Source organism: Equus quagga, chromosome 6 (assembly GCF_021613505.1).
Source record: "Equus quagga isolate Etosha38 chromosome 6, UCLA_HA_Equagga_1.0, whole genome shotgun sequence".
Taxonomy (NCBI): Eukaryota; Metazoa; Chordata; class Mammalia; order Perissodactyla; family Equidae; genus Equus; species Equus quagga.
This window is the reverse complement of record NC_060272.1, coordinates 106900140-107022035: the sequence shown is the minus strand read 5'-3', so window position 1 is coordinate 107022035 and position 121896 is coordinate 106900140. Positions and strand designations below refer to the sequence as shown.

Below are 121896 nucleotides of genomic sequence, written 5' to 3'. Positions count from 1 at the left end.
TCAAAATACATGTTGTTTATTCAAGAATTACATGGGAAGAGAAAATGCAGGGATGCACCATGTTCAGTTATTCATGTCTGAACAGAGGCTAAGTCTTGAGCCACCACTCACAGAAAGGCAGCACTGTCACTCAGTGGCTCCCACCTGAAACTCCCACCAAGGTGGAGGGGTTCGAATAAATGAATGAACCTCTGTAGACCTGCCTTGTAACTTCAGACCTTTTGGGGCCAAAGAGGGAAGAAATTGTTACGATCCTAGGTTGCAGTAGGAATAATGGTTTTGAAAACACAATACCCAACTTAGGAAAGAGAGGATACAGAAGAAATTTACATGGTGGATTTTGGATAAGTTCAGTTTAGAAAGATACTGGACAGGCCAAAGGGAAGTGTCTAATAGAAGTTGGAAACGTGTATGTGAAGTTTGGTTGGGAAGTCAGGGCAGGAAAAATCAAGAGCAACTATAGATTTTGTGGATACATATTTTTGGTAATCATCTGCATAGTTGTGGAACTTGAAGCCATCATAATGGATGAATTTCTGGTGGAGAGAGTGTAGAGAGAGGGAGAAGAAGGAAATGGAGTTTGTTCACTCATTCCACAAATATTTGAGGGGCCCCTGTGTATTTGGCACAGGCTAAGTATTGGGCAGAGATGAGGCCCACAGGAAGGCAGTAGTAAGAGGAACAAGTTACAAAGGTCACTGAAGAATGGTGGAAGAGGATGGGGCCAGAACCCCTCAATGTCTTAGAAGCCAAGGGAAGAGAACTTAGTGGAAAACAAGCTAACAGTGACAAATATTGTGAAAGAGTAAAAGTTGACAACTGAGAACATGCCTGTTGGATTTTATAAGCAGGGTATTGGTTTATGTTGGTGTCTCAGGGAGCTGTGAGGGGTAGAAGCCAGAATGCAGGGGATTAAGGTGTTAGTGAATGGGGAGGAAAGGGAGGAAGAGCATGAAGACCAATAATCAGCCCCCCAAATTTAGCAAGAAAGGAAAAGAGAAATAGGGTTCCAATTTTTATTCTGACACCTTCCCATCCCTGGTTTTGGAATAGAAAGCCTTCTTGAAAGAATTAAGTTTTGAATTAAAGATTCAAAAGTGATATGAAGGAAGGATACAATGATATTCTATCAACTATAAAGGAGGTGAGGTTGGGCAACTAGATGTGTGGGAGACAATACAGACACATTTTAAATTAATCTTTGCTAGAATGGGAAAATGAAGACAGGCAGTTTGAAGGAGTAAATTTGATTGTAACAAATGAAATGACAGATGATTAGAAAAGATGAATAACCTTTAAACACATGAGGACCGGATACTATCATGCATTGCTTTTATGTTTTAGGCATTTTTTTCAGCTTTATTGAGGTATAATTGACAAAGTAGTGATATATTTAAAGTGTACAACATGATGATTTGGTGTATGTATACATTGTGAAGTGATTCCCACTGTTGACTGAGTTAACACATCCACCACCTCACATATTCACTTTTTTGTGTGTGTGTCGTAAGAACTCAAATTCTACTCTCTTAGCAACTTTCAATTATACAATACAGTGTTATCAACTATAGTCACCATGTTTCACATTAAATCCTCAGAACTTATTCATCTTATAGATGGAAGTTTTACCCTTTTACCAGCCTTTTCCTATTTCCCCTGCCCCTCAGTCCCTGGCAACCACTATTCTCCTCTCTGTTTCTATGAGTTAGACATTTTTTTAGATTCCACATATAAGTGATACCATGCCGTAGTCGTCTTTCTCTGTCTGGCTTATTCCAGTTAGCATAATGTCCTCCAGGTTCATCCATGTTGTTGCAAGTGGCAGGATTTCTTTCCCTTTTTTTAAGACTGAATCATATTCCATTGTATGTATACACCATATTTGTTTCATCCATTCATCCATTGATGGACATTTAGGCTGTTTCCACATCTTGGCTATTGTGAATAATGCTGCAATGAACATAGGGGTACAGATATCTATTCAAGATAGTGATTTTGTTTCCTTTGGATATATTTCCAGAAGAGGGATTGCTAGATCATATGGTAGTTCTATTTTTAATTTCTTGAGGAAACTCCATACTGTTTTCCATAGTTGTCTACAAGTTTACATTCCTACCAACAGTGTACAAGGGTTCCCTTTTCTCCACATCCTCACCAGCATTTCTTATCTCTTGTTTGTTTGATAATAGACATACTAACAGATGTGAGGTGATATCTCATTGTGGTTTTGATTTGAATTTCTCAGATGATTAGTGATGCTGAGCATCTTTTCATGTGCCTGTTGGTCATTTGAATATCTTCTTGGAAAAAATGTCTATTCAGGTCCTTTGGCCATTTTTAAATTGGGTTATTTGTTTTTTTGCTATTGAGTTATATAGTTACTCGTATATTTTGTTTATTAACCCCTTACAGATAGATGGTTTGCGAATATTTTCTCTATTCCATAGGTTACCTTTTCATTTTGTTGATGGTTTCCTTTGCTGAGCAGAAGCTTTTTAGTTTGATGTAGTCCCACTTGTTTATTTTTGGTTTTCTTGCCTTTGCTTTTGATGTCAAATCCAAAGAAAATCATTGCCAAGACCTATGTCAAGGAGCTTTTTTCCTATGTTTTCTTCTAGGAGTTTTATGGTTTGAAGTCCTATATTCAAGACTCTAATCCATTTTGAGTTGATTTTTGTGTATAGTGTAAGATAGGGATCCATTTTCATTCTTTTGCATGTGGATGTCTAGTTTTACCAACACCATTTATTGAAGAGACTATCTTTTTCTCATTGTATCTTCTAGGCTCCTTTCTTGAAAATTAATTGATCATAATATGCATGGATGTATTTTTGGGCTCCTTATTCTGTTCTATTGATTTATGTGTCTGTTTTTATGCCAAAACCATACTGTTTTGATTACTATGGTTTTGTAATACAGTTTGAAATCAGAAAGTGTGATGCCTCTAGCTTTGTGCTTCTTTTTCAAGATTGCTTTGACTATTTGGGGTCTTTTGTGTTTTCATACAAATTTTAGGATTGTTATTTCTATTTCTATTTTTTAAATGCCATTGGAATTTGATAGGGATTGCTTTGAATATGTAGATAGTTTTCAGTTGTATGGACATTTTAACAATATTAATTCTTCCAATCCATGAACTTGGGATATCTTTCCATTTATTTGTGTCTTCTTCAGTTTCTTTCATCAATGTTTTATAATTTTCAGTATACAGATCTTTCACCTGCTTGGTTAAACTTATTCCTAAGTATTTTATTCTTTTTGATGCTATTGTAAATGGGCTGGTTTTCTTAATTTCTTTTTTCAATAATTTGTTGTTAGTGTATAGAAACACAACTGATTTTTGTATGTTGATTTTGTATCCTGCAACTTTGTTGAATTCGTTTATTAGTTCTGACAGTTTTTTGGTGGAGTTGTTAGGGTTTTCTATAGACAATATCCTGTCTTCTGCAAACAAAGACAATTTTACTTCTTTTCTGATTTGAATGCTTTTTATTTCTTTTTCTTGCCTAATTGCTCTGACTAGGACTTCTTATGTACTACATTGAATAAAAGTGGTGAGAGTGAGCATCCTTTTGTTGTTCCTAATCTTAGAGGAAAAGCCTTCAGCTTTTCACCATTGAGTATGATATTAGCTGTGGGCTTATCATATATAATCTTTATTATGTTGAGGTATGTTCCTTCTATATGCAATTTGTTAGGAGTTTTTAATCATGAAAGGATGTTGAATTTTGTTAAATGCTTTTTCTGCCTCTGTTGAAATGATCATATGATATTTCTCTTCATTTTGTTAATAAGGTCTATTACATTTATTGATTTGTCTATGTTGAACCATCCTTGTATCCCAGAAGTAAATCCCACTTGATCACAGGGTATGATTCTTTTAACGTGCTGTTGAATTCAGTTTGCTAATATTCTGTTGAGGATTTTTGCATCTATGTTCATGAGGGATATTGGCTTGTAATTTTCTTTTCTCATAATGTCCTCATCTGGCTTTGATTTCAGGGTAATGCTGGCCTTGTAAAATGATTTTGACAGTGTTTCCTCCTCTTCTATTTTTTGGAAGAGTTTGAGAAGGATTGGTATTAATTCTTCTTTAAATGTTTGGTATAATCACCAGTGAAGCCATCTGGACCTGGACTTTTCTTTGTTGGGAGATTTCTGACTACTCCTGCTTTCTTCTTTTCTTCTTTTTTAAAGATTTTATTCTTCCTTTTTCTCCCCAAAGCCCCCCAGTACATAATTGTGTATTTTTAGGTGTGGGTCCTTCCAGCTGTGGCATGTGGGATGCTGCCCCAGCATGGCCCGATGAACGGTGCCATGTCCGCACCCAGGACCCAAACCGGTGAAACCCTGGGCCCCAGAAGCGGAGAGTGCGAGCCCAACCACTCGGCCACGGGGCTGGCCCCTACTCCTACTTTCTTTTGGTTCCCATTTACGTGGAATTTTTAGGCATTTTGAACACATACCTGAATGGTTAGGATCGCAGACTTTGGAATCAGGTTTGAGTCCCAACTCTGTGAACTTGGACAAGTTACTTAACCTCTCTAAGTCACAGTTTCCTCATCTTGGAAATGGAGGGTAATAATATCTGCTTGATAGGAGTGTTGAGAAGAATAAACGAGATTAAGTATGTATTTAGTACAGTGCCAGGCATGTAGTTAACACTTGGTAAGTGTTAATAATGATTGTTATTTGTCTTGAAAATGTGAGGTCACTCTAGACTTGAGTTAGAATGAATATTCTAGCACTCCTGGCCTTCTCTGGCTTTCAACACCTGGTAAAGAATGTTGACACTGGAGCCAAATTGCTGTGCCACCTATCTGTTGTGTGATCTTAGGCAAGTGGCTTAACCTTTTGTACCAGTTTCCTCATCTGTAGAAAAGGGATAATAATAGCACCTACTTCATGATGTTGTTGAGATTAATAATATTTGTTAAGTGCTAAGAGCGATGCTTGCCACATAGTATCTGATATGCAAACATCTGTCAAGTAAATAAAAATGAGTTTCCTCTCTGTCGTTGTTGCTTTTCTTCTGGAGTCATGACATCCCATCCTCTCCTGCAGTCATCCTGGCAGGGAGGAAACTCCTCAGTGCCTGCAGCAGTTAGATGTTAGGTCAACATCTTAAACTAATCTGAACCCTTATTTGACTCAAAGCATCATCTCTACTAAAGGTGATGATGCCCAAGATTAGGGTAGGTGGCTGCCTGCCTGGAATGATATAGGAGCAAACTTTTCCTTGGTCCTAGAAAAGCAGACTCAATGTGCTTGCAGCCCGAGTCTGCCTTATTGTTTGTACTTTTAATTTTCTCATCAACTGCAGGTGGCATGTTTTTCTAACTTAACTGGCCCCTCCTGAGCAAAGAGCCTTGAGTTTGTTTGTGCTTAATGTGAAGTTAACACATTCTTGTCTGTCTTAACCTTTCTTGCTAAATTAGGAAATGGAGGATTCGTTTGTAAGCCCTGGGAATTAAAGCCGGTTTGGCATGCTGGGAAGACGAGAGCAATTGCTGGGGAAGGATCAGCCAGGGTCCTGCTGTTGCTAACCCGTATTGCTTTTATTCATAACATGAGTTACACAGTAGCACTTCTTTGACACTTGTCAGACCTACCCACTTTCCTAAAGACCTGGACATTTCATTATCCTCGGATTCATTTTGGAGAACTTTTTTTTCTTTCCAAAGTCCTCAGCTCAGACAGACCTTTCTGTTGGCCTCTTATTATTCTTGCCAAACTAAAATGATGACCTTGGAAACACAACATGAGGACTCCTTAAATGAAAGTTACATTTGAGTGCTTGGAAGAAGATCAAAGTCATCTTTAAAATGTGTATGCCTTCACCACTTTGTGGAGGTGTGTCCATAAAAGAAAGCACCTGTGCACTGATGGGGTGGTGCCTTTTCTCCTGCGACTACCCTCCTGGGACCAGTCCATTCGTTTCAGTCTTATCTTCGCCCTGGGAAACAGGCCTTTCTACAGGGCCTGGACAAGATAAAGCAGACCCTGGCTAGTGCCAGATCTCCAAACTCCTCATTTCTTCCTGTGGCAGCCCGTCCTTTGACTCTGAAATACCCAGATGATGCAACCCTGCTTTGCATTCCCTCAAATGCCCTGAAGTGAGGAAAGAGAATGTGACATCATCATAACCTTGCTGAAAGCTTTCCTGAGTCATAGAGGAACCACAGCTACCAGAGCCTCTAGTCTGTCAGGAAATGGCATTTTCTCGGAGGGAAAATGGGGTTGGGTGGGTGGGAGTGGGAGTGGGGTTGGAATCGAAACACTGCTGCTCAGGAGTTTGGTTGATTCTGCATTTAGTTTCAGGTTTTCTTTGCCTCCATCTTTTGATAAATGGCACTTCTGTGAGGCAACCTTCTCTCTAGATAATATGCTTTCATGAAGCCAGAGCTTCCCAGCTCCAAGCTGGCGAGGCCTCATAGAAATCAGTAGAACTTCCCTTGACAAGGCCACTGCTTTCCTTTCTCCTTTCCTCCAACCAGAATAACAAGGATATTGATTTTATCTTGGCTTTGAGGGTTTACTAATAACTGTCCTGAACTTTGTGATGTCTTAAAATTGGCAGATGAGGTGAGATTTGTAGATGACACCTCAAGTGTCTCTGTAATCCCAGAGAGACATCTTCCAAATCACACTGATCTTCCAAATCACACATGGCACTGGTTTTCCCTAGTGAGAGAAGAAATGGGACATCAATTGTGTGGTTAGATGTTATTGCTTGCTTAGGGGTTTTGTGGCATTATTTAGCCTGGGCCATTGAGAACTGTGCCCAGTCATCTCCAACCACGGTCACTAATTTCACACACTTAGATTTTTTTGTTGTTGTCAGTGCCAACAAGTGGATTCCAACTCCCAGCGACTGTATGTACTGCAGAGCGACACCCTGCCTGGTCTTTTTGCACCATCCTCTCACCTTCTGGCACTGTATCAGACAAAGCTCCTCTGCTATTCGTACGGTTTTCATGACCAGTTTTTTCATTATGCATTAGCATTTACTAAACATATTATGTGGCAGGGTCTCTGCTAAATGCATCACATATATTTTCTCACTTAAAACTTAAGGCAGCTTCATGAGGCAAGATTTGTTATCCCCATTTCATGGAAGAGAAAACCAAGGCTTAGATTATTGGCAAGAGTCACAAAGCTGATAAAGATCAGAGATGTGTGCCCACTCACTAGGCTCTGTGGTCCCTCGCTGGGAATTAGAGAATACAGACTATCAATCCTGTCACATAGAACTTTCTAGCATTCTGCCAAGGCTCTGCATGACCATTTCTTCTTTCTGTTCCAGGAAGGAAGATTCTTAAACACCTGCAAAGCCAACACTGTTGCTGGCCCACTGCCTGATTATAAGCCAAACACAGTCTTCTCAGGCTAAGAATGGGATGTGTTTTTAATAAATGGCCTTGTACCCAGTCGGCTCACAAAGATTTGTTGAAAAATGAAGTTATTCACTAGAGCTGAAAACACGATTCCTCTGAACATGAGTATACTTGGGGCAAGATCAAAATTGTATGGAGGCCCTACTCAGGTGTACTAACTCTTCCAAACAAATCTTTCTTTTTATTTATTTGTGAGAAAGATTCGCCCTGAGCCAATCCTCCTCTTTTTTTGCTTGAGGAAGATTAGCCCTGAGCTAACATCATGCCAGTCTTCCTTTACTTTATATGTGGGATGCCTCCACAGCATGGCTGACAAATAGAGTAGGTCCGCACCCAGGATCCAAACCTGTGAACCCCAGGCTCCTAAAGCAGAGTGTGCGGAACTCTAACCACTCAGCCATGGAGCTGGCCCCCAAAAATCTCTTTCTAAGGAGGTGTGAGGTGGGGTATTCTATCATGTTGCCAAAAAAGGAAACTAGCCTGAACTGGTTTGGGCAAGTAGTGATAAGCATTTTTATGAGCTACTGTCCTCTCAGTGGGGAGCTGTCCATTCCTTTGTGGTCTATCACAGACTTTGAGTTCACCAGCAGAACCCTGCCGTGACTCTGGTTCCAGGCAGGACTGGGCCATCCCTTTAAAGAGCTTTCTGAATAGAGCCATTCAAGTTTGTAGTCACATTTCAGAGGGCAGGACTGGTCCTTCAGTGAAACCAAGTCACCATCATATTGAGATAAGACTGTCTCCCATTATAGTAATTTCTAGCCAAATTCTACCTTCTCTTTCATCTCAGTCATAAAATATGGGCAAACTGTTCATAATGGTACTGTATTTCAGCCTTATAATCCCCACTGATTAACATGAAGAATCAGATTAGTTTTCCTCAAGCTCTGCTTTTTCATTCTTGCATATAAACACAGTTTTGAAAATGATAATCTGTGTACAATCTGAGTCAACTAACCACGTTTCCACCTTCCCACACCCATCTGAGTGAGATAAAAGAACAGATAAAGGAGAAGGCGGGGAAGAAAGAATGATGGAGATGTTTATTGAGACTGAAATGGAACATTGTTCTCTTTTATGAGTTAACAGCACAGTGTGTTAACAGGTGGTTACAAACTCACTCCAAAGTAAGGGTGACCTGCAGTTCCTAAAGAGCTCTGCCAGCTCTAGTGCCTCAAATCAGAGCAACCTGCTGAGGGGGTAGAACCATTCAGCCCAAGATAAATTACTGATCAATTGCATTTATATTTAGATTTACTTCCTATAAACACCACCAATATTTGCATTTTAAAACTCACACTGAATCACTGGTCCATATTTATGATGTTTACATGACAATTCAGTATGATTCTCTTGTAGATTTCAGGTGCAGGTGGTCAATACTGAGCATTTATTTACCTTTCCATGATCTTTGGTACATTTCTGGGTTCTTAAATATAAAAGCACAGGCTTAAATGGGCTACTCAATACTGCAGAAACACAACTATTTTGGATCTCAGTGTAAATACAAGTTTATGTCAAGCATTATTTACAAGATGAGAGCGAAAGCATAGACTTTAATAGCTCTCTTCATAAATTAGCAGAATGACAGGCAATGGATTTTAATGAGTAGGGCCAAGATTACTAGACTACTAGTTAGTTAGAACAATCCTCCTAGAGGAGGAGACAAGTTTCATACAATGGAAGAATTTCCCTGGAGCACTTGATACCAATGTCTTGTGTCGTGGGATTTACTCTGCTAGAGTCCAGGGTAGGGACAGTGCTTTTCTGGCCAATGTGGCTTGTTCAACCCATCAAACCCATATTAAAATACAACTTAGCTAGTAGCTTGCCACTGTTGTTTGGGCCCTGATGGGTACAAAAGGGCAAAGTACTGTCATTTTTAAGTGAGTATAAATAAGCTTGGAAGAATGAACCCTTCCAGTTGGATAAAAACACATCCAGCCTTATGTGAGTGACACCTTTGTACATAATCTTATATAGAGCTGATACGTATTCCTTCCCAGCAGTAGAATCTGGAAGTTGCAAATGAATGGCTATGCCACCTCGGAGTATCACCAAAATCTGTCTCTGCTTTGGGGTTGATACATAGATGTGAAAAGATTGAACAACATGATTTCTCATTCGAGTGCTCCTAAGAGAGGAGTTCTGATAAGCCCCAAAGTAGATCTGGATCAAAATCAGTTATTATTCAAGTATGAGGAGAGTACTTTATTTCACACCGACAGTTCAATTCTGATCTGTCTGGAAAATTATATGAAAATAATAAATATATACATATATATCTATATGTAGCTCCATACTGAACACTGGGTTAATAGTTGCCAGTGTCCCTATACAGTACATTGAAAAAAGAACCCTTCTCCCTTCCTCCAGAACCTCACACTCATCTTAAAACTGTTATTGCAGAACTGTGCTGGTCTGTTTTCTTTCAAAGCAGTTTCTTTGAAATTGGATGGAGATGAGTTCAAACTAGACAATTTGGCACATTAACTGGTGGGGGGGGCGGTTGTTTAGATGCATTATAATCTATAAAAATGTGAGAGCTCAACGGAAATCCATGCCAATAGAAAGCCTGAGTAAAAATTTGTAATGACTGATAGAATATTTTTTTAAAAACCCAAAACACTGGTCTGTGCATGAGAAAGCAATATTTCTCTTCCACATCCATTACCTAATTCCAAGAGTTACTACTTTATATACTTCCAAACTTTGTCTCTCATAGAATTTAAAAATTCCAGATAAAACAGCTTTCCTTTGAATCAATTTTTTCATTTTATCCAATCCCCAAATACCAGAACCTGGAGAGCAAAAGCTGTGAATCCAAATATAGAAATAATCTGGAGGTCTGTATATCAAATCAGTGGCCATTAGTGTTTTTCTTTTCCTTATTTAATGTTTGAATTTGCTAAGAGATGACTCTCATGGAGATGTCCTTCCTCACTCCCAGACATCTGAAGCCAGGGGCTCTAGAACTGTGAGGTCTGGGTGAACGAGATGGTGTCAGACTTGTCCACGGCAAAGCCTCCATTGACATAGGACTTTTTGGTGTCTAAGTCTTCATTGTCAAGTATTGTAGATTCCAAGGCAAAGGGGTTCATGATGTTGACTTCAGATGAAACATCCATCTGCTCCAGCTCCTTCTTAGAGAGCTTCTCCACGATGCCTGTCCCGAATGCATCACCGAGGACATTTACCACCGTCCTGAACCGGTCCCTGGGGAAGAGAAAGGGTAAGCCAGACAGGAGGCCTAGATTTCATTCTTCTTCATCACTGGAGAGAGCAAAGGACCCGAAGCATTCAGTTACAAATTAAGCAAAGGCAGAAAGTGCTCTCCTCATGGCCAGCTGACCAGAGGCTCCTCTCCTCATAAGCCTGAGGCAGAAGGTTGTTTATACAGGTACAGAATGAGCAAGCAGGCTCCTCTGGGTCTATGCTGCTAGTAAGTCACAATGACTTCCCTAAAGCCAGCACCAATCTCTCTAAATCCTTTCCTCTCCTCCCAAAGAAATGTGAGTAGAGTCTTCACAGATATTTTGAGGAGCTAAGGGCGGGTCAGAATTCAGTAAGTCTTTCACCCACAACCTGTCTTGTGGGCATCTCTGGGCTCTCTTTTGGCTAAGGTAAGAGAACTTGGATGTTTTGTGGGTAGAGCATGTGCCAGTTGGCGGGGGAAGAGAGAGAGAGGGAGGGAGAGAGAAAGAGTGTGTGTGTAGGCGTGTGCATGCATGCCCAAGTGTTGCATGTGTGTGTCCCTGGTGTCCTTGTTTCTTTACCACACCTGGCCACTCAATGAGTAAGCTAGCAGGGACACCACAGAGCAGGGGGTCAGAAAACACAAGTTAGCCTGGGCGTGGCATTCTCCTTGAGGCGCCCTCAGCCAGTCTTAACTCCCAGACAGCCTGGAGAAGAGGCTGGCAGCAGGAAGATGTGTAGAGAAGGCATACTGGGGAGGAGAGTATCCTTTTTGATACTGGAGCATTATTGGTAGGAACTGTGTCTATGAATATTCTTGTGAAACACACACCTACAGGGCAGAAAAGGCCTATAGTGCTTATACACGTCCATTCTGGATGCCCTTCTGTTATTTAGGACAAGGCTAAGGACTGAACTAGACCCTGGTATGGACCAGCTAGTGTCTTTCTTTCCCATGGATCAGAATGGACCTTTGACTTCTCTGGTACCTTGGAAGTGAAGGTTATTGGTTCCAGGAAGAACCAGGGGACGGAGAGAAGTGCAAACCCACCATCTCCACTAGAAAGAAAAGTCAAAACTCTTGCCTCCATGGTGGGGTACCTTGACAAGAAAGGTGCCACCTCAGCTGGGCCTTGTAGGACCAGCCACCTACTGAGGAGGTCTCACATGGCACAGCTTCCCAGGTGCAGGAGCTTTTGTCTTGTGGGATGTGACTGTATCTTCCCCACCCACATGGAGTGTTTCTGCTACCCTTTCTACCATCTCAGCTGCTGCTTGCAAACTACACAGCAACTGTACTCCCCAGTAAGCCTGGCAGGTTCTGAGTGAAGCCTAAATATGGAGTTACACTTACCCCTGATGGACAGAGGACAGAGCCAGACCTAGATGCAGGAAGACCAACACATAAAATGGACATCAAGGATAAAGCTGGGAACCAGGCTTATTCTAACTTTAACCTTGAGGGTCACAAAAGGCATGTTCTTACCTAGATGTCACGTGTGTTCTTTAGCTGTGCATACTTGTGTGTGTGTGTGTGTGTGTGTGTGTGAGAGAGTGAGGGAGAGAGAGAGAAAGAGAGAGTTGTTGGTCGAGGCCTAAATGGTCCAACTCATTCTAATCATAACAATAAAACTTGTCATCTATTGAGCACATACTGCCTGCCAGACACTGTTCTAGATACTCCTCTCACATGAGCTCACTCAGTCCTTACACCAACCCAATGAAGTAGACAGAATCTTTCTCATCTCACAGATAATGCAACTGGGCCTCAGAGAGGTTAAGGAATTTGCTGAAGGTCAAGCAGCCAGTAAGACACTGAATGGGGATTCAAACCCAAGTTAGTCTTACCCCAAGGCCTTTGCTTGTGCCACTACCCCTCATGGTAATGAAGATCTTGGGAAGATGGGCTGATTTTGAACCAGGTGGTTCTGAACCTATGATGGTGACCCAGGGCTGGGACAGGCTAGGGTGGCCTCTGGGGTTTGGAATGTCTGGGACCTTGCCCAGCTTCTTCACCTTATTATTTTATGTTTATCTTGTCCCACACCCAGCTCCTAACCTTGAGCATTACCAGGTATAATGAGCTAATTGAGATCACTGGCTTTTAAAAATCACTGCTCAAAGTTATGAGGAGTTAATTTTTAAGCACGTTATCAGATGGCCTGGTCAGAGGGAAATTAAAGCAGCAACAGATGGCTCGTTACGCAATCCAAGGAGAGAATGATGACAGACAGCAGATTCTGCCTGGCTGGGAAGCCCGCCCTCCCATCCGGCCGTGGACGCGCATTTATTCCAACTCACAGGAACCAGTCGACGGCGATGACCAGGGTGACATCCTCAGCGGGCAGGCCCACGGCACTCAGCACCATCACCATGGTCACCAGGCCGGCCTGGGGCACACCAGCAGCTCCAATGCTGGCGGCTGTGGCCATGATACTGTAGCCAAAACACACCAGCATGAAAGGAGTTAGACATCCATTTCTCTCTTCAAGGCCCCTGGCCCAAAACGGTTAGTCCCAATGGCTGTTACTCCTGTGTCCCCAAGTTGGCCAATCAGAATCTGTTATCTGCTGAGCACCAGCTCTGCCTCATTAGAGAGCAGTGGGAGCCTGAGGGAGTATGATCTTCTTCTAGGGGGAGATATGGCCAATCACTCTAATGCAAGGAAGTGGAGAAGAACTGCATGAGAGGTAAACAAAAAAACAAGCAAGAGATATTCAAGAAGAAGGCAAGAGTCTATCAACTGGGGTATTTATGGAAGGCTTTATCTACCTATCTATGCATTCAGCCATCCTAAACAAGTGCTAGGTACCTCTCCCCCTGCTTCCTTCCTCCCTTCTTCCATCTACTCACCCAGCCAATCATTTATTGAGCATCTAATAAGTGCCAGGAATTTACATTGCCTTGAAGGACGGTAGAGGGATAGTGGGAGGGGCGGATGGGCAAGGGTATTTCAGGTGAAGGCATAGGAATGAGGCAATGGTCAAGCAGGTTTTATACACTTTCTTGACACGACAAGACTCAACCACTTGGGGATCTGCCCTTTAGGGCATTGAATTGAGAAATAGCTATGACTCCTGTCCAAGGTACAAGCATTCATTCCCGACTTCTTTTTTTTTTTTTGCCAGTGGATGCACTTTGTGTAAAAGGAAGAGAGATCTGGAATCCAGTAGAGGCAGCCAAATGAACTTCATTACTATGTATTTAAAAGATCCCTCTCGGGCAGAGAAAATGCGACACGAGGTATTTTTCTGTTTGGAATGTGCAGTTTTTCATCAGCAACATCTTCCTTATTTAAATCTGGCCATTTTGGAGGAAACAAAGGTTTAATATGCCCCCAAAAGTCCCTGTATTTGAATGAACTTGAGGGGACACTCACTACACTTTTTGGACATGTGTTTTTTTATCCTTGGGCCAAGGATGCCATTGGGTTGAAAGATGAAGATGTAGAAACTGTCAATTTAAACTAGAAGAATCCCTGATTCTATCCACAAATCCATATTCTTGTGAGTTCGAAAAGCCTCAGAATTCTTACTAAGCTGATGCTACTACTCATTTATCTGTCTAGTGATGTGTCACAGATGGTGTTTGAGGGGATGGTCAAACACAGGCCAGAGTTCTTTAACAAGTGTGTTTTCCTTCAGTGGTTGTGGCCACCAATTTATAGTAAATTAGAGATTTCTGGGCTGTCCCAATTCCTCTAAAAGCTTCAAGCTTCCATAATCCTTTAGATCTGTTTTGACAAGTACTCTTTGGAAAAGCTAAGCTTATTTCAATGCTGGTTGAAAAAATTTAAAATGAATGCATCAATGGGTTTTCTTTGTCAGAAATAATTTGTGCCCATACCCACTGATCCCGCTTGAAAACCCCACCAGGTCATGGTTAACATAGCCTGTGGCTGGGCTGGAAACTCAAAATCCATTTAGTCAAAGAAAACTCTGTCCTTGACCCTTGACCATGCTTACTAAACTTCAGCCATCTGACTGGCTTTGGTCTGAAACTATAAATCTTCAGATGGGGGAAAAAAATAAAAATCTATTCCTTCTGCTTTGACTTTAGAGGGTTTTTACAGAAGAAAACACAATAATCATTGGTAGAAAGTTCTTTCCTAGCATTGAGATCTGGTTTAACTCAGCTCACTAACACAGGTTGGGGACTGGGTTGTGAACCAGAGTGAGCACAGGTTTTCGAGTCAGACAGACCCGGCTCTGCTGGGTTACTAACAGTGTGTCCTTATGCAAGTTACTGCTGTGACTCTCAGTTTCTCACCCATGAGATGGGGATAGTATGCCTACTGTGCAGGGCTGCTGGGAAGATTAAATGAGGTAATATATGTGAGGCATCCAGTATACCACCTGGATATAGCAGATGCTTAAAATCTGATGCCATTTCTGCTATTTCAGCAGCTGCTACTACTACTACTTCTACTGCGACTGTTGCTAGTATTACTCTACAAAAACAACGTCTATTGCTATTACTGCTACTTTTTTCTTCTAAGCTCTTTCTAGTCCCCAAACCTTGTAATTATCTTTTGTTTTAAGAAAATTTATCCCATTTTCAATCATTTGTAACCTTTGATAAGTGAAAGTATAATAAAACCACAAAAGGGTCTGTTCTGGGTGGATGGTGCCTGTTTCCTTGATGTCTAGTTGAAAAAGACCACAGGAAGAGATATACTATGGGTTCAAATATCTCTTTAACCATGAACCACATGAACCACAACTGTACCTTGTACAGTTAAAAATTATAATTATTATTTTATTCTCTCCCAGTTAGAGCCAGAGAGGATTTTTTTAATTTTAAGTCATTGATTACTCTGGGCCTCACAGTTGCTGTTATTGGCTCTGGGCAAGCAGTTATCAGCAAGTCTGATTTAAGAATACACTAGAGCAGGGAGAGAGGTTTTTTGTTTGTTTTTTGAGGAAGATTAGCCCTGAGCTAACATCTGCCACCAATCCTCCTCTTGTTTGCTGAGGAAGATTGGCCCTGAGCTAATATCCATGCCCATCTTCCTCTACTTTATATGTGGGACGCCTGCCACATCATGGCTTGATAAGCGGTGCATAGGTCCGTGCCTGGGATCTGAACTGGTGAACCGTGGGCCGCTGAAGCGGAGCACGTGACCTTAACCACTACACTACTGGGCTGGCCCCAGAAGAGAGGTTTTTATGTGAACTGATTATTTAGCCTCTAGGCCCAAAGTTTATTCCTCTAGCAGTTAGGGTTTTCTTTTTTTTAAAGGTTAGAAGGATCTATGAAACTTAGTTAGGACTGAGGCAGAGGGAGGGAATTCCTTACAAAATGGTAAAGACTCCTTGGAAGTCAGTTCAGTGCAGACTGGGTTCACAGAGTTGGGTGAGGGAGGTGGGAAAAGGCACTTGGAAGTATAAAAGTAACAACTTCTGAACCAGGGGTGGTTGTGGAACTTTCTCAGGTAGGATTCAAGGTTTCAATTTTGACATACTTGCTGCTGTTCAAACTACAGGACTTTACTCAAGCTCTGTTTGCAAGGGCTTCCTCAGCCACTGACACTTCACAGATCATGCAGTATCGGTACAGTTTCCCAGCTGATGTGCCAAATGATCTGGTTTGTACTTGTCTTCAGTTAATTTCAAGCAAACTGCAATAAATACTTTACGATTTAGGGTTGAGGAAGATTTAAAAATGTACTGCATTAGAACACTTTCAGTTAATGAACTTACTTTATGCCTGGATTTATGCCTATGCCAAGTGCTGGGGATGCAAGAGTGAATCAATTCTGAAAGGTTCAGATTCAACCTTGTACAGGCCTAGGGACCCAGTTTAGTCTTAAGCTTCCACTCTAAACTGAACTAAAGTCTCCAGGTTAACTCACAATCCCAATCCATCATTTCACAATGCTGCCCAGTAGAAGTTTCTGCAATGACAGAACCTATTTCTACAATGATAGCACCTTCTGTCTGCTCTGTCCAATTTGGCAGATATCACACGTGGCTAATGGCTACCATACTCAACAGTGCTATTCCAGATAAACAACTGTGGCAAAATTCACTAATGATATTTTTACCATATACTTGAGCAGACAATTTCAGTATTCATTCGACTAGAATTCCCTGTAGTATTTGTCTCCAATGACCATTTCATCCTTGAAAATCTCTCTTCTTTGGGTTTCCATGACACCATGGTTTCACGGCTCTCTTCTCACCTTTCTGTTCCTTCTCATTTTTCTCTTGGGTTTCCCCCTCTCTGCCTGCCTCTAGTATTAGGACTTTTTAGGGCTCAGTCCTTAGTCATTTCCTCTTCTCTATAAACTCTCCCTACGTAATGTCATCCATTCCCAACATTCACTGATTGCTTAGTATGCAGGCATTCAGTATGTGTCAGTAGGTTCTAAGCATTTTATATACATCATCTGACTTAATTATCCACTACTTGCATAAAATGTAGGTAGCATATTATTGTCATTTTACAGATGAGGAAACAGAAGCTTAGAGAATTCAAGTAACCTGGCTGAGACCACAGCTAATCATGGTGAAGCTCAGATTCAAACACGGATAATTGACTCATGACCCACGTGCTTGTTGGCCACCATCAAGCTAATGATCCTGAGTACTTTATCTACATTTCTCACTGCCTATTTCCACATGGATATCTTAAATTCAGTGTGTCAAAAAGTGTAAACTCTTTATCTTCCCACCTATACTTGCTTCTGTTACACTAGTCTCTGTTCTGGTAAGCACCATTCACTAATCCAGAACCATCCACCAATCCTGGGGGTTACCCTAGCCTTCCCCTGTCAAGCACTCCTAATCCAACTGATGCCTGTTGAATTCATTACCTCTTCCCCATCTCTTGTGTCAGTGCCTTGATGTAGGCCTTTTCATACCTTACCTGGACTTCTGCAGGAGTCTCCTAACTGGTCTTCTAGCTTTTTAAATTTTTAGTTGACTAATATTGTTTACTTCTTACATTAGTCTTTAGCTGTCTACTGGAGATAGCTGTTTCACTGTATGATATTCAATTTCATACAGTCATTATAATCACATTGAAGAAAGTTTGGAAATCAACATAATCTCAGTACTCATTGCAGATATTTTACTCATTTTTAAAACACCCCTATATCTACACACATAAAGCTTTATCTATAGTCATGTATTTGGAAGATACGCAATTTTGTACCTTGATGATTTCAACCAACATATGTCATGTGATCTTTCCTAACATCAGGAAGCACATCACAATTTACTTTATACTTTATATGATAATTTTATAAATCAGTGGATTATGGGTTATATTTGCTTCCTTATTTGGCATTTTCTGTATTTTTCTAATAAAAACAGTAAGACAAAGCACAATAGGTGCTACGAGGATAAATAAAACCAGAACTAAACAAAATATATCCTCTATTTTGATTTAAGACCTTCATACATATCTTTTAAATGGTCTATAAAATATTGAAGTGATTGAATATCTTAGATTTTAATCAATAAGTTCTTGGTTGATAACATACAAATTGTTTAAATTTTTTCAACATTATATTTAGCACTATATTGAGGATGTTTTTACATAAAGCATTTTTCTTATTTAGGATAAATTTGAAGTGTAAATTCCCAGAGCAAGGATCACTGCATTGGAAAATTGTGAGTCACTTTTAATAAGTTTCCAAATTAATTTCCAAAAGGGTTGAAACAGTTTATATTGTCATTAGCAATATAAAGTTTTATTGGAACATTTGCAAAAGAAAAAAAAAGGATACAAATAAACACTTATAGGATATTGCTTTGCCTAGTACTCTTACTTGGTCTTCTAGCTTTTGGTTCCTGCTCCTGTCCAGTCCATCCACCATATTGCCAATTACCTTTCTAAAATGCAAATCTGTCCATCATATGAAAGACTGTCTCAGACCCTTTCAGGAACTCCTCACACAAAGCCTTTCATGATAATGACCCCTGCCTCCTCATTTCTTTATGTCCTCCACATTGTACTCTTTATGACAGCCATACCAAAAAATCTGTACTTTGTAACTAGGCCATGATTACATCACAAGTCCCTGTACATACTATTCCTTTAATCCAAAATGCTCTTAGCTTCCTTCTTCTCCTACTAAATTCTTATTCCGCTTCTAAGACTTAACTAAACTTTCTCCTCCTCCAGGAAGCCTTTCCTCACCTTCCAGGTAGAGCCAACCCTTCCTTCTTTGGTGCCCTCTGTGCCCCCCATTGAAATCTCTATTATAGCCCTTGTATCCCCTACCTACTGGGAACCCCTTGAAAGTAGGAATTGGCCCTTATTCATCCTTGAGTCCCTGGTATCTACTCTATGCCTAGCACCTGTTGGTGCACTGAACTGAGAAAAGAGTAATGCCTTTGGCTATCCAGGCCCTGAAGCAGAAATCTTGCATACCATGATCCCACTACTTGTAATAGCGGTAATCTTGGGAAGGGACTTTATAGACCAAGAAAATCAATCCATGATTGGACCATTCTTGATCTCCCTTCAATGAAGATTTTTACTTGAGGCAATTCTAGTAATAGAGACGAAGATGAATGTAACACGATGCCCCACCTGATAGTGATGATCTGCCCAATGTCCAAGTCCAAGTTATTCAACTGTGCAATAAACACAGCTGCCACTGCTTCGTAGACTGCGCCCCCATCCATGTTGATTGTAGCCCCAATGGGTAACATAAATCTAGTGATCCTCTTGTCTATGTGGTTCTTTTCTTCAGCACACTGGAGAGTGATAGGCAGTGTTGCCGAACTGTGTGATAAAGAGAAAGGAACTCATGGTCTAGGAATGCTGGTCCTCAATCTTTGCCTGGAGAGACACCTCGGTTCCAAAAACTAAGTCCAGAGCCCAAAGCATGCTGGCACTTTTGGCAGGTCCAGGAATCAGAGGTACTGTGCTTACCACTGCTCCAAGTTATACCCACAGCCCCTTCCTGGGCTGCAGACCATGCCAAGAAGGCAGGGAATATCCAATAGGATAAATAAAAGTGTTCAAGGACATGAGCAAAGAATATGGAGGTCATTTCTCCAATTAAAGGAAGCTACAAAAACCACAAGCTATCGGCAGTGCTTCCAAGTGAGGTGAGAGTTGATAAGGCCTGGCCCAGAGACTTCTTCCAGACACCCCTCTTGTATTTACCTGGAAGAGATCATGAGAGCTGTCAGGAGAGCCTGGGCCATTCCCATGATGAATCGGAAAGGGTTCTTTCGTACGATTATGAAATATATCAGTGGGAGAACTATAAGGGAGTGGATTGCAAGCCTGTAAACAAGAGAAATAGGTTCATAATTGATACCACTTCTTCATATTAATCTTTTTTTCAAACAGCTTTTTTTCCCATGATATATCATTCAGCCCAATGAGAAAATGAGAAGCAGAGCAGGAATATGTCTCATTCCACATATGAGGATTAGGAGACTCAGTGAATGAAGTATCTTGTCATAGTTAATGGCAAAGCCAGTAGCTGAATCCACATTTCAGAGCTCACAGAACAGTTGTGTCATGCTGCCAAGCCCTGTACATGCTATTCCTGCTATACGTGCTAAAATGCTTTTCCTTCCTTCTGCTGCTGAATTCATACTCCTCCTCTCAGACTCAGCAAAATTCCCCCTTCCTTTGGGAAGCCTTCCCTCACCTTCCTAGTTCGAGCTGACCCTTCCTTCCTTGGTGACTCTGTGGCCCCATGCAAACCTCTATCATAGCCCTTCTCACAATACTCAGCCCCTCTGTTCCTTGGACCATGCTGCTGTCTTGCTGGATGGTACCCACTGTCTAAGAGGTGAGTCAGGTTGCAGTAAGGAGGAAGAAGTCTCTGCTCTTCCATAGTCATACTTCAGGACTGACCCTCTTTTCTTTGTTACTCATGCTTTCCAAAACTATTCCTTATTTCACATGGAAATATACAGATTATACAAAACAGAGGGCTTAAGTAATGAGACCAATTCAGCAGATGCCATATAAGTGGCAACCTAGAGTTTATAGATCAGTTATGTGGAGCTGAAGTAATAAGAAATGGTCACTGAAAATACAGATCCTGAAGGTCTAGAAAGAGGGTCTTCTAGAGAGTAGGGAGGTTGTGGCTAAGAACTATGAGGAACAGACTTTGTTTCCTTTTAGAAACCTAGATAGGGCAAGAGAATAGAAACCAACAGAACCCCATTATGAAATGGCTCAGCACAATAAACCTTAGCTACATCACTGCCTGGACACAGCTCCTGGCCTCTAGTAAGGTAGATGGTCTCGCCTCCCTTACCAGTGGGGCCCTGGGATTTGACTCTGGCCTCACACTGCAGGAGCCAGACTTCCCCGTTGGCTGTCAGTGCTGTGCTTTTGGTAAACACAGATTAAGAACCAAATGCTGTGCAGTGGAAACTCCCCAGTGCAATCAACTTCCAATAGGTGATCTGACTATTCAAGTTGGGTGTTTGGGGCATTGACCTGTGGGAGTCAAACTGATGATATTTACTCATTCCCTTAGTCCATAGTTCTTAGAACATGTGATGTATCCTGCCCCCAGGTAGATATCTGGTGGCACCATCCATAACCTATGCCACCACATGTCCCCTCAAGGAACCAATAACTGAGCTGTAATAAATATGCAAATGATTTGTCCCCTACTGCCTTCCTGCTTTACACAATTCCTACCAGTCTGAAGATTTTCCCAGAACCCTCTGACATTCTGACAATGCAGGGTATGATAATGGTTACCAGCCCCACCAACAAGGTTGGAACCAACCAGCTCCTACTTGCTCAAGTCTGATTTCATTCAGGCCCTGCCTAATTTCTTTCAGTCTTGGGGTACATGGGGGCTAATCTCACTTGCTTGGTTAGTTAATATCCTCGAGGAAGTGAAGGCCAGGAGAGAGCCAAGAGAGGCTACCAGTAGGTTTTGCTCTCATTTTAAAAAATTATTTTAAAACAACTAATAAAGGCAGTGACAAAGCCTGGTCTAGGCTGTTCTGCCAAGATGTGGCAATTAGCACAGTGTGATCCACCTCCAGTGCAGCTGTTAAAGGGCAGCCCTCCTCCCCCCGCTCTCCTTTCTCTGAACCCCATCTTTCCCTGAATGTGGGAGAGAAGCAGAATTTAACCAACTGAAACTCAGCCTCTCAGCAGCAATCCATTGGCTCAAATGAGGTTTCTTTTCTTCTCTTGAGTCTGACATACCCACTCAGGACAGTGACCATGTAAAGGCCCAGCTTGCGGAATAATTCCCAGTCTTCAACTTCTATGATTTTCCCGGCAATCAGGAACAAAATACCGAGAGGCATGTAACTAGAAAGGAAGCACAGCAAAGAAGTGCTTCCGTCAGCAGGTGTTTTCTCAGGGTGGGATTCTTGGGGAAGACACAGCTGGGGCATGCACCTTGGCTTGGCACATGCACTCAGCTGGAAGGAAGAGAGCACACAATGAAGCTAAGGTCTCAGGTTCAGGCCCTGGTACACCACACTGACTCCAGATTTCAGCACCTGTGTGCACCTTAAATTCTACCTACCTGAGCTACCAAAATGGAACAAACTTGGCAAGAAAGTGTGGTTAAACTGGTGTAAATCCCACGCCTTGCTCCTAGTATCCTTACATCCTGCTGATTGTCACATCTACAGATCTCACTTTAGCTTGAACTTCCGAATAGAGCCACTTGGCTCATTCTAGCCATGGTCATCTTGTTTACCAGGTAGTGGTATTAGCAGTAGAGCAATAGAGTTAGCAGTGGAAGTGGCTGTAATAGCTCTGTTTACAGCTCTCATTACATGGCTTGCATTGGGTTAAGCATTCTACATGCATCATTTCACTTAACGTCCTTCTCCCAACCCTAGGGGGAGACTTTATTATCCTTGTTTTACAGATGATGAAGCTGAGGTTCAGTGGGATTAAGTGACTGAAATAACTGAACCCTTTATGTCACTGTCATGTCTACACTTCGGAGTAAATAATGTTGAACCAGCTCAATATGAGATAAACAGGGGCAGAGGTCTCCTAGGAAAGGTGGGACTTTTTGGCATCTCAGGGACAGGGCAGATACTCAAGTGGTGCCACTGGTATGTTCACCCAATGGCGGCTTTCATTTGGATAGGTTAGTGCCCATGCTGTACCAGTTGTAAATATTTTGAAATCATTTCTGCATGAGGCCTAATAAGGAAAGCCCTTCATCTTTTGATGTTCAAGGAACTCCTTCAAATCACTCCTTTAAGAGTTACTTCTTACAAGAATGCTTGGTGAGTTCAAGATGATCATGGGCTTTGGTAGAAAAGACAGTAGCTGATGTCTAGACTTTTGTTAGTGAACTAACTCCTACATAAGATGTGGAATTATTTAACACTCTAGTGTCTTGATTCAGTGTTCACCCTCTCTCGGATGAGGTCAGCTGAGAAACATAAGCCTATTCATTCTAATTTTGAGGGGACAGTCATCAGAGGAAGCAAGATGGTGTTAACTGGTGTCCACTCACCACATAATGATCTGAACGATTTTCATGGTTGCCTCACTCAGAGCATTGAAGAAATCCACCAGAATCTGTCCCTTTTCTCCCATTTTTCCAATGACAAGTCCAAAGACGAGGCAAAAGACAATCAGGCCCAGGATATTTGTGCTGTCTGAATACACGCCTACGACTTTGTATTCCTTTGTTTCGTTCTGTGGATCAAATCAAGAAAATACATTGATGCATGATTATAATCTTGTTAGAATTATAGGCCCTGAAATGAGAAGATACACTAGCCAAACATAATAAACTAGTGATCTACCAATCAGTCAACAATACTCTGGGAAATATAATTTAAAAAAAACCAAAAACACCTATGTATGTATCAACTTTTATTGCCCCTATCCCGTGCCATTAAAGTTTAAAGTGCTTTTTTTTTTTTCTCTTTCTCTCTCTCAATAAATCCATATTTGAATATTTCTTTTGATGATTTCCTATTCTGGGGTGTTTTACATTTTTAATAAGAACTTTAGAATCAAGGCACTTTGCAGGGTTATTTTAATTACCAGCCTGCATAAACAAGATGAGAATTAATAATGTAAGAAGCACAAAGTATTTACCAGTGTGAACATTTTTAAAGAGATTTTACTATCTGTTTTATCCTGATAATGAAGCACAGGAACATTCTTTATTGCCTCTAATTTTGGATGACCAACAGAATTTTAGAGATATAAAAGTTAACCAGATACCTACTACTATGAACCATTTCTTCGTTTTATCCTGGGTAAGAACAGCATGAGATTTACTGAGAGATTTCATAGGGAGATAATGTAATCTGAGTGGTGCAAACCAGATTTATAAAGAATTATGTTGATAAGCCACTGGGGTACCAGTCATTTCTTACTTATGATCTGATATGATCAAATACATATTCATCAAGCAGCTAGAATGTGCTAACAGCATCGGATACAACATAAGGTCTTAAAATGCAGCTAGAGAGATAAGACTAACCACGAAAAACACGAGCCAATGACAGCAAGACGGTGTGTAATTAACTACACAGTCAGGCTATGAGTTACAGGCATCCTATGGAGACTCCGGACAGGAATGAGGACTGTGAGGTTAAATCTAGGCCTGAGCAGTAGGCAGCCAGGAGATGAAAGTATTCTGCAGAAAAATGGTAAGCAAAGGCAAAAGCCATCATGCACTGGGCCTCTGTTCCCTGCTTGGATAATTCCTACTCATCCTTTGTGGCCCCCAAACTAATTCAAACGTCCTTGTTGAATGCCCCAGAGGATCCTATTCTTCCCTATGGTGATATTTATCACTCTTCACAGGAGGGTAGATGCCATGTTTTTTCACTATTGTAATCCCAATGCCCAGCAGGGCCTGGCATATAGAGGGTGCACAGAAAATCTTTGTGGAACCACACTGAAAGGCAACAATGAGGAGGAACTGAGGAGGCTGATCTGGATAGAATAGAGGGGCCGAGTGGCAAGTAAGCTAGGAAACTGGGGAGGAGCCAGGTCTTGGAGGGCTACTGAACTCATCAAAGGAGTTAAGGCTTTCTGTGTAGGAAGCAGGGAGCCACCCGTGGTCTATTTAATTTCAATTCTTAAGTCTACTAAGTATTTCTTTTTTTCCTTAAATCTTTCCTTCCATGTGAAGGCAGAGAACATTCAGGAGAAATCTACTACAGGATGACAAATATACTACTTCAGGCCCACACTTTCTAATCTCCAATGCTGAAATCCCCAGAGCTCTCAAAGCCCATTGGTTTTATTGATAAGTTTACGGCAAACTCTTGGTGGCAAAACCTATCCTGAACTGAGATGAGGCTACTTAAAGTCTATTTCTCTTCCTTGGCAGAATATTTATTAGTTTATTCATGAAATATTGATGAGCTTGATTCTACAGTGTTGTTGCCAATACCATTTAAGGACGTAGCATAACATACAGTATATATACCTTCTAAAGTCTGAAGAACTCTGGATTCTGAATCATATCCTGGCAGAGAATTTTGGATAAGTACTTGTGGGCCTGAATTCTGTGTTTACATAGTCTTGCAAATCTAAAGCAGTTCCCAGAGGTGCCCAACTCAACTCCAAGGAATGGCAGAGATGTAGAGGCAACAGGGCTCATTCGTTTCTCTACATGGTACAGTTGATTCTCGTTATTCTCGGTAGTTATGTTCTATAAAGTGGCCGCCAACACTGAATTAGTGAATATTTAATCACTGTTCTTGGGGGAAATACAGGATTAAGTTCCTGGGAACCAATGGTCACAACATTTTTGTCAAATAGTCGATATGTAACTTTGCTTTATGTGCGTTTCTGTTCAAAGACACCTTATTTAATATACATTCTTGAATCATTAATGTTGAACTCACAACTAACACAATATAACTCATGCCTGAACAAAGCTTATCCAACACACGTATATTCTCCTCAAGGCACATTATAGCCTTCTTGCATTTAAGAGCACTAGACAGCACTTTAGCACTATGCTCGGGAGACATTTTAAACAGTGAAATCACCACGAAAAAGAAGAAAAATGTGAAAAATGTGGCGTAGACACACTTCAAAAAGGACACTTGTTTACAACATGAGAGCTGAAACAAGAAGGCAAAGCACAGCTTTATTCATTTTCAGCTGGGAATGTGTGTATTATTAGGTGACTTAAATTTTTCACCACTCTTTGTGTGTCTGCAAATGACATGAACGTGTCATGAATGTTGATTTGGGGGTTACAAATACATTTTGGCGAGTAGGTGAATTCACAAATGCAGGATGAGTGAATAACAAGGATCAACTGTATTTCCATCTCCTGCTCATTCACGACTCAGCCTCTGCGTACTGGGGAAGGGGCGTAGGCAACAAGGAAGGAAACGATACCTTGGAAATAGCAGTTGTCGTGACGACTGTGACAGATGCTTCCGTCGTGTTCATCTCTGGCTCACTGGAAGGATTCACTTCTTCACGCTTAGTTTTATACTGCACGTTGGAAGATAGAAAGGACAAAGAAACAAACAAAGGAAAAAGTTTTTTAAGCATCTGAGGCTAAATCACAGGAGTACGTTACTTTGGCCAAACAAGTGCCACTGACGGGTTCTACCTATGACACCTCTGTTGGCTCCAGGGTTGGACAGCACCTCCCATGAGGCTTTGGAACCAAAAGTGGGATCAAGAAATCCAAACCCCTGACTCCCACAGCCACCATTCAATGATGTCAAAATGTTCTCCCACTTTCAATAAAAAGGGACAAATTAACAGAGCAGTTGTGAAAGTATAGGTTTTATTTGTAGGCAACTTAACGGACAGACTCTATAGGGATCCCTATCAATCATTTTTGTTTCTGTTTATTTATTCACTTATTATTTTTAATCTGGAAGAAACATCTCATTACTTTGATAAACGTAGTCACCATAACTTTAATAAACATCAAGAACTATATGGTTGTTCCAAAATCAACAGTCCTTTTAGGGCTATTTCCATGAGTGAGATTTCTGTTGAATGTCCTTCCTTCAGCCCTGTTTGGTTCTGCAGAGCTTCAGCAGAGAGGTTTAAGAAAGAGCTAGTACACCATTACGCCAGGCATAACTGTCACTCCAACAAGGCTCTGCCAACACCAGGAACCTTACAAATGATCACTGTGGCTGAGCCACAAAGGCACCCCTAAAATAGAGGTGGTTCTGTGCCTCTTGGAGATTGGCAGGGAGCAATTTAACTGCCATTTTTATTGGTATACACAGAGGTCTCTGTTCATGTAATTTATGCAAATGAATTCAGCAGTTTGTGATAGACTCAGCTGTCTTAAAGTACATAGATAAACAAGAGAAAAACGCTTGAAGGAAATGGAGTGAAGAGATTGTTAAACTTTCCTAGAGAAAAAATCATGGCTTTGTTACATTGCTTCTAGAGTGCTAGCAACGGGGACGTAATGATTAAGGAAAAGCCCAAATATAAGGAGCACTAACCACCCACGTGGGTTAGACACTGATTTCCCAGCACGAGAGGAAAAGGCAAGAGGAAACCGAGCGCTACTTTTTTCACTGCATTGCAGCTGCAGGCAGTCTCAGTTTCTTCACAAATATAATGTGGTTCTCCAAAAATAGATACTGGAGGCCACATTTTAAAACACTCATTGTTTGATAAGTTCCTGACTTGCTCTATTTGAGCCCTTTTGCAGCGAAAAAAGGCATAATGGCAAAAGCAGTGTAAGTTAAGACACACATTTCACAGTGGCCAGAAAGACAGGAAACAGAGGAGTCACCCGAAAGTCCTCCATTCACAGGCACCTTTCCTGCCATTTTTGATGGGCTAATTCCATTTCTTGGGTCACAGCAGGAAAAAAAATCTTAATTGGTAACGGGGAGAAGGGAGCAACTTGACGGCAAAAGTCATTATTATTACCTGCTGAAAACAGGCTTGGACAAGGTTCTCGGGGAACATATTCCTGTCGGAGACATGAAAAGCAGTATTATGCTAAAGCAAAAGTGTTGTTTTTTGGTTATACACAAAACATTAGTGGATGAGGATAATACAGAATTAGTACTCTGGTTTCTCTTCTGGCCTCTCCTTCCCATAGTACTTCTTTATATCAAGATTTATTTTTCCCTGCTGAGCTTCAACCAAGTATAGAAAGCTCTCCTAATCAATTGTCACTTAACTGAATCACTGAGTAACTGATATATGCGCTGTCCTTGGTGAAACCGCACAGGGATGTGGACACTCACAGATAAGAGGCTTTAATATTCTGCACATTTCTGTTTTCATTATAAGAATGTATACCTACCAAGAGTCCACTGCATTTGTTCCCAAATTTTTTAAGCCAATTGCAAATATCACTGTAACTACTGAATTACAATTATACAAATCAATGAAATATGAGTGTGAGAAGGAAGGTGTGGTTCCTATAAAAACTAAGCTGAATGCCTGGAAATTCAATCAAGGCAAGTGACTAAAATTTTTGTGGTTAAAATAGGTATGGGAAGATAACTGAAATAAAAACTGGAAGGATTCAGCACTCAGCTTTCTTTGTAATTTCTAAGGGTTTTGTTGCTCCACTTCATGGAAACTGAATCCAGAAATTGTAGATGATGCATTTATAAGGGCAGCATATGCAACAAATGATATGAAATTAAAATGAACTGACACACTCCAATAAAAGATCTTGGCCCTACATCAAAACACTGGCAAATAAATGCATTTAAGTTTTAAGTGTAAACAAAATATGGACTGCTTATCTGTATCATTTTTTATGATTCTCCGCTTGAATTGTTATTTTTTATTAACTGATCAACTTCTGGCCCTGACTGCTTCAGATAAGAGGGTTTCTCCTGTACAATTAAAAAATGTATTTCTTCAAGTGTGCTTCAGAACTGACTACCCAACCCAGCCCAGAATCTTAATGCAACGAGAATACTTTTTGCATCTCTGTCTATCCTAAATGCTGACAGGGGAGACTGGTCTTTCCATTCCCTCTTGGAACCATGACCTAGCAAGCAGGACTGGCTATGTAATTCGTGGGGTCCAGGGCAAAAGGAAAATGTACAATAATTTAAAAAATTATTGAAAATTTCAAGATGGTGACGAGAGAGCATTAAACTAAGCATGACACCCTGTGAGACCACCCTGGTCACATGCCTATGAACCCCCCTGCTGGCAAGACACTCACCTGATCAGGTCTAACATGGTATCTACTGTAGTGACTTCAGAGCTGCTGCCTGTCCTGTCAATTTCATCCATGTTCTGGGTGACACCAGGCTTGATGCTCACCACTAGCACAATACCTGTAGCCAACAATAGCACCCAGAGAGCATTAAGAACCTTCCAGGGCAATCAGCACCCCTAGTATATCCTTCTTAGAACTGGCAGGCATGGTGGTTCCAGGCATATTGGGAGGGGACCCAAAGGTCCAACCAAAATGCTGAGCCTCAGCTTGGATCTCAGCAGTGGCTTTAATTACTTTTCTATTTAAAAATGAAGCAGAAGGAACTCTTCCCGTGTTTTTTTTTTTTTAAAAATGAAGGGGCTGGATTCAAGAATTGCTTCTGGAAACACTTGCTGATAAGAATATTCTTTTTTCTTTTCTTTAGCTTATGAGATCAGCCTAGGCAGGGGTTGGGGTGAGGGTGATTCATTTTCTAACTCAGGGCACTTGTTCAATGTCTTTCTGTAATTTTTACCTACAGGTGCTAGTTACTTTCCTGAGGTCAAACAGAATAAGCCTTATCTTCCTTCCACACCGTAAGCCTTCAAATATCTGGAAAGCTGTTGTGTAACCCTAAAAAGGGTTAGGGTTGGGAAAAGTGTTGTTCCGTGTGACTCTGAGAGGATGGAATGAGGACAAATAGACAGGAGTTACGGGGAGATAGTTTCTCTTGCCGTAAGGAAGAGCTGTCTAAACGAAGAGTATCTGAAAGTGCCATTCTGGCCTCTGGAGGTAATGGGTTCCTGTCCCTTGAGGTGTCCAGGCAGAGGTGGGAAGTTGTAGAAGAGACCAAGGCATGGGAGGTTGTTTGACTGGAGGGGAGTGAAGAAGAAAAAATGCCTTTTATGGCTCCTCCAAAGGTGAAATGCCAATCCACAGGGGTGGGGGTTGGGGGAGCAGGACTTCAGGATGCTGAATGGGCCAGTTTTGCTAGTGGAAGGAGTCACCAGGCAACACAAGGGCCATGAGTGGGCGTGGTCCACTCTTCCCACTCAGGGTTGCAGAAGAGACACATGCCCAGCTTTTTTCTTTATGTCTGCCTCCCTCAGGAACCTCATGAGGAGATGAGGCTTTGGTTTAAGGCAGGGTTCAGGCCCTCCTAGATCCCCCGGCCTAATACCACTAAAACCTCACCATAGCCTCACCACTTCTTATCAGTTCATTAAAGCAGAGCTGCAAGGGTCAGGCTGGCTGCAACATCTGAGTACATTCTTCTTCTCTTTCTACTCTGGGAGTCCTTCTTAAAATGTCAGGCTAGGTCACGAATGATGGACCACACTTTCTTCACAAAAGAATGCCAGAGTTACGAGAGCAGCTATATTCCCTGATTAGAACTTTCTCCCTTTTTCAAATGGGATTTACACTTGGCAAGACTCTATTTGCTGTTAGCTCCTGGTACTATATGAAATTTGAAATGCACTGAAATGCTTTCTTTCTGGAAATACTTTATAATTATACTTGACTCCACTATTATGGACTAATTATTCAGTTTAAGGATCATATAAACTCTTGGCTTCATTTCCTTCTATCCAATGATCCTGATAAGGCTTAGAACTGTCACTCTCTTTCGGTTTCATACTGGAGACATTAATAAGTTGTACCATGCCTGAAACTCAGGCAGTACAATATTTTCTTCATATAAAAGGTGCTGTGTAGACTTCAAGCCAAAAAGCTTCATGGTAGTTTGACAATACTGCTTTCTGATTTTAAAAAAATGTGCATTTGAAAAAGCACAGCTACTTTTAAAAGAAAAGTCACAATTAAACATAGGAATAAGAATTCATAAATTTTACCTAGAATTGCAGCAAGGACAGTGGTACAGAAATAATATACGATGGCACGCAGACCAATTTTTCCAGATACGTTGGTGTCCAGTGCAGCAACACCTGAAAGGGAGAAGTCAAATTACATTATTTTTAAAAGATCAACTCCCAGGACTGGTGGTGATTCAGTTCTCAAGGTGTGAAATAAAGAGCCGAGAGCGGTTCTCTGCATCTGCTAGGCCCATCTCCCACATTTTGTATGGATAAGATGCAATGGACAAAAGAAGCAATTCAAAATTCCAAACACAGAATTAAGAGATGGAAGCCTAGTGAGGTGCGAGTTCCCCTCCCGGCTAACCTGGATGGCCTCAGCCCATAGTGAGGGCCGTACCTTTGGCTCTCCTTGGGAGTGGTCATGAGACACACTCAGGAGGAGTTCTTCTTCTGCCTTTGCTCTAAAAACTTTATCAAGATTTGTATGTTACATCCCTCAACAGCCTTTATGATAAACTCCTTTTGGAATTCAGCGTCAAGGAAAAGTTTATTTTGAAGAACTGAGAGAGTTCTTTCATCACATAATGAAAATTGTATAACTTACGATTGTTTCCCTTTCTGCCTTTTCTGGCAGGAAGCTCAGTCTCAACTAAAAAGATAACTTTTATGTGTGATTATAAAAGTTATATATGTTCATTATACTTGCCTGAAATAAAGAGAAAAAATATGAAGATGAAAACAAAAATCACTTCATATCATCAGCCATAGTTAATATTCTGGTGAATTTTCTTCCAATATTTTTTTCTTGATTTTTTTTTGTAAACATAGCTGAGACAATTTTATAGTTTCTAATTTCCTCTCTTCTTAATACTATATTATAAGCATTTTTTTCTTATTGTTAAAAATTCACCCTGAGGATAATTTTAATGGCTACATAATCTTCTGTCATGCGGCTGTACCACAATGTATTTAATCATCTACTTATTGCTGAATCTTTAGATAATCTCAGGGCCAAATTCAATAATAAATCACAGTAATTTCATTATCCATCCTGGCTAGCATATTTCCTTCTTCTTTTCATGATTTTTCAATTGCTTCTACATTAACAACCTTATTGTGTATGATTTTGATTGTGAGGCACCTTAAATTTTTCATTTTGGGTTGGATATAAATAAAATTTCCAATTTAGGAGACTTATGGTTGCATTGTTAGATCTAGTTTCAAATGGTCTTTGGCTGCTGAATGTTGCCTAGACATGAAAGGGTTGCCTAGAATGCCAAGGATAGGTATAGAGGTGGAAGTCATACGTCCCTCCTTGCTAGAAACCTTCGCCCTCCATCAAAGATGCTTGTATAAATGGAGTCAAATGATGCAGCTCCCTAACTGGAATGTTTCTATGTGGGACATAGGGCAAGCTGAGAAGCAACCAAAACATTTTCAACAAGCCATCATTAGGAGGTTTCAGACTACCCTGCCCAGTTTCCAAAATGAGAATCACATTTTGAGTCAAATAACCGTAATAGAAAACGACTTTTTGAGTCTTCAACGCGTGTCCCATTGGCAAAACCTAACATACAGGGTAGCAGGGAAAATAAAGAGGTCACCACGAGGCAACTCCAAGGAAAAGGTAGTAAACCTGTAGGCTATCAGGATCTGCAAGTAGTTTTATATTCACTCCTCACACAGTAAATGGCTTATCCCTTTTTGTAAGTGACTGGGGGATTATGCTTCTCAAATATAATCATACATATTTGATGTACAGGAAAAGTCCGTAAGGAAGCTGTCATCATTATGATGACAGAACCAATCATTTCTCACTCTAAGCACATCATCCCTCCAACTGTTGATTGCTCCTGTGCAGGTTAACATTTTGAGAGAAGGGGCTCTGGCCTCTTTAGCAGCCACCCCAGGATGTTGTTAAGGGCCCATTCACTAACCTCGCGGGCAAGATTGTGCAATTACCATATGGTGGACATATTGCAACAGTCACACCTTAGAATAACTTTGATGATAGAGTCTATTCTCTTTCTCTGAGAAAAATGTAGTTTGGTGTCCTGAGAAGATTTTCTTTTCCTGATGGTAAGACAATTAAAAATAACAATTCTGCAAGAAACAGCGATAACAAAATCAAAAGACACTGAGGGCCACAAATCAGAAACGAATGAACTATGTCATATTTAGTTCAGTCTCTTAAAAAAAAGAGCAAACAACAATGCAAATATGTAAGTTTGCTAAGTATATTATATGATTATAAAATGTGCCTATTCCATTTTAGAGCTCTGTACATTATTGTGATAAACAATTAAAATAACTATTTATAACAATAGTTGTAGGTTAAAAAAAAAGAACCAAGAAAATCACCAATTTAACAGAACTCCAAGTAACCCGTATAAGCACCTGTAACTCTGCCTTAATAGAGGATGCATTTGTGGATATATTGCTCTTTGGTCTATGTTCAGTTTAAGCAGCTCCCAGCCCCTAAGGTGCTGACAAGTGACAAGTTCACAGGGTAGCTGCAGAACTGTTCTTGGGTACGTGTTTTATGCCCTCTCAGGATTTTCTTCCAGCAGTGAAACAAATTAAATCTATGTGGGAAATTGTTTCCAGCATATGTTAATATGTCTTAATTTGTCTTAATGATTTGGCCATGGGCTGCTGCCTCTGCTTCTATTCCAGGACCCAGCTGGCAATAAAAGGCTTCATAATAATAAGATTCTTGGTGGCAATATCTTAAACAAATACATTCCCAGAGCAGTCAGCCAGCTCCTCTCTCCTGGAGTCCAGCAACTATATTCTAGTTACCGTTGCCCCCCTTATCCTGACGAAACACCTTCCAAGACCCCCAGTGGATGCCTGAGACCGTGGATAGTAACAAACCCTATATAAACTATGTTTTTTCCTCTACATACATACATATAATAAAGTTTAATTTATAAATTAGGCACAGTAAAAGATAGAACAATAATAATAAAATAGAACAATTATAATAATACGTTGTAAAAAAGTTACTGTAGATCTTAGCAACCTCAGCATACAATTTTTTTCCTTCCTTATTATCATGAACTTCCACATTTTCACTTTAAAGGAAGCACTTGACAGCTTCTCTTTGATATATCCGAATTTCAGCATCACTACTCTTGTGCTATGGGGGCCATTATTAAGTAAAATAAGGATGACTTGAACACAAGCACTGTGACACCATGACAGTCGATCTGATAACCAAGATGGCTACTAAGTGACTAATGGGAGGGGGTAAGGTACACAGTGTGGATATGTTGGACAAAGGGATGAGTCATGTTCTGGGTGGGATGGTGCAAGATCTCATCACACTACTCAGAATGGCATGTAGTTTAAAACTCATAAATTGTTTATTTCTGGAATTTTCTGTTTAACATTTCTGGACCTCAGGTAACTGAAACTGCAGAGAGGGAAACCACAGATAACGGGGGAATTACTGTATTTGTAGAAAGAGCTTTTTTTCCCCATTCCTCAAATCTACCTCAGTCCTACAATTCTGGATATATCCGAAATTATTCAACAATTGTTGATTTGAATCTCTACATCTCCAGAGTTACCCCTCTACCTCTCCAGTCATCACTGATGGGGGCAGGGCTGGTCCCCAAATCCAGGCTCTTGGGACGATTTATAATGTGTCATTGAGGATAGGGGAGGGGACCACTGTAGAGGGAGGGATCTTGTGCAGAGAAACAGCCTAATCTTTGAAAACCTCTGTAATAGGAACTTTACCCAACTTAACATGAATATAAAATGGCTGTCTGCATGGTCTAAACACCCACCTGCCAATAATGATGATGATGATACTTACAATAAAAATTATGATGACAATAGACACTGTGTATTTAGCAATGACTGCATGTTAAGTGCATCATCTCCCTGAATTCTCACTATAGCCCTATGAGGTAGGCATTATTATCCCCATTTTACAGAGGAGAAAGCTGTAGCTCAGAAAGGCAAAGTTATATGCCAAGGTCCTAAGCTGGTGAGTGGTGGAGCTGGCATACATAGCCACATGTGGCTTGTGGCTACCACAATGAACAGCACAGGGAAAATTTCCTACATCACAGCAAGTTCTATTGGGCAGTGCTGGTCTAGGATTTTGTAGCACACGGATAGAGGCAGTATGACACAGTGGTTAAGAATATGGCCCCCATCACTTACTGGGGGCAGGTCAGACAGCATGCCCTGCTTAGTCCCAAACCAGTGAAACATCATCTTGCTTTTACTGGGGTTTTATTCTCAAAAGCCACCTGGATTCCTTGCTTTCATGCCGTGCCTCGTGCCTGGCAAGGTCCAGAGGAGTGCCTTTCTTTACAGTCCACTCCAGAACTCATTTCTTCTGGGAGCTGATACCTGCTCTCTGGGAACTGACAAATGACAGGGGATTGTGCACTAATACAATATAAAGCAGGTGCAATGTGATCTGCATAGAAATCAAAGGTAACTGTTTAAAACTTTCATAGCAATTGGACAGTAATTTTATGTCTGTTAAACGTAATAACAAAAAATAGGGCTAGCATTTTGTATGCCTTTGTTTTTTATACCTTTTTCTAGTAATTCATTTTTATTTTAGTTTACAAAGATTACTGATCTGTGACAGATTGGAAATTTTAAAAACTGGATCTTTCCCATCCAGTTTAAAAACTGAATGCTTTGCAAAGCACTGGTGCAGAGGATAGGTACCATGTACTTTCAGAGGAGCCAGAGTTGTCACCAGGCTGAGGTGACCAGAAGCAACTGGCAGGAGGTAGCACCTGAATTGGCCAGAACAAGATGAGCAGGATTCTCACAAAGATTCTTCATTTGATCACACTTTAGTCAGGCTCCTGAACCTTCTCCTAGGCCCATCTGTGCCCTTCCTGCAAAATCCAGTTTTAGCAAGAACTCTGATAAGTGAGTTTAACCAGAACCCCCTACCCTCAATATCTGATCACCCTAGATATCTGACCAGATTCCTCATCCTCCATCATCCCCCAGGTGATATGTGACCCACCCTGGCTTCTCTTCAGCAAGAATCCTGTTAGTTCGGTTTAGCTAGCATCCCCCTTCCCCATAATGTTTCCTCTTAGTAATTTTCCATCCACTGACCCCCATCCTGCTCCTTGGCTATCAATTGCCACTTACCCATGCTGTATTCAGAGTGGAGCCTGATCTCTCTTCTCTACTGCAAAATCCCACTGCAGTGGTCCCTACACCTATCTCGACGATCCTGAATAAAGTCTGCTTTACCATCTTTTACCACTGCCATTGATTTTGTTTTTCTTTTGCAAGTCCAGTTACCAGTGAGCCCAGGATTGTCCTTTAAAACCAGGGACCATCTTGAGGCTGGGCTGTGGCCTAGAAACAAGGATACAATTCAAGGTTTTCCTTGGAAGTTAGGGGCACCTGATAGCTCTTTATTTTAAGAAACTATGCTTGCTTGTTCACCTTGGGAGGAGGCTCTGATGAGCTGGGGTACTGGCTCCTGGCTAAAACAGTAATAATCTATTAGAACTTTTTATAAAAACACTACAAAGGAAGCAGTTGCCATGGGCTAAACAATAGCATGTTTTAAAAATAAACACTGGAAGGCAAAAGACTCCTCCGAGAGCTCTCTGATTAAGCTACCACCCACTGGAGAACAAAGTTTTCGTGACAATCTCTCTCCACCTTGCCATTAAGGTGTCAGAATTAACTCCATTATTGGAAGTATTTTGGTCTGGCATCTGATGGTGCTTCACAACTGTGAATGGACACAACTTCCATGAAACTCACTGTTGCATAGGAGTTAAAACTCTCTTACCTGGATGACTCCTGTATCTCCACTGGCATGGGGAGAAACAAACATGGCCTTTGGGGGGACACACTGGGCTCAAATCCCAGCCTTCTCCTCCCAGACTCAGTTTCCCCATCTATCAAATGGCATTTTTTTTTCCTGAGGAAGATTCACCCTGAGCTAACATCTGTTGCCAAGATTCCTCTGCTTTTTTTCTTTTTTTTTTCAAGATTTTATTTTTTCCTTTTTCTCCCCAAAGCCCCCTGGTACATAGTTGTATGTTCTTCGTTGTGGGTCCTTCTAGTTGTGGCATGTGAGACGCTGCCTCAGCGTGGTTTGATGAGCAGTGCCATGTCCACACCCAGGACTCGAACCAACGAAACACTGGGCCGCCTGCAGCGGAGCGTGCGAACTTAACCACTCGGCCATGGGGCCAGCCCCTCTTTTTTTTTCTTTTTATGTGGGCCACCACCACAACATGGTCACTGACAGAGGAGTAGTGTGGGTCCATGCCCAGGAACCAAACACAGGCCACCAGAGCAGAGCATGCCAAACTTAACCACTAGGCCACCAGGGTTGACCCCAAATGGAGGTTTTAAATGTCTCTACCTTATAAAGGGTAATTGTCAGGAGCAAAGTGAACACCACCATTTTGCACGGTTGTTGTAAGGATCAGAAATAATATCAATAACATGCCTAGTATGGTGGCTAGAACTTAATGTGTACTATAGCCTTCATTATTATTGAATGAAATGATCAATAGGAAATGTGTCACTGAGCAAATGGAAGAGACTGAACAAGAGTTAACTCATTCATTCCCTCACTCCTTCTTCCATTATCTGTATTCCTTTGTCACATGGTCACTAAAGAGATCTTTTAAAAACTTAAATCAGGCCATTTCACACGAGGGTATAAAACACTGAGGATAAAACTGTCTTCTCCGGCTAAGGAGACCCTGTGAGAAGGACGCCTGCCTGCCTTCCAGCCCCAGCAGTGCCACCTCGCCATCGTGTTGCCCTCTTCCAGCCTCTTCTAGAGCAGACTGAACTTCCACTTCAAGGGCTTTGCACAGGCTCTTGCTTCTGCTGGACTGCTTTTTCCAACCCTTCATTTGGCTACTTTTAAGTCCTTTCGTCAGAGTCCTTCCTTGAGTCTCCAGGCTGAAGCAGGCTCCCCTGGTTTCCTCGCTTGGCATCCTATTCATATCAGGCTTCACAATTTTTATCAATGGGTTCAGCATTTAATGCCTCTTTCTCTCTAGACTGTAAGCTCCTCAAGGGCAGGAGACCTACATATCTGCCTGTTCACCAAAATATACCCAGTGCCAAGCGCCTAGGAGGAGCTTGATAAACACATGTTGACTGAATGAACAACCTACTTATTTATGTATGGCTGCCTGCCCGAGACCCCTCTTCCCAGGCTCCAGTCCCTAGGCAGTAGAATGTTCCAGAATGGAACTCCAGACTCTGCGTCAGTCCAGGTGCTGCCCTTATGATCTATGCGATCTCGGAAACGCCGCTAATCTCTCTTCAACCTCCTGTTTTCTCATCTCTAAAGATGAAGATAAGGTCCCACCCACTTTACAACTTCATTGGGTTGCTATGAAGATTAAATAAACAAGTTCATTCCCCAGGAAAACAAGGCTGGACAGGATCTCACTTTGTTAATCCAGGGCACAGGGAAATCTCTGCAGCCTGGATAAATACCCCCGGCATATTCAAAGGGAACGGAAAAGGCAGAGGGAGTATGCAAAATATATTTCTGTGCACACTTCACTTATGACATCTCTTTTTCTTAGAGATCTTAATACAAAGAATTCCCTTAAAATAGATTATATCATCCCCCAGACTATTCTGTGAAGTTAACAAAATAAACCAGTCCTCAGACAGAACCAACAGAAGGCTCTCACTTTGTAGCCTCTGTCAGCCAGTCTGCATTTGATGTCCAAAACATGTGTCAAGAAGCAGCGGGCTGGTCTCCTGGTTCTTCAGCAGTCCGGGAGCTGCTTCAACTTTGTTTTTTACACCACAGAGCATGGTGGTATTCGTAGTTTGGGCCAATTTTTCAGAAGATGCCACGGGCTTTTATAGGAGGCTTATTGTTCAATAAGAGCATTAAACACACCTCAGAGAACCTGAGAAACTCCTTTACTCTCTTCAAAGTCCATGCTTTGACATCAGGATAGCTAACAGCTCAGTGAAACTTCTCTGGTTTTCTACCAAGACCTAATTATTATTGAGCTCTGTCTTTGCTTCTCCTTATCCTGTAAAATTAGAAGCTTACGCTTCTGGGTAGGGCTACTTGTATGCTGGTGAACCTTATAAACTAGTGGCAGAGCAAGTCTTTTTATATTGTTTTAATTTCCAGAATGAATGCATGGTATGCACATGCATATGTATGGCTCAATTCTAATATTGGCCCTGTAGTTTCTGATGCCAATGCAGGGATATTCTAGAAACTTCTAACAGTATCAGACAAAAAAAGAGTAAATAAAAAAATTATATAGCACTTTAAATGCACCATGACAGAGTACTAATACTTCCCTATTTTACAGTGGAGGACAACTTAAGTAACTTGTTGAAGGTTTCACAGCTAGTAAATGGCAGAGCCAGGATTCAAACCCAGGCACTCTGGCTCCTTAGTCTGCACACTTAACCACTAGACTCTCCTGCCCCACTATAATCGACACTGACAAAGATTGTTTGCTTGACCACACTTTAGTCAGGCTCCTGAACCTTCTTCTAGGCCAGCTGTGCACTTCCTTGTAAAGTCTAGTTTTAGCAAGAACTCTGCTAAGTCAGTTTAACTGGAACCCCCAAGCTTTGATATCCCACTATTCTTGATATCTAATCAGGTTCCTCATCCTCCACCGTCCCCCAGGTGATATGTGACCACCCTGGTCTCTCTTCAGCAAGAATCTTGTTAGGTCGGTTTAGCTAGAATCCCCCTTCTCCCTGAAGTTTTCTCTTCATCATCTTCCATCTGCTGATCCCCCCTACCTTTCTCCTTGGCTATCAGTTCCCACTTGCTTGTGCTGTATTTGTTCAGAGTTGAGCCCAATCTCTCTCCCCACTGCAAAATCCCATTGTAGTGGTCCCTACACCTATGTGACAGTCCTGAAGAAAGTCTGCCTTACTGTCTTTATCACTATCATTGAATTTTTTTTCTTTAACAATACTTCCCCACTTGAAGCTTGTGCAGGGTGTCCTTGTGTAGAGAATGGCACAGGTGGGAGTCACTGCTGTAACTTGCTTTCCCATGCCTACAGGCTCAAGTCCAGACCCCTTAGGAAGGCACACAAACCCATGAAGTCACATGCTCATCTTTCCATTCCCACCCCTTCTCCCCATGTTTCCAGCACTCCAAAGTCCCACTGTCCTCACAAAATGCCATGCCATCTGATATTTTCTTCTGCCTTGAATGCCTGCCCCCCTTCATCTGATTCTTATCTTTTCTTCAAAACTCCATCCCAATGTCATCTCCACTATCCTTATTCCCACAAAGCACTTATCACACAGCATTGTACTGTACTCTCTCTTTCTTGCTGGAATAGAACTCATCTTTATATCTTCTGTGCCTAGCACAGAGCCTGGGACATCAAAGATGGAATGAATGAATGAATGGTCTCCCAGGTCCATGCATTCAACACATAGAAGGTTCCTTAGAATCCCTGCATGGTTTCTCACTCCTTTTTTTAGAAACAAAATCAGGTTAACTTACAGTTGAACAGAGCTGTGACAAAGTCTAGTACTGGTGTGGGCAGAAGGAAAGCTCATTCGTGGTTGATCCTCTGGGCTTCAGAAAGATGGAAGCAGGCATATTTATCTCTTGCCACTTTTCATCTTATTACTGTGGCAAGTGGCACATTCACTGTGGAAACTTCATTCCTTATACACTATGTGTCCCTTTCTTCTTAGGAGAAAACCATTGCAGACATCAAATTAATATAATAAGTCCTCTGGCTGCAATAGCTGTGTTCTAACTCAACACAAAATTTCCTGATGATCTTTGGGAAATGTTTAATTCATGTGTGCAAACCTGCTTAGGATATCTTATTTTCTCAGTTCCCCAATAAGGCTGGGGGATGGAACGGAGGCACTTAAAATGCAGGCAGAGCCCGGTGGTTCCAGATGTTGCAAATGAGGCAAGCAGTTTATTCTCAGTGTGTATAGTCTTAGGCTACAAATGTGCCTTTCCCAGCGTGGAGTTTTAAGTTTATAAGCCAACTTGAAATGGCAATTTTCATAGAGATGGAACTATGTAAAAACCATCAATGTTTCAAGAAAAGCATGCATACTTTACCCCATAGCTGAAGTTGACATTAAACGCTCTTAGTGACCTAATAGCAAGCTGTACAACCAAGTGATATGTTCATCTTCGACTCTTCTACCTTCTTGCAAACACGAGGACTCATGGATCCGGCTAGCAGAAGACCCGGGGTCCATGACCGCGTGGGTGGCAGGAACCTCACCCTCTCATAGGTGGTTTTCTGTTAGTCTGTTTTCATACCGGTGGGGTTAACAAATATCTCTTGAATGAAACTGAACCCTGTCTTAGGGAGGCCCACAGCACAGTTCTTTCTACTGGAGGATGTGGGATGGTATCCAGGTACACAGCTGCTTATGAGTAAATGAATACATAGCCTCAAAAAAATGCCTTCCCTAGCCCAAACGATCCAAGTGTGTCATCCCTCCAAAGCCTGAATTTAACAATAGGGGTCTCCAAAAACCTTGACTGACTTCACTTATCCTGCTCCATCCTCCATTCTTCAGGGCATTTATATTCATTGCTTGCTGTGAGTAGTAGTTGCTTGGTGTGTTGGTTTATTTGGTCATAGAGATTCCATCTCAATTAGATTGTATCTTGAAAGTTAGAATCTAGTCTTGTATTTCATTTTGGCAGAGGTCAGCTGCTGGTAGGCCTCCTGATTTTTGTAAATAAATGTTTTATTGACACACAGCCACGCTTAATCATTTACATATTGTCTATGGCTACACTTCTGTGACAACCAGTTGGGTAGATGGACGGAGACTGTGTGGCTCAAAAAGCCTAACATATTCACTATTTGGCCCTTTACAAGAATAGCTTGCAGAGCCCTGCTTGAAAAGAAACTGACTCACATATGTATCATACATTTGGCTATTGTTTAACAAATACTGTTTGTAGCTAAACCTTTATAAGGCTTTAAATTTTTTTCTTGGTTAAAAAGTAGTGGACCTCTGCCATTAGAGTTGAGACCAAGGCCTAAAATTTTGAAATCTTGATGTAGAAGCTAGAGTGACAACCGTTTAAAAGTCCAGAGCAATTTTTTTGTAATCTTCCAAGGATGAAGTCTTAAATTTATCTTTGGAGAAGCTTCCCACAAATGTAAATCCAATACCCAATCTGTGCTTTGTGGAAACTGGAAACACATTGATAAACAGAATATACGTGTTTTCTAGTGAAATCGTATGTTTAGTAACATGACTTATCGAGGAGGTGGAATCAGTACTAGGACCCAGGGACTCAGTGGCTTGGGGTGGAGGGAAAGGTGGGAGTTTTCTTGGCTTGTTATAAACTTGGAATGTGCTGAGCTGTAAACTGGTAGTGCTTCTTGAGGAGCCAGTATTTATAAGAAATCCAGAATAAGATGCTGCAGGAATGGGTAGGTCTTGCTCTGGAGAAAGAACTGTGCGCAGGAACTGGCATGGATGTGGCACAGACCAACCTAGACAGACTAAGTCCCACAAGTTTGGCAGGTATGCCACAATCCAGCAGGTACTAGCGTAATGGTATCCCTTCTACCGTGGGTCTCCTGATGGGGCCCACAAGGCAAAACCATCCCCTTGTGGCTGTGAGGGATGTTTCCTCTGAAGCGGATCTTCCACAATGGTGATCATCCCAAAACGAGGTTGCTTCTGGGCCAGGCCAGGAAGACCTGTGTGATGGTGAAACTTTTCCTATTTAGAACCTAGTGTTGGGTGGTGGCATCTAGGATGTGACAATGCTTGGAACATCTTCCATGGAGGCATTAGCTGACCGTAGCCTCCTGGAGGCAGGCTGCCAGCTAAGCAGAGGTGCAGCCTTCTTAAGGGACCCTGAGGCTCTTGGAAGAACTCCTATGGGGAGCAGCTGGATGTCACTGTTGGTTTCACCTGCTCTCATCCCCCGACCTTTCATAAAGCTTTGTTCTACCTAGCAGCCTGGTCTCAGCTGTGCTATGGAGAACTAAGTTCTTGCTCCTATTTTAGGATGGAGCAGCAAAGTGGGGAGCTCCTCAGGATTAGAGGGGTGTTGGCAGCCACAGGAGGCACCAGGGGAGGCAGGTATGCCCGGTGGAGCACTTCTGGCCCAGGCAGTCGTGGCAGAGAGGCTGGAGTGGAAGAGATGGGGACCTCTTCCTGAGCACAACTAAGACAGCACCCTCAAAAGATGCTTAGGGAACCTCTAGGAGTAGCAGTCAAGGTGATGTTCCATTCCTGTGCTGGTCATAGGAGGCTCAAGCCATCTTAATTTGGGTATTAAAGAAAATGTGACCCAAATTTAAACTCACTGGTTGGTGAGACCTGGACCAGGATTTTCCAGAGCCACAATTCTCAGGCATGTTCGTAAGTCATTTCCCCTGCTAGTTCCCTGGTGGTCTGATATAAATACAGCTTAACAAACCTAAATGTTAACAGGGCCGGAGCACAGATATTCTGTGGCACAGCGCGAGTGTGTCCCTCAGGATATAAATTATGGGTAGGATTCTGTCTGTTAGCGCCTACACCGCCTGTCTCTGGAAATGCCTTGAGATTATATCTACCGTGCCTTCTCTTTTTTTTTTCTGTTTTAAAGCAAATTCCAGACATTATGTCATTTCACTCCTATATAATTCCATACGCACTTTTTAAAAATAAGGATATTTTCTTATATATGTCATTATCACTTCTAAAAAATTATCAACAATTTCTGGATACCATCTAATGGCCAGTCTATATTCAAATTTCCCTGACAAACATGTCTTAACTTCATCATCACATGAAGGGGGAGTCTTCCTATTTTTTAAAAAAACAACTAAAAAGTAAGTATTTCTATGCCAGCAGAGGCTTTGAAGGCAGAGGTTTCTTTTTTTCCTACCTGTTAATTTGGCAAGAGAGTTTCCTTCATGCAGAAGCACAGATTATTAGCCTTACGTCTCAATTTTCGCTGTGTCTCTACCTCTAATTTATGTTTCCTTAGGGGACTCATTCAACTTTTCCCAGCTTCTAATACGCGTTATCCTTTGGCCTAATACATGTATAAAATAAACTACTGATATGCTGGATTATTAAGGCTTTTGAAATGTTAAAACTGTTCTTCCTGTGTATTTTCCGTGGTCTTCTTCCTCTTTCCCCTCCCGGCCTGTGCTGGGTTGGAAGGCTGAGGACCACTGCAGGGCTTGGGGGAAGGAACGCACAGCAGGCTGAAGGCTGCAGAGACAGGGAGGAGAGGTGGGGAGGAGGGGAGCAGGCAAACTACCAGAGGCGAGGTCGGAGGAGCACAGGGCAGAATCCATCCTTTAAAATTAAAATCCATTCTTGGGGCCGGCCCCATGGCCAAGTAGTTAAGTTTGCGCGCTCCGTTTCGGCGGCCCAAGGTTTCGCTGGTTGGGATCCTGGGCGCAGACATGGCACTGCTCATTAGGCCATGCTGAGGCGGTGTCCCATATACCACAACTAGAAGGATCCACAACTAAAATATACAACTATGTACTTGGGGGATTTGGGGAGAAAAAGCAGAAAAAAAAAAGGAAGAAGATTGGCAACAGTTGTTAGCTCAGGTGCCAATCTTTAAGGAAAAAAAATTAAAATCCATTCTTAAAAAAGAGAAGAAAAAACAAAACAAACAAAAATAACGTGTTTACCTTGTAAAGGTAAAGAAAGTGCAATGAATCACATCTTCTTACTATCCAGATCTAACCACAGTTAACCATTTGATTTTGATCCCAACTTTTAAAAATGTATATAAATTTTAATAAAATGTGGGTTGTATGCAATATCCTGTTGTGTAATTTCTTTTATCCTCCTACTTTACACTGTATTAGGAACATTCCACTTGTCATTATATATGTTTCCAAACCAAGGTTTTTAATAGTTGCATAGAACTCTAACTTATGGTTATGACATACATTTAGATTGTCTATAATTTATCACCATTATAAAAAAATACTATCATCATGGGGCTGGCCCCGTGGCTGAGTGGTTAAATTCGCGCGCTCGGCTGCAGGCGGCCCAGTGTTTCGTCGGTTCGAATCCTGGGACATGGCACTGCTCATCAAGCCACGCTGAGGTGGCGTCCCACATGCAACAACTAGAAGGACCCACAACTAAGAATGTACAACTATATACCGGGGGGCTTTGGGGAGAAAAAGGAAAAAATAAAAAAAATCATTAAAAAAAAAAATACTATCATGAATGTCCTTGTACCTAAATCTTTGAACACATTTCTGACTATTTCTTTATGATAAATTTGGAGAAGTAGAACTACGAAGTGGAAACATCAGGATATGTTCCAAACTGCCCCCCCATAAAGTTTGTTCCAATTAATACAGTAACCAAAATGTATGAATGAGCCCATTTTCCTATAACTTTGCCAACACCAGTATTATTACTTTTTTCCTCTTTTTTTTTTGAGGAAGATTAGCCCTGAGCTAACATCTGTGCCCATCTTCCTCTATTTTATATCTGGGATGCCTGCCACAGCATGGCTTGATAAGCAGTGCCTAGGTTCACACCCAGGATCCAAATCTGGGAACCCCACACTGCTGAAGCAGAGCGTGCAAACTTAAGCAGAGCGTGCAAACTTAACAGCTACGTCACTGGGCCAGCCCCTACTTTTTTCCTTTTAATCTGCCAATTTAAAACACGAATACAGCATCATTGTTCCCATCCTGCTTTGTTCATATCCCTTGAATCTTTGACCATTTTATCACTCCATGTCAAAAGAATGGATAGCAGTTCTGCTCTAACTCCTGTTTAACTGCTGGCGGTTTGGTAAAGGAAAAATGTAGAAATTTCCAGACCTGTGCTACAGCTTCAAAAAGCAGCTGGGCTATGTGAGTGGAATGGTGAGGGCTGCAAATTATTTTTCTAGATGATTTGCAAGGCTGAGCTAGCGCCTAAAACAGCCAGACTGCAAAAACCTCACTAGTAATTGGCTGCCGAGAGCAGTACATATTTTCAAACATCCAATATTATGCAACTAGTATATTCATACATGTACTTTTACCTTCTAAAACCTGGTTTACTGCACGAGTTCTGGATTTGCCACCTAATTTGCATCAACTATCCATACCTTCCTCCACAGACAAAGATTTAAATAGTATTGCTCATCAAATGGTTTACAAACTTTGTGCAACTGCATGCAAGATACAGTATACAGGTACAACTGTGAATATTTTTCTTGGGAGAGGGCCCAAAACTTTCACCACATTCTCAAAGGAGTGTAAGAAAAGATTAAGAATCTTTGATTTTGAGAAAATCCTAAGAGGTTGTAATGGCAATGCCTACAGAGGCCAGCAGGTAATGTAAATGAGTCCAGCAGATGAGGTATTAGGCAACAGGGAATGGTGAGGACCGTGGCATCCTCAAATGCATTTGCTCCAACTAAACGGATTAGCTGTCTCTCAGCTCCAGACCACTGTTGGTGTGTGGGCACACGGGTCCAGTGTTTCCTGATCTTAATTTTTTCCAGAGGAAGCTAGAAATCTGGATGCTTACATATAATCTTCCATATTTTAAATGCTTACAGTAATTTAAAGTTAAACAAATAAATAGGGGCCAGCCCCATGGCCAAGTGGTTAAGTTTGCATGTTTTGCTTTAGCCAGGGTTTTGCCGGTTTGGATCCTGGATGCAGACATGGCACCGTTCATCAGGCCATGCTGAGGCGGCGTCCCACACAGCACAACCAGAAGGATCTATACCTAGAATATATAACTATGTACTGGGGGGCTTTAGGGAGAAGAAGAAGAAGAAAAAAAAAAGATTGGCAACAGACGTTAGCTCAGGTGCCAATCTTTGGAACAAACCAAAAACAAAAACAAACAAACAAACATTATACTGTAATAAACAACTGGTCTGCTGATTTGGCCCTCAGGCTGCAGAGCCTAAAAGAAGCTGGGCATTTCAAAACATAATTAAATACATAAATAAAAGTAATTAAATGCTCTCTTTAGGTTTCTAGTAAGTCAAGAACACCAAGACCTTTGAAGAACAAGGCTCCCAAGGAATTCTAGTTTAGTTGGAGTTCGGCACTTGAAAAGTTCAACAGCCGAATCTATGGCTCTTCAAGCAATGCAGTCGCTGAATTCAGCAGATCCTGACACCCACCCTCCTGTCACCCAGCCAATGTTCAGTAGTCTACAGAGATCAGTCCCAGGTCTCCTCAGTGGCAGTGGAGAAAAATGCTCTAGAAGAGGACAAGTCAAGACTCCTAATTACACAGTTACATAAAACCCTGATTTTCAAGCTGACAACACTAGTGACTGATGTGCCACATTTTACCTATTGCCAGAATTAAGATAACTACAGGAAACTACGGAGTGCAGAGAGCAGCTTACCATACCCAGAAAAATGACAGTTTTGTAAACCAAATTAATCTCTATCTACAGAAGGGAGCTTGCTCTTTAAAGGGACCCAGCAATATAATGATCAATAAGGGAAAAATCATTTCCAAATATAACTGTCACAAGTTCAGATTTAAAGATACTAGGCATTTAAAATATGGAGCAAATCTATAATTAAACCTTTCCCACAGTATGTGACTCTTGGTCCCCTGGGCAAATTTCCAGGGCTGGTGTGTAGCACGTTCTGAGTTCCGTGGAGGAGTGGAAAGGGGTGAGGCAACGGGGCAGAGGGACCCTGAAGGAGCTGCTGAGAGGGTAGTGGGCAGGACGGCTGCAGTTAGGAAACAAATGAATGAACTACTGAAAACATGATCCAAACTGACAACCACACTTTGCCTGAGAACACTGGCTGACATTTCAGCGACCAACTACACCTTGTTTTCCCCCGTTCTGTGTCCTGGATAGAGTTTTATTTATAATACATTTGAAAATGGTGCCTTCCTCACGAGACATCATATGGCTGGTCAAATGAAGATTTGAGCTGTGGTGGACAGTGCCAGAAGCAGGGCAATGCCACAAAACAATGCCATTTTGTGAATAATGAAATATTTCTACTCAAGCAAATATATACCTTCCAAGTGAGGAGAGAGTGCATATGTGTGTGATGCATCAAACGCATTTTAATTTTTTCCATAATTAGAAGAAAATGACTTAAGTGATGGCTCCTTAAATAATCACAGAGAACATCAGTTTTCTCAAGGTACCTGTAATCATGCTGGATATAATTAATGGCAACACGATGAGTTTCAGCATCCTCATTAGAATTTCTCCAGGAAAAGCAAAGTAGAATTTCTCCAGATTAGAGAACTTGCTGTATTCTCGAATCAAGACTCCCATGGCAATCCCTAAGAAAAACAGGAATTGGAATAAAGAAAAGAGGAACATTATTGAGTTGCCTGTAATCATTTCTGTGGAAAAATATTCCCCAAATGCACATTTTAATGGAAAGAAGAACAGTTTAGATGATCTGCCATGAATCTGTAAACTTTAGACTTAAAAAACAAATCAGATTTTAATAAGCAGAAAATAAAAACTATTTGGTAAATCTGTAAAAAAATATTCTTCATGTGAAAGCTTTGTTTTCATTTCTTTTCTTCTCCTCAATTATATTTATAATGACAAAACACCAAAAAATTCTGTGAGAAAGAAAATAAGTTCATCATCTCAGTCAACCCAATATAGCTATAATGTTTTTATACACTACCTATATTCTTTGTCTACCTTAGATATTTTATATATTTTATAGTTTACATACCAGTTTTCATTTTTCTTATATTTTTATCATAAATATTCTGTTTATGATAATTTTTTATGATAAATACTCTTCTCTGTTTATGAACCTTTTATAATTTATTAGCAACAGAAGATTCTATTGGTTTGATATATTTGACCTATTGTTGAACAACTGTGTTCTTTAATGCTTTGCACTCTTTTCATTTATTTCTAGATGATGATGTGTTCAAGTTTGTCTGATTAAGAGGTTTTTTATGAAGTTCCTGATCCTGAGTACCTTGGACATTGAGGCTTATAATTTTGTGAGTGTATGGAATCTTCAATAACAAGAAATGTTAGACATTCTTTAAAAGCTTGCCTTAACGAGATGTCTACATGAATTCCTTCATTGTGTTCATTTTGATAATTAGAAATCACAAACTTTAAATATTTCTTCTTTATTCTCTTCCAAATGGTTCTAGTAACATCTAACTGCCCTTCTCCATGCCCCACACACACCCCCCTTCCCAGCCCCCTTTTTTTTAAACCAAGAAATAAAATGAGCTGGGATGATTCACACGTTTTTTTTCCTTCATCAATCTCTGATGGATGACATGCTAATTGGAAGCAAAATGACTAAAGGGCAGGAAGATCTAAGGAAGATATCACTGGATATGCTAATTCATAAACTCAGATAATTAGTTTGTGAAAAGTTAGTGTTGTTTGGGCACAGTTAAGAACTCTAGGGCAATAAAAAGAGATGAGAATTATAATCAATACTAGAGTTTTCATTTAACTTCATGTATACTTCCCATGCCCACTAGTAGACCAAGCAGATGAACCTCACAAGATACATTTGTGTAGTAACCTTATCGTTAGCTTAATTTTATTTTCTTACATATTCTATCTTTGCCTTGATTCTTTATTTTACACATACATTATTGAATGTGTGTCTGATCAGCCATTTTAAATTATTTTTGGAACAAATATATATACATAAATATTTCTCAAATTGCAGCTAAGACAAAAGAAAACTCTATTATCAACCTATTTAGTTCATATGTCGAAAGCTAGTTTTGGAGACTCTTGGATGGTTAAGAACACCAAGGATTCAAAATATTGTACATGAATTTAACAAGCAAGTTGTGCTCACTTCCTGCTTAATAATTTGCCTATGTTCAGCTGTTCTATACGGAACATACCTACATTATGCTGTAAGGATACTCTGTAATGCTCAGTGTTTAAAAAACAGACATTCTCTCTCATACTGTTTAGGTTGGTTCAAGTAAATTTTTGGCTTGTATGTCAAAGAAAGCTCTGTATGTAAAAATAAAGATGTGTCTGTGCTCAAAAACCAGTTACAAAAGCACTCTGTTGAGGAGCAAGAGAACCCCATGTGTTCTGATCTTAGGGTTTATATTGCTAGCGACTAATTGTGCCTCTAAACATCTCCACCCCAAATGAATGCAGGGTGGTTAGAAAGAAATGTACTTGCTATTTTTCAGCCTTTAGCCAGATATGCTTTTTTATGGGAGAGATAAAAGAGTCACCAAAAGAGGTCTTAAAAGCAATCAAAGGTGACAAGCACCATGAATAGGTTACTGTATTTAGTAATGAAAACTTTCTATCAAGCTTGTTCTCAGAGTATCACAAATTGTACTCCAATATTTCTTTTTGGTCTGAAAAGAAGAAGAATATAAATACCAACCAAGATCTGGAAAAGCAGTTGGGAGATTTACCCTGGGCCAGAGACGTCATTCCAGGACCCTCAAGTACAAGAAGTGGCTGGTGAAAGACATCAGCCAGGAGACCCACCTTGTAAATGGGTGTGCTTTATCTTGGTCTCAAGTGAGTTTGGAAAAATTAGATGCGGGATAAGAAAAATCACTGCAAGATTCTCCAGGTTCCAAGATGAAGTCAGGATTTCACAGGGCACAATCCTCCTGTACCTTTTTCCAGAGTCAGAACCTTGGACTGGATTAAGGAGAGTGGAGAGGTCTCTAAAGCCAAAGGCTGCTGGTAATAAGTGCCCACCCGGGGGTACACAGGTCAGACCCATCTGGTAGGGCCACTCCCAGAATCAGGGAAGATGAAGATCAAAAACCTCCCTGAATGGAATAGCTCTAAGGAGGCTTTGGGAGGGCCAAAAAGGAAGCCCAAAGGTAAAATTGTTACCTAGACTTCTGTAGCCCCAGAAATTACCAGGAACTCATTGTTGGGCTGCCTTCCTTCACACAGGCTAGAAGATCTCAAGAAAGTTCTGAGGCAACTTGGGAAGAACATGGTGTTAGAAGAGCAGGCTTGAGTTCTGGCTCTGCCATTTGCAAGGTGTGTAACTTGGGTCATAACTTAACTCTCTCCCATTGTCAAGTGGTGGGATCAGAGGTGTGGGGTAAGAGGGTTGGGTCAGATGCCTTCAAAGGTCCCTTCTAATGCCCAAGACGCTATGAACATCTCTGAGCCTTAGTGTCCTCAACTTTAAAAATTCCATCATATGATCAGCTCATCAATTTCTAGACAGCTGGCTGTGCTTTCTCCAGTTTTTGTGCTAAATCTAAGTACACTGGTAAAACAGGGAAAGGAGAAACTAGGGAGGAAACCAATTAAGACCTCAGCTAGAGATTTCTTCTTCTAGTTCATGTTAAAAAATTTAAGCTTAAAAGAGGAGATGCACAGAATGTCATCTCTTCATGCCTGTGTTGTCTCATACAACAGCTGCCAGTTCAGCAGCCCTATCTTGGAGGAAATGGGGTGATTTTTCCCCCACTAAGTTTATAAAAAATTATTGTTCATGAAATAATTCTGGAAATCCAAATAAAAGGACAAAGTCAACAGACAATGATTTACACCAATATATCCACTCTTTTGTCCCCCATTTTCCAGGTCCCATCCAGTCTTTGCTCTTATGCACATATTTTTTATAGTTATAAAAATTAATCCGGAGATAGTTGAATTGGATTTGATTCAGATTTATGAAAACAGCATTGTTTCTGTTTTAGGGTATTTGTAGAGAAGAGATTAAAATCTTCTGTGGTTTTTAATCAAAGCCCCAGAATAGTTCTCTGGTACACACATTGATTTTGGCTTGATTAAATAAGAATTATTGGCAAAGAAAAATATCTTTAATTATCACTGAAATAGTTATCTAGCCATGCCGTCGTGCTGGGCACTAGATTAAGCAAATTAACAATACGCCTTTTTGCTCTTCAGGAGCTAATTTAAGATGAATGTCGATAACCAGAAAACAAAAAGCATAGAATGAACAGAGTTATTAACAAATGACTGTGTGCATACACTGAATAGATGGGAGGATGGTTTCTCTATCCTATCCTTCCACTGAAATATATCTGTCCTCTTTTGTCATCTTTTTCTTTACAGCTGAGTACCTACAGCAATGCAAGCTCTTTACATGAACTTTGGCTCAAAAACAGATGCCTCTGAATCTGTAAAGCTTTTATTTTTAAACCCTTAAAAAATGTATTTACTGCACAAGCAATATTATCACAGCTCTACTGGAAATAGTAAGTGCGAAAATTCATCCACAATCTCACCAATTCAAATATATGCAAAGTGAAATTGTCTTCATTTTTCCATATTCTATTGAAGTTAATACAATGGTTAACAGTTACTGAGTACATACTATATGTCAGGCTCCATGCGAAACACTTCAAATGAATTATCTCTTGTATATTACCTCTTGTAATTTTTAATGGCTGTATCACTATAGAGTTTTTTGCAAATTTGTATTGAGATAAAATTCACATAACAACAAGTTAACTTTTTTTTTCCTTTGCTGAAGAAGATTCACCCTGAGCTAACATCTGTTGGCAATCTTCCTCTTTCTTTTTTGCTTGAGGAAGATTTACCCTGAGCTAACATCTGTGCCAATTGTCCTCTATTTCGTATATGGGTTGCCACCATGCCATGGCTGAGAAGTGATGTAGGTCCATGCCCAGGATCCAAACCTGCGAACCTGGGTCACTGAAGCAGAGCATGCCAAACTTAACCACTAGGCCACCAGGCTGGACCCATCCTTTTATTCTATAAATGAAAAAAATTCAGGATTAAAATGTGATACATAAAGGACCCACAAAATGCACTGAATGTAATGTTAGTTTGTTCATCTCTATACCACTTGATATCACTGAAATAAAAGTCTCAGGATCTTGGGTGGCACCAGAAGAAAAGGCATTTTAAAATTTTTTTGGTGTCTTCTGAAATAATTTTCACATGATTCAATAACCTAAGTAAATTCTGCAAATATTTACTGTCCAAGGGATATTAGGTCCAGCAGTGGGAATAGAGATATAAAAATGGATAGTATAAGACCCCTTCCCTCAGGAAGCATCTAGTCTAATGAGGGCTAATCACAGAGGCGACCCAGCATAGTCGGGGGTCTGAGTGGGGTAAGGACTAACAATGAAAGGTGAAAGTGGGAGCTGTGGGAAGATAGTGAGGTGGAGATGGAAGGGGAGAAGGCTGAGGAAGACTCAAGGGTAAACACAAATTTATAACTATTTCAGGATTTCATGAAATTGTTTACAAGCCTGATAGCTCTTCAAGGAAATCCCAGTTGTTTCTCTTCATCCAGCAATGAAAGGAAGCTGCAGCCAGAAGTAGGAAGGCATCAATATCACATCAGGCCAAACCCAGAGAAACCGTGAAAAGAAAGACGAAGATTGTTCAGACAGATAAAGACTGAATAACCGTGTGAGTATATGATTTGATGTGCATACAGATCACCTGGCAATTTTGTTAAAAGGCAGATTCAGTGAGTGGGACCACACTTTGAGTAGCAAAGAGGTAAATGAACTTAGCAAGGGCATCCATAAGACTGCACCAGTAATGGTGGTGTCCACCTCGAAGAGCAGAAAGACCCCGCTGCCAGACCCAAGCCCCAGCACAGTGAGGAATGCCTCAGTCAACATGCAAGCAAGTGGAGCTGCTCCCTTTGTAAAGGCCCTGAACACATAACTGTCCTTGGCAAATCTTAGTCTCCCCCTTAGCCACCTTCTTCAACTGAGGTTCCCCCATCCCTATTCTGCCTTGGTTTTGGGGTTCCAGGACTTCTACAAGGTGTGCAGTGATAAAGTCACAGTTGAGCCTGAATGAGGAAAAACGAGACTTCAGGCAGCCATTATAAAGCTTCTAACCAAGCCACCTCAAACAGGCAAACTCATCTTGACGAGAAGAAATAGGCTGTAATGAAGGATGATGGGGGGTACGCGGTGGGGCTCATCTGCTCCAGAATTTTCCTTTATGAGCAAAAGACAAACAACCTAATTCCCAAGCAAAAACAATGTTTCCATCCCACTATGGATAAAAATGCCATAAACTCTCAAGCTTCTGCCACCACATGTATCCTCAGCCTCCAAAGCACCTTCTACTACAGTAGACGGTGACCGTGGCTTTCCTCAAGGTGCGGGAGGATTAATGCATAACCTCAAAGCAAAACCCTTGGCAAACAAAGTGCTTCCTTCTTGCCCCAATCCTCATTTTTGAGTGTAAATTCTGGTGACCTTCCAAATACTAATAGGTAAATATGACATAAGGCCTGGTAGAGACCACCAATCTTCACAATATGGCAGCAAAATATAAATTTTCTTGAAAAACTTTGCTTTGCAATCGACTCAAGAAAGGCATATATGTAAATCATACATCTGATAAGGGTCTTGTACCCAGAATGTAAAAAGAACTCTTACAACTCAACAATAAAAGGACAAACAACTAAATTTTTAAAATTGGGCAAAGGACTTGAATAGACATTTCTCTAAAGATATACAAATGGATGATAAACACATGAAAAAATGTTCAACATCATTAATCATTAAGGAAATGTAAATCAAAACCACAAAGAGATACCACTTCACACTATTAGGATTACTATTCAAAAAAAAAAAAGTCAGAAAATAATACATGTTGGCGAGGATGTGGAGAAATTGGAAACCTTCTACATTGTTGGTGGGAATGCAAAATGGTGCAGTCCCCATGGAAAACTGTTTGTCAGCTCTCAAGGTTAAACACAGAATTATCATATGATCCAACAATTCCATTCCTAGGTATATACTCAAGGGAAGTGAAAACGTATCTTCAGATAAAAACTTGTACATGAAATGTTCATAGCAACATTATTCATAATAGCCAAAAAGTGAAAAACATAAATGTCTATCAACTTATTGGATAAACAAAATGTGACATATCCATATAAGAGAACATTATTCAGCTACAAGAAAGAAGTACTGATACATGCTACAGCACGGGTGAACCTTGAAAACTTTATGCTCAGTTAAAGAAGCCAGACACAAAAAGGCCACATGTTAAATGATTCTATTTATATGGATATCCACAATAGGCAAATTCATAGAGACAGAAAGTGGTTGCCATAGAGCGGGAGTGAGAGATTGGGACTGACTGCTAATAGCTATAGGGTTTCTTTTTGGAGTGTGATTGGAAATCTTCTGAAATTAGATAGTAGTGATGGTTGAACAACACAGTGAATATACTCAAACCCACTAAATTATGCACCTTAAAATGGCAAATTTTATGTTATGTGAATTATATCTCAACTAAAAAAGCATACATATACTCTCAAATAGACTAAATTGATTTACAAACAGAAAAAAAGAAAGGCAGATAAGAATAATATTAAGTGTGATTCATTTCCATTTTGGTTGGTTAACAATTTGAAGCCTTTTTCATGGGGTAGGAGTGAAGACAAAAACACAGGGAAACTTCTTTATTTCAATTAATTATCATACTAACAGTATAAAGATTGCCAAAGATGTGGCATTTTGTTCAAGCTTTCACTTAGTAGGATACGTATGAACTTATCAGATCTGAAGGACTCACCATCTGGAAATAACAACTTGAAAACCCAAGTGAAGCCAGAAATGTTATTAACAGCTAAAAAAGAAGATGATCAATTTAAAGAAAAGTTGTGATTACAGATCGTAGTTCATAGTCCTCAAAGGAAATGTTTGAGAGCTTAATTATCAATTATAGGGTATAAAAATCAATCAAAACAACTAACAAAAAAGCAGGATTATTCTGAGAACAATATGACCTGGAAATCCTTGCAGGAAAAGAAAAAAACCAAACTAATGGCCTAGAAAAAATCAGCTATCATTAAATTAATGACTTGTGTCCCTGCTGCATACAATCATTTTGATAAGCTCCGTAGAAGATACACTCGTCATCCTGGTCCTCATGTGGTTTACAGTCTAGGTAAAGATACAAGCCATCAGAAATTTCCATGTGTCACCCAGATCTGGAATTGAGTCTGTTCTAACAGTTACTGCCTGTGTGACCCTAAGTAAACCACTTAACCCTGTTAAGGTACAGTATCCTCCTCAAAGAGGATAACAACAGTAGCTGCATCACACAGCTGCTGTGTGTCTTGAGTGAAATAGTGAATGCAGAGGATTTAGCCCCGTCCCTGACCTGTAGGAAGGCTCAGTAAGTGTTGGCTATGACTAAATAACAGATGATGGCAGCAGCAAAAGTGGAGAGAACAGAGCTTTCAAAATTGACTTGTACCTTGGCATAAGTAAAAACCAAGCAGGATCATACAATGGAAGGAGGAGTCAGGAATCTGGATTCTGATTCCACTTCTACCACATACTTAGCAGTCATTTAATGCCTTTGTTCTTTGCTTTCTTCATCTAAAAACTTCAGCGAAGGTACCTCAGGAATGTTGTGAGAACCAAATGAAAAAATGTAAATAGGAAGCACTTTGATCCAAACTAATGTCATGTATTATTATTTTATAATGTCTTTATCTTACTATTCTTATTTGTTCCTATTTCCTTAAAGACCATTCAAATTATGGATATTTATAGAAGAAAATTTGGAGAGCTAAAGACACACTCCCAGTGGAGGGCTGAATAGAAACTTCTATTTAGAGCAGGCAGAAGCTCAAGTTTTGTTTATTTCGGCTCAGCTCTTAATTGTCTTCAAACTAATACACACTTACACAAACACTAGACTTAGAAACATGGTGGGAAGGAAGTGAACATCCCAAGGTGGACAGAACAGGGAGAATATGACATAAGTTAGTTACAACTGGGCCCAAACTCTGCTCACCATTTATTTCCTAGGTTTATTTACAGAGGGTAAATAATAGCCTCTTGGTGCCTTTGTTTTGTCACCAGTCAAGAAGGAAGGGTACCTGTCTCAGAGACTTTGGGTAAGGATTAAATGGGAGTAAGTGTAAAGTGAGAAAATTCTCTTGTTCCTCCTTTTCTCTTCGGGGGGGGGGGGGGGGGGCCTTCCCTGTGGCTTCTGCCTTTCTCCCTGGGGGAGCAGAGGGACCAGTGTTGAAAGGCGACTGTGGAAGCAGAGTGATCTGACATTTTCACTCTTCCCTGATGGAAAGAATGGTTCCCGCATCTCAAAAAAGCCACAGACAGGCAGCTGGAGTTGGAACAAGACTTGGGGGCCTCTATCACCATAGATTCTAAACAAATGAAATGTGTCTGCAGATGGAGAGCACATACACATTTAAAAAAACATATATAATAGAAGAATAACCTTTTCACCACTCTGGGAAATAACAGCAACTTGGTCACTTGTCCTAAAATCAAAATGAGGAACCACTCTGTTCCCAAACATAGAGCTTAAATACATTTTGATGATTTTTCACAGTTTACATCAAAGAACTGTAAATGTCCAAGTCTGGGGGTTAGGACAGTAGTGACAGAATCAGGCCTGTTTGGTCTGTGGTGGTCCTGACAGCTCCAGCCAAGTGCTACCACATGGAAATGAGGGCCAGGGTGGCCTTCTTGTGCATTCTTTAAAGAGAAACTAAGAATTAGGTCTTTATGTGAAACCACTCAATTTTTACATATTAAACTTAAAAACAATTGTTAAACTCTGTGAGATCACACCAAATACCTTTGCAAGCCAATGTCTTCTTAAGCTGTCATCTTTCATTTTGATTTTCCCACTGAAGATGATACAGGAACATGATAAATCAGAAGAGGGAACGCTGCCACGTTCAGAGGAAAGCAAATATCACAGCAATCAGTAAATGATCACGATGACCTCATGAAGCTTCCTGTGGTCTCCAGTGAATCCTACAAGTGTCATCTGAGTGACTTCTTCGCACAGCACCACAGGCAGTGCTACAGGGTGAGGCCAAAGAGACGACGTTGCTCCTGACATTAAGAACTTACATTCTAGTAGGCAGGATGTGACATATACAATGATAATAGGCAAGAGAACTTGCTAGTCTACAGGAGAGGCCACCCCAAAGTTGCAGGAGTTCACGGCTCCCTTGAAATTTCCCTTAGGCTGGATTAAGCAAGGCAGAAGTTCAGATGTGCCTTTGATGTGAGAATAGGAATTCAACAGGCAGGGACTACTGAGGAGGAAGGAGAGTGGGGGAAACACCCTAAAACAAATGGGTCGGGAGAAGAAGAAACTAACATTCATTTTGTGCCTCTGTCCTAAGCACTTTCATAATCTATTAATTTATTTAATTGTCTAATCTAACAAACCTTTAATTTACAGATAAATAAAGTAATACAAGAAAGGCTAGGAAACTTGCCCAAGGTCACATGGCCAGCCTTAAGACCCAGGTCGATCTGACTCCAAAGTGCTGCTCCTCATGAAGAGGAAACAAGAATGTGTTCAGTCAAGATTCTGGCTGGTGCTTGAGGGGTGGTTTTGAGAATGCAGACCAGAAACAAAAATCAGGACATTCTATGAAAGGCCTAGAATGCCAGGGAGAGGAATTTATACTTCTCTGACCCTTAGGTCCCTTCAGTAAAACTGGGTAATTGTGAGGATTAAACTAGATAAACCATGTACACTGTAAAGCGATACATACAAAGATTGGCTATTTGTAGAGATAATGAATAGCCACTGAACATATTTGCATAAAGGAGATAAACCCAGCTGAGGTGTACAGGATGGATTAGAACTGGAGACAAAGCAGTCAGGAGGCTGTTCACCAGCAGGGAAGTGAAGCCACACAGGACTGGAAGATGGAAAAGGAGTTTCATCAAAGAGTGGGTGAGAATGAAGGCAGGAAAAGAATGAGAATCCCAGATCCATGATTTGGGTTGGGGAAAGGTTTGGCAAGATGATAAAGGTGGCTCATTTCAGAGGTTGGGTTGAGAGGAATATGAACCAGTTTGTTGATTCATCCATTTCTCAGAGAAAAGAGGCGGTCAAGTGAAGCCATTCTGACTCTGCCATGTCCCCACGGTGAGGCCAGTCTTATTGCTTCACCTGCTCACACAAACTAAATCCACCAGACTTGAGCTCAATCTGTCAGGGACCAGCTGGTGTGCATTGTATTCAATTGTTCAAATGGTCAGGCCATTCAGGGTAGGTTTCTACTGGTGTCTTCTGGAGGGATGCTTGGGGTGAAGGGCTCAGCTCTGAAGTCAGACACACTTGATTTGGAACCTGGCTCTTTCATAGAATTGCAGGTCATTTTTTCTTTCCTTGTGGCAACTCACAAAAGAGGAACCAGGTTAGCCGTTACAGTGATGTGGTTCCCTAAAAGGATCTGGAACTGAAGGCCAAGTACAGGGACAAGGCTTGAATTGAGAAGGATATTTAGAGGTGGTTGGAGAGAAGGAACTTTCCTAACACCTTGTTCAAGTACTCTTTTACTTCAGGGAAAACACTTGATTGGGAGGAGGGTGGAGGATCTAATATCTTGTCCCATACTGGAAACATACAGGACAGAAGCAGTCAGAACCCTGTACTCCCTTCATGGAATGCCTGGCCTTGTGGGGAGGGCAGGGGATTGTGAGAATCAGTAGCATGGCGGGAGAGGATGCTTGATATGGGCAACCAAGGGTCCAGACTGGCTGGAAAAATAACTCTTTTGTCCAGAAGATGCCGGAACCCAGAGAAAAGAATTCTCAGACTGCAACATCCTAGGGGTAAAACCAGATGGACGTCTTGGGGAACCCAGCCAGGCTGAATGTAAGCTCTCCATCTCCCCACCTCGGGACATTTCCCCCTATATTGGTGTTGGTGTTTCCCAAGGAGTTTGTCTTCCACCCTCTTCTTGGGCTGCACACTTGCCCAGGGTAATCCTATCTGGTCTCATAGCTTCAATTTCTAGCTCTATCTCCTGCCTCATTCTGTCTCCCAAGTGCCACACTTAATACACAATTGCCTTCAGGGAATCTCTACCTGGATATATACCTCAACATGGTATCCAACATGAGAAAAATAAACTTATCCTTCTTTCTACCAGAAGACCTCTGACTTTTCCTCCTGGGTTACCCTGGTGGTTTTAAAATTGGTCCACAAATTATTTGACACTCCTCCCATCAGGAGATGGAGCCTCTGTCTCCTTCCCTTGAACCTGGGTAGGCCTTTGTGATCCTTGATAAAAGAGAATGCAGCGAAAGTGAGGCTGTGTGGAGTCAGACTCTAGGTTAGAAAGGGCCAGCTTCTGATGGTTTCTCTTCTTGGGACACTCACATTGAAGCCCTGAGGTACCATTTAAGAAGTCCAACTACCCTGAAGCTTCATGTTGGAGAGACCACGTTGGAGAGAGAGAGGGAGAGAGAGAGAGGCCCAGCTGTTTGGTTCTTCCAGGCAGCAGACAAGTGAGTGACGGGCCTTTAGTTGATTTCAGCCCCAGCCACTATCTCCATGCCATCACAAAAGAGATCTCAAGTGAGAATTGCTTAGCTGAGCCCAGTCAACTCTCAGAACCATGAGGGGCCATAATACAATTGTTATTTTAAAGCCACTAAGTTTGAGAGTGATCAGTTACATAGAAATAGATACCTGGAAGAGTTCTCTATTCCCTAAATTGTGTTGTCAATGCAAACATCTTTTTTTCTTTGAAGATTAGCCCTGGGCTAAAATCCACTGCCGATCCTCCTCTTTTTGCTGGCCCTGAGCTAACATCTGTGCCCATCTTCCTCTAGTTTATATGTAGGACACCTGCCACAGCATGGCTTGATAAGCAGTGTGTATGTCTGCACCCAGGATCCGAACCGGTGAACCTCAGGCTGCCGGAGCAGAGGACGGTACATCAGAGGCCGGCCCCAGCAATGTAAACATTTTTTGAGGGCTGTGTAGGCTATAATCAGGTACTGGTTTAAGCCTAATTAACTCTAACTGATCTTCACAACAACTCTGTGAGGTAACTTCATTTTCAAGGGAGAAACAGAGGTATAAGGAAGTTAAGTAACTTGCCTAAGTCCCCACAGGAAATAAGTGATACAGCCGAGATACCAAAGCAGTCTGGGTCCAAACTGGTACACTTTGGAGACATTCTAGAAGACTTCATGCCCTGTCCCAGGCCCAAAACATTGAACAGTCACCAAGTTCTCCTGATTTTATTGGCTAAACAACTCTGGAATCTGTCTCTCTCTTTTCCATCCTCACTGACACTGCTCTGGTTCAGGTCCACCTTGTTTCTCACCAAGACTATTTCATCAACTTCCTAACACTGTCCCTGCTTCCGATCTTGTCTCCTCCAATCCATCCTTCAAACCAAAGCCAGAGCAATCTTTCCAAGATGCAAACCTGGCTGAGTTATTCTCCTGCTTAAAGCCCTTCAATGGTTTCCCATCACAGAGTGGCATCCAGGCTCCTTGGTCCAGGCCCGCCCCAACCCAATCTACTGTTTCAATTCTGCCCAGTGCCCAAGTCTCTGAGCCTTTGCACATTGCTGCCTCTGCTTTCTCATTTTATGTGTTTACCATCTCAGCAACTTCAAAACACAGCCTTAGGGTGTTTGGAAAGCTCTCTCAACCTCCTCCATGATCCATGTGACATGTGTGTCCCTGGGCCAAAACACTAGACAGGCCCTGGCTGGCCCTGGAGATGTGGAGTTAAGAAATTCTCTTACTTTCCACACCCAACAGTACCCAAAATAATTAGCTCAGATATCCTCAGTGGGAATTAGGGCAGCATCAGGCCCCTGGAGGTTCTGCTCTTCACAGGAATGAGAACACACTAGGAGGCAGGAATTCCTCACTACTAAACATAAACCTCCTCCTGCAAACACGGGACTTGTCTGCACCAATATGACTCTTAAAGTAGGTGTGTGTGTAAGTGTATTTATCATAAAGTAAAACTGACTTTTTTAGTTTATAGTCCTATGATTTTTAACACGTGTTAAAATGCTTACAATCACTATCAAAGTTAGGATACGGATATAGAGCAGTTCCATCACGCCAAACAACTCCCTCCTGCTATACCTTTATAGTCACATACACACCCACATGCATACACCCACACTCACCCACCCCTGCCCCTAACCTCTGGCAACCACTAATTTGTTCTCCATCATTAGGTTTTGTCTTTCTGAGAACGTCAAGTAAATAGAATCATACTTATGTAGCCTTTTGAAACTGGCTTCTTTCATTAAGCATAATGCCTTTGATATTCTTCCAAGTTTCGTGCATGTCAATAGTATGTTCCTATGTTCCTTTTTCTTGCTGAATGGACCACATTTTATGGATAGATTGTAGTTTGTTTATTCACTCACTCATTGAAGGATATTTGAGTTGCTTTCTGTTTGGGGTGATTATGATTAGAGTTGCTATAAACATTGTGTACAAGTTTTGTGTAAGTTTTTCTTTTTCTAGGGTATATACTCAGGAATGGGATTGCTGGGTTCTACCATAAGGGTATAGCTAACTTTATAAGAAACCACCAAACTGTTTTTCAGAGTGCTGTACCATTTTACATTCCCACCAGCAATGTAGAAGAGTACCAGCTGCTCAATATCCTCATCAGTACTTGGTATTGTATTTTTTATTTTAGCCATTTTAATAGGTACATAGTGGCATCTCATCGTGGGTTTTTTTGAGGAAGATTAGCCCTGAGCTAACTGCTGCCAATCCTCCTCTTTTTTGCTGAGGAAGACTGGCCCTGAGCTAACATCCTGGCCCATCTTCCCCTACTTTATATGTGGGACACCTACCACAGTATGGTGTGCCAAGCGGTCCCATGTCTGCACCTGGGATCCGAACCGGCAATCCCTGGGCCGCCAAGAAGCGGAAGTTGCGTGCGAACTTAACCACTGTGCCACCAGGCTGGCCCCTCATCATAGTTTTAATTTGCATTTCTCTAATGGCTGATAATGCTGAACTTCTTTTTGTGTGTTTATCCGCCATTGGTATACCCTCTTTGGTGAAGTGTCTGTTCAAGTCTTTTGCCCATTTTTAAAGTTGGATTGTTTTCTTACTATTTTAACTTTTGAAAGTTCTTTAGGTATTCCAGATATAAGTCCAGATATGTTGGATGTGTGATCTGCAATTATTTTCTCCTAGTCTGTAGATTGTTCATTATTTTTTATTTTCCAGCTTTATTGAGGTATAATCAACAACTAAAAATTGCATATATTTGAGATGTACAATTAATGATTTGACCTGTATTCATTCTCTTAACAATGTGTTTCATAGAGCAAGAGTTTTTGTTTTTCACAAAGTCCAACTTATCAATTTTTTTCTTTTATGAATTATGCTTTGGTGTAAGGTCTAAGAATTCTTTGCCTAATTCTAAGTCATGAAGATTTTTCTCTTATGTTTTCTTCTAAAAGTCTTATATTTTACTTTTTTCTTTTAGATCTAATATCCATTTTGGGTTAATTTTTGTATAAAATGTGACGTCTAGGTGTAGGTTCATTTTTTTTTTGCATATGGATGTCCAGTTGTTCCAATATCATTTGCTAAAAAGACTATCCTTTCTTCTTTGAATAGCTTTTGCACCTTTGCCAAAAATCAATTGAGAATATTTGTGTGGGTCTATTTCTGGAATCTCTACTCTGTTTCATTGATCTATGTGTCTATCCCTTCACCAATACTAGAATGTCTTGATTACTGTCTTAAAATAAGATAGTGTGATTCCTTCAACTTTCTTCTTCTTTTTCAAAATTGATTTAGTTATTCTAGTGCATTTGCCTTTGCATAAAAATTTTAGAACCACCTTGTCTGATGTATCTACAAAGAATACTGCTGGGATTTTGATCAGAATTGCATTAAATCTATATATCAATTTGGGGAGAAGTGACATCATAACTATGATGAATCTTCCAATCCATGAACAGGTATGTCTCTCCATTTATTTAGGTCTATAATTTCTTTCATCAGTTTTTATAATTTTCAGCCTACAGATTCTAGATATATTTTGCTAGATATATACCTAATCTTTTACTTTTTGGAGCTATATAAATAATATTTTAAAATTTACATTTCTAATTGCACATTGTTAGCATACAGAACTAACAAACGATTTTAGTATGTTAACCTTGCATCTTGCAACCTTGCCAAGTCACTTATTAGTTTTAGGAGTTATTTTGTAGATTCCTCAGGATTTCTTAGGTAGAAAATCATGTCATCAGTAAACAGGAACAGTTTTAATTCTTTTTTTCCAATCTATGCTTTCTTTCTTTTTCTTGCCTTATTTCACTGGCTCAGTGTCCAGTGAGATATTGAAAAGAATTGGTGAGAGTGGACACCCTTGCCTTATTCCTGATTTTAGGGGGAAGCATTTAGACTTTCACCATTAAATATGATGTTAGCTGTAGGTTTTTTTCTTTTTTTGATTCTTAAGAGTTTAAAGCAAAAACTTAATTGTGGTCCTAGCTTAATTTTTCTTTCCCTCTCTAAGGTTTTAAAGTGTTTTCTGTCTAAATTTATTCAATTTCAAAGTATATAGTGAATATCTAAACAACTTCAAATGTTTCTGTAACACTATGAATTCAATAAAACTTAACCTATGAGTATTTACTGGTTGCATTCTGGAAATAGCTAGGAACACAGGAGACAAAAGGCAGGCCATTTGCTGTAGCTGCCACCCAATATCCCTTGACCCTGCTGTTAACAGCACATCTCTCAACTCCCAATCTGTCTCAGGTGAAGCTGAACCTGTAACTAGTTCAGAAGTTGGGGAACAGGGTGGGATGAGGGAGTGACTTTAGTCTGGCCCATCAGATAATCACATTCCCTTAGTTCTAAGAGTGATGGAGGAAGGGGCATATGACCCAATTAGGGCTGAGTGAGGCTCAGGCTAGGGACCAGGAGTCTTGTTTGAACCTGTCTCTTTTCTCCTGGGTGTGGAACAGGAAAATGGAAACCTTGAGCTCTGCTGGCAGCTATCTTGCCACCAAGAGGAGTTTCATCTGAGAGTGAAAACAACACAGGATTGCAGAGACTATATGTCAAGATGATATTGTTTGAACCCCTGAATCCAGCCATACCTGAAGCCAGTTATGATTTCTGAGCCTTTAAGCTATCTGAGCCATAAATTCTATGCCTCACCTCCCACCTTTCTGGCTTATGCCTTTTTGACCTGGATTTTCTGTCACTTCCAATTAGAAGAGTCCTAAATTATAAGTAGGGAGAGAGAATCATTGGTATTCTAGGTGCCTCCTCCATCAACCACATTTGCCCTCTTTGCACGGAAAAAAGGCTGGCTGATGTGGGGGCAAGACACTCTAGAAATAGAAGCCAAGGGGATGGGCTTGTGGGACAGGGCAAGGCAGGAGAATGGTCATGCCGGTATGTAGTTACAGAGGTTGCGGGAGCTACTATACTGCTTATTTCCCATAATGCCCATAAACAGCAGCCACCAGTATCACCAGACATCATCACACAAACTTCTCTGCCATCATTCAAAGGCCTTGTATCTTTTCAACACTTCTTTTGGATAATCGTTTTCCAAGAAAACCGTTTAGCCTGGCACTCAGTGCTATATGGCTCTGTGATGGTTTTCTCCACTTGCTCCTTCAGATTTACCTCTGTCCTTCTTTGCCCTGCTTTGCGTCCCAGGAGGCTGATCTCTACAAAGTGTGTAACCTGGGGTTCCTTGCCCTCGGGGCTTGGACTGGGTTTAGCCAAGGAGAGGCACCTGTAGATCTTAAAGATGGAAATAGAGAGGTTGGGGTATTTGTTGCCCTCACTCCTCCACTGCCTCGCCATGGTTCTGGAAGTGGCTGTGTTCCTGTGCCCAGACAGGTCCTGTCATGTGGCCCCTCTGCCACAGCCCCAGCCCTCCCTGGACTGTAGTTAACACTGTACCCCTCCCTTTGCCCATTCAGGCATAGGAGAGCTAACAGCTTCCCACAGTTATTAGCCCTGGGTGCCTCACCATCCCTTGTTGGTTCCCTTAACCCTGCCTAACTCTGAAAATAGTCCTGTGATTAAATTCTGTTCAGTAAACACTTTTGAGCAAGTGGATTATCTGTTTCCTGCCAGGTCCCTAACTGACAGAGGCCTGCATATCCTCACCACCCTCAGTCTCATCATATCCAGTCACAACGAAATCCTTGCTATTTCTTAAAGACGCTCCTTGTTTATGTGCCCCTGTTCACACAGATCCCCCTCTGAGGAAAACCCCGTCACTATCTGTGCCTAGTGAACTCCTCCTACTCACCCCTGGAACCGCGTCAAAACGTCACCTCCTCCAGAAAGCCTTTCCCAGGCTCTTTCCCCAGATGGAACAAGCCTCTCCTCTGGGCCTTGCTGAGCTTCACCGGCATCTATTGTCCCCTCTAATAGACCTCTGTCTCCACCCCTCCCCAACATCTCAAGCTCCTGAGGCACAAACATGGTATGCTCACTTCTGTACCTTCCATTGACCCAGGCTCCAAGCCTGACATTCCAGTGTTTGATCAATACCTGCTGCATTGAACTGAACCAGGAATGCGTTATAATTGCTATTAAATGCATGTGCCCAGGAAGCCCCTGCATTTTCTACTCTTTACTCATCAAACCTAATTACAAAAGGGAGGAGAAAATAGCTGAGAGACGATGCCAGTAGCAGAGTGTGAAAACTGGGCTACAGGAATGTGTGTATGAATTCTGCCAAATTGTCTCAGGGCCATCAAACCCAGAGGGGCATCATAAATACGGCCTCTCCAGTAACTCCTGACTCAAGGCATTGTCTAGCTTTGACAAAGGCCATGGTAATGCACCCATGAAAAATTGGGTGCTTGGTTCCTATACCTTAGGATTTTTCCCAGGCTTCTGGGGCCCCTGGAGTCAAAACAGCTCCTTAGGTTCAAATGAGGATAAGGTTGGTGTGGTGGATTGGAATTGGCTACCCCAAGATCTGCCTCTTTGGCATGAGGGTTATTTTGGGCTGGTTACTTTTAAAAACTGCAGACATGAGAGAAACTCTGAAAAGCAGAAGCTACCCTTTGTTAAGAGACATTTACATTTGTAAGGTAAATCTCCATCTGTAAAGGTGTCTCCCTCTCTGTACCAGGAAGAAGGGAGGATGACCTTATTTCTAGAAACTCTAATCAATGCAGAAGGCAAGGACTTAAATCTGCATAATAACCTTACCCTTGTTTACTGTGCTTTTCTGGTGATTCCCATAACTGGCTCCCTCTCATCCCCAACACCCTCCTTTGTCTTTAGCTGACGATGGTATTTAAGGTAAGAGCTTCCTCCATTTTGGTGAGTTGTTCAATTTTCATGAGTCTCTCCCAGGTATACATGTTATAAAGCTTTGTTTAATTTTCTCCTGTTATTCTGTCTCGTGTGAATTTAATTTGTAGTCCAGCCTGAAGGACCTAGAGTGGGTAGAGGAAATGTCTTCCTCCCCTGCATTGGTTATGTGAGGAGCCCACAGGAATCCAGAGCAAACCTCCAATTGGCTTAAAGGCCCAGCTTGTGAGTGAGCCTTTCAACCTAGGAACAACCAGATTCTCCCCCTCCCCGAAAGGTGTGTCAGTCCCACACATGTGTGGTTGGGTTATTTCCTGAGATACATATCTATGACTTGGCTCATAGGTTCTAAAATCTCCCATTTTTCTGTGGTCAATTCTCTTTTTTCCCTCTTAAAATGGTTCATATCTGATAATCTCACAGATAATTCTACCTATCAGCTTGTTTTATGCAATCCTGTGAAAGATCTTTATCTATCTTGTGGTCACACTCTACTCTCTCCCCTCCTTGACACCTGGGCAAATATTTGTCCTCCAAGTCACTGAATGAATTAAAGTCCTCTCACTAAGACTTGTACAGTTTGGAGATGCCTTGGAATCCTTTGCTTGAAGGACACACCTTTTCCTCAGGTTTAACACCAGAAGTCTGGAAACAACACCTCTTTATAATAACCAGTTTTACAACTCCCTTAAACACCTTCTTGGTTCATTACACAATCTTAGGAAGGCTTCTTCCCAGGTGTAAACAAAATCAGACCGTCTCTCTCACAGTGGGTTTTAGTCAGGAGCAATCTGAGAGCAAAGAGATCCGACCTCTGGTAGAAAGAAGACAGCCAGTCATCCTGGATTTTCTAGACCTGTCACAAGCCTGGAATTCCCAGTTTGATGAACTCTGCACCCAGAATCTAAGCCTAAGTAACTGAGACTCCCTTATTTTCCTCTACCCTTCCTCACCTCTGCTTCAAAAATTTGTCTCACCTTGAATTCTCCATGATTCCTAACCAAGCTGCCTGACTACCAACTGTTTACTCTTCTCTCCTAACTTCTGTGGAGCTGTAAGTGTGACCTCTTCTTCCCACTCCCAGAAGGAATGTATAAATTTTACTTTTATCTTCAAGTGAGTTAAGATGTATTTGAAGAATTTTATGACAGTTCTTAAATTAAAATGAAAGTGGTCCCTAGTGTTGAAAGGTTGGATCAGGAATCTCTGTCTGTAAATACCTCAGATGCTTCTCTTTATCCCCACTGGAAGAAAAAAGGCAAAGACGGACGAGTTTGTATGATTATTATTTGTGAAAGAAAGGACACTCATGTATGGAATGTTAAACATGCCATATAGCCACTGAAAGTGGCCCAGATGCCTTTTCACACATCATGAGAGTAAGGCCCTAGAAAATACACAAAGATGCCATCGTATACTAGTGTCTTCAGTAACATTATACCAAGTTTTACTATTTGCATCCCCTCTTTTTTGGTTCTGGGAAACAATAACAAACATTTATAAGGCACTCTACAATTTTTAAAAAAGTACCTCTACATGTATTGGCTCGTTTGAGAACAACAACAGATTAGACTAAAGGTTTAGAAATGACTATAAATGCATTTAAGACGACCACCAGAGACCAAAAACATCAAACATGGTGAGCATAATCTTTTCACAGTAACACTTGAGGATTTTGTTTACTCTTGGAATCTCAGAATGTTTTGTTTGTGAGCATCTTCAGCCCCCTTTCTCAGTATTGCCCTCATGGACAACAGATGTTCTCTGGGGTATGCCAGGAGGCTGTAAAAGGGGAGAAAGAGATTCTAAGCAAAAAGTCACAGCTGCAAAGCCCATCCCCTGTGATTTGCCCAAGCTTTCTCCCTGGAGCACAGAGCACTGAGCAGGATTCACAAAGCCTATATAAGCCCAGTGATGAGCACCACTTTGGGTAACTTCAGGGTTCTAGACTTTAGATTCAATAAGTTGTCTTCTACGGTTACTCGCTTGAGGTTAAAAAAGCAACCAAATCTTACTCAATCATTTCTACTTAAACAGTAGTAGATGTAAACTTCTAAAATTTTTTTAAAAAGATAAACATGCTAGTTGGAGATTATTGGAAAAACTTCTATTCAGTGCGGGTAGCAAATTAATTACAGAGAAGACCTGGGCATGTTTCTCAGGGTCTGTGGCTTCTGAACTGGCAACAAGATCTCAATTTCCATTACTCTGGGGAACTCAGAATCTCCTCCATGTTATGAAACCTCAGAGAATTCTCTAGGTGTAAGAAAGGAATCAATGAAGAGGGACCAGAAATGGAGCAAACCTGTAACGTCTCCTGGTTGACAATTAACTTTTGTTAATAAAAAAGTAAAACCCATCTTCAGAGTATTTAGTGACCAAGTCTAGTGTTTATCCAAGCAGTTCAAGCTCAAGGTCTACTGGAACAGGCAGCACAGACAGGTTAATTAATTTCTTATCATAGAAATAATCTCCAGACAGGGAGAGAAATGGGCAGAACTTGGACAAGGATGTGAAAGGATGCACAGAGGGGGAAAACCTAGAAATAAATTCATTAAAAGACATTGGAGGGGCCAGCCCCATGACCAAGTGGTTGAGTTCGCACACTCTGCTTCAGCGGTCCAGGGTTTCACCAGTTCAGATCCTGGGCATGGACATGGCACCACTCATCAAGCCATGCGAAGGCGGCGGTCCACATAGCAGAACTAGAAGGATCTACAGCTAGAATACACAGCTATGTACTGGGGGGCTTTCGGGGAAAGAAGAAAAAGAAAAACAACAAAAAAAGAAGATTGGTGACAGATTAGCTCAGGGCCAATCTTTAAAAAAAACCCATAAAACAAAAAAAGACATTGGCATTGCTAAACACCATATTCAAAAAGGCTCTACCATCCAAGGCTGACCCAGCTCCAGACTATGGCCCAACTTTGGGAAACCAGATTGATCTTCCATTCTCTCTAATTAGTCCAAAGAATTCTCTGGAGATCAGGCTGGCTCTGGTGCTGGTTTTATGAGAAGGTCAGATCTTCCTCAGGGTAGAGAGACACCCTCCAGTCTGGGAGCTTCAGGGCCATGCTGAGCTCACAATAAAATGGCTTCAGAACTGTTAGAGACAAGGCTTGCTCTTCTTCTGGGACCTCCAAACTAGGAGTAAAGTATATTTGGGAAGACTTGGGCTTGGGTAAGAGTTTCCCAAGGCCTTCACTTAAAAACTCATAGAATTGAGTGAATAACTAGGGGATCAACGAGATAGGTTCACCATTTATCTCTTCTTCAATGAAGAAGGTTTTTTAATCAGTCAAAAATATTTTGGGGGGCTGGCCCCGGGGCCGAGTGGTTAAGTTCGCGCGCTCCGCTGCAGGCGGCCCAGTGTTTCGTTGGTTCGAATCCTGGGCGCGGACATGACACTGCTCATCAAACCATGCTGAGGCAGCGTCCCACATGCCACAACTAGAAGGACCCACATCGAAGAATACACAACTATGTACCGGGGGGCTTTAGGGAGAAAAAGGAAAAATAAATAAAATCTTTAAAAAAAAATATTTTGGGGCATGTCCTATGAAGTAGCTGAAATGCTAGATGCTATGAGTGTGATAGACTCACAAAAGACAGTCTTTTCTATTCTCAGGAAACTGAAGTAAGAAAGAGAAGTTGTGAAAACATAACAATATATATATTAAATAGTAGTTTCATACAATACTGAAATTGGACATAAGATAGGGTAAAAGCTTCTGTACTCATTATTATCCCTACCTGGGCTTGTAAATATTGAAAATATTTTTCAATCTTCAAGCCCAGGAATCCTATCACACGTTCTCAAGGCCATTCCTGGTCTCTTCTAGGAACTCCTTCCCAATTCCACCTCTGTTCTTTGAAGGCCCAAAGCATGTTGTAGCTTCCTTGCAGCATTTACCATATTTAGACTCATGTGAGTGATATTTGCGCATGTATTGCCTCTGACAGACTAAGACAAAACACAGACTTCAACTTTGCATCTCTCACCAGTAACATCAATACTTGTTCAATTTGAGTTGAGTTTCTAGTTGATCGCTAAATGAATAGATTTTCCCAGCAACAGAGAATACTTTTTGTCTTATAAGCCAATTCCCTTTGATTAACAGTGGTTGCCTGGAGAACGGTTTCAGGGATTCTGAGGCCAAAGCTCCATGGTAAAGAGTGCTGCAATCAATTAGTGATGTCTGCCACAGGGCAGGATTGAGAGTGGTGGTGCAAATGCAGTATAATTTGGAATATAAATTAAGAGTTATAAGAGCACAGAGAAGGGAGATTCACTTTCACTGTCTATATATATATGTCTATGTGATAAAAGTGGGAATTAGATCCATCTTCCACAATGGGTAGGATAATACCGGGTGAAATACATGAGCAAAAGCATTAGGGCAGGAAAGCACAACACATCCTGGGAAAGCAAATATTAGACAAGCTCAACTAGAATGCAAGTCCAAATAGAAGGTTTATCTAGAATAATGGGGGAAAGGACTAAACACTGTGGAATGCCCCAAGTTATGGGACAGGATAAAGAAGGCCAGGGATGCAGCAAGTGGGAAGCTCTATTTATAGAGCCTATAGGGCTCCACAGGCTTTATTTAGCTACTATACAAGACTGCAACAATGATTTGAACTGTCAGGTGTATCAAGGTTTGCTAGGAAGGAAGTAGTCTTGCTTATTGGTTGGTAACTTCAGTTTTGCAGTCAGACAGTCCTAGATACAAATCCCAGCTCTGACTGTGACCTCAGCCATGTGATTTAAGCCTTCTTAAGTTTCAGTGTCCTCATCTGTAAAATGGGTAAACTTCCCACCTCATTGTGCTGAGGGTCAAATGGGAAATAAATTTGCACAGAACTCATAGTAAGCCCTCAATAAATATTAGCTATTAGGCTTGGTTAACTACAAGAGAAAGAACTTTTCAAAGGAGAAAATATGTCTCCTTCGTTGTCTCATAATTTGGGGGTTCTTCTATGAAACCTGTAAAGTGATTAAGTGGCTCAGAAAACAATTAAGAATATGAAATACAGAAATTGGGCAAACTCAGTTTATTTTCCAGTAAAGGGAAGAGGCTTGGAGATTAGGCTTTCTGGTGATGGTGCATTTTTTTTGTTGACTTAATTCCTTACTGAATTATAACTATTAACCAGATAACTCTCAAGCAACAGAAGAGTGGCAGAAAAATAATTCAATTATACAGTCTCACTTAAGCTCTTTCCTCTAAGAGTTTCCTCCTTAGTTGAGTAAGTAAATGTAGTTTTAACCACCTGAGCGCACTGAACCCAAACAGTTGTCTCAGCTCAGGCATAAGACACAGTGCAGACCCTCTCTGAGGGTGTTTCTGAATCAAAGTTCCAGTCCCAAAGGCCCTCACTTTGCTTCAACATAGAGACCTAGCACAGCCCACAGTGCTTGTATCAGGACCCTTCCTGGACATATGAAGATCTGCTGTGACGACTGTCCAATCTGTGGACACAGTTAGGGACTCTGTGACCAAGAAGGGCCCTGGGATCACAGACCTCAGCCCGAGTGTGGAGGGATTGGTGGGAGGGTCTTATCTCCTCAGTGCTGATTCCGGGTCTTCTGGTGGAGAACGAGGCACAGTGCCTTCCCATCCTGGCTGAGTGGGGACCCCTGCCCAGAGCTCAAACAGGTGGGGCTGGGCCTGGGAGAGGAACCACCCAGGACACACAGCATGAAGTGTCTATGAGCCGGGACAAGGTCCGTCCATCCTGGAAAGTGCAGGAGCATTTGCTAGAAAGGACATATTCTGCCTCTGGTAACGGAACAGGCAGTTGGCAGATATTTTTCAAACACAGGGTAGTAACATTTCTGGCAATGAGTGAGTCACCAAAACACTTCCTTTCCATTAACAGAGGTGTTACTGTGGAGCTTAGTAATTACAACAGAGCACTCTTTGTTGCAATTTGGGGCTGTTTCCTCAGCATTCCTCAGATTTAGCTCCTTCTAAATCTATCTGCAGAGCTAAACTATAGCTCCGAAGTGAATTATTGGCTTAATAGTAACTGTTTCCAATATTGTCTTCTATTAGATGTATGTTTAACATTTAAAATAGGAAAGGGGCGTTGAAAACACGTGCAACTTTAACAGAGGCTGCTACAGGTGAGTTTAAATGGGCCACTGGATGTCATCTAAAATGAGGTCATTTTCTTCGAGAGTGCTTGAGTCCCCACAGCATACGAGACCCCAGATCTCCAGCACAACGACACTGGGGAGCTTTGCAGCTCCTCAGGCGAAGAGCTTTCCTGGCACCAGGCCAGCGTGTCACTTACTCCCCATAGGACAGTTATTTTCAGTCTCAGCTCTGTTAAAGGTAATCACAATTTCTCACAAGTAATTAATGTGGAAAGCTTTCTCTCTTTACAAGTAAGTGCTCACATGAGCAACGCATATGCTCTCCAATAGCTAATTCCTAATCCCATTTATTTACACCTTGTCTGACTAACCCAGGGTTTTTACCTATCTGAGCTACTATATGAGCTCTACTACATTCTTACTTAGCACACAATTTTCTACATTGCGTGTCTTCATTTGAAGTGTCTTCCTCTACTTCTTATGCCTGCTGTTCAAATTTTTGATAGGTAAGTTTGATTTTATAGTTTTATTTACTAAATAAAACAGTAGTAAGTAAATGGTACTAAAAAAAAATCTCAGATTAAGCAACATCCAACAAGATATTGAGCATCTGTCAACCATTGTCTCTGTTCTGAATATTAACACTGAATAGACAGACACACACACACACACACACACACACACCCCTTTCCTCTTCTCCATACTTCAGCAATTTACACTTGAAGTCCTCCCAATAGATGGCCTTAAGAATGTGTATATCGACCCTGATGTACAGATTCTAACAATTAAAATCTTCTTTTAAGATTCATCTTATAATTGTGTGTTTAGATAACTTTGTATGGGGTTTTGGTTTGATAGACTTGAGGTATATACCATGCACAGAAGAACCAAAAATCAGAATCTTTTCAGTGATTTTCCAAATCTGGTGGGTCCTGATTTGGTTTCTAAAATGAAAGCACCAGGCCTAGACATTCAAAGCCCAAAATTCTTTTCCTAATTCTTCAATATGTGGAACTTGGGCCAAGCCAGCTAAAGGACCTCTTCTCTAAGGTATTTAATTAAGCAGATATGTGCAAAACATATATACATATATAGAAACAACATAAATTTATTAGACCTCATATTACTGATGTAATGAACAATCTAATACTGTCAGAGAACATTACCCTGGTAATAGCCTCATACACAATTTACATTATTATACCCAAGTCACTCACCAGCAGTTCAAAGGTAGAACAATTAATCCAACGTCGAGGCTGGATCATCCTCCTGTAACGACCTTTAACCCTCCCTTAGTTCCCTATGGAAGAGCTCCTCTGCTACTAGCAATGACCTGAGGAATGACTATGAAATGATAGAGTTAAAGAATCTGAAAGGTACAAGGAAGCTCAGAGAATTTCTAACCCAGAGTCAACCAGTATGCAGCACGCATGCCACAACTTCCTGATCCTGAGCCACTGGCAGACATCAGTGATCAATTTCAGGGTCTATAAAAGATTAACATGCTTGAGATATATATAGATATATATATATATAGACTGTTAATCTGTGCTACTAATGCAGATCAGAGGAAGCTGAAGTAGGTAGAGGAAATGGAATTTGAGCTAAGCTTTGGGTTCATTTATTCACTCAATAAACTAGGACAATGTCTTACTAACTCTCTGAGTCACTGACTCAATGAATCAAGAAATGTATTGAGGGGCTGGCCCAGTGGCTGAGTGGTTAAGTTCGGGCGCACTGTTCCGATGGCCCAGGGCTTCCCCAGTTTGGATCCTGGGTGAAGACCCAGTACTGCTCAGCAAGCCATGCTGAGTTGGTGTCCCACATAACAGAAATAGAAGGACCTACCACTAGAACATACAACTATGTACTGGGGGACTTTGGGGAGAAGAAGAGAGGAAAAAAAAAAAGACTAGTAACAGATGTTAGCTCAGGTGCCAATCTTTTTTTTTTTTTAAAAAGAAATGTATGGAGCCTACCAGGCTTTGTGACAGGTGCTGTGGGTATAGAGAGAGGAGCAGCACAGAATTCCATTCCTCAAGAGCTCATGGGTTGGTGGGAGAGGCAGAAAAGTTAGAATATACTCTACCTACAGAGTAATAAATAGCACGTAGCTACCGGTTCTGTACAGAGGAAGAGCATAATAGTTCTTTTCCAAGCTGGTGCCCCTTCCAGGACTCCCTGTCCTGTGGGATATTGCCACATCCTTCCCCCTTGACCAAATACAGCCAAGCCCCGTCAGGTTAACCTGCTGAGCACCTTGCAACTTCTTTTTCCTTTCCGCTCCCACTCCTGCTGCCCAGCCGAGGCCTCTATCTCTCCCTGCCTGGTCCCTGACAGTAATCCCCTTTGTGGCCTGCCCACCTGCAAGATCACCCTCCTCGGATCCATTTTCCACATCCGTCCATCTCAATGATCTTTTCTAAGCACAGCTCTGACTGCATCATTACCCAACTTAATTCTCAGGGCCATGTCTGAACGCATCAGCATGTCATTCCAGGCCCTCTAGGATGTGGCCCTGGCCTCCTCAGCAGCCTTGCTTTTTTTGTTTTTCCATGTCCTCTCAATCACACCCTCTGTTCTAGTCATGCCCATCCACTCTGTTAGAAGGTAGGCAGGGCAGACTTCAAAGGTTGAAAGAATAGCAGGGAAGCCTCCTGCACAGAGGTGTAGGATGGGTCTGAGCCCAGAGTAGAGACCAGCCTGGCTGATCAATCTGGCAAATCCCACTGAAGCAGGGGATTTGGCACTCCAATGGCACATACTGTAATTCCAAGAGTCCTGTGGAGGCACATTTCTGCCCCTTCTCAGTCTCAGGGGAGAAAGGGGCAACTACAGACCCAAGTGCTTGGTATAGAATCCTCATTCCCCACCCCAGCATGGCACACAACCAAACTACCAAGGTTCCCAGAAGGGTCAGCAAGGACCACATATGACAGAGCGATGGGAGCAAGACAGAGGAGGAGAAGCAGCCCGAAGGAGGAGAAGGAAAGGAATGGAAGGTGTGGTGTTGCCAGTTATCATCTGAGTGATCCTGTGCAAGTCCTCCATTGTTCTGAGTCTCAGTTTCCTCATCCATACAATGGGAAAATAACAATGCCTACTTTATAGTTGAAAACAAAATTTCATTGATTTTTCATAAGCATTTCCTAAGATTTCACTAGCCATGATGCAAATGAGATTAGAAAAGTAGAGTAAGTAAAATACACAGCAGATTAACTGCACTAGCCTCCTAAACTGGTCTCTCTGCTTCCACCCTTGCCTCCACAGTCTGTGGTCAAAACAGCAGCCAGGAGAGCTGATTAAAACACAACCAGACCATGTCACTGCTCTGCTCAAACCCTTTTAATGGTTTCCCATTTCCCAGCAAAAGTCAAAGTCCTTCTAAGAGCTTCCACCATCCTATTGCTCTGTCCACCTCCTAACCTCCTGTTATGATTCAATTGTCACCTTCTCAGCAGGGCCTTCCCTATCGCCCTATTTAAAATTGCCACCCCCCAACTCTCTCCCTGCTTTTTTTTTTTTTTTTTGAGGAAGATTAGCCCTGAGCTAACTACTGCCAATCCTCCTCTTTTTGCTGAGGAAGACTGGCCCTGAGCTAACATCTGTGCCCATCTTCCTCTACTTTATATGTGGGACGCATCCCACAGCATGGCTTTTGCCAAGCGGGGCCATGTCCACACCCGGGATCCGAACCAGCAAACCCTGGGCGGCAGAGAAGCGGACCGTGCGAACTTAACCGCTGTGCGACCGGGCCGGCCCTCTCCCTCCCTGCTTTATGTTACTCTAGAGCGGTCTCACCATCTAACACGCTCTATACTGTGTTTTACCTATTTATTCTGTTTACTGTCTACCTCTCTCCACTTGAATGTAAGTTCCACGAGGACAGGGGTTTTTATTGTTTTGTTCACTGCTGTGCACCCTGGTTCTAGAACAGTCCCTGGCACACAGTAGGTGCCCAATATATATTTGTTGAATGAATGAATCACCTAAGTGTTGGTTACTGCAGGTATATTCCAAAGTTGAGCTGATTAGGACCAGGCCTGGGACTTGCCAGAGCAAATGAGCTTCACTGATAACGAAATACATTCTGAACACTGCCATGCACAAAGCTCTGTGCAGGTGAGGCGCTGGGCCTGGAACCAGCCTGAGCCGTGGCCGACCCCCAGTCCTCAGGGGTTTCACAGACACATAAAAACAGACAGGCAAGAAAGCATAAACCACAACTTAAATTAGCACTGCCAGATATACGCTACGAGAGCTCCAGCACAGGAGATGCAAGGCTGGGGCAAAGGTATTAATAACAATGTGAAGGAATTGTTCTTGATTTTAGACAATGGAATCTGAATCTATAAGTGATTGCTTCCTCGGCGCTCTGAAGAAGATTATTCAGAATGAATAAGCTTGCCAGCTCTGTCATGTAAATAACATCTATTTCCTCTCCTGAAAATCCATAAACTGGAAATCAGATTTTTCAAATGACTGAAATAAAGCACAACCTGTCTGGACAGCAAGATTAAGCTTTACACTGCGAACAGGGTGAGGATTCCACGAGTGCTTTACTGACGTTATACACAATATGATCATTGTTAGGTGACTTGAATCAGAATGCTCTGACACAGAATTCTCACACACAGTGATTCTGCTTGGACAGAATTCCCACTTGGAGCGCAAAAATTCTTCCTCCAGAATTTCCGTCTGTTAACTGAATTGAGAATCAGGCTAAGGGGCACAAAACAAAATGATTGATCCTTTCCATATCCTTTTTTTTAAAATGAATAATGCTTGGAGGCTGGTGTTCACCTACACAGAGCATGTCATCAAAACACTTGAATCACCTTGGACTCTAAATTATAGGCCCTACACTAAGCAGAACAGAGAAAGACTATGAGAGACCTTATTTCATGAGCAAATATTATTTTCCTTAGAATCAAATTATTCAGATTTACCTTAAAATAACATTAATTGCTTATTATATGCCAGCCACACAACTGAGTATTTTCACACTATCTTAAGCAACCCTAATAACAAATGAGGTAATGACTAATATACTTATTTTTCAGATGAGGAAACTGAGGATCCTGGAGAACAAGAGATTTGTCTAAATGGTAGAGCCTGGTAGTGCTAAAATTTAAATCCAGGATTTCTGACTCCAAGCTCTGTGTTCATTCTTACTGTCCTACATAAGCAGGGAAAAAGCCTCTAAGAATTGTAATGAAAGCAATGAAAATTGTTCCTGATATTTTAGTAAGAGCTTCTCATCTGAAAATCCAAGATATTATTTCCATGACCTTGTTGGGTTTCACAAAAATGAACGAAGATGGTCACTTAACAATTCAATCCCTTTACCTTGGGAATAAGAATTTGAGAAAATGTTTAGCTCTTAGCATCTCCTTGTCCATGAAAAGAATTAACTTTTAACCTAATAACCATGACTTTTAATTGCATTTCTTCTCACACGCTATGTATTGAAATATCAGAAGCTTTAAGCTGGCTCATAAAAACCTTTGCTCCTCATTTCCATAATCAAAATATTTTCAAGTGTCAGGGTTGCTGAATTATACCAAGGACCAAACATTTCGATGGCTGTAATGAGAAGATGACATTCTGTCAGGGTAGTTGATAAATTTGACAGTTTTTCTTCTTTCAGATCCACATGCTGAAAGGTATAGAAAGGAGCCTGCGAGAAAGCACTTGTGACTTTCTGTATCAATTAAGACCATTATAAAAATAAACTTACTATCATGACCTAGCAAGGGCTTATCGATGGACTTAGCATCACTGTTAAAAGTTGGCTGGAATTTCACTTTTGGTTAAACAAATGAGCTAGCGCAGACTACACAACAAAGGTATGATTTCCACTCAGGCCCAGGGCTCCGGAGAAAGAGAAAAAGAGGAGGATCCTGACAAGCGCCTGTATGGGCACACTGGGGGTGTCCTAGGCTTGACACTTCTCAGACCAAGAGCTGAAACACTGGGGGGTTGCTCTGGAGGAGCAAATATCCAGGAAGACTTCAGCAGGGCACTTACAATTTTTATATGGTTTTCCTTCCTCAAAAAAAGTATCTAAATCAAGCTCCTGGGGCTCACCACATTAAAACTGGAGGAAAGTGCCTATCTGACACCAAAGGCCACATCTGCAAAACGAGTATGTAATTCCTCTTGATCCTGAAGATGTACTTATGAAACATGTTCCAAAGGCTAGTGAACAGCTGCTCAAAATCCTTTCCAAATCAGCCTCCAGTGAATTGGTACACTCGACACTAGGGTGCAACACTTGGTTAATAGGTGAGTGTCTCTAGAGAATCCCATGGCTGAATCAGGCAGGATTATTCCACTTCCATGGGGAATTGGGAGGGAAATGCCAGCCTAGGGTTACCTCTGAAACTCTCCTTAAAAGAGGGATTTAATAATTAATTTAAATAATTAATAATTAACTCTTATCACTAGGAAAACAAACAAGGCCATCTCATCATTTGGCTGCAGAGAAATCAAATCACTCTCTTTGCAGTATCTGCTATTTAAATGTGCTGGGGCAGGATAAACCTTCCTTGAAAAATGCCCTAAGCCAACTGGCCCTTCTTGGGGGAAATATAGTTAAGCAGTCAATACCTGCTTCTCTACTTCTTTCCTCCCACAAATGGCCTCTGTTAAGGCAATTCCAGGATGTTATTTATTTACTAGAAACTTGACTCACTTTGCACAAGGTTCTGGAGGAGCAAACCTGACCCTGAGGATCCCATCAACTTCCACAGGCTTCTTTTGACTGGGGTGGGGGGGGGGGGGGGCGGGGGCATCAAGAGGGGGAAGCAGGCAACACCAAATATTCTGAGATTCAGAAGCAGCAGCTGGAGAGGAAGGTGCAGGAGGTTGGGGAGAGGGACAAGCTGCCCTCCTTCCCTTTCCAGCAAACCCAGCTCCTGTTTCCAAACAGAAGGTGGGGACTGCCAAGGAGCCTCACCTGCTGGGTGTCCCCACCCTTGCAAGCTCATAGAAGAGAGGAGAGAGACATGGTTCCAACCCCAAAGAAGAGCATCCCGGAGGCCAAGTTGTAAAACAGACAACCTGACAGAAATTCAGAATCTAAATAGGAACAACCCATACTTCTAAGCAATGGCTCAGACATCTACCTAGTCCAGCGATCTGTCAGGAGTTAATCCATTAAATACACCCTTGTTTAAAAACAAACAAACATGACTTAAAAATTATTTTCAATAGAAAAACAATGGAGACAAAGAAGCTGAGGGAGGCTATCTCGGCGGATGAGCGGGGTGGGAAAGGAGAAATCTGAGTTCTGTCTGCTCTCTTCCCCCGTGACCTCCGCGGGCCATAATTACACATCCCTGAATTCGGGCATGAATCTGGCCGGTTTTCAGAGCCGGAGCGCGGGCAGTCGGCGCTCGCCCCGAGCGAAGGCACCTTTCCAGGCTTGCCCAGGGTGAGTGACGGCAATACCTCCACCCTCTCTCCTCCCCGGGCTCGGCTCTCCCTGAAGCTAAGGTGCCTCTTCCAGTCCCTCCGAGAACCGTAATCCATACTCAATCTCTATCCGGGCAGCGTGGTTCAGGAAAAAAAAGGGGCGAGGGGGAGCAGACAGGATTAAAAAAAACAATTAAACCATCTTTACTTCCAAACGGGAAGAACCTAGAGCTGCTTGCTTCCCTTTCCTCCTTTCATCATTTTGGGTAAAGCAGGAACCTGCAGGTCCTGGATCACCCAAATGGGAGTCCCCGAGGAGCTTTATTCTTCGCACGCAGAAATCAACACCCTCGGGGGGAAACCCTCGCGTAGGGTCCGAGGACGAGGGTGCGGCGAGGGACCCAGCCACCAGGTGCGCCAGCGTTTGTCCACCCTTGCACGCGCCCGCCCCGCACGCGGCCTGGGCGCTGGGAACGCGTGAGGGTGCGCGCGTCGCCCACCCACCACGCCGCTCACCTAGCACCACCGCGGCCACGGTGGAGAGCAGCAGCCAGTTATTCTTCAGAAGGCGCTTGCAGTCGTATCCCTTCCTCGCCGGCTTCCCCATGGCGGGCGCCCGAGTTCGGAGCCGCCGCCGCAGCGGCCGCTATTGTCCGCGGAGCTCTGCTGTGCGCGCGGGGTCGAGGGACCTGGAGACAGCCGGCGGCACCCCGGCGCGGAGGCGGGATGCGGGCACGCCACGGAAACGGTGTGCGCTTGCTGCGGCAGCCGCCGCTGTCACTGCTGCTGCCGCTGTCACCGCTGCCGCCACCTAAGATCGCGCGCCGCGCCCGCCACCCGTGCCAGCTCGATGGCTGTGCGTGGCGGGCGCGCCCGGCTCCTCCTGCTGCCGCCGCGCTCTGCGGCGCCGGGGCCAACCAGCGAGAAAGGAGGGAGGAGCAGCGGGTCGAGAGAGACGGGTGGGTGCGTGTGTGGTGACCCCAGGGTCCCCGTGGGGCAGGCGTGGGAGGGCGCCCAGCGCTGCTGCTGGAGCTGGGGCAGCTCCTGCGAGAACCTTGCGCCCCGCCCCAGCCTTCAGCTGGAGTCTCTCGCTTTTTTTCCTTTGGTCAGGCTAGGTTTTCGGATTTAGGGTTTCCTCCTTTCCCTAATCCAAAGGAGGCGGAGCCACTAGCCCCTTTGGCTGGGACTTCATCCTCCACACCCCATCCCTTCCCTTTTCTCCACACCAGCCATTCCCAGTGCAGCTTCGGAGAACGCGTCCCCTTTCCAGTGGGAAGAGTTGGGGGAAATTGAGTTCTCTCTTGGGTTCCCTTTGCTCCCCCACGCAGCCTCGGATTTGCCAGCAGCCTAGAAAGCCTGAAGCCTCTAGGAGGAGGGAAAGAAAGAGTGCTGGGGGACAGAACGGGACTTTGTGAACTTTCACACCAGGCCTCTAATCCCACCCCCCAAGTCAAAATCCCACACAGGTCCTATTAACTCTCCGCTTTGAGACGCGGGAGCTGAAGCTGCAGCAGGGGTGTCTGTGGACAAAGGGCTTGGAATGGGCCCTCTTAGAACTTTTCTCTTGCTTCTTGCGACTAGCTCCGCTGAAGGCCCCAAAACTGTGAGACTTAGAGTAATTAGGACTGAGAACCCGACCAAGCTGCTCTGAGGGGAAGGTGGGCGGGCCCATCCCTAAGGCCAAATGCATTGGAAAGGCAAACACAGGAGAGTTGGAGACACCAGGTAAGTCGTGCCAAAAATACTCTGCGCTGCTAAGTGAATTTTCTAATTCTCTTCCATTCTACCCAGTTTTTTCACCCTCGCTTATACAAACTCTTTCCTTCCCTTACCGCATCACCACCTCCGCAGCTCTAGGCTGCCGTCTCATCAGCTTTCCTAACATTAAATGAGCCCTGAATCGTTTTGCTATTGTGGAGTCTACTCTGATTGGGAAGGGTGGGGGATCTCCCCAACTAGATTTTCTGATGACTCAACCCCCAAAATTAGAGCTTCATTCCTTTGGGTTAAATTTTACAAGTATCCTTGAAGAGATAAAAAAAATTAAGCTTTATGAATCATGTACACTTTAGTATGAATGCGTTTATCAGCTCCTTTCCAGAAAGTAAATTTTGAGAGAAGGAAGGATAGAGGGATATCAAGGTCATTGTGTGCCTGAGGAAGATCTGAAGAAATGTCAGAAGAAGATAAAGTATTACGAAAGAGGGGACCAAGATATTCATCTCACAGTAAAAGAGCCGGAAATACTCAGATGTCTAACATGAAAGAAATGGTAAATATTTTATGGAACTGCCATGCAATAGCACCTTATGCACCCTATATAAAGGAAGATTGTGAAATTTCTAATAGAACGGGATAGCGCATGTTATAATAATATGAGGGCAAAAAGAAAAATTAAAATTATATACACATTTGATCACAATTATGTAAAACAAACATTTAAAACAAAACCATGTGCTTAGAAAAAAGTCTAGAAGGAAGTACACCAAAATTTTAACAATAGTCATCTTTGGGTGATAATATCATGTTTGAATCTTTTTGCTTTCCATATTTCTGTATTTTCCAAAGTGTTTAGCATAAGCATACCCATGCCCATTACAGTGGCAGATAGGACCATATTTCAGAAATAAACAGGCCGTGAAGAGAGAAAAAAGTGGAAGAACCTAAGATGAACTTTGTACATCACAACTTTTTGAGGTGTAGTAAGACAATTACACCTGGGTTTTGGGGGCAAGATATTTAGGTTTAAATTCTAGCCCTGCAACTTAACACCTGGGTGACCTTGGGCAAGTTGCTTAAATTTTTTGTGTCTCAGTTTCTACATCTGTAAAATGGGGGCATTAATAGTATTTATCTCATGGGGGTATTGTAAGAATTGAATACAGAGTCTAAAGACTTAGAACAGTGCCTGGCACACAGCAAGTGTCATCACTAGTTTTACTTGAAGTCAGCCTGGGCAGGCATCTTCTAACGCCCTCTTGCTTGTTGCCTGCCTGTTGTGAACACACCCTAAACCACTTCACACCCACGAGAGCCCTTGCATATTGATCAATAGTAACTGCCCTTTAGAATTGCAATGGACCCTAAATCTATTGCACTTTCTCACCTAAAGCCCATATAGTGCATACTCATTTTATGCTTAATTATGCAAGTTCTAAATAGTGCGATATAAAAAGATGAATAAAGTCCAAATATATACACTCATTTTGAAATAAGGAAAATCTCCTAAATTGAAAATAAAAGTCAGGAATCTCAAAAGCTCAAAGTAGGTGGGCCAAGTAAATTATAAACTGTGTTTATGCTATTACTACATGGCAGTTCCACTTTAGCTGGTAATAAAAAATAAGTGCATGTGTCAGGAACCTTTCTAACCGCTTTACACAGATTAACTCCTTTGGTCCTCACAACAACTTGATGAGATAGGGACTACTGTTACCTCATGGGGCGGTTGGAAGAATCAAATGTGTTGTCGACGAAAATAATGCATAATCAATCTATAAATGAAAATCTGGGTGAGTTTATTCTGACCTAAAATGTGAGGATGATGGCCTGGGGCCTTTCTTCCTGAAGGAAGAAAGGGCACCAACGAAGTGAGGTGTACAGAGTGGTTATATACCCCCAAACAGGATGTTTTACAAAGGATTGAAATGTCCCTTTTACAATGGTCGAGAGACTGCTCTGTCGGCACAATGATTGACTGATTGACGGAAACAGCAGATAGGTCTGCTATCTCGGCAGGTGCAGCAGGAAGCAAGTCTATTGTCTCGAGCTCGGTGGTCACAGGTGAGCGCAGCAATCAGTTCCTAGCCTAAAGAAAGATGCTTAATCTTTAAGGAAATGCATGCCAACATTGGGAGGGGGAGGGAAGTTGCACCTTTATCTCAAGGGCCTTTGTTCTTGCCATAGGGAATGTCTAAAGCAGATATACAATGCGTGCTCAACGGCCACAGTCAGGCCCTTTTGGAAAAACAAGGTCAGGCAGAATTAGGTTTACACAAATGGCTTCCTCATATACTCCAATATATCCTATTGCTTGCCATTTCTATTTGTCAGTGTTATTGTGTGTTATTATCATCTTCCTTTTACGACTGAGGAATCTGAGGCAAAAAGAGGTTAAGTAACTGGCTTAAGTTCCCTCAGTTAGTAAGAGGAGGTTCAAGGACTGAACCTAGTGCTCAAGCTAAATTCACAAACCACCACCTCATATATGGGGAACAAATACAGAATTGTTATGGGGAAATTACTCTTGAGTTATGTGAATTTTACTTCATGCCAGATCTTCAAGAATCCATCCATCCATATCCAGGAAACTCTTATGTCCCAAAGTGCTGTGCTCAAGTGGAAACTGTATACGTTTTATGGGGCAGTGATGGAACTCTCAAATTCTCTCCCCATTGCTGCTACTGGCACCTATTCTATGTGATTTCACTGCATAAGACAAGAAATGGTATAGGAAGCTTCACTTTGGGGAGAGGGGAGACTGGAGACCACTAGTGCTTCAGTTCTATACTTTTTTGCCTTCTTGGCCTGTTAGAGTGGTGGACACAAATGATCTCAAATTGGACAAGAGTTAAGAGGCATTTCCCTTGTAAGCTCTACCTGACAGGAACTTGACCACTCAGTTTCTGGAACAAAAACTTTGCTCTCCTGGGATAAGACCTTAAAGGCAGTAGAAGGAGTTGCTAGGATTTTTTCCCCTCCAATAGATGTTAACATTTCCCTTTTCTCCGGAGCCCTGTCAAATGCCTTCATTCTGCTGAAATAAACCTTTGGCCAATTCTTGCTAGATTATATTTTGCCAGTGTGTGTGTGTGTGTGCATGTGTGTTTAACATTTCAGTCACACTGGTGTTTCCTTTATTGTTATTGTTTCTTTTTTTTTTTAATTGTTGACTCATGGACTCTCTTGTTAGTTATTAAAGAAAAGACACTTTGACTTTGACACACAGGTTAAACCAGCAGGTAACAGCCTGGCCTTATACATTAATTGGGATAGAAATGAAAAAAGGCATTCAGAAACAAAAAGTAAGGCATCAGCTTCTGAGCATCTCTAGAAATAGTATGCTGGTTGCATTTTACCATCTTAAAACATATGTAGTTGGTTGCTTTGTCCTTATGCTGTGGTAATGGGGAGAAGAACGTCACAGGGTACCAGGGTCTCCTCCAGCTTCTATAGCTGTGCAGCCATTCATGACTGATGGAGGGTAAGAAGGATGCTGTCAGCATATTCAGACACCCTTTTTAGCAGTCTCTTCATTTTCCAATCTTGATCTGGATTTAATTTATCTCAGAATTATAAATTAAAGAGTAAAAGAACCGTATTTCATTAAATCTTCACAATAATTCTCCAAGTAATATTTTATAAGGATGATTTGGCCTGAAGAGACTTATCAATTAGTTTAGATGTCCTTGAACTCTTGGTTTCAACAGAACTTTGACCCATGGGCTTTCTTGCTCACTCTGACAAACTGAAGAACAATTCCATTTCATTTCCATTTTCTTATGAAAAAAAAAAGTTGTCTGCCTCATAGAAGCTGTGTGTCCTTGAACAAGTCATTTAACTTCTCTGAACCTCAATTTCCTTTTTTGATGATACCATTTCAAGTAATAAATAAAAATGGTCAATACATATTTGAAACATGAAAAATTTTTCAGTCAATCTCACTAGTACTCCAGGAAATTAAATTTTAAATCAATATTTGTTTACCAGCTGAACAAAGATATTTAAACAAAATATTTTAAAATTTACAATGTTAAAATTTATAATTTTAACATTATAAATTGTAAACTTAGAGAAGGTATGGAGAAATGAGCAGTGTCACACACTGCTGGTGGACCTAGAAAATGCTATGACTTTCTGAGGATAATTAGGCAATTTGTAATATCTTCCTTCAAAAGTGTTTGTATTCTTTAACTCAACCAATATGCCTCTAGAAAGTTATACCAAAAAAACACCAAAGGGCTGGTTCATCCAAGCTCAGTTGGAAACAACTTAATTGTCTAGTAAAGTGGATTGGCTAAACATTGGTTGTATAAAAATGCACTGGACAATGGAACACTGTTCAGGGATTGAAAAGCTATTCTATTTTAGCAGAATCTTGAATTAGATGGGAAAATGGTAAACATACACACAACTGTGTTCTGAAATGGCAAAATTAAGTTATAAAACAGTGAATGGGTTGTTTTATACAATGAGGACATAGTCATTTATTATTTGTATACCTAAAAATGTAAAACTTAAAATATGCATATTATAATTCGTTAAGTCTGTGTGTGTGTGTGCATGTGTATAAGGGTAGTAATACGCAAATTATTAATGTGCTTTTTATCTTTGTCTTTCTGAGCACATGTTCTTTGCCCTACTAGGCCAAGGTGTTCACGTGCTTGGGAGATTAGGATTTGTTACAGAAGGAATTTAAAGAAAAAAAATATACTAACATTCTACTTCTGCATGATATATAGGATTTTGTAGCAGGAAAGACTATTACTATGAGAAAGAATGTTCCATATTCCTTCATGTCTCCGTTAGAATATCAAAATCCCAGCATGGAAGACCCATCTCACAGAATTCTTCTGCAGTCTAGGAAAGACACCCCTCTATTACAGCAGCTATCACTCTGTTGCAGCAGGAGGTTAAGACATAGAGGAATTAGAAGAAAAACTCACCACTTTCTGGTCAAGGGAATGGTGGGAAGAAGAAAGGGAGAGGAGGAAAGAAGTTGGTCCTGTTTTCTCTCTCCAGGCTTCATCCAGGAAGGGCGTGTATGTTAGAGAAAAGAAGGTGGCAGCTCTGTGCCCTATTCCCCATTAGGAAGCTGCCTCCCAGGTTGCCCCTTACCACATCAACACAAATGTGGCAGGCAGGGCAGTGTTGTCAGGCAGAGAGAGGCTCTGAGATTTCACTTCCCAACCACCCTCGGTTCCTGGTGGCAGGGATGATGAGCTGAGAGCCATGGGATGGTCATGGCAGGATGAAGTGACCCTCCTTAGAGTCTGGGGGGAACCCATGTGAACTGGCCCGATGCACTCACTTATTTGTTACTAGCAGTAGCTGAGGTGAGACTGAGGCTGTGGATAAATGCCTCTTGTCTCTGATGAAGCCGAAAGAAAGGACAAAATACATCTTCACAGCTGCAGATTTCAACCATAAAGGCTCACAGGGCAAGTTGCAAGAAGGGACACAGAGGATCTGTGTGGACACAGATCAGGACACAAAGAGGATTTGGATCTGGACATCAGGATCCAAATGAGTCCACACATTACAGTGGGTTGTTAATTTTCAAAAGTCTCTTTTATTCTACAACAGATCCCCCTCATCTCATTTGTTTGTTGAAGGCACTACATCATTTGTCCTACAAAATTCCCTGCATCCTGGATTTGGTTGATTGCTTCTTCATGGTGGCACTTAATTTCTTTCTCTACCCTCACTGTTTTCTCTAAGCTGGTGGTGAGAGCTAGAGGTTTGATATTTAGCAATGCTAAGATTTAACAGTGGATTCTGATGTTGTCAGCCTGAGTCATCCATAACAAATACACCATAAACCTTTTGAATATGGTTTTGGCATCTGTTAGTGATAGGTGCTTAAGACCATTTTACTTAATTCATTCTAATTCTATCATTCCTTCTGAACACGTTTGCTGGAATTCTTCTATAAAAAGAATTCTTACCTCATTAACTTTTTGGTTACCGTGAAATAGAGTTTGTATAGAAAAGGCAGGATCCATGCTTAATTTTTCCCCTTTACTGGTTTTCTCAATAATGAATTGGTGGACTAGCAACCTCCAATGGTGACTGATGAGGCTTTGTTTTCTTGTTTTTTTACTAGTATTATTATGAACACATGGATTTATATGTGTTTTGGATGGATTTATGTGTTTCAATCAGTTACAATCATAATTCTTTTCCTTGCTCAAATTGTCCTATCTTTGGCCAATGAGAGGCCCTTCATTTGTCTCCTCTGTCCTTTGACAGGACCAGTTGTCTTCACTGTTGTCCTTATTTTCTGGCTCAGCAAGATGTCCCCAGACCATCTCGTATATTTCTTGCCCTGGAATTGGAACCAGCCATTTCTCCAAAGGATCTGGGTTCCTTTTAGTGGAGAATAGTATTTAGAAACTACAATCTTGATCATAGGAGGGCTTGTTGTGACTAAGTTGTCAATGTTTCTAGGCCTTTTTAGTGGACAGCACTCAGGAATATATATTTCACAGTAAGAGACAAATAAATAATGAGTTCATACTGATGCTCCCTATTCAAAATTTTTTGTTATGCTAAAATATAATAAAATTTACCATTTTAATAATTTTTCTGTGTACAGTTTTGTGGCATTAAGTACATTCACACTCTTGTGCAACCATCATCACCACCATCCATTTCCAGGACTTTTTCATCTTCCTAAACTGAAACTCTGTACCCATTAAACAATAACTCCCCACTCCCTTTTTCCTCCAGCTCCTGGCAACCACCATTCTACTGTCCATATTTATAAATATCTGTCCTTTTGTGACTGTGGTTTATTTCGCTTAGCATAATGTCCTCAAAGGTCATCCATGTTGTGGCATGTGTCAGAATTCCTTCCTTTTTAAAGCTGAATAATATTCCATTGTATGTATATACTACATTTTGTTTATCCATTCATGCATTGATGAACACTTGGATTGTTTCCAACTTTTGGCTATTTGGAATAATGTTGGTATGAAAATGAGTGTATAAATATCTGTTCAAGTCCGTTTTCAATTCTTTAGTTTATATACCCAGAAGAGGAATTGCTGGATCATATGGTAATTCTATGTTTGAGATTTTGAGGAACTGCCATATCATTTTCCACATCGGCTGCACCATTTTACATTCTCACCAGCAATGCACAAGGGTTCCAATTTTTCCACATCCTCACCAACACTTGTTATTTTCTCTTTGTTTTAATAGTAGCCATCCTAATGGGTGTGAACCAATTCCAATTTTTTTTTTAAAGATGTTATTTTTCCTTTTTCTCCCCAAAGCCCCCGGGGAACATAGTTGTGTATTTTTAGTTGTGGGTCCTTCTAGTTGTGGCATGTGGGATGGTGCCCCAGCATGGCTTGATGAGCAGTGCCGGTCCATACCCAGGATTCAAACCAGCAAAACCCTGGGCCGCCAAAGCGGAGCGCACGAACTTAACCCCTTGGCCATGGGGCCAGCTCCCCAATTCCAATTTAAGATGACAGAGTTTTGCTTAAACTAGTTTGATTTTATTCTTATTTTGCTTTTCTCTTTACTTTGAAAATCTTGGTTCTTAAAGGTATTACTTTGGGGCCGGCCCGGTGGCGCAGTGGTTAAGTGCACATGTTCCGCTTCATCCACCTGGAGTTCGCTGGTGTGGACATGGCACTGCTTGGCAAGCCATGCTGTGGTAGGCATCCCACATATAAAGTAGAGGAAGATGGGCACGGATGTCAGCTCAGGGCCAGTCTTCCTCAGCAAAAAGAGGAGGATTGTCAGCAGACGTTAGCTCAGGGCTGATTTTCCAAAAAAAAAAAAAAATTAATTCAAGTATTTATTTCCTAATCCTATAATGTATATATAATAGTTTAAAAAAAACCGATACCAATATTACTTCTAATAAGAAGACCACTAAATGCAGCTTAAGATTTCTTTGTGGTTCTTTTGTCCCCAGAATATATCCCATGAGGGATATAGAGTCAAATTACTGTGTTTAAAAGTCACTTGAAATAATCCTTTTCCCTGTGTGGTTAGTCCATCAATTTGATATATACAGTTAGGGTCATAGGTTTTCAAATTTTAGAAACTGGTTTTTAAAAATTTAATAATTTTTAAAGTATGTAAGCATTTACATAGTTCAGTCAAAACTATAAAACAGAACAATCAGAGGATTCTCATTTTAGTTTCCATCTCCTCTCTTCCTTTACTCCCCTTCCTCTCACGATACATAACAATTAGTAGATATCTATTAGTGTTTGTTTTATCCTTCAGCTGCTTTTTTTTTAAAGAAAATATAAACAAATATTCGTATTCATATTTTCCTTCCCTTTATGACACAAAGGTAACATTTTATAAGCCCTTTTTTGTGCCTCACTTCTTTCCTTTATCCTGGTGCTCACGCAGTATCATGATACAGAGATCTTCCTCATTCCTTTCTCTGTTCAATACTCCTTGTGTAGCTATAATTATAAAGAAATCTTCTTCATTCCTTTGAAGTGCTACAGAATACTACACTGAGTGGATATGCCCATAGTCTATTTAACAAGCTCCCTCCTGACGGACATTTGGTTTGTTAACAATATTTTGCTGTTATAGGGGCCGGCCCGGTGGCGCAGCGGTTAAGTTCGCACGTTCTGCCTCTCGGCGGCCCGGGGTTCACTGGCTCGGATCTCGGGTGCAGACATGGCACGGCTGGGCACGCCATGCTGTGGTAGGCGTCCCACGTATAAAGTAGAGGAAGTTGGGCACGGATGTTAGTTCAGGGCCAGGCTCCCTCAGCAAAAAAGAGGAGGACTGGCAGTAGTTAGCTCAGGGCTAATCTTCCTCAAAAAAAAAAGAAAAGAAAAATTAAAAAACAAAAAACAATATTTTGCTGTTACAAATAACACCACAAGAGACAGGATTGACCTCATTCAACAGCATGCTGATAAATGTTTACCAATAAGCTCTCCAGAAGAAAAGAAAGCCCTGACTTTTAATATTTGCTGAATTCCATGGCCAATTTCACACTACCAACGTGAAATCACGGAATGTGGAATTAGAAAGAGATGTATAGTAACACACTATCATGAAGTATGTCTACCATACAGATAGAACAGATGTAAATAACCTCAAGGGCATAGATAACAGTAAAAGACTATAAAAATAATTAGGAAATAGTGAATTTTGGGGTATTTATTACCTTTGTTTTTGATATTATTTATTTAGTTTTACATTTATATAATTTTATTTTTTTTAAAATGGAAGTGTTTAATAACCAGCTCACAGATATTTCTGAAAATTAAACAATCAGCTCTTCTGAGCCAGTACCAGCCAGCACACCATTGAATCTACACCTTGTTTTTAATACACGAGTAGAAAGTTCTATCTGCATAAGCTAGCTAGCACTAGGATCACCTACATATTATGATAGGCATGGGATCTATTTTTCTCTCAGGAAGACAGTTCAACGGTAGGCAGCCTGGTGTTTGTGTGGAAGCTCTATGGTCATCAGCGTCCCAGGCTCCTTCCTCTCTGCTCTGCTATCTTAGTGAACAGCCTCATGGTCCAAGGGGGCTGATGGAGTGCCAGGTATCATGTTTATACACCAGTGAGCAGGAATAAGGAAGTGTAGAAAGACAGAATGGTCACTGCTGAGTTGAGCCAGTTACCTTTTAGGATATCTCCTGGAGGTCCCATATAGCACTTCCGCTTACGATTTGCCATACATCACTTAGCTACCTGGTCACACCTAGCTGTAAGAGAAGCTGAAAAATGGAGACAACTATGCAGATTGCTGCCTCAAAAAAAATCAAGTTGTTTTTATTTAAACTTACTAAGAAAGAAATGGAAAGTGAATATAGGGTAGGCAACTAGCAGTCTGTACCTCCTCTGTCTAACTAAATCTTTCAAGCTCATCCTCTCCAAAAAGCAGCCTCTAACTACATCCTCTCTCTGTCTCTTCTCTAAACTCCACACTTTATGCTCCAGTGATCATTTTGGGTACAATATCACATGCTTTCTTATACCATTATTTTGGTGTTTTATGTGTATGTCAGGGTCCCACTTACTAATCCACTCACACTCATATACAATTATAAGTTCATAGGGGCAAAGTCTGTATTTTACATTTTTTTTTTGTTTCTCTTACAGCTTAATAAAGATTTTTAAGGTGTAAAATGAAGTTAGTAATATCTATAGTTTTATTGGAAGAAGCAAAGAAACAGTACATATGAAAGATTAAAAGATACAGAGTGTTGGGGCCAGCCCCGTGGCCTAGTGGTTAAGTTTAGTGTGCTCCGCTTCAGTGGCCCAGGTTTGCGGGTTCAGATCTGGGGTGTGGCCCTACACCACTCATTGGCTATGCTGTGGTGACGACCCACGTACAAAATAGAGGAAGACTGGCACAGATGTTAGCTCAGGGCAAATCTTCCTCAGCAAAAAACAAACAAACAAAAACCAGAGCGTTATATGCATGTCCCTCCCTTCCATTTCTTCCTTCCTCCAGTTGAATATAAAGGGGAACCTAGGGAAGACGGTATGTAAATATTTTATCTTAGCTGGGGGAATGCCATGTACAAATTACTGGTAGTTTTCAGGAGCTAGAGTTGGAGACGTTGACCTATATTGGGTCAGATTTCTTCTGGGCATATCACAAGAGTGATTCTTTAAATACACACTTATTATCCTACCTATTGTTAACATATATTAATTTGCCCTGTCTTTGAACTTTGTAAATATAAAATCAGACACCAAACTTTATTGGGTCTGGCTTCTTTCACTCTGCATTACATTTAGAAATTCATCCATGCTGTTTTGTACAGCAATAGTTTTCGTTGTGTGACTATGCCACAATTATTTATCCATTATACTGTTGAGACATTTGGGCTGTTTCTAGTTTTTGACTGTTATAAATATAGTCATATGCTGCATAATGATGTTTTGGTCAATGATGAACACTGTGTATGATGGTGGTCCCATACAATAAGTACCATATAGTCTAAGTGTATAGTAAGCTATACCTTCTAGGTTAGTGTGAGTACACTATGATGGTCGCACAACAAGAGAATTGCATAACTGCATTTCTCAGATCATATCCCCATTGTTAAGCGATTCATGACAATAGTCCTGCTATGAATGTTCTTGTACCTGTCTTTTGGTACACATATATATGTGTTGGGTGTATATCAAGGTATGGAAATGCTGAGTCATACGGTATGCATATGTTCAGCTTTATTAGATACTTCCAGATAGTTTTCCAAGGTGGCTGTACCAAACTACACTCCCATTAGCAGTGTATGAGAGTTCAGTTGTTCCCCATCCTTACCAATAATTGATATTTGTAGGGTATTCTGTGATGCTTTACCTAGACCCTTCTTTGGGACCAAAGTGCTCACTCACTTAGCTGCTGGTAGTGTTGGTAGATGACAGCTCTTTACTGAAGCCCTCTCTGGGAATTTCCCTCAGGCAAAGAGTGATTTCACATTCCAAGGTCACGTGTCTTCCCCTGGGACTAGCCAAATACAGTGACTGATCTGTGTGGTGCTGACGGTGCAGTTAGTAATGGAGGTAAGGGTGAGGTAGAGGCAATTTCCAAGGGCCATCCCAACTTGAAAGTTCCTTGCAAGAATAACTGAGGGCCTTATTGCAGGATTTTCCCCTCTACCCAATCCTGCTTCCCTCACACCTCACAAATGTTTCCAAGAACATGCCCCAGCAAACCTCCTGCACGCAAATTTGAAAGTACCATACTATATTTCAGCGGGAACCTGACCTATGATAGTACTGTCAGATTTTTAAAAAATTAGTTTTGGCCAATCTGGTGGGCGTGTAACAGTATTTCAATATGGCTTTAATTTCTGTTTCCCAAATGACTAACGAGAATGAGCACCTTTTCATATATTTAATGAGTATGTGGATATCTCCTCTTTTGTGAAGTGTCGTTCAAGTCTTTGCTCACTTTTCTATGTTTTCCATCTTATTCTTTTCTTGATATGAGCCCTTTGCTGGATAGATGCATTTCAAGTATCTTTTCTCACTATGGCTTGTCTTTTTACTCTCTTGATGATTTCTTCTGATTTCCTGAATTTTAGGATTTTAACATAGTCTAATTTTATCAAAATTTTCTGTTAAGTTTGGTGCATTTAGGGTTTTGTTTAAGAAATACTTGCGTACCCCAAGGGCATGAAGATATAGTTCATTCTTGAAGCTTTATTGTTTTACTTCTCTCATTTGATCTAAAATCCAACTGGAAATCATTACTTTGAATGGTGTAGGGCAGATGTCAAGATCCATTTTCCTGTATGTGGATATCCAATTAATCCAACAGCATTTATTGAAAACATCATCCTTTCTCCACTGCACTGCAGTGTCACTTTTGTGTATGTATATGTGTGGGTCTGTTTCTGGACTCTCTATTTTGTTCCATTGATCTGTTTGTCTATCTTTCCACCAATCTCCACTCTGTTTGAATTATTGTAGCTTTATAATGAGCTCGGATGTTTGATATTCTAAGTCCCTTAACTTTCTTCTTTAAGGTTGTTTTGCCTATTAATGATCCTTGGGATTTCCATATAAAGTTTAGACAGTTTGTGATAGTAAAGAGAAACATTTTCTGGGATTTTGTTTGTCTATAGATCAATTGTGGGGAGAAGTGGCATCTTTACAACATACCAGGTTCATGGATTTTGAATCTTTTAATACATGAACCTGGTATATTCCTTCGTTTATTTAGATCTTCCTTAGTTTTCTAAATAATATTTTATAGGTTTCTGTGTAGAGGTCTTGTGCATCTTTCACTAGTTTTATACTATTGTAAATGACATCTTTAAAAAATTTTTATTATTTATATATATATATATATATTTTTTTTTTTTGAGGAAGATTAGCCCTGAGCTAACTACTGCCAGCCCTCCTCTTTTTTGCTGAGGAAGCCTGGCCATGAGCTAACATTCGTGCCCATCTTCCTCTATTTTATATGTGGGACACCTACCACAGCATGGCGTCCCCACCGGTGCCATGTCCGCACCCGGGATCCGAACCAGCAAACCCGGGGCTGCTGAGAAGTGGAACGTTCGAACTTAACTGATGTGCCACCGGGCCGGCCCCTATTATTTATATATTATATATAAATATATCTATTATATAAATATATCTATATTTATATATAAAAATACAATGGATTTTTGTTATATTAGTCTTTTCAGAAGTCTTGCTAAATTCATTAATTCTAATAATTGTATATTATTTTTGATTTTCTATATATACAAACATATTATCTGTAAATAATGACAATTTTAGTCCTTTCCTTCCCATTCCTTCTCCTCCCTTTCTTGTCCTGGGTAGAATATTGAATAGATACGTTGATAACAGACATCTATGTCTTCTTCCAATATTAGGAGGAAAATTTCAATATTTCACCTTAAATAAGATGTGGAGCTATTCTTTAATCAGCTTATGAGAGTTCCTTCTAGTTAGCTAAGAGTTTTCTTAATAGGTGTTGAATTATATCAAATGTTTTTTGTTTTTGCATCCATAGAGATAATTATATGATTTTTCTCTTTTTCTGTCAATGCGGTAAATTATGGTAATTGGATTTTGAATGTAAACTCTTGCATTCCTGGTATAAGCCCAACTTGGTCATGGTGTATTACCATTTTTATGTGTTTTTCTGGATTAAATTTTCTAATTTTAGAAATAAATTCTGTTTCTATATGTTCACAGGCCATACTAGCATATTCTTTTCTCTCTTGTAATGCCTTGGCAGATTTTGGTATAAAGGTTTTGTAGGCTTCAGGACTTGGCTAAGAAGTATGTATTCTTTTTTTCTCTCTGGAAGAATTTGTTCTTTTTCTCCCCCCTTAAATGTTTGGAATATCTATTTTGTTATTTTCTAGTTAAGTTCTGCTGGATTCATAAAATATATTCTGAATGATTGTAGTATTTGAAATTTGTTGATACTTGTTTTATGGCCTACCACATAGTCAATTTTGGTAAATGTTCCTTATTCCTTGAAAATAGTATTCTGCGATTGTTTAATTCTGTGTTTTATATATGTTAATTATATCAAGTTTGTTAATCAGGTTATCCAGATCTATATATTTACTGATCTTTTTCCTTGTTCTTTCTTTAATTTACTAAGAGATATAAGTTAAAATCTCCTTCTGTTAACTATGCATTTGTCTGTTTCGTCTTTTAGTGCTGTTAATTTTTGCTATATGAATTTGAAAGGCATAGTGTTAGGTGTATACAACTTTAGAATAGATAATTTTGTGATATATTGACACTTTTATTTTTATGAAATATTACACTTATTCTTTTTTTTTCTTTTTGAAAGACTGGCACCTGAGCTAACAACTGTTGCTACTCTTTTTTTTTTTTCTGCTTTTTCTCCCCAAATCCTCCCAGTACATAGTCGTATAGTTTAGCTGTGGGTCCTTCTAGTTGTGGCATGTGGGATGCCGCCTCAGCGTGGCCTAATGAGTGGTGCCATGTCCGCACCCAGGATCTGAACTGGTGAAACCCGAAGTGGAGCACGTGAACTTAACCACTCAGCCAAAAAGCTGGCCCCTACACTTATTCTTTAGTAATGCTTCCTATCTAAAAGTCTTCTTTTCTAATACTAGTATAGCTATACGTCCTTTATTTTAATTACAGTTTTCATGATATATGATTTTCTATACTTTTTTTTTTTTTGGACAAAAGCACATTTTATTTACAAATCACACCCCCGCCCCCAAACAATATAACTGACCAATTCAGACTGCCTATTGCTGGTTGGGTTCCAGGCAGAATGTTGAGGCGTTCCCTGGGGTTCTGGTAGATCCATGGTTACTAAGGCAGAACTCTGTGGTAGATTAGTACCATGGAGGGGCAATGGTCCTCTGTGGAGCTTGGCTTTGTGCTGATCCTTGGGACGCTGGGTGTGACATGGTGGTGGAGCTGCTGCCCAATGACCTGAATCCACAACTCAATTTCCACAGCCTCCAGTGGAAGACAGTGGTGTGTCCACCTGTCATCTGATTACTGGTGAGTTTTTTATTTACATTTGGACTTGTTCAATCTGTTAGAAGGTGACTCTATGTAAGACATGCAAAGCAGCTTACAGAAAAACTGGCTGCACAGATTTAGGAATAATTAGTTGAGAGGTTAAGCACTGTTAAAAAGGAGTATGCAGAGACTGAGACATCTTTAGAGAATGCCAGACCAGAGAAAGAGTTATTAAATACACTCAGCCTTATGTACTCTTACAGAGAGGTAAAGAGGATACTTTTATTTTTATGAAACATCACTCTTAATCCTTAGTAATGCTTCCTATCTAAAGGTTTTATTTTCTAATATTAGTACAGTTATACCATCTTTATTTTAATAACTGTTTTCATGATATGTAATTTTTGATACTTTTAAAATTTTCTGTGTCCTTATTATTTAAAGTGTGTCTCTTGAAAGCAGGAAACAGTTGGCTTTGATTTTATTTTCAGCCTGAAAATCTTAGTATTTACATTGAGTATTTAATTCATTTATGCTTAATGCAATTACTAATATATTTGGGTTTTATCAAACTAGTATTTGTCCTACCTGTTATATGCTCCTTTTTTTCTCTTATTACTTCTTCCTTTTGGCTTAATCAAGTACTTTTTATCATTCCACCTGACTTCTTGGGTATCTATTCTTTATTCCTTTAGTGGTTACACTGGAATGTAGTGGTTACTCCATTTGTTTTTTAAAACTTATATTATTTATTTTTACCATTTATAATACTTTTTACTCCTTTTTTGTGGATACAAGTTTTCATCTTATAATATTTTCCTTTTGCCTTAAGACCTCTGGTTTTTTTTTTTAGCTTTTCTTGCAGTTCAGGTCTTTTATTTTTATTTATTTATTTATTTTTTATTATTTTCGGATGTATATCATATTTCAAATTCTGTGTACATTACATCATGTTCACCACCCGAAAACTAATTATAGTCCATCCCCTCACATGTGAGCCTAATCAAACCTTTTGCACTCCCACCTCCCGCCTTCCCCTGTGGTAACCACCAATCCAATCTCCAATGCTATGTGGTTTTTTTTGTCGTTGTTTTTATCTTCTACTTATGATTGAGATCATATGGTGTCTGACTTTCTCCCTCTGACTTATTTCACTCAGCATGATACCCTCAAGGTCCATCCCTGTTGTCACAAATGGCCGGATTTTGTCATTTCTTATGGCTGAGTAGTAGTCCATCGTATATAAATACCACATCTTCGGGGCTGGCCCCGTGGCCGAATGGTTAAGTTCGCGCGCTCCGCTGCAGGCGGCCCAGTGTTTCGTTTGTTCGAATCTTGGGCGCGGACATGGCACTGCTCATCAAGCCATGCTGAGGCAGCGTCCCACATGCCACAACTAGAAGGACCCACAAGGAAGAATATGCAACTATGTACCAGGGGGCTTTGGGGAGAAAAAGGAAAAAAATAAAATCTTTAACAAAAACAAAAATAAATAAATAAATACCAAATCTTCTTTATCCATTCATCCCTTGATGGGCACCTAGGTTGCTTCTATGTCTTGGCTATTGTGTATAATACTCAATGAACATAGGGGTGCAAGTATCTTTATGCCTTTGTGTTTTCAAGTTCTTTGGATAGATACCCAGCAGAGCGTACTGCCTATGTTTTCTTCTAGAAGTCTCATGGTTTTGGGTCTTACATTCAAGTCTTTAATCTATTTTCAGTTTATTTTTGTGCATGGTGTAAGGGAATGGTCTACTTTCATTCTTTTGCATGTGTCTGTCCAGTTTTCCCAACACCATTTATTGAGGAGACTCTCCTTTCTCCATTGTATGCTCTTGGCTTCCTTGTCCAATAGCTGTCCATAAACGTGTGGGTTTACTTCTGGGCTCTCAATTCTGTTTCATTGATCTGTGCGTCTGTTTTTGTGCCAGTACCATGCTGTTTTGGTTACTATGGCTTTGTAGTATAATTTGAAATCAGGGAGTGTGATACCTCCAGCTTTGTTCTTTTTTCTCAGGAATCCTTTGGCTACTCTGGGTCTTTTGTTGTTCCATATAAATTTTAGGATTCTTTGTTCTATTTCTGTAAAAAATGTTGTTGGAACTTTGATAGGGATTGCGTTGAATCTATAGATTGCTTTAGGAAGTATGGACATTTTAACGATGTTAATTCTTCCAATCCAAGAGCACGGAATATCTTTCCATTTCTTTGTGCCTTCTTTCATTTCTTTCAACAATGTTTTATAGTTTTCGGTGTACAGATCTTTCACCTCTTTGGTTAAGTTTATTCCTAGGTATTTTATTCTTTTTGTTGCAATTGTAAATGGGATTGTATTCTTAATTTCTCTTTCTGCTACTTTGCTGTTAGTGTATAGAAACGCAACTGATTTTTGTACATTGATTTTGTATTCCGCGACTTGACTGTATTCCTTTATTATTTCTAAAAGTTTTCTAGTGGAATCTTTAGGGTTTTCTAGATATAAAATCATGTCATCTGCAAAGAGTAACACTTTCACTTCTTTTCCAATGTGGATCCCTTTTATTTCTTTTTCTTGCCTGATTGCTCTCGCTAGGACTTCCAATGCTATGTTAAATAAGAGTGATGACAGTGGGCATCCTTGTCTGGTTCCTGTTCTTAGAGGGATAGCTTTCAGTTTTTCTCCATTGAGAATGATATTTGCTGTGGGTTTGTCATATATGGCCTTTATTATGTTGAGGTATTTTCCTTCTCTACCCATTTTATTTGGAGTTTTTATCATAAATGGATGCTGTATTTTGTCAAATGCTTTCTCTGCATCTATTGAGATGATCATGTGATTTTTATTCTTCATTTTGTTAATATGGTGTATCATGTTGATAGATTTGTGGATGCTGAACCATCCACAATGGTTCCCTGCATCCCTGGAAGGAAACTCACTTGATCATGATGTATGATTTTTTTAATGTATTGTTGTATTCGATTTGCTAGTATTTTGTTGAGGATTTTTCCATTGATGTTCATCAGTGATATTGGCCTGTAATTTTCTTTTTTTGTGTTGTCCTTATCTGGTTTTGGTATCAGGATGATGCTGGCTTCATAGAAGGAATTAGGAAGCCTCCCCTCCTCTTCAATTTTTTGGAAGAGTTTGAGAAGGATAGTTATTAAGTCTTCTTTGAATGTTTGGTAGAATTCACCAGGGAAGGCATCTGATCCTGGACTTTTATTTTTTGGGAGGTTTTTGATTGCTGTTTCAGTCTCCTTACTGGTGATCAGTCTATTCAAATTTTATACATCTTCTTGGTCCAGTTTTGGAAGGTTGTATGTTTCTAAGAAATTTATCCATTTCTTCTAGATTATCCAATTTGTTGGCATATAGCTTTTCATAGTATTCTCTTATTATTTTTTGTATTTCTGAGGTGTCCATTGTAATCTCTCCTCTTTCATTTCTGATTTTATTTATTTGAGCCTTCTCTCTTTTTTTCTTGGTGAGTCTAGCTAAGCGTTTATCAATGTTGTTTATCTTTTGGAAGAACCAGCTCTTGGTTTCATTAATTTTTTCTATTGTTTTTTTAGTCTCTATTTCATTTATTTCTGCTCCGATTTTTATTATTTCCTTCCTTCTGCTGATTTTGGCTTTGTTTGTTGTTCTTTTTCCAGTATCTTTAGGTGAACTTTTAGATTGTCTATTTGGGATTTTTCTTCTTTGTTGAGGTAGGCCTGAATTGCTATAAACTTCCCTCCTAGAACCACTTTTGCTGTATCCCACAGATTTTGGCATGTCGTGTTTTCATTTTCATTTGTCTCCAGGAATTTTTTAATTTCTTCTTTGATTTCTTCATTGACCCAATTGTTGTTCAGTAGCATTTTGTTCAATCTCCACATTTTTGTGGCTTTTCTGGTTTTCTTTTGTAGTTGATTTCCAGTTTCATACCTTTGTGGTCAGAAAAGATGCATGGTATTATTTCAGTCTTCTTAAATTTATTGAGACTTGTTTTGTGGCCCAATATGTGATCAATCCTGGAGAATGTTCCAGGGGCATTTGAAAAGAATGTATAGTGGTTTTTGGATGGAATGTTCTGTATATATCTACTAAGTCTAATGTGTCCTTTAAGGCCAGTGTTTCCTTATTGATCTTCTGTTTGGATGATCTATCCATTGGTGTAAGTGGAGTGTTAAAGTCCCCTACTCTTATTGTGTTACTGTCTATTTCTCCTCTTATGTCTGTTAATAATTGCTTTATATATTTAGGTCCTCCTATGTTGGGTGCACAGATATTTACAAGTGTTATATTTTCTTGTTGGATTGTTCCCTTTATCATTATGTAGTGCCCATCTTTGTCTCTTATTACAATTTTTGTTTTAAGGTCTATTTTGTCTGATATAAGTATTGCTACCCCTGCTTTCTTTTCTTTGCCATTTGCATGGAATATCTTTTTCTATCCTTTCACTTTCAGTTGTAAATGTCTGTAGGTCTGAAGTGTGTCTCTTGTATGCAGCATATACATGGGTCTTGTTTTTTTTATCCAATTGGCCACCCTATGGCATTTGATTGGAGCATTTAGTACATTGACATTTAAAGTAGCTATTGATAAATATGTATCTATTGCTATTTTGTCACTTTTTTTTTCTGGGTGTTTTGGTAGTTCTTCTCTGTTCTTTTCTTTTTCTTTCTTCCCTTGTGGTTTGATGGCTATCTTTAGTAATATGTTTGATTTCTTGTGTCTTACTTTTTTTCCTGCTTGTTATAGGTTTCTGATTTGTGATCACCATGAGGATCCTATTTAATATACTATGTCTATAACAGTCTATATTGAGTAGATAGACTCTTTAGCTTGACCTATTTCTAAAAGCTCTACTTTTTCACTCCCCTCCTCCCACATTATATGTTTTTCACATCATATATAGTCTCTTGTTTAGTGTTTGTCTACTCATTACCCTCTTATCATTGAAATAGGTGATTTTAGTACATTTGTCTTTTAACCTTCATATTATCTTCACAGGTAGTTGATCTGCTGCCTTTACTATATTTTTACCTTACAAGTGATTTTATTGCCTGGTTTTTTTGTTGTTGTTTTGGGTTTTTTTGATAATGTTTTTTAATCTCTATTTGTGGTTATTGCTTTCCAACTTAAATAAGTCCCTTCAGCATTTCTTGCAGAACTAGTTTCTTGGTGATAAACTCCTTTAATTTTTGCTTGTCTGAGAAGCTCTTTATCTCTCCTTCCATTCTGAATGACAACCTTGATGGATAGAATATTCTTGGCTATAGGTTTTTTCCTTTTAGCACTTTAAATATGTCATGCCATTCTCTTCTCACCTGTAGGGTCTCGACTGAGAAATCTGCTGATAGCCCGATGGGCTTCCCTGTATATGTCACTTGTGGCCTTTCTCTTGCTGCTTTTAGGATTCTCTCTTTGTCTTTAATTTTGGACATTTTGATTATAATATGTCTTGGTGTGGGCCTCTTTGGGCTTATCTTGTTTGGAGCTCTCTGTGCTTCCTGAACTTGGATGTCTGTTTCCTTCCTCAGGTTAGGAAAATTTTCATCTATTATTTCGACAAATAAATTTTCTGTCCCTTTGTCTCTCTCTTCCCCTTCTGGGACCCCTATAATCCAAATGTTAGCCTGCTTGATATTGTCCCAGAGTTCCCTTAGACTGTTCTCATTCTGTCTAATTCTTTTTTCTCTTTTCTGTTCTGCTTGGGTGATTTCCTCTAGTCTTTTACCTAGCTTGCTGATCTGTTCTTCTGCTTCCTCTACTCTGCTATTGAGTCCCTCTAGTGAATTTCTCATTTCAAGTATTGTATTCTTCATTTCTGATTGTTTTTTTAAATATCTTCCAGTTCTTTGCTGATGTGCTCACTGTGTTCATCCATTCTTCTCCGCATATCTGTGAGCATCCTCATGATATTTTGTTTGAACTCTTTGTCGAGTAGGTCACTAGTTTCTGTTTCACTTAGTCCTTTTCTGGGGTTTTGTACTGTTCCCTTGCTTGGAAAGTTTTCTTTTGCCTCCTCATTATGCCTCTTTCTCTGTGCTATTTTCTTTGTAGTAGGTGAATCGACTAAATGTCCTGATCTTGGAGAAGTGGCCTTATGTAGGTGATGCCTTATGAGGCCCAGCAGTGTGCTTTCCTCTCGTCACCAGTCCATAAGAACCAGGAGTGACCATTTTGTGGGCTGCTTGTGTCCTTCTGCTGTGGCAAGGTTGCTCCCACTGCAGGTACCCAGGAAGTCTAATCTTTCCTTCCCTGGCCAGCTGTTTGTAAGTCCGGTTTGGGGAGCCTCAGCACTGTTGGCTACAAAGTCTATCAGCACTCTCTTATTGCAGTTTTCCTCTTAATTGGGTTGGTACCCAGTGTAGCTGGTTGCTAGGCTCAGGGGCATACAGTTGTGATAGGCCTCAGGCCAACAAGGCTGTTGTCAGTTCTCTTAGGAGTGCAGCTGAGTGGGACTAGCCCTTGGCATGGGTACACTCAGTTGTTTCAGGCTTTGGAAGGTGGGGCTGATCCTTTTTATGGCTATTTGTGAAACACAAGTCTTCTGCTGCTGATAAGCCTCACCCCCCCACAGGACCACATACACTGTCAACACAGTCCTGGTCCATGCACCCTTCTCAACCCCCTGAAGCATACCCTGACACCACACTGCAGAGGCCCCCACCTCTCCACCAATGCCCCCCACAGTTCACCTGGTCCTCACACAGGCCCTGCCTCACAGAGGCAGACACCCTTGCCTGCCTGTAGAGGATCAAGGCACCCAGTCAATGGAGGCTGAAAAGTAGCCTGAGGGCTTGCTGTTGGGTGGGGCCACTCCCTAGGGTGGGTTGCCTGCCCTGGCTGAACTGGATTAAATCTGTGCTTTAGTGGGCGTGGCAGGACCCTGGGCTAACAGCCCAAGGGATGAACCTCAGCGGCCCCCACCAGTGTCCGATCAACATGCCTGGACCAGCGCAGAACAATGGCCCCCACCAATGTCTCAGTCTCCAGAGAGCTCCCTCCTCTCACCAAGATGCCCCCAGAGCCCACCAGGTGAGTCTCATTTCACCAAAGGACTGTCAGCCTTCTCTCTGGTGATTTTAGGTTGCTGCAATGAGTGAGTCTGTGCATGGGCCCTTTAAGACCCACGTCTTTTCGGCTTTTGGCCAATAGCTTTTCTGGGGTTGTCCCCACTGCAGTCAATAGCCAGCAAAGCCAGACAGTAAGACCCCCATCTCAGTTGGGCTGAGTCCAAAGGATGCTTATAGCAGTATTGCCCCTGCTCTGGACCTCACTCCTCCAGGGATGGCTGCATACCTTAGGGTGGCTCCCACCTGGCCAGCTGAGAAGCTCTGCTGCTCCCAAAGGTGGCTTTTTTCCTCTCCAGCAGGAATTACTGCCTCTTCTGCCTTCATCAGGACTGTCCTTTGTCATGGGGGTTCTTCTTATCCAGTTTTCAGTTTTCAATCCAGGGTAATTCTTCCAAAAATTGTTGTAACCTGGTTATGTTCATGGGAGGAGATGAGTTCAACGTCTGCTCACACCGCCATCTTGACAAGATCTCTATATTATTTATTTTTAATTAATTTTTTATTGTGGTAACATTGGTTTATAACATTATATAAATTTCAGGTGTACACCATTATATTTCGACTTCTGTATAGACTACATCATGTTCACCACCAAAAGTCTAGTTGCCATCCGTTACCATATAAATGTGCCCTTTTACCCTTTCCGCCCATCCCCATCTCCCCTTCCCCTCTGGTAACCACCAATCTATTCTCTGTATCTATGTGTTTGTTTGTTGTTGTTATTTTATCTTCCACATATAAGTGAAATCATACAGTATGTGGCCTTTTCCATCTGACTTATTTCGCTTGGCATAATACCTTCAAGGTCCATCTATGTTGTCACAAATAGCAAGATTTAATCTTTTTTATGGCTGAGTAGTATGACATTGTATATATATATACACATACACACACACACATATATATATATAGATAGATAGATAGATAGATAGATACATACCACATTTTCTTCATCCATTTATCTGTTGATGGGCATTTAAGTTGTTTCCAAGTCTTGGCTATTGTGAATAATGCTGCAATAAACATATATATATATGTATATATATATATCTTTTGGTGCATACTTCTTTTAGAATTAAGTGTTTTCCTTCCTTTGGTTAAATAGAAGTGGAATAGCTGGATCATATGGTAGTTCTATTTTTAATTTTTTGAGAAATCTCCACACTCTTTTCCATAGTGGCTGCACTAATTTACATTCCTACCAGCAGTGTATGAAGGTTCCCTTTTCTCTACGTCTTCTCCAACACTTGCTATTTCTTGTCTTTTTAATAATAGCCATTCTGGCAGGTGTGAGGTAATATCTCATTGTGGCTTTTTATTTATTTATTTTTAAAGATTGGCCCTGAGCTAACATCTGTTGCCAATCTTTTTTTTTTCTTCTCCCCAAAGCCCCCCAGTACATAGTTGTATATTATAGTTCTAAGTCCTTCTAGTTCTGCTATGGGGGATGCCACCTTAGCATGGCTTGATGAGCGGTGCTAGGTCCTCACCCAGGATCCAAACTGGCAAAACCTTGGGCCACCAAAGCAGAGCGCATGAACTTAATCCCTACACCGTGGGGCTGGTCCCTCACTGTGGTTTTGATTAGCATTTCCCTAATAATTAGTGATTTTGAACACCTTTTCATGTGCTTGTTGGCCATCTGTATATTTTCGCTGGGAAAGCATCTGTTCAGATCCTCTGCCCATTTTTTAATTGGGTTCTTTGTTTTTTTGTTGTCGAGTTGTATGAGTTCTTTACATATTTTGGATATTAACCCCTTATTGGATATATGATTTGCAAATACCTTCTCCCATTTGGTACACTGTCTTTTCGTTTTGTTGGTTTCCTTTGCCATGCAGAAGCTTTTTAGTTTGACGTAGTCAGACTTGTTTATTTTTTGTTATGTTACCTTTGTCTGAGGAGACATGGTCTTCAAAAAGATACTGCTAAGACCAATATCAAAGATCAAAGAGCATACTCTAGGAGTTTTACGGTTTCAGTCTTAAATTCAATCCATTTTGAGTTGCTTTTTGTGTATGGTGTAAAATAATGGTCTACTTTCATTCTTTTGCACGTGGCTGTCCAGTTTTCCCAACACCATTCTCCATTGTATGTTCTTGGCTCCGTTGTCAAAAATCAGCTGTCCATAGATGTGTGGGTTTATTTCTGGGTTCTTGCTTGTGTTCCATTGATCTATGTATCTGTTTTTGTGCCAGTACCATGCTGTTTTGATTACTATACCTTTGTAGTATATTTTGAAGTCAGGGAGTGTGAAACCTCCAGTTTGTTCTTTTTTCTCAGAATTGCTTTGGCTATTTGGGGTCTTTATTATTCCATATAAATTTTAGGATTATTTGTCCTATTTCTGTGAAAAATGTTATGAGGACTTTGATAGAAATTGTATTGAATCTGTAGATTGCTTTAGGAAGTATGGACATTTCAACTGGAGATTACTACATTCATTCTTGAGTAATCAGTGTCTAATATAAATTAGTACCTTCCACATAATGATAGGATATGAACTCTATTTACCTTTGATGTTTATGTTGTCATACATTTTAATTTTACATAAATATAAAACCCTACAAGAAAAAATTAGTAGTAGTAATATTAGTGTTTTTCTCATATAGTCAATATTCATTTAGGTGTCCTCATATATTTACCTTTTCTGGTGTTCTTAATTCCTTCCTACATTCTGTATTTCTGCCTGGGATCTTTTTTTTTTCTTTCTGAAGAGTTCCCTTTCCTGGTTCTTATAGTGTTGGTGTCATGGCAATGAATTATCTTTGTCTTTGTCTGGAAATGTCTTTATTTCACTTTCACTTTCAAAGAATGAGTTTGTTCTTGTCTTAACCCCTGCTCTGGCCCAGAGTAGACACTTCAGGTATGCAGGCCTTATGCTGCCCTACTAGTGCCTGGGCTTCTGATGCCTGACTCCCTTTTCATGCCCACACATCAGCTTTGGCCCACCTGACCCTTGGGAGGGTGTTTCTTGTTTGCCTGGTAACTGTGGACCAGTTCTTGCCCGGGCAACCCAGACAACTTTTTCATCATCCAGTGGGTTATAACCACATCTTCTCCAATTAGGTCTGCATCCCAGCCTTGGGGAGAGGGCCCTCTTCTAAATTTGTGCATCCTTGGGTACTTTCCTCAGGGCTACTGTATTCTTCAGCATTTTCTTTATATCTTTATAGTTACTCCCTGTTGGAATTAGTAATTCTTTATTTCAAACTTTCCCTGTTTAAATTACTGTGTGATTTCTATTTTGCCCTGAATGATATGCCAAACTGCATCCCCAGGATATTCCCCATTGGCCATGATTCATTATCCTTATTGGATATGTATTATCCAATATATTAGATGTATATTATTGGATTAAATTTGCTAATATTTTAAGTTTTACATCTATGTTGTGAGGGATAATGTTCTGTATTTCTATTTTCTTTTAGTGTCTTTGTCTGGTTTTGGAATCAGGGTAATACTGGCCTCATCAAATGATTTGGTGTTTCCTCTTTCTCTATTTTCTGAAAAAGTGTGTGTAGAATTGGTATTATTTCTTCCTTAAACATTGGATAGAAATCACCAGTGAAGTCACCTGGGCCTGGAGTTTCTTTGTGGAAGTTGTTAACTATAAATTCAATTTCTTTAATTGATATTGTGCTGTTCAAGATTTCTGTTTCTTCTTGGGTCAATTTTTGGTAACTTGTGTCTTTCAATGAATGTGTCCATTTCATCTAAGTTGTCAAATTTATTAGCATAAAATTGTTCATAATATACCCTTATATCCTTAATGTCTTTTAGATCTGTAGTGATGTCCTCTTTTCACTCCTGATATTGGTAATTTGTGTCTTCTCTTCACATCTGTCTTGATTAATCTGGGTAGGAGCTTGTGTATTTTATCAAATGTTTTTTCCCCCATAGAACAAGCTTTTGGGTTCATTGATTTTTTGCATTGTTTTTCTGTTTGGTAGGCCACATTTTTTAGCTTCCCTCATCTCTGTGATCTTGTACTATAAAATCCTAGGCTGCTAAGGCAAGTTTCTAATGACATCAAATAGATTTAATGCCTTCAAATAGATTTCATTTTTGTATTTTTTCTGGTTTTTCAAGTTGTTCTCATCAGGAGCACATGTTAGTTCATTACAGCCAGATGCAGAAATCTGTAAGGAACAACTTTGGGTGGCTGGCATTGCAGGAAGAGCACCTATTTGGAGGCAGGATTCCTGGATTCAAGACTTTTCCCTGTTGCTTACTAACACTACTGCTATTTAATAATAACTTGGGCAAGTCAACTTGACTAAGTTTTAGTTCCTTTGTCTGTAAAATGGGGAAAACAACAGTGTCTTATATCACAGTGTTTCTGTAAGCATTAAGTAATTAAACATGAAACTGTTTTATGAACTATAACAAATTTCATAAATAGCATGGCCCATATTTAATTTGTACAGCTGTGGATGCCTTGAAGGCAGGGACTGAGTCTTTTTGATCATGATTCCTCAACTCCTAGCACAATTCCTGGAACATATTTTGATGTTTAATAAATATTTGTTGAGCTCAACCAAAGCTATTTTACATTAATGGTTAAAGTTTTCACATAGTCACTCAGAGTAAAGGCATACTGTATGCCCATAGTTATTGATAACATCTGAATTAATCCAGATCATGTTATTATTATTAATTAGACTAAAAATGTATACAATACTATATGTAAATTTCCTGTACTATTCTTATAGGAATATCCTCTTTCTGGTCACAAACAGAAAAATGTGCTGAAAGATCATGGTGGGAAATCTCCAATGGTGGGAAATCTCTAAAGATTGTCTCATAGGAGAAAAGGTAGAAAAATGCCCTGATTCTGGTAATGCTGTAGGTTGAGTATGCAAATATAAACAAAGGTTCCTAAGAGGTGTGTGACTGAAGCTTGTGGCCTAACCTTGTGGCCACATCCCTTTACAGTTTGTGCAAATGTGTCTGTTTAGAGGAACTAACCACACTACCTACAGTTAACAGATTTGTGTTTTACCTTAACACCATTTCTGGGTTTTTTTTCCCCCATGTGCATGCATCTCTCTCTCATCAGTTTTCAATTCAAGGGTGAAATTCATTCAGGCTAGATCAGTGTTTCCCCAGCTTCAATATTCTGCATACCACCTTCATAATTCTTTACCAGTTATTTATGTATCACTTATTTTATTTACCTAAGATTTTCTTTGAGCTCGTTTTCTTTTTCCTAAATGAATGTACTTTAAAAGAATCTTAATATCACTATCACAAATTGAAAATCAGTATCACTTTCCAAGATCATGGCAAAAATAAAAAATAGTGAACAAACCAAAGTTTATTAAATACTACAAAAAGACTATTGCCTATTGGAGGCTCTGAGCCCCAGGCCTCCTCTCTTTATTAAAATAAACAACCGTTAGAGAGATGTTAAAGCCTACATAAGCTGAGTTGTTATCCTTGATATAATAATAAAAAAAAAAAAACCTCAAAAAGAATTGAAGGAGGAGTGATTTCTTCACTATGTGATTCCATTTTATTTAATGATTTGTCAGTATACTACCTAAAGGCATTTCAGGTACTATACTGTGGGATACACTGGGTTAGATCATCTCCAAAGTCTCTTTCAGCTTTCAACATCTATGGTGTTTCAGATATTTTCTCTTCTAAGTATTTGTGTATTTCCTCCCTCAGTTCTCACTCATGCAAACCATCCCTGACTTATACCTCATGTCTGAATGATTCCTTTTAACCAATAACCACCTCCACTTTTAGTGCTGAGAGTCACTATGAAAAAAATTGGGAATTTTATGTAAGAAATAGAAAGAGGGGAGAAACTGAAAAGCAGGGAGTGATTGGGAGAACGTAATCAGACAAAAGTCATCCCACCTCCTTGATCTAGAACAATTTCATCCATTTTCCCAAACATTTTCTTTTAACTTCCTTGCACTTCCCCTTTGAGGTTTATTTGAGTTAACATAAGCATATTCTGCAAAAAAGACAAATGTCCCTAGGAGTATTAAGAGATCATTACATCTATACCTTAGAATAAATTAATCCAGTTTATTTCCTTAATACCTGAGATTACCTACATTGCAGGAAAGGGAATGAAATAATTTTGATGTGTAGTGTATTTTGGGAGACTAGAGGAGCATAACAGGCAAGAGGGTTCGCTGAGAAGGCATGGAGAGGTAAGACAGAAATAAACGAAAGTAACAGAGTCTCAAAGAAAAGTTTAGCATAGTTTAACATTTTCTCTCTCCCTTCCTCACTCTATCACCTTAATTTTTGCTTTAGAGACCCAAAAGTCAGTTTAGTATAGAGAATTACACAGTTCAGCTACTTCTTAGACTAAGTCAACTTTTATAGCCTACGATTCTCTCAATAGTAAAATGGCTTCTAAGGGAAAATGTATTCTGTGTTCTGTGACACAGTATTTCGTAACCTGAGAACTGTACCGTACTCCACACAGAACGGGTAATTAAGAAATGTTATTACTTCCATCTGCCTTTGTAAATCTCCAGTGGGACAGAAATTGTCAGGAAGATTGTTAGTATGGACATGGAGTTTTCCGAGAGCAGTTCAATTTTACAGATAGTGTTCCTGTGTGTTTTAGGTCCCGTATTAGGTTTCCCATCACACTAAGTATAATGGTTCTTCTGATGACTTCCAAGCAGGTTTTAGGTCAGTGTTTTTCAAACTATCTGTAGTGAAGACCCAGATTTTTTTTCCCTCTGGTCTGTGGCAGACCAATCCTAGTATGTAGCTTGTGCCACATGTGACTCACCATGCTAGGCTAAAAACACACACTGTTCAGTTATCTTACTCAACAAGACAATTCAATCAGTCTTGAGCTTAGATGTTCTGGCAATGTCAAATCGCTGTTAAGAGCTTCTAAACACATAATCCTAATTTCTGGGCTTATCTCATTGCAGACTGGTAAAATATAGTTCACAGACCACACTTTGAGTAGACTGGTCTAGCTGGTGTGCTCTGAGAGTTCCTCTTATAAAATGACAAGATCCCTCCAGCCCTGGGGAGTTCTTTTACTGACTTAAAATAAGTGTAATCTAACAGGGTGGTTTAGGGACAAAAATAACCTGAGAATTATTGGTTTGTAACATGAATTTTCCAACTCACTTGGCATATTCTTGCTGTTATTCTCATTCTTTTGAACTCTACCAGAAAATTGAGACCCCAGAAAATCTGGAGATCTTATTATAATTTTTTAACCAATTATTATAATATTTATATTATATAAAAATAATATGTAAAATAATTTAGAAAGCACTTTGTCAGGTTAAGTTATGCTGAAGTAACAAATGATCCGTGAAATCTCAGAGCTTTATATGAGAAATATTTATCTATTGTTCAAGTTTTATGTCCATCATGGGTCTGTTTCAGCTCACCACCTTTATCTTCATTTTAAGACCCATGCTGAGAGAGTAGTTCTAGTTGGGACACTGCTGGTCTTGTGGTCAGGGGAAAGAGAAGATGGAGGCCATGTGATGGCTCTTAAAGCTCTACCCAAAAGTGTACACATTACTTTCTCCCATATTTCAATGGCCATAGCAAGTCACATGACCAAGTCTGAAGTCAATGAGTCAGGGATGTATAACCTCCCAGAGGAAGGGGCCTGGAAGGAGGGGCAGCAAAGAATTCAAATACTAATAACACCTATGACACTCACTGTTAAAACCTGAGTGAGAGTTGGGGAAAGAGTAGAGAGGCATTTCAAAGTGTGAGGAATCTATTCCATGGCTAAGAAAGATAAAATTACTTTTACTAATTTCAATACCAATTTGAGAACATTTTACTTTGTCATTTTTTTCCGGCTTTATTGAGATATAATTGACATATAACATTGTGTAAGTTTAAGGTGTACAATGTAATGATTTGATATATGTATATACCGCAAAATGACTACTACAATAAGATTAGTTAACACATCCATTGCCTCACATAGTTATAATTTTTTGTATGTGTGGTGAGAACTTTTAAGATATGTTCTCTATGCAACTTTCAAATATACAGCATAGTATTGTTAACTATAGTCACCATGCTGTACATTACATCTCTGGAACTTATTCATCTTAAAACTGGAAGTTTGATCACCTTCGCTGTTTTCCCCCCAACCCCAACACCCCTGGCAACCACCAATCTACTCTCTGTTTCTATGAATTCAGGGTTTTTTAGATTTCACATATAAGTGAGCTCATACAGTACATGTCTTGCTCTGACTTATTTCCCTTAGCATAATGCCCTCAAGGTTCATCCACGTTGTCACAAATGGCAGGATTTCCTTTTTTCTTATGGCTGAATAATATCCCATTGCGTGTGTGTGTAATATATATATATATATATATATATTACACACACACAAACACATTTTCTTTTTATTTTTAAGATTGGCACCTCAGCTAACAACTGTTACCAATCTTTTTTTTTTTTTCCTTCTCTCCCGCAAAGCCCCCCAGTACCTAGTCATATATTCTAGTTGTGAGTGCCTCTGGTTGTGCTATGTGGGATGCTACTTCAGCATGGCCTGATGAGGAGTGAGTGCCATGTCCATGCCCAGGATCCGAACCAGCAAAACCCTGGGCTGCTGAAGCAGAGAGTGCAAACTTAACCACTCGGCTACGGGGCCGGCCCACAAAACATTTTCTTTATCTATTCATCCATCAGTGGACATTTAGATTGTTTCCATGTTTTGGCTGTTGTAAATAATGCTGCAACAAACCTGGGGGTACACATATCTCTTCCAGATAGTGATTTCATTTCCTTCAGATATATAGCCAAAAGTGGGACCGCTGGATCATATGGTAGTTCTATTTTTAATTTTTTGAGGAACCTCCATACTGTTTTCCATAGTGGCTGCACCAATTTATATTCCCACCAATAGTGCACAAGTGTTCCCTTTTCTCACGTCCCCACCAGCATTTGTTATCTATTGTCTTTTGGATAATAGCCATTCTAGCAAGTGTGAAGTGATATGTCATTGTGGTTTTGATTTGCATTTTCCTGACGATTATGTTGATAATCATCAGGAAATGTTGAGTACCTTTTCATGTACCTGTTCGGACATTTAAATATCTTTGGAAAAATGTCTATTCAGGGCCTTTGCCCATTTTAAATCAGATTTTTGTTTGCTATTGAGTTGTATGAGTTCCTTATTTTAGATATTAACCCCTTATCAGATATGTGGTTTACAAATATTTTCTCCCATTCTGTAGGTTGCCTTTTCATTTTGTTGATTGTTTCTTTTGCTATGCAGAAGATTTTTAGTTTGATGTAGTCCCACTTGCTTATTTTTGCTTTTGTTGCTTTGATGTCATATCCAAAAAATCATTGCCAAGACCAATGTTAAGGAGCTTTTCTCCTATGTTTTCTTCTAGAAATTTTATGGTTTCAGGTCTTATATTTAAATCTTTAATCCATTTAGAGTTAATTTTTTGTGAGTAGTATAAGATAGGGGTCCTCTTTGATTCTTTGCATGTGAATATCCAGTTTTCCCAACACATTTATTGAAGAAACTCTTTTCTCCATTGAGTTTTCTTGACTCCCTTGTCAAACATTAGATGACCATATATATGTGTCTGGGTTTATTTCTGGGCTCTCGATTCTGATCCATTGATCTATGTGTCTGTTTTATGTTAATACTATTTTGATTACTATAGTTTTGTAATATATTTTGAAATTGGGAAGTGTGATGCCTCCAGCTATGTTCTTTCTCAGGATTGCTTTGACTATTCAGGGTCTTTTGTGGTTCCATATGAATTTTAGGATTTTTCTGTAAAAATTGCCACTGGAATTTTGATAGAGATTGCATTAAATCTACAGATGGCTTTGGATAGCATGGATAGTTTAACAATATTAATTCTTCATTTTATTCTGTCTTAAGGGCTCTGTGAGATTAGTTCTTTAAGTGTCATAAATGGAAATGTATCCCCTATGAAGAATTATAGATGATTTATACTAAAAAGAGAAACATCATGGGAATTTATCCATCTCTCTGAAGTATGTAAGAATGACATATCAATAAGCATGATTATAAAGTAAACACAGAAAGGAATAAAGCCCAATCTGATACTAACTCATGTCTGAGGTTTCAAAACTCCAACGTCTTTTATCTTGATCTGAGCAGTTCTTAAAAATTCTTAATTCTCTGAGGATAGGAACAATTTCCTCAAACCTTTCTTCAGATAGGGCTCATTTCATATCAAAGAACTAATAAGGCTCCTTAAGCACCTAACATATAGCAGAGGAGTAAGTGGGCTCATTTGGGGTTAGGGCTCTTCAGGATCTCTTTTATTTTTAAAACACTTCATACTTGAAAAACCTTGTGAGAACTAGAAAAAACGAACAAGGACAAATCCCCACTGCATGCAGATATGTAGAGGAAAAAAAAAAAGGAAACTTCTTTACCTGCCTCTTTCCTTTCCCTCCTTGCCAATGATTTATTTTTCTCTTGAGCCTTATGCTGCTCCTTTAAGTATGTCTTGAGATGGCTTTTTCTACTTCCTGTTTTCAGAGGTAGTAAGAGCACATTTTCTGGGCTGGCCCCATGGTCAAGTGGTTAAGTTCGTGTGCTCAGCTTCAGCAGCCCAGGGTTCACCAGGTTTGGATCCTGAGTGGGGACAAACACACCACTCATCAAGCCATGCTGGGATGGCATCCCACATGGAAGAACCCGAATGACTTACAAGTAGGATATACAACTATGTACTGAGAATCTGGGGAGGGACAAAAAAAAAAAAGGAAAGAAAGATTGACAACAGATGTTAGCTCAGGGCCAAACTTCCTTACAAAAAAAAAAAAGTACATTTTCCCAAGGGCTCCCAATGTTTAAACTTGGGAAAAAGAATTGTGTTGTTCTACCCAGAATATCCAGCTACACTGGTTTTAAATATATATGCCTACAGCTTCTTCACGGGGCACAGTGTGGCTAAGCAGTGATGGCTGAAGAAGCACCACCTGGGTGTGCACGTCCATTTTGGCAACATGATGGTAACCCATCATGCTTGTATAGAAGTTACAGTATATGCAGAGTTCATTTACCACATTCTCTTATTTGATCTGATTTTGACAGCAGTTCTGTGAAACTGGGACTTTCAACCTCATTTTATAATTGAAGACTTAAGTTACAGACCCAATGGTGGGGAGATCCATGGTGACCTTCTCCTCAAAGTCTTCCTCTTTTCTGCCTCCTCCTCTTTCCTGCCTCCTTTCTCCATCCACACGTATATGTCACAGTACCCCGCTGTTGATCAGTCCACCATTGATCCATCAAATTACCTTTCCTTGTGGTCATAGTTTATTCGTCTAAAGAAGAGTACTTGATCTGAACCAGGTTAATTGGGGTCTATCTTTAGGATTTTAAAAACTGGAACTGAGACTTCAATATCTCTTCAGTGGCACAAGCTTTTAGAGTGTTTATCTCCATCATTCCACTGAAAACAGCTCTTGTCAAGATCACTTATGACCTCCCTGTGGTCATATCCAGCAGTCAGTTCTCAAGCTTCATCTCTCTCCACCACTCAGCAGCATTTAGCATGGTTAATCACTTCTTCCTCCTCCATTTTCTCCAGATGGCTTCTGGGGTACCACTCTCCTTTCCTTCTCCTCCTACCTTGCTGGCTATTCTTTCTCAGCCTTCTTTGTTCCCAGCTCCTAATCTCTAAAGGCTGGAAAGCTCTAGTGCTCAGTCTTCAGACTTCTTCTGTTCTCTACTTTGGGCTATTTTTGGTTCTCTCCTTCTCTTTTATCTTCATATCCAATACTTCAGCATATTATGTTGACTATCTTCAAAATATATTCAGTATATGACCACTTCTCACTCTACCACATAATCTCTCACCTAGATTACTGGAATAGCCTCCTAAATAGTCTCCCTGTCTCCACTGTGCCCTCCTACAGTTTAATCTCCATGGAACAGCCAGAGTGGTTCTACTAAAACATAAATCAGATCCTGTCACTTCTCAGCTCAATATTTTCAATGACTTTCCTTTCCAGAGTAAATGCCCACATTATTACAATTATCTTGGATCTATATGGTCTGTCATTGCTAGCTTTCTGATCTTGTGTCTTAGCATTCTTCCCCTCCCCAAATTCTACTCTAGCACACTGGTCCCTTGCTTGTCTTTGAACATGTCAAGAGTATGTTCCCACTTAGGAATCTTTGTATTTGCTGTTTCACCAAATATTCTTATTACTTTCTCCCTAACTTCTTTGTTCAAATATCACCAAATATTAGAAGACTTTCCCTGGCCACTTTTATAGCACAACAAACACCAACACCACTGCTGCCACCACTCAGCACTCAACCCCTTATGCTGGTTATTTTTCTCCACAGCAGTTACCACTACCTGGTATATTATTTGTACATTTGCTTATCGTGTGACACTCTCCATTCCATGAGAACATGAGCTCCCTGAGGGCAGACATTTTCCTTGTCACTGCTATGTCCCTAGTGCCTAGAAAAATGCCTGCCATGTAGTCAGGCTCAAAAGCAACAGCTGGTTAAGTGAATAAATAAATATATAGTCTAGAGCTGTGGGAGGCCGTGTTTCCTAGCAAGTAGAGAAAGGCAGTCTGAAATAAAAGAGAACAAACCAGCAAGCTGGGAGGAGCAGACACCAGGTAAAAAATGAGTCCTGGCTGAGCTTGAGCGCTTGATTGTTCCTAGTGCTCAGGTGCATTTCTGATCTCCTGCAGCTTGGTGGTTTGATCCTTCCATGGAGTCCATGGACCTTTGTGTTTACGTGGCCTTGAGTTGGGTTTCTGCGTCTATCAGGTACACCAAAGTCATATGTACAGAAGGAGCTATAGTCAGGGCCAGAACCCAGGTCTTGGATTTTTAATCCAAAATCATACCAGTTGTTTCTGTAGTTCAAAGCCCTTATGTGATTATAGGACTCAAAGATGTATGTGCCTAAATCTACTTGAAACAAGGCCACCAAGGGTGTCAAAGGTGAATTATGTCCTGCTAAACTTGCTAAATATCTGCTTTCCTCCTACCAAAGGGTACAATAAATTTCCTTCTAAATATATATTTTCAGGATCTGGAAAGGAACAAGCAACACATCACCTTTGAGTGCCCCATTATTGATCACTTTATGATGATATTAACTATAGACTTTTAAATAAAATTAATTGCATACATGACTGGAGAAATCCTACAATGTTAAGCTGGAAGAAATGTTAGAGGCAACTTCATTCACCGGGGAAAATGATATGATCAACCCAAGATAACCTGGTTAGTGACAGAGCTAGAACTAGAATCCTAGTATCCCAAGTCTGTTTGACCCTCAACTCATGCTCTTTTTACTGCATAAGATGCCTCATTCTTCCTTTCTTCCTTTCCTTTCACTCCCATTCTGTTCTCTGAGGTTACATACAGCTATGTAAACTCTATTAATAATCTCTCCATCAAAACATTGTGGATAATGCTATTTAGTTGTCTACAAAGAGTGTGGTGACACATTTTAAATGAACTCAGGGTAACTGAAGACTGTAAGATGGAAGGCAGTCTCACACAAGCTGTGAATGAAATATAAATCAATCCAAACTCAGCAATTTATGGGTTCATCCATGTGAACGAATAACAACTTTAGAATATGTCAGAAAGGCAAGTTTAAGGCTCATTATGAACAGACTTTTTTATATGTCTATTTTAGAATGAGAAATTTATTATTATCTTGCAGCTAAATTCTACTTTGCACTAACTGTCCAGGACTCTGGAAAAAGGTACAAATTACCTAGTAAAGTGGAAAAACATTAAACACTTCTTAATTCTTGATAGTTTTGGAGAGGTGAATGGTGTAAGAATAAGGAAGAGCTATAACAAATATTGAGGATAATAAAAGATACAAATCTTCACACATGCACAATTATAGGTTATGTGGAATCAAAGTTTCTTCAAATTTGGAAGATCCACTTCAGGACGCCAGCAAAGGAACGTGGAATGTATCACCTCCAACTATATGTTTTTTCTTGTGCAACCCCACTCATATTGAAATCATGGAAGCAAGAACCTAATTGGCCCAGTCTAGGACATATCATACCCACTGACCACAGGAGAGCAAGGTATATTTCCCACAATAGGGGAAGAGTAGTTCACCAAAATAGAAATGGAGATGTATTTACCAAAATAAGAGAGGTAGTACACCAAAGGGAGAAATAACAAGTGTCCACTACTGTCCCATAAACTTGTCCCTTTGCCTTTTCCCCCATGTTGTCATAATGTGCTGGGAAACAGCAGAGTATATAGGGCAAGGGGACCTGGAATTTAATTTATTATTTTATTATTTTGCTGAGGAAGATTCACCCTGAGCTAACATCTATGTTAATCTTCCTCTATTTTGTATGTGGGCTGCTGGCACAGCATGGCCACTGACAAGTGGTGTAGGTACATGCCCAGGAACCAAACTCAGGCTGCCAAAGTGAAGCACACTAAACTTAACTATTAGGTCATGGGGCTGGCCCCAAGGAATTGAATTTTAAGACTTAGATTTGACCTTCAGCTCTCTATAATCTTGGACAAATCATGCATAAACTTTTTGGGGCTTAGTTTTCTCATCTGTAAAATTAGAGGACTTTAATATGCTCCAAGAGACTTCTTCCTGCTTCAAAAGAGAATATGTGACACACACTTGGGCGCTGTCCATGGTTCTGCCAATTTAAAGTGAAATTTTTATAGCTGTACTTCAAAGGCTTTATTATGTTAAATAACTCTAAATTAGAGTTTATTCTGGTTAAACATCAAGATTCTGAAGGCAGGGACTCAGGCAGCCTCTCTGATTGGGGTGATATGGAGTTGTGGAAGAAATTTTGGACTGGGAATTAAGAGATATCATGCAATGCTCACCTGTGCTTCTGTCTGTCTGGTATTCATTTATCGTTCTTCAGTTAACAGCACCATGATTTTCCTTTGGTCAATCAGTCATCCCCCATTAATCTATATGATTCAGGTACAGTTGATTCGCCCTCCACATCCCGCCTCCATTTACCCCTCATTGTCACAGTGAGGGATCATATTTCTGTACAAGATCCCAAACTGGACTGAATCAGATGAGAGCTCTAAGGAGTTGGCTTTAGTGACCAGTACCAGTTAGGGAAAGCTTAGTTCCTTTGGAGAACAAATAGGACAGAAACAAACAGTGAAAAGTAATATAAAAGGGAGCCAGGAAAAGGAGGACCTGAATACGGAATAGACTGGTCTCAGGTGCTGAACAGAGGGCTGTGCTCAGAAGGTTGGCTACTTTCCACAACTTCCCATCAAAAGAAGAGGTAAAGTCACCTGGGTCCCGGAGGAGAGTGTCCTCCATGAAGTCATCCATTGGAGAGAAAATTTCAGCATCTCTTCCAGTAGATCAGCAGCACTTAAAGTTGAAGACCAGTCTAGAAGCAGAGTGAGGTTCAGGAAGGGAGACCAATGATGACATTTGAATATGAATGAAGAGTTTAATATCAGTTCAATATTAGCTGAGATTCTGGTTGGAATAACAGATATTAAACAAGTACTTGCAGTACTATGCAGTAAATGCAATAATGTGTGCAAGATATTGTAAGAATATAATAGTGAACACATTGGGTGGTGTGGTGGTGGTGGAGCAGACTGTTGAGGGACAATTTCCTCATGGAAAGAAGATATGAGCCATCTTAAAAGAAATATAGGAGTTATGGGAGAGAGCTTCATTGCAGGCATAAGGTACAACATGAGCAAGGAGCAAGGCCAGGAGAGTGACATCAGCGGGCATGTTTGCGAGAATCAGTGGGTGTGTTTGTCAAATCACAAGCTATTCAGCGCAACTGGAGCCTAAGCACAAGGCAAGGACAGGAAGGAAGTGAGCTGGAGAAGGAAGCAGGGACTAGATCATGAAAGGCCTTTGATACCATGAGAAAGAATGTGGCCATTTCCCTGCAGATCAGAGATTACAAATTGGTAAACCATGGACTAATTTTTGACCTTCAGATATTTTGTTTGGCCTATACAACATGATTTTAAAAATTGAAACAACATTTAAGAATTAGGAGGTTTCACATATCAAAAAATCTAGATTTCTGTTCTTTCTAGAAAAAATTAGAAAATCTGGCAATCCTTGGCCTACATGTTGATATGATAAAAGTTAACTAGAAACAAATATTAGCTGTCCTCTGTGGATGGGGCACATGCATTTTCCAGTTCCCCACAGTCCCCCGTACTCTCCACTGATTCCTCAACTGGCAGCCAGCCTCTCTCTGTCTTTTTATCTGCACGGCCCTTGTAGTAGGGAGAGTGCCTGAGAAGGATTCAGATACCTGCATTCAGTTTGAGTTGCTCGCAACATGCTGTATATCCATAGAGGTCATTTAGTCCCTCTGGTCCTCAGTTTCCTTATCTTTATAAACTTTTTTTTTTTTTTTTTTAAGATTTTATTTTTTTCCTTTTTCTCCCCAAAGCCCCCTGGTACATAGTTGTGTATTCTTCGTTGTGGGTTCCTCTAGTTGTGGCATGTGGGACGCTGCCTCAGCGTGGTCTGATGAGCAGTGCCATGTCCGCGCCCAGGATTCGAACCGATGAAACACTGGGCCGCCTGCAGCGGAGCGCGCGAACTTAACCACTCGGCCACGGGGCCAGCCCCACTCAGTTTCCTTATCTTTTAAATCCTGACTAGTTTATTTCCAAGGTCCCTTCCTGATCCATCACTCTATGTTTCTATTATAATTAAAACAGTGATGAAAAATGATCTGGTACTTTACAGCTCAAAGATTTTATATACTTTTGTCACGGCTCCTTTGAAATAAATACTACATTCCTGATTGAACACAGGAGTAAAGTAAGGTCCAGAGAGGCTAAGAAACAAATCTTGTGCCCTTTCTCCCACGCCACACTATACTGTAATGCTGTGCTTGAATTTCCCTCTTTCTAGTATTTCCCAGGGTTGGTAAATAATGATTAAAATAACAAAATGCTACCAACTAGCATGTATGAGATAAAATGCATGAGATGAAACTCCAAGGTAACGGGACAGATTCTATATGATACACAAAAAACAGGCTTACATATATACTTTAACCCTCATTCTTATAAGATGTTTTGGCATCTTGGAGAAGAAGGAGCTAAAACTGAACCCATAAGATTTTCACTCAGTTCTTTTCAGACAACTTATCCAAGCATAACATCTGTGAAGCAATTTTGTAATGAAGTCTGAAAACAATTTTTCAATCCATGCAGTAAAGCCTGGATTAGAGTGAGAGAGTATGTCTGCAGGGAATGCAAACGTCACCGGTTCCATATACAGCAGGGGCTTTGGCTCTTCTTATGTGTTCATCTGAAGGGAGAGGAAGCCAGACTTCCAATGATGGAATGGCTTGCTTTCTTCATGATAACCAACAAGGTAATGAGAATGCCAGACTTGTAAGGTCATGTCCAGCAACCAGATGTTTTGCTTCATACAGGTGAATTTGAGGTTGCTGGAAAGAAGAGACTGATATACAATGGAATTACAGGAGTCTGACTTAATGATTCACATATGACACACAGACCAGAGCCAAGAGCTCATCATTCCTTTTCATTCAAGAAAAGTGTGTGAACTGGAAGATAATTAAGATAATAATAAGGCTAAAGGAAAGCTTAGCATGTGATTACATACCACCCCTGATGGGGGAAGAAAAGGGCGTTGCTTAGCTATCTTTATTGTTATCTATGTGAAGCAGAGTAATTATTATGATGCTCTTATAGATTAACATAAGTGGTATATATTATTTTGCAAAACAGCCTTTGTATGTTTGAGATGCTGATTGGTAGAAGGGCATCCTGGACTGAATGAAAACACCCAGGATCACATTTCAATCAGCTCCCATCACATTCTCCTGGTCATCATTCCAATGATCAACCACTGAACAAGAGATTTCTCTTCTTTTGACCATGGTCCTACCCCTTAATCCTTTCTAGAGCTCCTCCTCTGTGGTTAATCACCAGCAACTCACACAGCTTTAGAGAGTCAAGAGTCCTTGATTCTATTGTAGAGAAGCTTGGGATCAAACCTCTCTACCAACAGACAACAGGGACACACATAGCAGAATTATAGAGTGTCAACCTGAGACAGATGAACATAGTTTGGGTTTCTTTGAACCTAGGCCCTAAGCTATTTCCTGTTGCACTTGGGAAAAACAAGGACCTTTCTGATGAGTTCCCTGGGCAATCTATAGAGTTTAGGTCAAAACTGCTTTC

General features: G+C 40.6%; 1 protein-coding gene across 2 annotated transcripts; it reads right to left on the bottom strand.

Annotated features, from left to right (window-relative positions):
• Nucleotides 1-8421: 8421 nt before the first annotated feature.
• Nucleotides 8422-80802, bottom strand: SLC1A1 (solute carrier family 1 member 1). 2 transcript variants are annotated; one of them, XM_046664581.1, is made up of 12 exons: nt 80502-80792; nt 47573-47713; nt 30507-30599; nt 28678-28792; nt 27414-27456; nt 25896-25994; nt 23029-23213; nt 21747-21854; nt 19719-19841; nt 19137-19331; nt 12894-13028; nt 8422-10613 (listed from the first exon to the last, which is right to left on the bottom strand). In XM_046664581.1, exons 1-12 carry the CDS (start codon nt 80590-80592, stop codon nt 10367-10369), a joined length of 1575 nt encoding a protein of 524 aa, XP_046520537.1. In that variant the 5' UTR covers nt 80593-80792; the 3' UTR covers nt 8422-10366. The 2 variants fall into 2 exon arrangements, with proteins under 2 accessions (XP_046520537.1, XP_046520538.1); XM_046664582.1 differs by lacking the exon at nt 21747-21854 and having other exon boundaries at nt 80502-80802.
• Nucleotides 80803-121896: the final 41094 nt, after the last annotated feature.

What these genes read in the sequence shown, in the direction of transcription:
- SLC1A1 (XM_046664581.1), bottom strand. Translation starts at nt 80,592, where the DNA reads ATGGGGAAGCCGGCGAGGAAGGGATACGACTGCAAGCGCCTTCTGAAG. An exon ending in ACCATGTTAGACCTGATCAG is followed by an intron (nt 27,457 to 28,677) that starts GTGAGTGTCTTG and finishes TGTCTCCGACAG; the next exon opens with GAATATGTTCCCCGAGAACC. An exon ending in ATCGCCGTCGACTGGTTCCT is followed by an intron (nt 10,614 to 12,893) that starts GTGAGTTGGAAT and finishes TCTCTTCCCCAG; the next exon opens with GGACCGGTTCAGGACGGTGG.